This window comes from Pimephales promelas, chromosome 13 (genome assembly GCF_988280905.1).
Source record: "Pimephales promelas chromosome 13, fPimPro1.hap1.1, whole genome shotgun sequence".
Classification (NCBI taxonomy): Eukaryota; Metazoa; Chordata; class Actinopteri; order Cypriniformes; family Leuciscidae; genus Pimephales; species Pimephales promelas.
The window spans coordinates 32,141,751-32,249,165 of NC_142781.1; the positions used below are offsets into that span (position 1 = coordinate 32,141,751).

The 107,415-nt window shown below is 36.0% G+C and overlaps 3 protein-coding genes across 7 annotated transcripts; all 3 read right to left on the minus strand.

Annotated features, from left to right (window-relative positions):
- Positions 1–5,756: 5,756 nt before the first annotated feature.
- Positions 5,757–49,481, minus strand: dnmt3aa (DNA methyltransferase 3 alpha a). Of its 2 annotated transcripts, XM_039648122.2 has the most exons (24): positions 49,350–49,480; positions 49,028–49,254; positions 46,767–46,945; positions 38,746–38,853; positions 31,522–31,750; positions 30,839–30,882; positions 28,203–28,352; positions 20,284–20,517; positions 18,558–18,716; positions 18,373–18,480; positions 16,934–17,090; positions 15,459–15,608; positions 15,332–15,376; positions 14,625–14,704; positions 14,428–14,540; positions 14,018–14,201; positions 13,641–13,725; positions 10,666–10,811; positions 10,484–10,574; positions 9,303–9,451; positions 8,140–8,225; positions 7,983–8,052; positions 7,311–7,429; positions 5,757–6,536 (listed from the first exon to the last, which is right to left on the minus strand). In XM_039648122.2, exons 3-24 carry the CDS (start codon positions 46,875–46,877, stop codon positions 6,395–6,397), a joined length of 2,760 nt encoding a protein of 919 aa, XP_039504056.2. In that variant the 5' UTR covers positions 46,878–46,945; positions 49,028–49,254; positions 49,350–49,480; the 3' UTR covers positions 5,757–6,394. The 2 variants fall into 2 exon arrangements, with proteins under 2 accessions (XP_039504056.2, XP_088975022.1); XM_089118896.1 differs by lacking the exons at positions 5,757–6,536; positions 28,203–28,352 and having other exon boundaries at positions 7,307–7,429; positions 49,350–49,481.
- A 1,901-nt stretch (positions 49,482–51,382) lies between these two features.
- dtnba (dystrobrevin, beta a) lies at positions 51,383–80,419 on the minus strand. Of its 4 annotated transcripts, none has more exons than XM_039648028.2 (22): positions 80,216–80,419; positions 74,046–74,087; positions 70,480–70,547; positions 70,299–70,379; positions 68,935–69,148; positions 68,776–68,861; positions 67,087–67,241; positions 65,593–65,698; positions 65,273–65,439; positions 63,596–63,720; positions 62,669–62,740; positions 61,726–61,812; positions 61,559–61,649; positions 60,490–60,563; positions 60,283–60,396; positions 58,873–58,969; positions 58,625–58,645; positions 56,809–56,974; positions 56,439–56,528; positions 55,077–55,124; positions 52,727–52,757; positions 51,383–52,638 (listed from the first exon to the last, which is right to left on the minus strand). In XM_039648028.2, exons 3-21 carry the CDS (start codon positions 70,544–70,546, stop codon positions 52,753–52,755), a joined length of 1,866 nt encoding a protein of 621 aa, XP_039503962.2. In that variant the 5' UTR covers position 70,547; positions 74,046–74,087; positions 80,216–80,419; the 3' UTR covers positions 51,383–52,638; positions 52,727–52,752. The 4 variants fall into 4 exon arrangements, with proteins under 4 accessions (XP_039503962.2, XP_039503961.2, XP_039503964.2 ...); XM_039648027.2 differs by having other exon boundaries at positions 55,077–55,127; XM_039648030.2 differs by lacking the exon at positions 58,625–58,645 and having other exon boundaries at positions 80,216–80,418.
- Positions 80,420–85,683: 5,264 nt separating this feature from the next.
- Positions 85,684–106,351, minus strand: kif3ca (kinesin family member 3Ca). Its single transcript, XM_039647990.2, has 8 exons — positions 104,599–106,351; positions 94,173–94,274; positions 93,928–94,050; positions 91,501–91,619; positions 91,278–91,394; positions 90,208–90,316; positions 89,858–90,009; positions 85,684–88,302 (listed from the first exon to the last, which is right to left on the minus strand). Exons 1-8 carry the CDS (start codon positions 106,033–106,035, stop codon positions 88,188–88,190), a joined length of 2,274 nt encoding a protein of 757 aa, XP_039503924.2. The 5' UTR covers positions 106,036–106,351; the 3' UTR covers positions 85,684–88,187.
- Positions 106,352–107,415: the final 1,064 nt, after the last annotated feature.

A 107,415-nucleotide genomic window follows, 5' to 3' on the forward strand; every position in this document is an offset into this window, starting at 1 on the left:
CGCCTTCTTTAAAGGAGTAGTTCACTTTTAAATAAAAACTTTTGCTGATAATTTACTCACCCCCATGTCATCCAAGATGTCCACGTCTTTCTTTCTAAAGCCGAAAAGAAATTAAGGTTTTTGATGAAAACATTCCAGGATTTTTCTCCATATAATGGACTTCAAATGGGAACCAAACGGTTCAAAGTCCAAATGAGAGTTTCAGTGCAACTTCAAAGGGCTTTAAACGACACCAGACGATGAATAAGGGTCTTATCTAGCGAAACGATCGCTCATTTAAAAAATAAATTAAAAAGTTTAAGTTTTATAAGCACAAATGCTCGCTTTGCTCTGTTCTGTGATGCGCGTTCATGACTCTCCTGTTCACCAAAATGAACGAATCTTTTTTCGAGTCATTTGGTTTATTCAATGACTTGAAAAAATATTTGTTCATTTTGCTTGATAAGACCCTTGTTCATAGTCTGAAATCGTTTAAAGCCCTTTGAACAGTTTGCAGTTTGCACTGAAACTGTCTTTTGGACCTTGAACCGTTTGGTTCCCATTGAAGTTCATTATATGGATAAAAATCCTGGAATGTTTTCATCAAATTCCTTAATTTCTTTTCGACTGAAGAAAGAAAGACATGGACATCATGGATGACATGGGGGTCAGTAAATTATCAGGAAACGTTTTTTTTAAAAGTGAACTACTCCTTCAAAGCGGACAACAGGCTTACTGGTCGGCTCTCGAACGCATCACCTGTCAATCATCTTCCCCACACGGGTTCATAAATAGAAAAGAATTCTCTGGTCATTGCATTTATTGGACACAGACATCTCTGACTCACAGCTCCACTCCTTTATTATAACAGCCATGCAAATAATCATACACTAGCCAATAATCACGGCAGATTTACTCGAAAAGAATTCAAAAACACCCAGCACACAAAATGTAATAAATTTCTAAAAAAAGAGGCAAACTTATCTATGTACAATTCATTTACCACTGAAGTCTCGACTAATAACGATCAAACCTCACGTTGCGTTACGAGATTCACCAGCCTTCACCAAACGAACACAAACAGACTCTAAGGCTACGAGCGGTTCGACCCAGCACAGTGCCACAAAGATCCTGCTAAAAGAGTTCGATCCTACCAAGCGAACCTTTAAAGGAGAACATCCTGCATTTTAGAAGTTCGCTTTCAACATCTTGAACTCTTGAAACTTGTTAAGTTTGGTTTGATTAAATCGAACTCTGGTGTGATTGCTCTCAGTGCGGTTCATTTGAATAAGTGTGAACGCTGGAGCACCAAACAAGCGGACCGAGACGCTGAAAAGATGGGACTCGAGCCGCTTCCAAACGAACTCTGGTGCGGTTCGACTGAAATATGAACACAAAACGAACCAAAAACTGGATGTAATGTCACAAGATGCGACGCCTAAGCATGCCTGTTTCTACTCGTCATAGTCGTGATGTTGTCCATCACAGTTCAGTACAGGCACCAGAACCGCATCTCCTCGCAGCAGATCTGTGTGTGTGTGTGTGTGACGGAGGGATTCCTGACATAGATATCTATATAAAGGCTAGATGTCTTAAGGCGGAGTTTCTATCGTCATCACCGGCGGCCATCTTGTCACAGGCAAGCTGATGCAAGATGAGTGGTCAGCACGAACACAAATACTCTTATCTCGTTGAAATCTTGACAGATTTGGTTTCTTACAAACGTTATTAACGTGGCTATAATTATCTGGATTATTATTCATAAGTATGCTGTGTCATAACTACATCTCCGACGTTTATAACAAACCAAACCGTTTGAAAATCGGTAAAAAATTGAGCAAGTTATGGTTATTTAAAATAGTACATGTACCATTAACACAATGTTACGAGTGAGAGAAGATGGCCGCCAGGTGCAGACGTCGACCTCCATTGGCCAGCAGCGCGGACGAGATATCTAGCCTTTATATACAGTAGATATCTATGTTCCTGACGCTGTTTTGACTCCTTTACACATTTTATAAGCTCTCCACGAGTACTCAGCAGGTCAAAATACCATCATATGTAGACAGAATGAGCGCATTTATCCCAGAACACAGCATTGTTTGGTAAGTTCGCAAAATATACGTCATAAAAGACGTCTTTTTGTTTTGAGTCTTTAGGTTCGATGCTATGTCTGGTTCACATAGCATCTAATTGTATAATTTTCTCTTTTGGACCAAAAGAGCCAAGAGAACCGAACTAAAAGTGTGAACACACGCTTAATGATATTGGAGCAAAATATGTCCGAAAATGGTTTAAAGGGGGTTGGGATGAAATTCGTCTTCAAAACCCAACAAAAGTCATCATGCCATTTTCCATGACATGGAAACGCTTTCTGAAAAGAGTTTTCACAATATGAAAAAGCAATAACCAATAACTTTTTTCTCTGCGAGGCATTTCCAGTATTTAAACATGGCAAAATAAGAGTACTAGACACTTATTCTCTCAAGATCATCAAACTACAATCAAATGGCAGGATGTTTTCCTTTAAGATCGGTTTCTGAGCATGAGCGAAAGCAGAAGTTTACTATAACCTGTGGGCCATAAGCATATTTCAACATCAACTGTGATTATAACCATTCAGGTTTGAATCTGAATTGAAACTGCAAAAAATAAAACTGTCTTTCAGGTAATGAGTTGGTCGACTCGCTTTCAACGTGTCCGCCGAAAGTTCAAAGAAATGAGCAACCCTCAAATAACAAGTAGTCTAATGTGCTCGTTCGATTAGAGAAACCAAAACAAGTTTGAAATGTGATCTGTATAAACCCTACCCTCCAGCGAGGGCCAATGAAATTCATCAAATTCGTACAAAAGTCCTCGGTTTCGAAGCACATCTCTGTGAGCACCAGAGTCCTGTTTACTTCAGGTCTGAAACAGGATTATAAAACAGCACACGTTGTAGAGTTGTACAGTAATCCAGTTTGCACGTAATCCAAGTGTGAACTCTCCGACTGCACCAGAATAGGACTCTGGATTCTGGGAGCACCATGTGACCAGCTTTTATGACATCACACAGATGGGCCACTTTCCCAGAATCCCGAGCAAGGAGCACTGAAAGACTATCAAAAAGCACGTGGGCTGATCCGTTCGCAGTTCACACCGCAGGAGCCTGGTTCTGGTTTTTTGTTCATTCATTTTGTCAATATTTGAAATCCCAAATGTTTAAGTTACAATTTGAATCCAATTTATAAAAGATATTGAATTATTGTAATATTTTTACATGCCTAATATAGTAGAATTACTAAATATTTTAATTTATGGCATTTTAAATTAAGCGTGCAACTACACTACCATTCAAAAGTTTGAGGGAAGTCAGGCTTCATTTATTCGACCAAAAATACTAATATTGTAAAATATTATTACAATTTAAAAGAACCGTTTTTTATTTGAATACGAGTTATTTCTGAATTTCCAGCGGCATTATAGCCCGTTCTCATCCCAAGGCGTCATATTCTGACGCTTTTGACATTTCGGCTACATCCAACGCACATGGCACCCTTTAGCGTCAATATAAGACGCAGGTATATATGGGCCAGAAGGCGCCCCCTAGTGGTCTAACCCTAAACCTTCCCCAGACCTAAACCTACCCATAACCGAACGAAGCTCTGTGCGTGTTATATTGGGTGCCATGTGCGTTGGATTTAGACGAAATTTCAAAAGCGTCACTATATGACGCTCTTGGATGAGAAAGCGTTGTCATTACCATAGATAGACTGTAAAAAATATGGACAAAGCGTCTGTGACGTCACCCATAGACTTTCTGAAGAACAGTTTTGAGGCTGTTTATGGGGGGTATGGGCGGCACCATATTGGAAAATCTTGAGAAATCCAAAATAGAAATGTTCAGAAAGGATGCAGAGGTTTTGTGTCAGATCATGGCCGAGACGTCAAATTCCACTCGGCGCAGCCCGTTATCAGCTGTCAATCAAAGTTAACCACCCTTATTTGTCATACATTTTACATCTAAATACGATCTAAACTAACAAGTTAGAAAAAAATTCACCCCCCTCACAGTTGTCAGGCACTCGGGAGCTATCGAAAAATACAATAAAAGTCCAGGGGACCAACCTGTAAAAGCATTAATTTACGCTGTGAAAATGGACATGGGATCTATGGATATTTGCTCCTTTTTGGGACCTCCCTCTAGCGGTTTTTAGGTGTATTGCAGTTTTTCGCACTTCCGGGTAGACTTCATTTTTCAGATTAGAATGTTGCCGCTTGGTCATTACTCATGACCCTTCAGAAATCAGTTTAATGTGCTGATTTCCTGCTCAAGAAACATTTCTGATTACGCCGAGTTGTGCTGCTTCATATTTTTGTGGAAACCGTGATGCATTTCCGAATTTACTTCCTTGATGAATCGAACGTTCAAAGGAACAGCGTTTGTTTGAAATAGAATCTTTTATAACATTATAAACGTCTTTAGTGTCACTATTCACCTATAAAACTATTAATTTACTTAAAAAATAAAACTTACTGACCCCAAACTTTTGACCAGGAGTGTTTGTTACAAATTGCATCACACAGTGAAAAAAATAAATAAAAAATCCCACATAAGAAAGTGTCTCAGTTGGAGGATGAAAACGTCATTTTTACTCACACAACCTTCAAAACCCGTGCAACTGCGGTGTGAACGTGGCCGAGCTGAACCAGCAGCAGAACGCAAGTCGGGAGAGAGTGAGAACGAAGCACCGTGGAGTTCCTGCACCCAAACACATGATACCTGAACACACACACACACTGGACACAGCAAGTGTGACGACGGCAAGATCTGGCAGAATCGGATGCAAATAAGCGGAAGTTCAGCTTCTGTTTGCTGGCGGAATATTGCATCAGACACAACAGAAAAAACAGTAAATAAACTTCTCTCACAAAGGAGTAAGAAACGGTCATCTTTACTCACCCTCGAGTCATTTCAAACCTGTACGAACTTCTTTCTTCGGCGAGGGTGAGTAATATCATTTTGAACTATCCTTCTACATTAATGTGTCTAATGTGTGTGTAACAGCTCTCAGTGTGTGTGTGATGTGACGGCTCTCTCACTGTATGTGCCCTATAGGCTCCAGCAGAAAGGCAACATACGGACTGTGTGCTGCGTTTGATTTGCCGAGAGAGAGACAGGGAGACACACAGAGAGAGAGAGAGAGAGCACCATAGTTGAGTTAGTGGAGTTGTGTGTGAACAGTTACTGTAAATTAGTAGTACCATACCAAGAGTGTAACCTGTAAACAGTGTATTGTTGATTCTTCAAGCACATCTTCTCTCTCACAGGGAAAGTGTGAAATTGATGTTTGTGTAGATGTTACACGTGTCCTAACCAGGCATGATATGATAAAGCGTCAAGTCGAGCTGCGATTCGCCTGATTTCTACACGTGTACTGGTAGAAATAATAGGCTTGATCAATATCATGTAAATATGTCTGAGGAAAAATTTCATCCAAAATTCAAAAAACAAAAATTGTATTTCATTTTCATACCCCCCCCCCCCCCCCCCAAAAAAAAAATGCTTTATGTAAGAGTTCAGATGCAAAAGCCTCTAAATGCCATTTGAAATGTTCTTCTTTAATGATGATTTTTATCAAACTTGTATATTTAAGTTCAGTAATTTCACTTAAATAACAATTACTAGGTAATTATCATTGCCATTTAAGTGACATTACTGAACTTAAATATACAAGCTTGATAAAAATTATCATTAAAGAAGAAAATTTCAAATGGCATTTAGAGGCTTTTGCATCTGAACTCTTCAATATATATATATATATATATATACATATTGCATTACAATAATGAAATGTGGGGAAATTCTTTTGGAAATAATGGATAAAAATAAAAAAAGACATTTATATATAATAAAATTTGAGAGGGGTTTAATTGTCATAAAATTCACGATGCAGTATATCATTTCTATTTTTTTCTGCACATATTTTCCATGATATATATAAAATATCAAATATGTATCACTGCAGCATTTGGCTTCCAGTGAGGACAGAACAATGACTCGACGCTTAAAAGTTGCCACATCTTTTCTAGTTAGTTCACACAGCAACATCAGAGAGGGTTTGTGCTCTAGATTTTCATGCTCGGACAAACACACACTTTGTGACTCTGTCAGTTGTGTGAGAGAGAAAGAGTTATCACAGTTGGAACATGACGGAACGACGGACAATAAAATACAGTAAAATCAAAAATGTGGAGTTGTGTTTTCAAATAAATACGTGTGGCTGTCTAGTGGGTTGAATATTAATCTTAGGATAGCACCAGCCATTCACAGGCCACGAGCAAACATGAAGAACACAAGAAGGTGGAGCTTATTGGAAAGCAAAGGAAGAAGAGAGACGTCACGACGCCATCATGACGTGTGGTGGGCGGAGCTTCAGAAACAGGCGAAGTATTCCTTCAGAGGAGCGAAGAGGTGGCGAATCACAGGCACGCTCCATGACCTTCCCAGAAGCCTTTGCCTGGCGAGACGACTCATGTTGGACACGTCAGTGTAATGGACAGGGAAGCCGAACACCCTGAAATGCACAAAGCAGTGGATTTGACTCACAAATTTATCAACATTTTTTTTGTATTGTGACATTTGTATGACTTATAATTTTATATTGAGAAATAGTAGTTTAGGGTAATTAAGCACATTTTTGCATTATTATTATGGCAGATTTATTATTAAATTATTAAAATTTATTTATTTTAAATATATTATTTAACTTTTTTGACTGTATTGTAATATTTATATGACATTTAATCATTAAAAATTATTTACGAATATTTTATCAATTGAACGTTTTTTTTTCAGGATTCTTTGATAAATAGAACATTTTATTTGATAAATGAAATATTTATTTGAAACTGAAATCTTTTTTAACATTATAAATGTATTTACTGTCACTTTTAATCTAATGTGTCCTTGCTGAAAAAAGTTATTTCTTTAAAAAAAAAATCATATTGATTTAAATATGTACAGTGACTCATTATTATATTTTATATTAATTTTAATATTAAATTACAAATTATTCAAATGATTAAATGTATTAAAATAATACAAATTTAAGTATTTTAAAAAAAATAATTTTTCAACACAACTTCAACAAATACAACAAATAAAGACAGCACTTTTAAGTATTGTAAGTATTCTACAATTAATAAGGATGGATATGTTAATTTAGGAAAAGTGTGCACAAGTGTCATGAAAATAATGTCACGTTGTAAAAAATCTCATTGAAATATGATTTATTTTCGACTTTGGGATGAAATAACATTGGACGCACAGGTCATGTGACGGCCCTCACCTCTCCATCTCGGTGCACCACAGGATATCCTCTTTATTGTTCATATAGACGGGGAAGTGCTGGTCTTTTCCTTGTTTTATTGAGTTGGAACGGGTCGTGATGGTTCGCACTTTGCCGAACTGAAAAACAAAGCCAGTACAAGAGTAAACCACTTCCCTGTTGGCCACCCAAACCTAGTGTCACGTAGCAGGTCCACTGTCATGGGCCAAGAACAACCCACTCACAGTCTGATTGACATGGACAATAACCAATCACTGTCTGCTTTGTGGTTATGAGACGTTTAGCGGCGTCAATCTGAAACGTGTGCCTTCAACAAGCCCTCCATGTGAAATCAAGTCTAGATACAGTCAATAATATAATGATTTGTATAGTTACAAACTATCCTGAACAATTCATATGGAAATCATGATCGTTTCATGTATAATAATCATAATCACACCGTGTTTGTTCGACCGAGCCCGGTTTCTCCCAAGGTTTTGTCTTTTGATAATAGTGTCATTATGTTTATAATGACACTATTATCTTCTAGAGCTGCTGTCCAGCTGAAATGAACTCGGCTGTTTCCTGTTATCACTGTAAAGCTGCTCTGAAACACTCTGTATTGTATAAAGCGCTATATACTGTAAATAAGGGTGACTTGTATTAAAACAAACAAACTGAGCACACACACACCTTAGCTGTGCGTCCATGTTCCAGACAGTCTTGCAGGTCGAGTTTATCATTCGCCATGGCAGTCAGTGGCCTGAAAGAGAGAGGACGTTTGTTCTGATTTCTTTTTCATTGAAACTCGACCAATAACAGCTACTCTCACTCATGTTGTAGATTGTACCGGTTCATTCCAGGTAAGTTTCCCCAGAAGTATCGAGCTCTGTGTGCGGCCGACACCTCCTTAGCGTCGATCATTACTGGATTGCACTGGAAGAACAGATATATATATATATATATATTCAGAAAAGTACATTCAAAATGACTTCAATGAGAGTTTCATTAAACAGTTTTCGCAGGCCTTCAATATGTTTTTGCTCTTTTGCTCTCAAAGGCTGCATTTATTTGATCACAAATGCAATAAAAATATTAAAAAATATAAATATAAAATATTATATATAAAATATATAAATATAAATAAATATAATAAAATAAAAATATAAATAAAAATATTATATAAAATATTTTAAATATAAAAGTAATATTGTGAAATGTAATCACAATTTAGAATAAGTGGATTCAGTGTGAAAATATTTTAAAATGTAATTTATTCCTGAATTTTCAGCATAATTACTCCAGGCTTCAGTGTCCCATGATCCTTCAGAAATCATTATAATATGATGATTTGCTGCTCAAGAAACATTTCTGATTATTGTCAATGTTGAAAATAGTTATATATATACAGAATACTTGCCTAAATGTCCAAAAAAAGAAAAGAAATTAACATGAAATTTTAATTTAAATAAAGATTGATTTAAAAACAGTTTTGTTAACTGACATAAATTAATACATAATTTAAAAATAAATAATCATATTGTAGTCACATGATCATGTTGATCAATAGGACATACTGTAGTTATCAATATTAGTTCCCTGAATGTAACTGCATTAGATACAATTGTAGGTCCCACATTAAATTAAGTGTCTTTAACTACTATGAACTGGCATGCGATTAAAGAATTTCTGTAATTACATGCATAATCAGACAAACCTGTCCCTAAACTTACCCACATCCCACTTCAATACAAATAAGTCAGTTACAATAGATTACAAACAATAGATTCATGTTGAAAATTAAGATTAAAAAGTATATACTAATACTTTGTGTTCATCAAATGTGAAATTCAGACATGTTTCATTGTCCAAATCCATTTTGTCCTCACTGTACATAAAAACTGTAACATGCACGACCACAAGAGGGTAGCGGTGATGAATAGCACACATGATTCACTTGAATATATATATGTGTGTGTGTGTGTGTGTGTGTGTGTGTGTGTGTAAACACACCTCCAGAAAGCGTGAAATGTCTCTTTTGTCACTGACTCCCATGGCAACAACATTTTCAAACAGCCAGAAGAACGGTCGGTCGTCTCCGTTTTTGGGTCGCGCTTCGTGAAGCAGCCGGTAGAACTCAAAAAACAGACGCCCAGTGCCCTCTGCACAACACACACACACACACAGACAAACACTTACTACAACACTAGAGCTGCACGATTCTGGATAAACTGAGAATCACATTTCTTTTTGTTTGAATGCAGATCACGGTTCATCCAGGATTCTGAATAGACAACTAAACAAAACATAATTTACTAAAGGTTATGACAAAATGTTAATTGCTGCAGTCTATTGAAAAAGAAACAAATTTAATTAATTAGATTTTTTTTTTTTTTTTATTGGTTTAAGTGAATCCTTCAATGACTCACCCACAAATACTTCACTTTTGAATGAATCTCTTGAATGAGAATCGGGTCATGGGGTCTATACGACCCAAATCAACTTTTACTTAAAAAAAAAAGTCCCTTCATCTCAGTGGAATAAGATTTTGTGACTTTTCCTACATTATCTATCTATACACACACACACACACACACACAAAAATGTGCTTGATTCGGTTGTTCTGAAGGTATGTAAAAACATTTTTTACACTTCTGGTCTTTGGGGTCAATATGAAAAAAAAAAAAAATGAAAAAAAAAACTAAATATATTTTCTTAATGTGTAAAAAAAAAAAAAAAAAAATCCGGCATAAATCTGAAAATTTTTACACAGAAATGAAGGCCTAGTACTAGAGCATAAATGCACTGTATCATAAAAAAATAATATTTCATATGCAAGCTAATGGTGTAGTTGAGGAATTGTGTGGTATTGGATACAAAAGTACTTTATATCTCCAAAAACACCGCATTAATGAATAGATGAGAAGTAAACAAAAAAAAAAAGATATATTATTTGTATGATTAAAAATGTATATTTTTTGTACAATTACTCAATCAATTGTTGGGGTCGTATAGACCCTGAAGCCCAGAAGTGTAAACAGGAAACGAAGACAATTTGAAGGTTAACAACAGTCACTTGTCTCCACCTACTGGTGTCATGATGTAATTGATACAATCTTTATTTGCAGCATAAAGTTGCTTTCAAAAAGCAAAACGTTTTATGCAGGAAATAGATCTCAGACTGGGTGTCGTACCGAACAGGCCTTTCCTGGCAGGGTTGACGATGGACAGGTCGTTACAGGGGCTTCCACCGATCACAAGATCAAACGGCCCCCACTCCTGAATCTACAGAGACACGCGACGGCAAACAGAGAGGGACATTAGAAGTGCGTCCAGGAGATAAGAGTGTGAGATAGAGAGAAACACACGTGCTCACATGCTTGCGTGTGACGCTCCTGACATCGCCCACATATGTGATGCGTCCATGGTGTCGCACAATCCCCACTGTGATGGAGTCTTCACACACCTCTGACGCCACATACCGCTCCACTTGAATACCCAGATCCTTCAGCACCAGCAGCCCTGACAGCAAAAACACACATATTCACACTAACACACCTGTGTTTGATTCAACGGAAAGCTCACTGAAAAGGTAAATGTAAAATGTTGTGAATTTTCCTTAAATTTCACTTTCTATTTACATACATGACTCACAACATTTATTTATGTCAGTTAATTTTAGGTTCTAGTAGTTTTAGTTTTCATTTTGATGTTTAGTTAAACCTTAAAGGGATAGTTGACCAAAAAATATTCATTATTTACCCGCCTCATGTCATTCCACACCTGTAAGATTTCGTTCATCATCAGAACACAAATGAAGATATTTTAATAAAATCTGAGCTTTCTGTCCTTCTAATGACAGCTACACAACTAACACTTTGACGCTTCAAAAATTCATAAAGCGATTGTAAAACTAATCCATATAAATTGACAGGTTCAGTCCAAATTTTCTGAAGAGACTCGATCGCTTTTTATGATGAACGGATTTCATGTAGGCTTTTATTCACATTTAAACATTCATCAATTCAACTTGTGGTAAACGGAAGCTCAAGCATGTTCGCTTCACGTACGAGAACCAATGAGGTTCATTCTCGTGTTACGCATCACGTTTGAGCTTCAGCAAGAACCAGTGAGGTTCAGTTGAGCTTCTCTTTTCGTTCACTGATCAATGTTAATATGTGAATAGAAGACTAAATGAAATCTGTTCATCATATAACGCGACCGAGTCTCTTCCAAAAATTTGGACTAAACTGCTCAATTCATATGGATTCGTTTTACAATCTCTTTATGAACTTTTTGAAAGTGTTAGTTTTGTAGCTATCAACGGAGGGACAGAAAACTATGGAAGTTTGTTTCCGCCACTGAATAAAAAAAAATTGACTTTTTATCTCACAATTGCGAGATATAAAGTCGCAATTCTGAGAAATAAAGTCTCAATTGCGAGAAAAAATGACAGAATTGAGAATTCAGAGTTTTTTCCTCATAATTGCGAGTTTAAATCTCACAATTCTGACTTTATAACAGAATATCTCAAAATTCTGACTATTTTCTGATAATCTTTGAAAAAAAATTATAATCATTTCTCAGAATTGTAAGATATAAACTCCCAACTGCGAGGTATCAGGCCAATTCTAAGAGAAAAAAAGACTGACCTTTTCACCTCAGAAAAGTTTATAATCTCTCAATTCTGACTTTACAACACGCAATTCTGACTTTACAAAACGCAATTGTGACTTTACAACATGCAATTCTGAATTTACAATACGCAGTCACGACTTTACAACACGCAATTCTAACTTTACAACATGCAATTGAGACTTTACAACACGCAATTCTGACTTTACAACACGCAATTCTGACTTCACAACACGCAACTCTGACTTTAAAACACGCAATTCTGACTTTACAACATGCAATTCTGACTTAACAACACGCAACTCTGACTTTAAAACACGCAATTCTGACTTTACAACATGCAATTCTGACTTTACAACATGCAATTCTGACTTTAAAACACGCAATTCTGACTTTAAAACACGCAATTCTGACTTTAAAACACGCAATTCTGACTTTAAAACACGCAATTCTGACTTTACAACACGCAATTCTGACTTTACAACACGCAATTGCGATTTTACAACACGCAATTGCGACTTTACAACATGCAATTGCGACTTTACAACATGCAATTGCGACTTTACAACACGCAATTCTGACTTTACAACACGCAATTCTGACTTCACAACACGCAACTCTGACTTTAAAACACGCAATTCTGACTTTACAACATGCAATTCTGACTTTACAACATGCAATTCTGACTTTAAAACACGCAATTCTGACTTTAAAACACGCAATTCTGACTTTAAAACACGCAATTCTGACTTTACAACACGCAATTCTGACTTTACAACACGCAATTGCGATTTTACAACACGCAATTGCGACTTTACAACATGCAATTGCGACTTTACAACATGCAATTGCGACTTTACAACACGGAATTCTGACTTTACGACATGCAATTCTGACTTTACAACACGCAATTTACAAACACGCAATTCTGACTTTACCACACGCAACTCTGACTTTACAACACGCAACTCTGACTTTACAACACGCAATTGCGACTTTACAACACGCAATTGCGACTTAACACGCAACTCTGACTTTACAACACGCAATTCTGACTTTACAACAAGCAATTGCGACTTTACAACAAGCAATTGCGACTTTACAACACGCAATTGCGACTTTACAACACGCAATTCTGACTTTACAACACGCAATTGCGACTTTACAACACGCAATTCTGACTTTACAACAAGCAATTGCGACTTTACAACACGCAATTGCGACTTTACAACACGCAATTCTGACTTTACAACACGCAATTGCGACTTTACAACACGCAATTGTGACTTTACAACACGCAATTGTGACTTTACGACACAATTCTGACTTTACAACACGCAATTGTGACTTTACAACACGCAATTGTGACTTTACAACACGCAATTCTGACTTTACAACACGCAATTGCGACTTTACAACACGCAATTCTGACTTTACAACACGCATCTCTGAGAAATAAAGTCAGAATTGCAAGATGTAAACTCGCAATAGTAAGAAAAATGTCAGAATTGTGAGATAAAAAGTCGCATTTACCTTTTTTATTTTTCATTCTGTGGCGGAAACAAGCTTCCATAGAAACCTCTGAGATTTCATAAAAAATCTCTTCATTTGTGTTCTGAAGATGAACAAAAGTCTTACAGGTTTGGAACAATGAGTAAATGATGACAGAACGTTCAGTTTTGGGTGAACTAACAAGGTCTTCATGTGTGATCTCACCTGTAGCGATGCCATCAAACAAAGAGAGCACTCTGATTGGCTGCCTCTTCTCTGCCGCTACTGGAGAATACAACCTCGTTGGTTCCTGAGAGGGGGGAGATGAACAGATTTAGCTTTTTTTTTAAACTTTCATAAGTTATTTTAAACGCCACTCTGTAGTCCGTAATATTATACATCTGAATGAATGACAAGAACAAAACTAAAATGAGCTGAATAATGACATCATCTTATGAAGCATTAGTTTCATATTTGATTAATTTTGGTAACAGCAAGACAGAATTGACTTGAGCTGAATATTGTCTTTTTACAGCAGAATTTGAATTGGTCTCATATCTATTGAAGTTTGCGTCATTGATTCTGATATTTGCTGAACTCACGAAGTCCTGGTCGTGGTTGTTGGCGAAGAACATCTGCAGTCGTGTGGTCCAGTCGTCTCTGCGCCTCAGAATCCCGGACACGTTCTTGCTGCAACACATGTAGCAGTTCCAGGGGTCTTCGCGGATAGCGGCCTGTGCCGAACCGGCCCCGACCAGCAGGTCCACACACTCCACACAGAAACACCTACACACACACACACAAAATTGATTCACACAGATCTCCCGAATACACTCGAAAACACACTTTTCTCTACGTTTTAAACTTTCTCCCACACTGAGACGGCATTTGTGTCCAGCGAGATTATTGAAGATGGAAACTTTTGTTTCATGCCGACTTTAACGCTAGTGTGGATAGAGAGCGATTTAAAATATCTCCAGATTAATGTGACAGAGCAGAAGATCACACACACCTGCAGCAGTTGTTGTTCCCACACATGAGCACTTCTCTTCCTCCACAGCAGATGGTGCAGTACGACTGATAACCGTCATCGTCGTACTGATACGCACACTCCAGGAAACAATTCTGCAGGGGAACAGAAAACCACCTCAGAACCAATCAGAAGTCAGAATGGGCTTGATTGACAGGTAGAAATGTGTGCATGTGTACCTTGCAGCCCTGGCACATGGCTCCAAAAAACAGAGGATGTTCAAGAGATACGTTCTGACTTCCACAGGAAATACAGATATCTGCACACAAAAAGTTGACATGATGATGTTTGGAATAGCATGCAAATGTACTATATTATTTATGCTGTCAGCATACTATGCACATTTTGACACTCTGACCTACTAAATTTGCCAATATACATATATATTAGTGCTGGGCAACAATTCATCTCGATTAATCACATCCAAAATAAAAGTTTGTGTATACATAATATGTGTGTATGCTGTGTAAAATTATTTTGTATATAAAAATACACACATATGTGCATATATATATATATATATATTTATAATAATTTATATTATATATAAATATCATTTTTTTATATATAAATAACACATTTATTTATAAAATAATTATAAAATAAATGTGTTATTTTGGTTTATGGTGTCAAAATGCAGTTCTAATGTCATAATACTAGTGATATACTACATACTCATGAATATGCATAAGTACGTACTTCTAGCACACAAACTGGAGCTCACGCCTTGTGAAGATTCTTTGCATTGAGAATTATTTTGATGTAGAAGCAAAGTATTGATGATGCCCAAATCTATGCTAAACAGTGTCACTAAACTGGATGTTATGTTTCTGGTCAGTTTTTTTTTTAAAAGAGCAAACGTCCAGGGGTCAAAGGTCACACTCACCTTCGATATTGCGACACTTCTGCCTGACTTCATACACGAGTCTCTCTGGGGAAAACAAAACATGCGTTAACAATCGCTATGAAATGTGAACACGGTTTGCTTTGGCACATGTGTGTGTTTGTGATACCTCGGGTTCCTTCCTCTATAATCTCTTTGATTATGGGTTTCAAAACACTGATCTTCCTGGGTTTCTTGACAGGGGGTGGAGCTGTGTACGCAGCAGCCTCAGGCTCCACCCACATCTCTGGATACACCTCAGTGTAAGGGTTCCGCTCCGCTAGAGCACACACACACAATTACACAAAGAAATGCAATGTCTCTAATATCTCAATTGTTTCTATAAGATAGAAAATAAAAGTGTTTTGCTTCTCAGATGTTTGTACTGAGAATAAGTCCCCGGTAATTCAGAAGAGCTATCCAAAATATTATTTGAGCAATGCAATAAAGGATAAATTAAATTAATCAAAATAAAATGTAGTATTATATATATATATACACATTTTTACATAAAATAAAAATATTTAATAAATATAACAAAATAGAATAAATAATAAAATAATTTAATTAAAATAAACATCATTCATTTAAATAAAACAATCAATAATATGACAAAAAACACAATAATAATAAAAAAAAATATGATTAATTTAAATAAAACAATGAAAAATATGACAAAAAACACAATAATAATTCAAAATAAAATAAATATCAATTTAAATAAAACAATCAATAAAATGACAAAAAACAATAATAATTCAATCAAAATAAAATAAATATAATTAACATCATTAAAATAAAACATACAAACACAATAAAATTAGGAGTGTTAACGCATGCTTTTAATTTAAAACCCTTAACGCGTTAAAATAATTTAAATTAAATAAATGACTGAAGCATGTAGAATTGTGTGATTAATGTAATTTATATCACACAGTTAGATTAGATTAGTTTAAAGATAAAGATAAATGGTATATGCTTAACTCCAGTGTGTTTAACTGCAATACATTTTTTATAAATAATCAAATCAATAATAACTTTACAAAAATCAAATAAATTCCATTAAATAAAATAAATAAAATAATAAAGATTATAATAAATTACATTATAATGATATGTATAACTTATATAATAACACTTGTGGTAGTATTAAAGGGGAGGGAATTGACAAAAACGACGATTCAATTGTATTGCGATAATTGGGCCACGATTCAATATTATGAGATATTCAATATATCTCAGTTATGAGATATATTTTCCTTGTAATGCTGAGATAATTAACTCGTTAATTCAGTCGATTTTTTTTCTTCAAGTGAATGCAATACGCTCCCGTATAAAGCAGACATAATAGAGTAACATAAATAAAACAAAATCATATAAATAAGAATAACTTGGATGTAATATGCAAATGTAAATTATCAGAGTAAACTCAGAGAAAACCAATGGGCAAAACAGATAATTAATAATAATAATAATAATAATAATACAACAGATTGCGCTATTGTATCGATATAATTGCGTGAGCAAAATATCGCGATACTGACCAGAATTTTCGATTTTTCCCCCACCACTAATAAATAATAAATAATTGAAATCAGCGAGTACCTGGTGGCGGCTCCAGGCCTTTGGGACCGGAGGGGAGGAACCCACCGCTGGCCCATTCAATCATCTGCCGAGTCTGCAGCTCTACACTCTTTCCCGAGTCCGAGTCGTCCGTGGACGCACACACAGGGAACGGTCTACCTGCACGCGTACTCGCCGTCTGTCCAGATCCACACACAAACAGCGTGATTAAATATGCCTATTTTTACATCCACGTGCAAGATATACTTTAGTCAAAGACATAAGCCATGTTTCCATCGACACGTTTTTATCCGAATTAAGTGATATCGAATGAAAAATGCCTTATGGAAAGAGGAAAATTCGATGAAATTTCATGAAAATCGACTCAAATGAAATGCGTTCGGTCTCATCGCATTTTCTCTTGATCGATATACGGCTAATGCGATAAAAGCTGATGGAAACGTTATTTGCCGAATAAATAATGAATTGCGATTAAGTTTTATGCCCTTTTATGGTTGCAACACGTCAGAAGACGAGTTTATTTCCGGCCAGTCTGTTTGCGCACACATGGCGGATGTCAACAAAGACAGATGTAAAAGACAAAGCAAAAAGATGCTTCAACCAAAGGGTTTCCGTGAACCACGATCTCCCAGAACTGATGGAGCGCTGTCGTTCCCACACCATGCACAGTCACCTCCGCTGTCGTCGGGCATACGTGCATCGGCATCATCATAGCAATGTTTATAGCGTCGCTGTTTTCTTAGGTTAGTTTTGCTTGTTTTTACGTGGCTTGGTTGAATTGTAATGTAGAATGTGGTCTGTTATTTCTGGTTAACAGACTGCGGGCGGCGCTGCTAGTATAACACACCGTTGCCATGGACGCAGTTCAGAGACGGAACAGACTATTTTCTTTAGCAGAAGCAATACTCGTTTTTAAATCAATAAACTCGTTTTTAAGTCAATATTTTGTGTCAAATTATTGATTGATTGATTTATTTGGTTGATTTATATGTAATAAGCAGGATAATATATAGCGAGGCGGTTGTTATAGCGAATACAACAACCGCCTCGCATACATTATCCCATTCATATGTCGCTATCAGCTGCCACATAAGCATTATTAGCCTTCAACTTGTGAAATATTGATCATTTTTTGGTAGATGGCGCGATCCGTTTTGTCTAACAAAACTTTGTTCGCAAAAGTTTGCTTGAATGTTGTTCGATTCAGTGCGAAAATAAATGGAAACACCTTAAAATGTCTCAAATCAATTCGACATACCAATTTGATCGCAAAACTGCATGTGACGTCATTACGTACAGGTTTTTATTCGCTTTAAAGCCGTTGGATGGAAACACACTTTCACCAGCTTTATCCGCATGAGTTTTTTAACCGAATTTCAGATAATTCGATTGACAAGTGGATGGAAACATGGCTATAGTCAGTAAGACATAACACACATGATGGTTTCGGCATGACTTGCCTGTAAAACTTCATAGATGGCTTTTCTGTACATGGGTATTTTGTTGTAGCTGGGCTGATGATAAGATGAGCAAAACGTACTCAAGGGCAACAGCTTTTCCACACACACCTGAGAGAGGGAGGGATGCTCACTATAATGTCTGTTATCAGCATTCATGGAGGATCCTGATTGGGCGACTGACTCACCACTGAGAATTTACCATCCCCAAACCACATGACCCAGCGGGATCCTTCAGCGGCCCGACAGCGATTTGTCATCCACCACGACACGATCCGGCCGGGCCACCAGGAGAATCCCCGTAACTTTCCCCAGATGAGCTCTCCGATCCCGAAGCCACAGCCGTCCTGAGAAACATCAGCGTCAGCTTAACCTCACACACCAGCGCTCATGTATAACTCAAGTCTGGGCGCCACTACTAAGAAACAAAATCCTAAATTTTATTTTATTTATTTTTTCAACCAATGGTCACTGAAAAAAAGCAGTTGCCTGACCTTCAAAAAATGCTAATCATCAAAACCAGGAGGTCAAACTCAATTTTATGTGAGCGATTTTATTTCACACAAGGTTTGCAATTTATTCCAGTAATGAATTAAACACTTTTCTGTGATTATTTGCAATATTGTTTTATTTAATATTAATTTAAAAGTTTTAAAATGTATCATCAAATTAATAATATGTTATTGAATATTATTATTAATATTGTTATCTAATTATTAAATGTATATACATTTGAATTTATAATCATAATAAATATATTTAGGGACTGAATCCACAAATTAATGTATGGTAATGTAGAATTACTGAAGCACATTTTAATGGGAATATTTCATAAGTAACGTGTCCAATGCTTTTGACCCATTCAAATATAAGTATGAAATGATAATAAATATGATGTTCTTGTGATTATTATTATTATTAAATAAAAATATCAAAGAAAAGGAAACATTATTCTGTAATAATACTATTGTACTTTTTGTAAATGTATACGAATCATAATAAATATATTTAAGCATTAAGTCCTCAAACAAATATAGTTTTATTTTAAAGTATATTTTAAGCAATATTTGTTAATAGCAACTTTTTTCACAAGCCATAATTCCACTGTTTTTGACCCATTCAATATGACTATAATATAATAATAAATATTATTTTTATTGTGATTACTATTTTTTTTTTACTAGTTTCAGTTTTACTAGTTTAATTTTAATAATTTGAAATAATACTAAATATTAAAGAAAATAAGATATGATCTGTAATAATAATAACTGCAATTTTACTATATACTGTAATAATAGTTGTAGTAGTAATTAATTATAATGATAAATAATACATAATAATAAACTAATATTAAATAAAAATATTAAATAAAGGGAAAAAAAATGTAATAATACTATTATACTTTTTGTTAATTTATATGAATCATAATAAGCATTCAAGTCCTCAAACAAAATGCAGAATCAACATAAATGAAGTATACTTAAAATCATATTTGTTTAATGGCAACTTTTTGACCCATTCAATATGACTATAAATATGACTGTTTTTTTAATTAGGATTACTATTAAATAAAAATATTATTAATTATGAAATATTTTGCAATAATACTAAATATTAAAGAAAATACTATATAATCTGTTATAATACTAATAATATTGTACTGTTTGTTTATTCATATTAATCACAATACATTCCTAAATGATATTAATAGTATCATTTTAACCAAAACTTGAGATGCAAAAATTATCCTGATAAATGCATGTAAAATATTTGCATTACAAGTAAAAAAACAAACAAAAAAACTCAATTTTCAGTCAACAAAAAATAAAATCAAGTCAGTCAACACCAGTCTGTAAACTACCAATGAAAAGTGACTCGTATTTTTAAGAGTGATGGTTCATCACAGATATTCACCTCGTACTCCTGATCCGTCTCTGAGGATCTCGCCATCACCTTGTTGCCGCAGGCGACAGGAGGCGGCTCAGGCGTCATGGCAACCGTTGGGGAGGCGGGGTCAGTGTGCTGCTGCTGAGGTGTGGGTGTGGATGGGAGGTTGATGACTGGCTCCTCCTCCTCCTTCTGAGAACTCGCTGTTGATTGGTCGTCCATCGTGTCACTCATGGAAGTCACCGGGTGGGTCTTCTCCTCCTTAAAGACACGGAAACAACAAACACACGCGGTCAAAACAAGCTGAAATACAGAAACAAAGGATTTTTACTCATATTGCTGGCAAATTAAAAGCAGATACGTTTTTATGTAAACTTCTTTTACCAGCCAGGCAACACACTAGATTGAATGTGTGTGTACTGTGGAAATGTAGCCTACAGGTTTTTACTGTCGAATTATTGGTAGATTAACTATTATTGGTACGAAGAGTGACGTTAATTATCAAAACATCAGCATGATTACAAATCTGATATAGATAATTTCGTGCATATTAGAAACTGTGAGTTTGCAAGGAGGCTCTAATCTTTCTGAGGATGTCAACAAGATTCCCATGACTTCGAAAACAACATTACAGATCATTCAGCACCACTGAAATTACAAATGAGATCAATGACGGTTTCCACTAGCCATTTTTCATTGTTAAAAGTTAAAGTACATTCTCATATCCCGAATAAATGACCATTTATATGCAAGTTTCCCTGAAAAGTCCATTCAAAACATTAGCACCCATACAAAACCTCACAGAACTTCTCAGTTTCGTTCTCGATGCTTAGGCTTTGTTTGTAACTACTGTATGTGAGAGTGAAACTTTGATTCCTTTGAGCAGATGTTGGTGAACTTTTGCAGGAAGGTCATAAGCGCCTCATTTGACCTTTAACCCCGCTAAACGACCAACCACAGAGCAGCTAATCACACGGAGACAGAGACACTAAAATACAGAAGGACAGGCCTGTTTGACGGGTCAATGGAGACACATAAACTTTACAGAAAGTGCAGTCCAGCAGTTTTTTTCACATGAGGGATGGAAGATGGACCTGGTATAAAGATCCATCTCAGGTGCTCAGCTTGAAAGAAAGCTTTAAACATGATGTATATAGTTTGGTGATCTGATCAGAAAAATATAATCATCACATATGCAAAAGTGTGTCATGTTGTTCTCATCTGTACTCTTGTGAGATGTGTGTGTAGCCTGGAAGAGCTGCTGATTACAGAATTATAATTAGCTTTACAAATTCAAGTTCATGAACATGAACACACACACACTAGGCCAAACCCTAGTGAGAGGTCTTGCTTTTTTTTTTTGGAAAGAAATGGAATATTTTATTCTGCAAAGAATGCATTAAATTGATCACAGATGAAAAAATAACATTTATAATGTGTCAGAGAATATTGATAATAGGAAGAAACTTTTCTTGAGCATCAAATCATCATATTAAGAAGAATTTCTGAAGGATCATGTGACACTAAAAGACTGGCGTAATGATGCTGAAAATCATAGCTTATAATAAAATTGAAAACAGTTCTATCAAATTTGTAATATTTCATGTTTACTGCATTTTTGATTTAAAAAAAATGCAGCTTTGGTGAGCAGAAGAATCTTTTTTGTAGTGTATTCAAATCAGATTATAAATATATTTCTTCTCTATCACAAATCATTCACCGGGGAAGTTTTTGCACACTAAACAGGTGACATCTTTATCAAGAAGACGATTTGCTCTTTTCACGCGTTAGGATTCCTCTCATTCGTTTGTATTAGGATTGTTCGGCCTCCACCTCATGTCTCCGTTACAAGAGAGTTTGATATTAGCATGACTTAATTATGATGCACAAACACACAAATATTGGGTAAAATAACCTTTTTTGGAGTTTTTCACAGAGCAATGCATTCTGGGATCACAAACGATGCTGCATTTTTCAGAAGGCAGCATAACGTTGCCGCCTACCTTTTGGACCGGCCTTTATTCCAATCGAACGCACCTATGATGCCTTAAAATACTCCCTAAGTAGACAGATCACCTGGTTCTGGAAGAGAGCTACTATCTGAGGCAGATTGCCTGTCCTCTTGCAGTCATGACGTTATAGTGGTTGTGTTGGTGGTTACCCAGCAGTCCCTGGCAAACAGCCCAGTGCATCCTGGGAAATGCGGTCTTAACAGATTAACTAATTTCCTTCCTAAAAACACTTCACTGGCACTCTATAAATGGCAAGTCTTTCTTTGTGCCTACAAGTAGAAAAATCTTCAGCAAGCTTCTCATGAAAAGTATGTGAAAGTCGCCCACTATGACCTGAACACGCCCTCTGACCTCTCGGACTCTCTGACGACCCTTGGCTTTACGACAAGTTTCAAGGGCTGAGAGCTTTATGATCGTTACCCAGGCGTGGACGACCTCTGACCCCAACCTCACCGTGACCCTGAAGTCTCTCAGGCTCATTTCAATACAAACGTCACTCTTGTTGGTAAAGCATTTAGACACTTTCTCAAACTCAGTTTGGGATTGGCGATATTTTCTAATGTTATAAAAAGAAGTCACTGAGACTGTATTTATTTGATCAAAAATACAGTTAAGACAGAGACATTGTGAAATATTTGTGAATAACAATGGTATACTTTGAATGGGAGCAGGATATTAAAAAAATATATATTTACTGTGATCGGATGGCTGGGTAAAAAGTGACAGTGATGAGCCAAAAGCGTTTTACCCAAAGTTGAACATTCTTCAACTCTTGGAAACCCAGCAAGCATGTCAAGTAATGGTGTCAATGCCATTAAAAAATTTAAAAAATAATAATAAACGCATCAGTCTACGACTCAAACATATGGAAGAGTTAAAAAAACAAAAAACATCCAGCATAGACAGATCTATATCTCACTCTAATGGCTAATCTTTTACTCTTATGCTGCGTTCATGTGCTATGGTAATTATGGTAAATACCAAAAGCCGACATGGAAACTGCACATGAACACGGGGTATTTTCTACTGGGCAACTCGTAGAATATTTTGATGGACGAGTTGCTGAGATTGATAACCTTTAAACTTTTCAAAATGGCGGAGAGTACTGCAAGAGTCGTGAATAGTAAAAAATATATACTATTCATGATCTAGAATATATATATATATATATATATATATATATATAGCATATTATTCACCTTTTGAGTTTTGATCAATCATTTTCTTGCTGTTGCAGATGACTTAAGCAATCTAAAATAGTTTTAGCTAAATAACAGGTCTGGATCTCCATCTTTTTACCACATTACGACAACAAAAGCACTTGAACGCAACACACTGGTAAATACCAGTTCACAAGTGGAAAATATCCTACTTTCCATAGCACGTGAACGCAGCATTATGTTCACAAAAGCATGAAACTAAACTGTGATTTTTAGCTTATTTGACTTATTTAATTGCACTTTCAAAACAAAATTACATTAAAAATGCATAATAACTATGTAGTTCCATGAACAAAAAAACATGAGGCCATTATTTAGCATACAACAGCTTAAAATGTCGATCACTAATTTGCTGTATATAGTATATAGTGCACAGTGTGCACTGTATAAAACCAAGAGCTACAGTTCTTTGGTTAAAGCGACACAAATGCACACACACACTCATGCAAACAGCCATGTCAGCTTTTTCTACCTTCATCCTCAGCTAAACACACACCCACACTCAGTAAATGTCTTTTCCACACAGCGCACACATACCCACACATCGCTGTGTCTGATCGCAAGTCCCTCTCAGGTAGCTGTGTGTGTGTTCATGTGTGTAGACTGTGTACGCAGGCAAAAATACACTTTTAAAACAGAAAAGGGGGGGGAGACACACACACACACACACACACACACACACACACACAATGTCTTTGTTTGGGAATGGTGGGTCACGTGACTCCATGCTGATTGGTCACAGAGGGTTTGCAAATATCGGTCAGGAGGGCGTCCGTCAAAAAACCAGAACGAGAGCGAAGCGCAGACCAGACAAAAAGAGAGAAAAGGGAGCAGGTGTTTGTGCAGGGTTAGATTTGATAGTGTGTGATTCCTTTGCTGAAAAGAGTTTTACGTTTCGACTGTCATTGGTAGTGAGAAAGACGGGAAGCTTCGATTAAGCCACGATTTATGAGCCTTGGTAATGAAAGAGACAAACACACACACACAGAGAGAAAGGAAACTCTTTAAGAAAACAAATGAAAAACACTATTGCGAGTAATTACATTATTCTTTATAGTGTCTACATTAACCAAACCGCTTCACACACCATGCGCGATTCTCTGAAACACACACATGTTTGTAATCAGGTCTTGTTGAAGCTGCGCCAGAGTTTGATGAGATCCAGAGGCTGCAGTGCTGGGTGAGCCGAGGACACGGATAAACACTTTAATACTTCATGACACAAAACACTCTTTCTTATCTACTTCCTAGGGTTGTTTTGAGCATTATAACTAACATTACCCATTACCAGGTACGTATAACATTAAAAACAGCACTATGCTCTAATTGGTAGCTGAAAACATGATTATATAAGCCACAATGTTTCACACAAAAGTGTATATTTATGATTTAAAGTAAATCCAGGGTCCGTTTCATGCGTATTGAACACAAAAATCTGATTGGTTGGCTTTTATGCGAGGAGACAAGGCACACCGGTTTTCATCAGTCTGACGGGAGACAAAGCCGTGTTTACAAAGGTAAGATAAAACGAGCGCTTTTGAGGAAGAACTAGATGCTGGATTTGCCAAAGTTTGCCAGGTTTATTTCTCTGAGGCATTTAGTAGCAAATAAACTAGATGCTAGAACTAGAATGAAACAGAATACCGAAAAATGTTGCGTTTATTTGCTAAAAATATTATTGCAAATTAGAATATCTGTTTTCTATTTGATTATATTGAAATGTAATTTATTCCTGTGATCAAAGCTGAATTTTAAGCATCAGTGTCACATGATCCTTCAGAAATCACTCTAATATGCAGATTTATAATATCATATTTATTTATAATATATAATATTTATAATGTCTCATTATCATAATCAATGTTGATTTTTGATAAATAAAAAGAACAGCATTTATTTGAAATAAAAATCTTTTGTTACATTCTAAAAGTCTTTACTGTCACTTTTGATCAATGTAATGCATCCTTGCTGAATAAAATAATTAATTTCTTTAAAATCTTACTGACCCCAAACTTTTGAACGGTAGTGTAAAAAGCTACAAAACGAACTGTGATTGGTCAAGACTGGAAAACAAAGCTGAAACATGCCCGATTTGGTTTGTTAGTGAGATAACTGATGAGTATGTTTGAATAAATATGTAAATATTCCTGTCAGAATGCAATAAAACGATATCAAGCATACTACTTCCATGTTTGAGACTTATTTGAATGGGAAGTAAATGGTGAACTAATAAAACGGCACAGGAATAAAATACATATCTTTAACACAGACACTTCAGAGCTGGTTTGAGTTCGCCCTGTTCGACACACTTACACAGCACACACCTCTACAGGAAACAGGGCCTCACAATGTGGCCAAGCACTCTACTACTACAAACACTCACTCTCACACACACACACTGTGAGGCAAGTAGACAGTGTTTTAGCGAACCCAACCCAACTGACTTTCCACTGATGTTCACTTTCCACTCACTTCACTGGACAAAACACACATACACAACAGAACAGAACAGTATGCATTCAACTCAAGTGTTTCAGATCTCTACCTCTCAACAATTCACTAAATTGTTTTCCATTTCTCATAAACGCACTCATTTGTATCATTCCACACCTTAGGCGTAAGGATGTGACTTTTCCATGCATCTTTAACTCAACTCATCTCAACCTTCAACAGCAGCGATTCAAAACTTTCCCTATGTCTCTAAAGGAATGTTCTGAGTTCAATACAAGTTAAAGGAATAATTGACTCTCAAATAAGTCATCATTTAATCACCCCCTAGGGCCCTATTTTAAGTATCAAGCACGAATATATAATAATATTTATAACATGAATTTAGATTGAATAGGAATTAGGGAAAAAAAATGAATTTCCATTTAATGCTCACTAACACGATAAAATCATTTACTAACTTAAACTCATCCATGACTCGAGTAAGGTACAGTTTAACAGTATAAGCAATATACGAGTCCATCTTATTTATCAGTAATGAATGATGTTGATAGACTGTACTGTATTGACACTTCTTTAAAATCAGTCTGATTGTTTGCGTCCGAACTTGCATACTCTCTTGAGTAAGTACTTATTTTTAGGGATGCACCGATATGAAAATTTTGGCCGATACCGATAACCGATAATTCGTTATATTTGAAAGCCGATAACCGATATACCGGCCGATAAACTTAAATCCACATTTTTATCTAATTTTGAGAGCCTGATTACAAAAACAAAAGTCTCACAATTAAATCCATGTCCCAAGCGCACAATTATAATGATGTTCTCATTATAGTGTTGTATAGCCGATATGACAGATTTGCGTTGCACATGTTGTCCCGAACCAGATTTTCATTTTTTGAAGAGATTTCAATCATATTTCAAGAAATTCAAAAACATAAACAGTCCTCAACAAGTGTCTCAGCTGAAGGGAATAATACATTATTTATCGGCTTTAATATATCGGACAAATTTTCTTACCAGGCTGATAACGATAACATTAAAAATGAACGTATATCGGCCGATACCGATATGCTGGCCGATATATCGTGCATCCCTACTTATTTTGACTAGGTAATAGGGCTGTCACTTTACGTTCGAAAATCGATTGCACAATCGATCGGACCAACCAACACAAGTATCGAAAACGAAAATAGAGAATCGATTTTAACGGCCTTCTCTCAGAGCGCGTCCAGCTCGTCACGTCACGCCCGCAGCGAACGCGCGTCGCACAGCAACACACACACATTACAGCAAACTGTACTTCTGCATAATGAAAAATGTGAATTCTGCCGGTTTTCAGAACGTCTCATGCATACAGATACAGATTCGATTTTAACAGCCTTCTCTCAGAGCACGCGCTCGTCCATAGACAGTAAAGAGGAGCTCACCATGACACGCTCGCAGCGAACGCGCGTCACACAGCAACACACAAACACACATAACAGCAAATTGTACTTATGCATAGTGAAAAATGTGAATTCAGCTGGTATTCAGAAAGTCTCATGCATACAGATACAGATTCAGGCTACAATCGCCTATGTTGGCAAACTTTGTTTGACATTTAAGTAGTAGGCTAATCGAAATAATAACTCTAATCATAAACAGAGCCATGTTGAATCCTAATGTTTTTCATTGATGTTATGGCAGTCCACTCTGCTTATTTTTTTTTTTTCGAGAATGTTACACTCCTGTTTGTCATTGTGCACGAAGCTTCATGTCAATAAAACATCAGAAATATTCAAGTGCACGTCTTAAGCGCCCTCTTTAGGCCTACGTTCGCCCTTATGCGGTGTCCGTGAATTTGCCTATATTTGGCTAAAATGGAAACGTCTTTAAACATGGAAAATCGATTTTAAAATCGATTCAATGAACACTTATGTCTCAAAAATTTTTGACAAAAGTGACAGGCCTACTAGGTAATACTAAAACAGCATGTTCTATATTGTGTGAACGTACTACATCCGCCATGTTTTCCTTATCATGTGTGACCTACCAGCGTCAGTTGCGTCACTTCACTGCCATTCACAAATCCTCTCCTGTGGCCTCATGGGATAGTAAAGTGTCCATCATATCAAACCATCAGAATCTCACCAGAAGTACTAACTAAGTACTCTTTTATGAGTATTGTGACTATACTTCTTTTGACACATACTGTTTATCACCTACTATATACTGTAGTAGGGAAGTTTGCTATTTCGGATGCAGCCATTGTCTCTCTCACCTTCTCTTTCTTCAAGAAAGCGAGCAACTCCTCTTTCTCCCTGCGGCTGATGTGAAAGGGGTCTCCGGCCTGGAAGGTCTCTCTCTGTACGGGTCGTCTCCTCAGACTGATGTCCCCGCCCCGCCGGCCCCTCAGACGGCCCCCTTCGCTCTACAAGTCAAGTCACCTTTATTTATCAAGCGCTTTACACAATACAGACTGTTTCAAAGCAACTTCACGGTAATAAACAGAATCAGTGATGCAAACTTTAAATTCTGCTAAAGGACAATAGTGTCGTTATTCAGTTCAGTGTTGATTCAGTTCAGTTCAATAACCATAGTTCGTCAAAATTATTAAAAAAATCTGATTCAGCAATAAAGCAGCTCTATTAAAGTCAATAGTGTCATCATGCAGCTCAAATCCATTTAAGTTTTGATCTCATCCGATAGTGTCAGTGCAGGAAAATCAATAATACTGAAAATTAACCCGAGACAAACAAAACTCTCTTAACCCTAGTTTTCTGGGAATGCACACATTGTGAGTTTTTGTGAATGACAGACTCAAATAGCTGCAGCTTTCATGAGCGTTAATGTTTTTAGTGACACTGACATGAACGCTAATTTGATTCATAAGAAAGTGACTTTTGTAAAGCCTTGATTTGCATTTTGTAGGCATCTTTTTTCCCCTCTGTGCACATTTGTGAAATGCCGTATGTACACAGCCCTAATAAAACCCCCGTAACGCATGTTCAACAGCCTGTAAACACATTTCAGTGGCGTGTTACCACTTTACAGACGTTATACGGGCCAAGAAACGGCTTTACACGTTAATGTGTCTCACAAAAACGGCCTGGAACGTTCCGTCGCCCATTCTCATGCTCTTGGTGAACATGTCGCCCATTTCCTGTGATCTATGTCAAGCAAGAGTAGATTAATCAATCAATCAATCAATCTGTGATGTATTAACTAGACCTGTCTGAATCACCCGACTGGGTCCAGATAACCAGTTAGTTTAACTTTAACAAGTTTTCCAAGCAAATCTAATGGATTCTGTGTAGTCCTGGGGCTGCACAATTAATGGAAATAAAAATTAAATCGCAGTGATTATTTAATTAAATATATATATATATATATATATATATATATATATATGCGCTGCGTGTTTTAAAGTGAAGTGAAGCACTGTGTTCTTTTACCAAGGGCGTAGGAACGTCTTTGACATTGGGGGGGACATACTGGCCACTATGAATCAACGTCTATCCACCACCATAATAGTAACATACAGTTTGGTGATGTGGTACTTGCAGTGGCGGTCTGTTTTGGGGCCCCCTCCCACTACGTGAAGTCACCTGTGCTTGACGATTATTGACACAAATGTCACGCAATAATGATTCATTATAAGAATACAGTGTTAACACAAAATAAATACTTAATAAAAAAAAATAGATGCCTACTTAAATAAAAAAGTTTTAACTTTTACTTTACTCTTTTACCAATTCTTTGAAACTTCTTAAAAAACCCCGTCTCAAAATATATGAATAATGCATTAACTAAAATAATGACAAAGCTGAGAAATCAGAAACAAAATAAGAGCAAGGGTTCAATAATGACAATTATTGTTGAAAACTTAACTCAACTTTCTCAATACAGTGTAACTGTCCCCAAAATCTTTTTTATTATTATTATTGTAACTTTTTTGGATTGTAAATGACACCGGTAATGATGTACTAGCGCTAGTTCTATTTGTGTATGCAATGTATTTTTCCCCTCGGGGCTTGCCGTAGATGGGTCGTGCGCACTTGGTACGGTCGCAGGATTTTGGAGTAGTGATCTGATGTGTGGTATAATAATAAAGTGGAGAAGAGTTCAAACTGCTCTGTTTATTATTTATTCAAACTGCAAACAAAGGTAGCTAATAACAAAAATAACATTATCAGATTAGATAAATCATGTAGGTTCCAGTTCAAAGCTGGTGCGTTACTAGTGTAATGTTAACTTCTCTCTACCAATCAGATGCTCCGGTGAGTGAAATACATGAAGCGAATGGTGATTATTCAAACATGAAATGGGAAGGTTTAACCGGGTTTAATGGTTTAACCTAACTATCACTCTGGGTTTGACTTGCTGGCAAAACTGGATATCTTTTTGTCGCGCTTTAAAAATAAAAGTTCCAAATGTACAGTTTTTGTTCCTGCGGTAGGTTAGGTATGAATTTTTTTGGGTGGGACACATGCCGCATTTTTCAATATTGAGGGGGACACGTCCCCCCCGTCCCCCCCAGTTCCTACGGCAGTGTCTTTTACACACAAGCAGATCAGGTGTTTTCAGTGTCTTGGTTGGCGGAATTTGTGTTTGCCAACCATCTTACCAAACTTGTAACGAGAAAGCGCATTAAAATCATCATCAACAAAAGAGTAGCTTTAAGGCTTCCAGCGGTTTTCCGCCAAAATAAAAGCTTGATGGTTTGAAAGCAATAAAATTGTAGAACTGTACATAACTGTATTCATTTTCATTTTTGAAATACAACAGTATAATCATAACTCTTATTTAGTTAAAATTTGTATTTATTATTATATAGTCATTAAATGAGAAAATGTGATTCTCAAATTGGATTATGTTCCTAATTTGACTGTTTTATTGTATATTGAGTCTGCTCACCTCTGCTCTGCTGGTGTCGCTGCTGGTGTCGTCTTCCCCCACGTCTGAAAGATAAACGCTGAGGTCATTTAAAGGAAAACCAGACTAAAAGAAAAACACAGACCCATGTAATGGCAGAAACAGCAGACTGATCTCATGAAGTAGCGTGTGTATGACACGCCAATTCGTATTTCCATTTTTGGCGTGCTATCAACACGCATAATCGCTTTTCAGCGTGTTTATGAATGCCGTTGACTTAACGTTGACCTACCCGTCACTGGGGTTAATGGCATTTATGAGTCTTCCCCTACCATCCTAGTAAAAAAAAAATATCGCTCCCCAGATGTCGTTTCACTCGGACATTTGACGGCGTGTACAGACACGCGAAATCACTAGGACATTAATGGCGTAGACATACACACAGATAGCTCAAAATGCGTAGAGATAACACGCCACTTGACTCGAAAGTGGCGTGTATGTTTACGCAAAAGTCATGATGTCATGTTGGAAACAGACACATACGCTTGGCTGACGCACTGATGCGCTCCTGCATTAATGTGGCTGTACTCAAGGGGGCGATATAGCAACCGTCAGAATCAGTTACGTCGCAATATCGCATTATAAAGTGTATTTTCAGACACATTTCGGAAGGAAAGGACATTTGAAATCGATCAGACTGACTGAACAAGAGACGAGTGACTCACGTCGCTCCGGGTGCTCAAGTTTCCGTCGTCCTCGTTTCTTCCGTGGAGTGGAAGGGGCGGAGTCTTCGTCTGCTCCGGGGGGCGTGTCTGTGCTGTTCCTGTGGGTGGAGTCAGAGGAGGAGTCGTCCCGCTCCAGCTTTTTCACAGAAACCCGACTGTCTGCTTCACCGTTACACCCCGCCTGCTTTATACAGGCCACACCCTCTATTATACGCCCACAACTATCGACCTATCAGGAGAGAGCAAATGAGGGAGAAAATCAATTAAATGACTAAATGAGATGCATGTGCCATAATTATAAAGGGACAGTCCCTGATATTTATTATCAGGTAATATCTAGTAGGATAAATATTACTCAGCTAAACCGTCTTTCCTATAAATCGAGTTGCTTCACAGAACAATTGTAATTCACAATGGTAATATATTTATTGATATAAATAATAATAATTATTATTATTAAGATCTCAATATTTTATCTAAGGGGTTTGGATGAAAAAAAAAATTCTCGGAACCGCTTCTATAAACGAAATTACTGAAAATGTTAATTTTTTACATGTTTTAGCTTCTATACATCTTTAGATTAGTCTTGAAACATGGCATTTTGAGTACTGTTGGCTTGTGTGTCATACATATATTGCTTGTGATATTTCTCTTTTCTTGCTTTAGATAATGTAAATCTGCATGGACACAGACAACATTAAACACAGCGGCTAGCACATTAGTGCTAATGGTGTCATGGATCAGCTTAAGATCATAGCTTTCAGTGTATTGCATATTAAATATGTATTGCAAATGCTTTATGAAACATGAAACATGAAAGTGCCCCATTATGCTTTTTTGAATATTACCTTTCATGCCATGTGTAATATACTGTAGCTGTTTATGAATGTAAAAGGTCTGCAACGTTTTAAAGATCAAAGTTATTGCCTCCTAAAAGAAAGAACCGATTCTGAACTGCTGAAACGAGTCATTAGTAATTTCAGTCTCACTTCCTGTTACATGCCTACTTCACTTAAGAAATTTGCATGATGCCAGCCTATGGTCTTGATTGGCTGCCTGACGTCTACTTTGACCCTCAAACACTGGAAAAGTTTGATTTGTGTGTCGACATGTTTTCAGCAGTGCAATTTTAAAAGGGCGAAGACTCGCTCTGGAACTGATACGGAAAAACCGACGTCGTTATTCGTATAACGGTGTGTCAACTGCTGAGGAAGATACAGAGCTGAAATAGTATGTTGAAATGACTATTCAAAATATACTCTCAAGGTCTGTGGACACTCTAACGGCTAATATTGCCCATAATATTAAATCGGGTAAAAATAAATGCATATTATAAGACAAATAAAGTGTTTTTTTATCCTTGCATGCACGTTAAACTGTTTTTGGGAACTCCCAAAACAAAAATAGGAACATTTCAAATGCTATGATAGGGGCTCTTTAATGTTTTAAATGATAATTTAAGATCGATTCAGAGTTGGAGTAAATTAACATATGAAGAGTTCAGATGCAAAAGCCTCTAAATGGCTGCCATTTGAAATTTTCTTCTTTAATGATGATTTTTATCAAACTTGTATATTTAAGTTCAGTAATTTCACTTAAATAACAATTCAAGTGAAATTACTGAACTTAAATATACAAGTTTGATAAAAATCATCATTAAAGAAGAAAATTTCAAATGGCATTTAGAGGCTTTTGCATCTGAACTCTTCATATTTTGACAAATAACAATGAAGTCAAAGATAATTTCTTCAAAATAATATGCAATAAGAAATATTTTGATTTCACATTGACATTATCATCCATCAATGTTAAAAACAAACAGGTATTCAATAAAATGTTTGGCGGCTACTGAGACGTCCTATAGCGTTACGCCGTCTGCTAACTTTATGATGAACAATAAAAGCCTCTTTGGTTCAGTGTGACGAGGGCCGGTGTGAGTTTTACTGCTGTCTGTGAGTTAATAGATGCCAAACACACTCGAGTACACATCTGAATCAGTGCAGTCACACACACATTAGTGGTTTAACTAGAGTGATTGGCGACACTGTTTGACAGCTGCTGATGTCTTTAATCAACAGGTGAGAAACTCTATAAACCTCAAAGGGCCTGCAGGTGCTTCACACACACACTTTCTAGTTTCTACACTCGTTCTCTTTAAACGAAGATAGGTATGTGAATGCACATGCGTCTAGCCACACAAGCTCAATCTCATGCATCCAAAATGTGTCGAAACACAAACGCCATTCATTCAAAAGCATTGATTTCGCTTGAGTATTTGTGTGAAGGTTCAAAACCCACAACAGAAACCACGTGGATGTTGCAAGATCAAGGAGATGAAATGGATCAAACCGTTCAGCGGAGCGACTGTACATTAAAGCGGATGGTGAGGCCTGAGGCGAAGGAGTGTGTTCAACATTCATCTACTGTGAATAAACACTCCAATTCCCACAGGACTTGAGTTGGTTTAGATGAAGACAAGACTGTGATGATTTTACTAGACGTCTGCAGTAAATCTTTTAGCCTTTTTCTCGCACTTTCGAACTTGTTACTAACAACCAGTCCATAGATATGATAAATATGTGTTTACAATGGTATAGAATAGTACCAGCATAATGTAAAAGATGAAACTACTAACACATAAATATCACATTTGAGAGCAACACATTTTGAAAAAATATTGAGTGGCTGAAACAAATAAAAAGTCTTGTTTTGTCTGTATATTCACTCCAACACTATTAGGAGATGACATACAGGACACTTGATGCTTATCTTACACTCAAACACACACAAAAAAACAACACAATGTTTTTACTAGGAATGCAAATTCTGGTCGATATGGTTAAACTGATAATTACTTTCATGTTATAGCCAATTATCGATAAAAAGCCAACTAAAAAACAAAACAAACAAAACTGAAAACACAAGAAATCTGTCTAAAACCATATTCTGGACAAATGTGGGCAAAATAGTTTTGATTTATTTAACCCCTTAACTGTCACCATCCCGGTACCGGGACGCCTAACTTTACTTCACTATATTTCTATTAAATCCTAATCTAATTATGACAAATTATATATCATTGGAAAGGTCTAAGACTTCTAAATGGATATTCTACCCCTGTTTTGTGTTAAAAATTATGTAGGAAGAGTAATTGATGAATTTATGACAAGAGTGCACCTAAAAAAATCTGCATCATAACAGGAGTTTTGACCTTTGTCACAAAAAGTCGATGCACCCACTTTTAATCATTGAAACTTCTGTTTTTATGCTAAAAGTTCATAATAAAACATATAATCTAGTATTTTTCAGTAAAAAATAAAAAATTATAGTATAATTTTATCCTCTAAAAATGATAATATTTATATTTATTATCCTCTAAAATATAATATAATTTTTTTATCGCCTTTTTTATTATATCACATATTTTAGTAGTTATCATAAATTAGGTATCATTTGAAAGCTTATAAACTCAGAATTCATTGTGTGAACGTTGTGTTACCATAGAAACGGTACTTATTTTTATCAGGCTCCTCCCCTTTTGGGCGTCATATTTCATAATTTATGATCAAAACCTTTTCTAATCTTGACAAAACTGATATTGTCAGAAAGGTCTAAGTCTCAAGCTTCCAAATTTTGTGACAGAATTGGTATTTGGACAGAAATGTATTAATTTGTTAAGGCAGAATGTATACAACGAAATTCAATGGAATTCAATGGCACCCGGTGGCTATTTCTGGTACTACGCCTAAACAAAATCTCATGGGAACTTCAATTTTTGTGATATCAACTTCAAATTTGGAACATAACTTGATAAGATTTATGGCTTTGATTTTATAGAAATTTTAGAGTAAAAATATTTTGTAAAATATATATTTTATATAAAATAAAAAATATATAGTACAGTATATTTGATTTACTGTAAATTTAAATTTCCATAACTTTTTCATTCTTTAATTTTTTGAAGTGTTTTACTTCAGCAATATTCTGCTGAGTGTTTTCTTTAAAACAAGACCAAACTTGGGTATATATTCCAAAGCATTCTTAAATTACAACCATTTAAGTTTGAATAGTGCATTTTAACCCCCGTTCTCAAAAAGGGGGGTGACAGCTAAGGGGTTAAAAAAAAATACTTCCCTTGATCTGAGCGATACAAGACTTGGCTACTTTGCTTCCTGAACACACATGTTTTTTTTACTCAATTCTTCAATTTTAAGTGGGTAAAAAAAAACCCTCAATCTTGTATTTGGGTAAAAAATGGGCACCCATAGAAATGAATAGGAGAAACTGTAATTTAGACTAGAGCACTCTAAAATAAGCCAAAATAAGACACCAGTGACAGCAAAGTCACTTCATCTTTAGGTTTTAGCTCTAAGAACTTATTGGAATGATATTTTATTCATTCATTGAAATAAGTATAATTTACATAGAAAATATGGTACTTTTTGAAGTAAATAAATTCAAAAATACCCCCAAAATTAAAAAAAACACCACAAATGGAAAGACAAAACTTTATCAAAGACAGTGATATAACATTTATAGTCCTCTGTGCCAACATTTGTCCACAATTAAGGGCTGTAAAGTGAATACAGTTTGAAGGTTACATGAAAGACAAATTGAAGATTCAATATTTGATATAATGCTGATGCTGATATCATAAATGCCAGGTTTTTTTATTACGAAAATGTGTTCACAGTCTCTTTCACGTCCGTAGTAGCCTATATTCACAAACGGTTTGCTCAAGCATCGCCTGGTCTCTCTCAATGCTAAGTTATTACCGTGTCATGCACGTCTGTAACTGTGATTTTGAGTGTGCTCTGTTAAATAGTTGCCCTGCCTATTCAACAGGATAGGCTTAAACAAGGTTAACGTGATGGCAAATCCCCATCTTTCCAGTGTAAACCATGCTTAATTATCACTGAAACAACCAAGTTAGCCGTTTATGTGTTCTCCTTTGTCGTGCATGATGTTGTTTTATCAGTCAACAAGTCAAACATAACCTGATCTCAATGCTGAAACTGGCAATTATGCTCTGAACTATTAAAATGATTTTGCACGGGCACTGCACTAGTTTAGTAAAAACAAGAAAGCATGGCGTAATTTTTAACTTGTTTCGTGGTGTATTTTACTAACAATCTGATTTTTAATCTGTTCTGCCTGAAAAATTCACACATTTAAAAGCTCCGTTTCAAAGCAAATACATAAATGATGAGAAAAATAGTGCAATAAATAACACTTGTTTTATTTTAGCTGGCTCTGTTTTGGTTCAATTGCCTTAAAAAATAACAGCAAGTGCCATTCTACTTTTTTTTGGTGTCGTTGAACATCCTGCTACACTCGAAAATGCACAAGTAAAAATGGCTGCAAGCGGCATTCAACATTGACTAAGCATGCGCCTTTAGATCAAGACTCTTAAAGGGACAGTTCACCAAAAAAATCTGGTTTCAAACTTGCATGTCTTTCTTTCTCCCATGAAAACTAATGAAGATATTTTGAAGAAAGTTTTAGTCAATACAATGAATGTTGTGTTGCACCGCATTGACTTTTCCAACACAACACGATGGTCACTAAATGATGACAAACATGAATGTAAAGAAAGTAGATGTGATAAATGATAATCATAAAACAATTAGCAAGACATTAATACAAACTTACCATCCTCAGAGAGCTACAGGCTAGAGCACCTCGCCTTTCTCTCACTCTCTCTTAAGACTTTCAGCTGGTCATGTGACCAGTTTCCTGTTTCTGTCAGCTAGAGCGAGTAAACTGTCCTGTCTCGATAAAGGTGCCCTGTCTGGTTGTTTTCAGTTTTAGTCACATAGGTACGACAGATGGTGGATGAATGATAGGGACCGTCCCTGACAGTCATGCAATAAATAAAATGGGTTTAACTGCTGAAATAAGCATCATCATCAGAATGAACTAGCATAACATGTAGTCATTTTTACTTTCCAACACATGATGTGTGTCCCTGGTCGCTCCCAACTAGAGTAGCCTTTTCATTAAAGGGGTCATATAATGGTACATGCACTTTTACAAGTTGATTTTACCGAAACGCGATTGATTTCAATGTTAAGTCAAAGTCGGAGTGAGCGAATTATCATTAATTGCGTGCTGAAAACAGCCGTTTTTGACCAGGTAAAATTAGTGTTTTCTTACAAGACTAATGAGAATTTTTAATTTAAAGTATATTACAAACTTTTAATTTAGACCCTAAAGAATCAAATTAACTTGTATGAAAATGGTATAATATGACCCCTTTAAAGGAATAGTTGAGCCAAGAACTGGAAAATATGTCACCATTTATTCACGTCATATCATTGCAAACCTATATGACTTGCTTTTTTCCGTGATAAGACAAAAAATGTTTAAAAGATGATTAAATGAAAGTGAATGGGTGTGAAAGACACCGTAGAAGCAGTTCACATGACTCAAATTTCTATACAATGGCAATTCATAGTGACAGCAAATTTCAAGCTCAAAAAAGGACATCAAAAACATCATATGATTACTCAAAATGACTCGATGTGGTCACTATGAATTGCAACTGCAGGTTGAGGTCGGTAACATGTTTGTAATGTTTTTGAAAGAAGCCTCCTCTGCACACCAAGGCTGCATTTGTTTGATCAAAAATATGGGAAAAACAGGAAAATTGTGAAATATTATTACAAATTAAAATAGCCATTTTTTATATTAATGTATTGTAAAATGTAATTTATTCTTGTGATCAAAGCTGAATTTTCAGCATCATTACTTCAGTCTTCAGTGTCACATGATCCTTCAGAAATCATTCTAATATGCTGATTTGATGTTTATGAAACAACTCAAGATATAACAGCTGCTACATCACAAACTGTAAGTAAGGAATTTCATAATGCTTAGTGAATTAGAGCTCTAGTCTCTGGAAAACAGCTCTGTAAAAACTTCTCCAATGAAAAAATAACAACATGTCTGTTTGGAATGACATGAGGGTGAGTAAATGATGACAGAATTGTAATTTTTGGGTGAACTGTCCCTTTAAATCAACACCACCAGGGCTGGAGCTGGAGTCTCATGCAGTATTTGATCAGCTGCTCGTTTTTCAGTCATGGCTCACAGACATTCAAATCAGCTCACTGAATCACTGCCATTCAGAAGACAAGGCGATGAGCATGCAGCTTTATCCACAAAACACACGTTGTGTTAATGTTGAGTGCCAGAGTTGTGCATATGTGCACATGTACTCACTCCTGGTGTTTTGCGTTTTCGAGCGGGTCGTCCGACTCTTCGTGTTGGTGTGTCCGTCACTCTGTCTTCATGTGTGACCTCACACACTTCCTGTTCTGCCTCTGGACTCTAAAACAAACAAACACACAAACACGTCAGCACTTCAACAAACACACTCTCTCTCTCTCTCTCTCACACACACATGCAAACACAAACTCTTTCTTTCTCTTTCGTCATTAACACTGGCTCAAAAATTGCTTTATACTTTGAGATGATATTCTCTATAAAATATATTTTTACACAAATATTGAGTATCAGCAACAATGTCGTCCACTGTCATTATTATTTTTATTTATTATTTTAATATAAATTAAAATAAGTTGCTATTTCATAACATTACACTTTTTAACATTTTATTCAATTAAATAAAATAATATTATAGAAAAAAAATGATATATATATATATATATATATATATATATATATATATATATATATATATATATATTAGGAAACAAAATATTATTTTATGAAAAAAAAATATATAATACAATTAATTAAAAAGTAATAAAATGAAATAACAAAAAAAGTAATATTAAGGACATTGATTCATATTAATAAAAATACTTTTAAGGACTTAATATAAATATTTTTAGAGGATTCACACACTCACACACACACACGATCCGTCTGGACTCTCTCAGTGGGATCCAGTCAGATGAGAGAGAGAGAGAGAGAGAGAGAGAGAGAGAGATGCAGCGGTTACTAAGGTGAAAACTGCTTAGCAACTGTCTCCAGGAGGTCATGATGCTGCTCTCCAGAACAAAACCATGAGGTCATTTCCCTGGCAACAATCCCGGCAACCATGTGCCCACTAATGTTATTTATCCACTAGTCCTTTCACACACAATCATGAAACCACAACACACACTGTGCAGATATAATTCATGAACTCTCCTGTCTCTCTCATAAATTGTTCTGTCGTAACCACTGAAACAACATGAAGTTTGATCAGTCCCCAAAGGTCAAGGGTCACCAGGGGAGTGTTTCTACAAATGAGTGAATGGATGTAAATAGTCATTAAACATTTACCTCAAGTCCATCAGAGATATGAAAACCCCAAACCATCCACCAGTAAACATGATGTGAACTCTCACTCGGTGTTGCTTCATATTAGACCAATCAAAGACTTCAGCCTCAATCAAAACTAGGGAATAACTGTTTTCATGTCTGAAATCATTTCTTTTGTACTTATAATGTTACAAAAGTGTTTTTATTATAGACAGACAGATAGATAAGATAGAGAGACAGACGGATGGATGGATGGATCCATAGATAAAGATAATAAATGATGGATAGATAAACAGATGGATGAATGATGGATAGATATATAAACAGAAGGATGAATGATGGATAGATATATAAACAGATGTATAATAGATAAGCAGATGGATAGATACAGATGTATGTATGATGGATAGATATATAAACAGAAGGATGAATGATGGATAGATATATAAACAGATGGATAAATGATGGATAGAGAAACAGATGAATGACTAGATTGATAAATGGATGTATAATAGATATATAAACAGATGTATAATAGATAAGCAGATGGATAGATACAGATGTATGAATGATGGATAGATAAACAGATGGATGAATAATGGATAGATAGATAAACAGATGGATGAATGATGGATAGAGAAACAGATGGATGACTAGATTGATAAATAGATGTATAATAGATAGATAAGCAGATGGATAGATAAACAGATGTATGAATGATGGATAGATAAACAGATGGACAAATGATAGATAGATAAACAGATGTATGAATGATGGATAGAGAAACAGATGGATGACTAGATTGATAAACAGATATATAATAGATAGATAAGATGGATAGATAAACAGATGTATGAATGATGGATAGATAGATAAACAGATGGACAAATGATAGATAGATAAACGGATGTATGAATGATAGATAGATAAACAGATAGATGAATGATGTATAGATAAACAGATGTATGAATGATAGATAGATAAACAGATGTATGAATGATGGATAGATAAACAGATGTATGAATGATGGATAGATAAACAGATGTATGAATGATAGATAGATAAACGGATGTATGAATGATAGATAGATAAACGGATGTATGAATGATGGATAGATAAACAGATGTATGAATGATGGATAGATAAACGGATGTATGAATGATAGATAGATAAACGGATGTATGAATGATGGATAGATAAACGGATGTATGAATGATAGATAGATAAACGGATGTATGAATGATAGATAGATAAACGGATGTATGAATGATAGATAGATAAACAGATGTATGAATGATGGATATATAAACAGATGGATGAATGATGGATAGATAAACAGATGTATGAATGATAGATAGATAAACGGATGTATGAATGATAGATAGATAAACAGATGTATGAATGATGGATAGATAAACGGATGTATGAATGATAGATAGATAAACGGATGTATGAATGATAGATAGATAAACGGATGTATGAATGATAGATAGATAAACAGATGTATGAATGATGGATATATAAACAGATGGATGAATGATGGATAGATAAACAGATGTATGAATGATGGATAGATAAACGGATGTATGAATGATAGATAGATAAACGGATGTATGAATGATGGATAGATAAACGGATGTATGAATGATAGATAGATAAACGGATGTATGAATGATGGATAGATAAACAGATGTATGAATGATGGATAGATAAACGGATGTATGAATGATAGATAGATAAACGGATGTATGAATGATGGATAGATAAACGGATGTATGAATGATAGATAGATAAACGGATGTATGAATGATGGATAGATAAACAGATAGATGAATGATGGATAGATAAACAGATGTATGAATGATGGATATATAAACAGATGGATGAATGATGGATAGATAAACAGATGTATGAATGATGGATAGATAAACGGATGTATGAATGATAGATAGATAAACGGATGTATGAATGATGGATAGATAAACGGATGTATGAATGATAGATAGATAAACAGATAGATGAATGATGGATAGATAAACGGATGTATGAATGATAGATAGATAAACGGATGTATGAATGATAGATAGATAAACGGATGTATGAATGATGGATAGATAAACGGATGTATGAATGATGGATATATAAACAGATGTATGAATGATGGATATATAAACAGATGGATGAATGATGGATAGATAAACGGATGTATGAATGATAGATAGATAAACGGATGTATGAATGATAGATAGATAAACAGATGTATGAATGATGGATAGATAAACAGATGTATGAATGATGGATAGATAAACAGATGTATGAATGATGGATATATAAACAGATGGATGAATGATGGATAGATAAACGGATGTATGAATGATGGATATATAAACAGATGGATGAATGATGGATAGATAAACGGATGTATGAATGATAGATAGATAAACGGATGTATGAATGATAGATAGATAAACGGATGTATGAATGATAGATAGATAAACAGATAGATGAATGATGGATAGATAAACAGATGTATGAATGATAGATAGATAAACGGATGTATGAATGATAGATAGATAAACAGATGTATGAATGATAGATAGATAAACGGATGTATGAATGATAGATAGATAAACAGATAGATGAATGATGGATAGATAAACGGATGTATGAATGATAGATAGATAAACGGATGTATGAATGATAGATAGATAAACAGATGTATGAATGATAGATAGATAAACAGATGTATGAATGATGGATAGATAAACAGATGTATGAATGATGGATAGATAAACAGATGGATGAATGATGGATATATAAACAGATGGATGAATGATGGATAGATAAACGGATGTATGAATGATAGATAGATAAACGGATGTATGAATGATAGATAGATATATAAACAAATGGATGAATGATGGATAGAGAAACAGATAGATGAATGATGGATATATAAACAGATAGATGAATGATGGATAGATAAACGGATGTATGAATGATAGATAGATAAACGGATGTATGAATGATAGATAGATAAACGGATGTATGAATGATGGATAGATAAACAGATAGATGAATGATGGATAGATAAACAGATGGATGAATGATGGATATATAAACAGATGGATGAATGATGGATAGATAAACAGATGGATGAATGATGGATATATAAACAGATGGATGAATGATGGATAGACAGATAAACAGATGTACAATAGATAAATTGAACACTTGTATCATGAGATGATCTTATATAATGTGCTGTACTTCATCTCATGAGATATCACTGAAATAGATCATAATTACCAACAGCATGATTTAACAAAACAAAACAAAATGTGGTATTAATTGCACTAATAGAATAATAAGTTACAATTGTTGCTTGTATTATTAGAGCACTACAGTATAAAGCACATGACAGTATAGTAGAATATTACATCAGATCATCAGAGCACAGGAGACATTTTGTGTCTGGTTTTGTCATCTCCAGATTATTTCGGTCATCAGCGGGTTATTTTGGGCCACAGCTGTTGCCAAGCAACGAGACTGGGCAGAGAACAGGAGGAAGTTCCCCGGTGGAACGAGTCTGTTGGGTCCTGCACCCCCCTCTCCCTCTCTCTCTCTCTCTCTCACTCACTCTCCAGTATAGGGTCCAATTCTCACAATTAACTAGTTGCTTATTAGAAATAGAATGCAGACTACTAGGATATTGGCTGTTTATTAGTAAAGCACATATTAATATCTTACTCAGCATGACAATATTCTACATCCCTTAATCCACCCAATACTAACTATTAATAAGCAGGAATTAGGCGTTAATTGAGGTAGAAGTCGTAATTAAATTAGTTAGTTAATAGTGAGAATTGATCCCTAAACTAAAGTGTGACCAGATAAAGCATATCGAGGACATACACTGAATGTTAGTGCGCTCCTACACTTTTAAACGGGTCGATTTCCTCTGCCAAAGCAAACACAATCTGATCGCTGCCATAAATACTATATCAGCCAATAAATACCTTCCGCCGGGTTCACAGAGGACATCTGAATGAGCAAAGCTATAAAATACACCACAAACACCACACACACACACACACACCCATGATCTCAAACACAACTTTTGCTCTGTTTAAGATCGATTACTAAAGCTCTAGTAACTGATTCACCTGTTCAACAGACCAAAGTTAATGAAAACAGGACAGAACACCAGTTCTCACAAACTCACTGTTGTCTAAATTTAGGTGTAGACCGACTACACAAAATACAATTTCACCTTCAACGTGACATTAAAGTCTAGCACACGCCTCACCTCACATGACTCCAAGACACATGAATCAGCTAGGCAAGGCTTTCTGACCACTGTAAGGCCAGCAAACATAAACTACTGAGACCCCAACAGCTGAATTAAAAACAGGCCATTAAACTGTTCAAGGAGCAAAGCGGGAAAACGAAGAGCGTTCCTACACGCCCACAGTCGTAACCTCAATGACACTGCAGTGGTGCTCTCCAGATTCCTGAGGTCAGTGGGACTGTTACATCTCTGATGGCTCCCAGGTTAATGTTCATCAGTGATTTTAATGAGTTTCCCTAATCATTTATGTGCTTATTTCGCCTACTGATTCCAAAGATGGGCCATTTCAGTTATAGACTAACTCAGGGGTGAGATTTCATTAGTTTTTGGATCTGTTAGTTCTGTGGTATAACAATAGAAAATGCTATAATAACTTCAAGTTTAAGCAATAACATTACATTATTCCAACTACAATTACATACTTGCCTTACAACTTAAGGTACGGCTGTAGTAATATATGAGTTGAGTAACATATTTTGTCAATATATCTTATCAGCTTTTGACGCTTTTAGGCTAAAAACAATCATGCAAGCACAGATGTAATGGATATAAATTGTGCAAAGTGTGATCTGAAAAATAACTGTAAATAAACACTATGCTAATTTTGGTATCAGCTTGAGGCAATGGTGACATTTGGTTTGAAATTTTTTTTCGCGAGCATTAAAATAGTACATTCTTTATGGAATGAAATTTGGACGTACTACATTCGCCATGTTGTCACTGTCACGTGACCTACAGCGTCAGTTGTGTTGCTTCACTGCCATTCATAAATCCACACCTGTGGCCTTATGGGAATAATAACGCGTACAGTTGATGTGCACTTCATTAACTCGCCGAAAGCAGTGGGTTCACATACTGTTTTTCGCCTACTATATAGTATGGAAGTAGGCGAGACTGTGTAGCTACAGGTAGTATGTTAGTGCTAATTAGCTATTAGCAATCGTGATGCTCTGGAAAAAGTTGGCCATCTAATTTACTTAAAGGGTTCGCTAGTTCACCCAAAAATGAAAATTCTGTCATCATTTACTCATCCTCAAGTTGTTCCAAAATTTTTTCGTTCATATTCGTAACAGAAATTAACATATTTTTAATGAAATCTGAGAGCTTTCTGTCCCTCCATTGACAGTTAATCAAGTACAACTTTGTAGCTTCAAAAAGTTCATAAAGAGAACGTAAACATTCATCAACTCACACAACACTAAACGGAAGCTCAATCGTGGTCGCTTGACGTGCGAGAACCAACAAGGTTCATTCTCACGTTACGCATCACGATTGATCTTCCGCAAAGAGGTTTGTTCTTGCGCGTCAAGCAAGTTCGGTTGAGCTTCTGTTTATGCTCGCTGATCAATGATTATATGTGAATAAAAGCCTAAAATAAAAAGATTTTCATGTGTTATGAAGATGAGCGAAAGTCTTATGGGTTTGGTGACAGATGATGACAGAATTTACATTTTTTGGGTGAACCCTTTAACTACTTTCAAGCATCATTAACACCGCATCAACTCGTATGGAAGCTGGTTTCCGCCACAGAATTAAACATTTTAAAAGATAATTGTGAATTTTTATCTCACAATATCTCACAAGTTCACATCTAATTCAGAATTCTGAGAAAATATCTGTGATTTATATCTTGCAAATGTTTTATCTCTCGCCATTGTGACCTTATTTCTCACAATGACGAGTTCATATCTCTCAATTCTGAGAAAACAGAATTGCGCGATAAACTTGCAATTGCGCGTTATATTCTGAATTTCGAGAAATAAAGTCAAAATTGCAAATGCGCAATTCTGACTTTTTTCTCACAGTTGCAAATTTCTATCTCGCAATTATCCGAATTGTGAGCTATAAAAACTCGCAATTGTAAGTAATAAAGTCCAACTCTAAGGGAAAACGGAATGACTTTTCTTCTCAGAATTGCGAGTTTATATCTCTCAATTCTGAATTAGATGTAAACTCGCAAATTGCAAGAAAAAAACGTCAGAATTGTGAGATCTAAACTCGCCTTTTTATTTTGTGGAGGAAAAAAGCTTCCATAAAAACAATTTTTTTACAGTCTATGGTTATAATAAGCAAACGCTTTGTTGATTATAAGGGACCATCCTCGTTTTGTCCCTTCTACATGCGATAAAAGCTGCAACATAACATTTTGGAAGGAAGTGAGCCTAATTTAATTTATTTATAGGCTATAAACTAATAAAAGATATAGCCTAATAGTAACTTTTACACCGAAATGAGAAAGCATTTTCTCATCCGTTATGAATAGAGACAATCATGTTCGTTCCTTTAAAAATATTTCCAGGCGTCGTTTAGTTCAGCCTACTAAACATCATATGATGTCATTGTCGTATGACTAGACAAAAGTATAACGATCCGTCATAATTAACTAAATCGGATTAACAAACGTAGTAAGAGCGCGTTTCGTTGTTTATAACTGGAGCGAACTATTGTTGTCTTTTATACCGCATAGACTTGTGTTTTACTGCCTGGTTTTTCTTCTCGGTTTATGGCCGTGCCTCCTGGAGGCTTCCGCACGGATCCCCCGCGCACGCACGCACGCACACACGCACACACAGAAAAACAGATCAGACTAGTGACGAAATAAGTAGCCTTTCTCTCTTACCGTTTTATTCGTCGCTGCGTCACAGTCCAGGTCGAGAGGCATGATGAAACAAAAACACACTAAAGGCCTGATCGATGCATTTGAAATCAACGCAAAAGAAATAAAAGACATTAAAATGTTGAGAGACTTTTGTGGCGATGAAACTGATCCACCTTCAGACCATCAAATCCTTCTTCTCCCTGCAAAACCAAACACAACAAACACCGTATTAATTTCTGAGGTGGAAATGATATTTACACACAAATAGAGTATGATTGTATGAAATATTTGTCAGGTTAGGTCAATAAAAGCGGCATATCTTATAACAGCACAAGTGGAGACGTGTGTCTATAATGTCGGTAAATGTCGGACAGTCGGTAAAAAATATATAATTTGTGTCCACAGAAGACAAACAGCAGCCAGTTTGTGGTTTAATGTGGAGTCAGTAACATGGCGGGTGTTTGAATCTCTGCCAGTCGGACGCGTCGCGTCAAAACGCGCGTGACGCTCTGAGGGAAAAACGTCGACGCGCTCTCATTTATATTGACACACAATCTCATTCAAAAACATCTGATATATGAGCAGTGAGATGAGGAGCTTTTACTGATGAAGAGCGAAATTACTTTCCTGTAATCTTCTAAAATTTGGAAAACACAAAACTGGCATAACAACATTGTGAATCCAAAATGGGATTATTAAATTAAACAGGATTCGCTCTTTATCAGTAGCCTACACACTCTTTTATTTGACTGCTTGACGTTTTCTGATGTTGTGTCGATGACTTTCACAACAAAGTGTTTTCAACAGACTCATATTTAGACTGTCTGTCAACACTAGATTGAGGAAATCTTTAAAATAAATATTATTAATAACTAACATTAGGCCACATAGTAATGCTTGACAAATCATTAGCTGACAGAAGTCAGTTAATATCATAAAATGTAAATATACATCACTGTGAAAAAAATGCTGGGTTGTTTCAACTCATTTTTGGGTGAAATATGGACAAATCTTGGTTAAAATTGTATTCAATGTTTGTACTCAATGGTTGGTTTTGCCCATATTTGACATGTAACACACATAAATGTTGGTTTCTTTTTGTAGCCAAATAATCTTTTTTTGATAACTGGGCCTACATTGTGACCTTTGCTAGATTTGATTAATTAATGACAAACAACTTAAGTATTTTTAAACACACAATGAACCATTGGGAAAAGGAAATTCAGCCTCAACATAGATCTATCCGACACACAATAGGGCGTTTCTGGTGTTAAACAATGAGTAAGTGGAACAAATCAAAGGCCTGTGTACAATCATAAATGTTTTTACACAATTAAACGTTCTTTGCCACAAACTTCAGGTTCAGCACAGCATCAAAAACATGATAGCCTATTTCATTCTTTGGAGACTATATACACACAAACTTGTCGTTTCTTTGCATCAGGGGTTATAAAGCACCAGTATAATCCATTTTAATGAAACTGTTAGACTATTGAGGAACTTTAACAGGTTCTCCTTACTGTAAAATCTTTTTGGTTTTGAATTTTTAAGATGCATGACTGTGTGAACAAAACTGAGACCTGATTGGCTCACAGTCCAGACAGTCACTGAAACTCAAGACACCTGACACAGGTGTGAACAGGCCTTCATGAATAACCACAAAAAAAGCTTTTTCATTGCTGTCAATTAATGATAGAGCCATGATGAGCTTTAATATAGCCGACTAATAGGTCAGATAGGTTAGAGCTTTCAATTTATCTTAATATAAGCTTTATGATTTTTTTTTAAATAGCCTATACAACAACATCAAAAACCACTGAGTAAAACAATATTACTAAAGGCTAATATCTGCACAAATATAATAATCCTGAAAGAGGCCTCGCATAATTAACATCTCAAGATCAAGCAGAACAGCTTTGTCTTCCTTTTTAAACTTCATTTCACACATAAAAGGAAGAGTCTAAGTTGTGCTAAAGTCAAAGTTATTGATTAATAATGTATTAAATGCTGATGATCATGTAACGCCGGTTGACAGACTTCTGCTCGCGTCATTCCCACATTCAGTTCCCTAAACTGCGAAATGAACTGAATTAACATGTCAAATGAACTAAAGCGTGCGGATAGAAGATAAGCTATTTTTAAGCAGCAGCTGCTGGATTTTAAAACGCACATCTGCGCAGATCTGAAATCATCATCTTCACCACCACCACCTTCTTCATCGTCATCATCATCATCCTCATATGTCGGACAGATCTCGGTGAGTGTGTGTGTCTGTGATTTACCCGTTTCGCCATGAAACCCCGGGCCTGAACCCCCCGGTGGTCGCGAACTGCCCGTCTTCCCTCCGCGTCTCTCCCCGTCCTGACCCTCCCCGGCACCGGCCTTCTCCTCTCCGGTCTCCGGCGTCTCGGGCTCTCAGACGCCGCAGAGGCCCGTCAGCGGGAAGGAGTTCGCTGGGTCCTAGAGACCGTCTCGTTGGGTCGCAGTGACGTCACAGTCCTCACACACACTAATGAGATCGATAAAATGCGAGATTTAAATCATTTTAAATTTGTTTAATCATCTGACATAGCTTGGTAAATCATGTCTGTGTATTTTTCTTACGTTGGTTACTACAGCCTGGTTTCCCAGTACATTCGGCTCACAATGAGGGGAACACCGCAGGGTCAGTCAAGGTCCCTTATGCTGGTGATTACAGGGAATATATCCCATTCCCAATATTATATTTCTGCAATACTGGAGGCTTAAGTTTTAGGACCGCAGCTCATAAAATGAAACAAATCAGATTAAATATTTCAACAGCTATGTTTAGGGTTACGGGTTGGTTATGAAAATGTAGCCTATCACTTACATGTACAATTAAATGATTCCCAACAAATAATAATATAAATACAGAATTGTAAGAGCTATAAAATGCTTTAAACTGCCACTAAATTAAATTATAAGAAATAATAATATAAATAGGCTACAGAATTGTAGGTGCTATGAAATAGTGCTAAAATGGTATAAACTGCCAAATACACACACACACACACACACACACACACACACACACACACACACACACACACACACACACACACACACACACACACACACACACATAGTTTCAGGAGTACATTTCCACTAAATTAAATTCTAAGAAATATAATATAAATACAGAATTGTAGGTGCTATAAAATAGTGATAAAATGGTATAAACTGCCAAATACATAAAAATAGTGTCCTGGAAATGTACTCCTGAAACTTAAACTCCTTATACTCCTGAAACTCCTTATATATATATATATATATATATATATATATATATATATATATATATATATATATATTTGTATCAAAAAATAAATAAATAAAAAGTAAGGGATTACTTGGAAAAATTACTTCTGATGTAATTTCAGTGAATACTGTATAGACAACAATTCTGTATAAAACCATGCCACGATCAAAATGGCTTAAATCACCTTTCTTTCCCATTCTGACATTCAGTTTGGAGTTCAGGAGATTTTCTTGACCAGGACCACATCCCTAAATGCATTGAAGCAACTGCCATGTGATTGGTTGATTACATAATTGCATTAATGAGAAATTAAACAGGTGTTCCTAATAATCCTTTAGGTGAGAGTATATTTAAAACAGTGATTACCATTCAAAAGGCTGTGTGTGTGTGTGTGTATATGTATATATATATATATATATATGAAGAGTTCAGATGCAAAAGCCTCTAAATGCCATTTGAAATTTTCTTCTTTAATGATGATTTTTATCAAACTTGTATATTTAAGTTCAGTAATTTCACTTAAATAACAATTAATAGGTAATTTTCATTGCCATTTAAGTGACATCACTGAACTTAAATATACAAGCTTGATAAAAATGATCATTCTAGAAGAAAATTTCAAATGGCACTTAGAGGCTTTTGCATCTGAACTCTTCATATATATATATATATATATATATATATATATATGTACACACACAATTTTTTTTTTTATGGGACATGTGATAATGTAACAGTACTACAGCATAAGAGACAGCCACAGACAGTGAGGGATCGTGTCCTTGAGTGAATCCATGCACCGTCTAACTCTGTTACACACACAGATTTCCCTCAGAGTACGTCTGTTCAAGCTGCTCTCATTAAAATTCACACCACGTCACGCCAGCTCACGCTGGCAGTGCACAGAGACCGTTCGACTGTCTCTCTCTCTCTCTCTCTGTCTGTCACACAGGTACTCAGAGAGAGGAGTTTACAGCTCTCATCTCGAAACACACTTATAGGACTAAAAGTGCTGAGAAACTCATGTAAATACTCATGGCATTCTGACATACACAGTCCCATCACCAGCAAAGTACCTGTTTTAGTGCACAGAAGTGTAAATGGGGCCACAATCGCTGAGAGCATCATATTACCCAGAATGCTTTGGGCCTGTATGGGACCTGAAGGAAAACCAAGCATACAAAATTAAAGAAACAAATAGAAAGTTAAAGAGAGAACATTTTCAGATAGAAATAAACTACTCCAGTCAAAGCTTTTTTTTAAATAATATTTATTCTGAAAACAACAAAACATCACATGTGTGAATCAGGGCTTCATTCCAGACCTATTTCTGTAAAATTAGCTTTTTAAAAATTCATATGAAAGAGTTGTTCGGTGGAAATAGCGAAACACTACGGCTACCGGCACCGTAATGATAATCTCGGCCAAACCAGACAGTTTTCACAGAGGAGCTCTTGACCCGAAGGGCACAGGAAGTGATGTCATGAAGCCCCATGTACTGCAGGTAGAATCACACGACGAAGAGGACCATCAACAAACGGGTCCATGAATGAATTTGGCGCGAAATACAACAGCATTTTTTTTTTATAAGAGTAAATAAGATGGAAAACTTCAAAAACACAAAATCAACATGTCATTTTTGGCAGGTATTCAATAATAAAACGAAATGAAGGCATCATTATGATTCACATTCCAGCTATGCACAAACACACACGACTATTAGAGGCAAACATACCACACAAATACACACACACCTCCAGAAAAACACACAGCAGGTCAGACGTGTGTGTGTGTGCATATGTTTGTAGGTAAAGAAATGTTTGTTCACAGGATATATAGGCCAAAAACGATAACAATAATGGGTAAAACTCTCCAGTAAAAGGAGCACAGTAAGTAATCTGCCTCTTTATCAAAGTACCTGTTTAAAAATCTATAAAACTAAATCATTCTGATCTTAAATATACATAAACGCTGAATCGGAAATCTGAAATCGATTATTTGAAATTACCAAAATATTTCCTCAAATGTACATTGAAAGGCTTCCGAAATGCTGTTTGTCTAATGAAAATAAATAAAAAAAGTGAACCAAAAATAAATTACAGTACAGCTCGACCCTTTAGTTCCTTTAGAACGTCGTTTTTACGCCATTTGCAGCAACTGCGTCCTCGAAATCAACATGGCCACACCCACATCCCACAAACCACACCCACATACCTCAGCCAGCCAATCATCAACTCATCATGCTTGTCCTTCAATCATGAATCACATTCCATTGCGTTCCGTTCCATTCCGTTTCCACCTCGGTCCATTCTGTCCCGTTCTCGATAGTCTTCGGGTGCATCGGTTTTTCAAAAGCTTTCAAACTCACAAACTAACAAAATCAGCTACAAAATTCAAAAAATGAGAATAACTAGTCAAACTAGCAGTCTGCAACATAAACCCCTTAAATCTGCATCACAAAAACAAAAAAGAGGAGTTAAAAACATGTTCCTTCTCAAGCAATCCACATCCCAGCCAAATCCCTGAACTCTCTCTGATTGGCTGAGCATGGGTTCAAAAGTCATTGTCTTTGTGGTGATGTCAGCAGGAAGTGTTTGCACGGTGACGCCACACCTGAAAAAAAGATCAAATAAAATATTCAAAGTGAACAAAGAAGCCCACCTATTACAGTATCCAATATCCTATACTGTGTGATACTCACGTGACACTGCTTGCTTCATATTTGGCTTAACCTGAGGGGAAAAAACACAAACTTGTCATTTTAAAATCAAAGACTTATAATACTGAACGCTTAAAGAAGTAGTTCACTTTTAAAAAAAACTTTTGCTGATAATTTACTCACCCCCATGTCATCCAAGATGTCAAAGTCATTCTTTCTTCAGTCGAAAAGTTATATTTTTCTCTATATAATGGACGTCATTGGGAACCAACCGGTTCAAGGTCCAAAAGACAGTTTCAGTGCAGCTTCAAAGGGCTTTAAATGACACCAGACGATGAATAAGGGTCTTATCAAGCGAAAAGATCTGTCATTTCAAAAATAAATAAAAAGGTTTAAGTTTTATAAGCACAAATGCTCGCCTTGCTCTGTTCTGTGATGAGAGTTCGTGACTCTCTTGTTCGAACTCATAACAAATCTTTTTTCGAAGTCATGTCTCGAAGGGTCCTAGATAAGACCCTTATTCATCGTCTGGTGTCGTTTAAAGCCCTTTGAAGCTGCAATGAAAGAGTCTTTTGGACCTTGAACCGTTTGGTTCCCAATGAAGTCCATTATATGGAGAAAATCCTGGAATGTTTTCATCAAAAACCTTAATTTCTTTTCGACTGAAGAAAGAAAGACATGGACATCTTGGATGACATGGGGGTGAGTAAATTATCAGCAAAAGTTTGTTTGAAATAGCAGGATTTCTTTACTGATTTGTATGAAGCATAAATCTGATTTTTCAGGGTTTCCAGCCGTTTTGATCATTTGGAGGCTTTAGAAAAGTGATGCTGTAGGCTTTATAGGGTTAATAAAGAAATATCCAGTGCGAGAGCTGTAACAGATGAGCTGTAGTATTCAGATGCACTGGTTATTTCACAGAGAGGCGGTTTGGAGGTCTCTAGTGATCCATTAATTCTCTTATCTGGAATTAGTAAAGCGGCTTCAGCTCAGAACAGTAACTAATTGAGAAGATAATCTATCAGCGTGTTCCCTCAACCCCTGTTTAACCTACATAGTGTTTTTAATTAAACGGACCCACTACACGTTTTACAAAGTCTAGAAAAATTGTGCATTTAAATCAGCTGGCTTTTGTGTCCCTCATTATGATAAATAATGTCTCTAAAAATAAATAGCTGAAGCGAGCTTCATCAACAACACATCCACAAAAGTAGTTGCTTCTGATTTGATCTTTACTTTTCTCTTTAAGTATTTATGTTAACTGTACTTGGTGCAAATTACATGCATAACTACTACCGTTCAAAAGTTTGGGGTGGGTAAGATTAGTTTTTATATATATATAAATAAATAAATACTTTTATTTTGAAATTTAATACAAAGTGACAGTAAAGACATTTATATTTTTGTTACAAAAGATTTCGATTTCAAATAAATGTTCTATTCATCAAAGAATCCTGAATTTTTTTTTCACCGTTTCAACAAAAAGATTAAGCGGCACAACTGTTGTCATCATTGATAATAAAAAAATCAGGATATTAGAATGATTTCTGAAGGATCATGTGACACATTTCTTAAATAGTCAACATTGCAACTATGTTTTGCCATAGTAAACAATTGATTATTGATTATACCAAGGTTAAATTCTCTTTCTAATACCAAACTTGATGGTACAGCTAAATCACTTTTGAGAGCATTATATCCCAGCATATATTATTATTTATTAATTTAGCTTGGGACATTCCAATTCAAGTTAACTATATAGTAGTCTAGAGACACAAGATATTGTAAGTGTGTGTGTGTGTGTGTGTGTGTACATATGATCAAAAATCATTGGGACATTTTACCAGAGGCATGCTTTAAGTGCACTACAACAATTTTGAGCAAACCATTGCTTTTGCCTAATTTAATGGATGGGGTCTGAAACTAGCAAAGAAAGGGCATCAGAAGCAGACCAATAAAACAAGAGCGGTGGAGCTGGATGGAGAGATGAATGAATACTATGAAGAAAGAGAAAGAACGAGCACTATAATGAAGGTGTTTCCCAGTACGGGTCCTGCTCATAAAGATTCAGTGTATAGGACCCCTCTGACCCTACAGGAAATTAGTTAAAAAACATCCAGCACCCCCCCACACACACTCATAAACAGCCTCCTCATTAATACTAACGAGTAGTTAAGCACTAACGAGCCCCCTCAGACAGCACAGACACACGCCAGACACACACAAACCCCGTCCTGTAAAACATTATGGGCTTTTGTTTCGCGCAAGGAGGATAAATCTCATGAGATCATTGATGTTCATGTAGCAAGAGCAACTGAAAGGGCCACGGATGTCAGGATTCAGTAGCACAGATGCATTATGGGTAATGTAGTTCTGATGTGGAGGGAAATACCTCTGTCTTTGCCATTCTGCAGTCTCTCCTCCTCCTCTCCTCCATCCTCTACTAAGGACAACAGAATATAATAAATAGATATATATATATAAATACTAGGGATGGGCAACGATTAATCGCATCCAAAATAAAAGTTTGTGTTTACATAATATATGTTTGTGTAGTGTGTATAATTCATTTGTATATATAAATACCCACACATGCATATATTTAAGAAATATGTGCATGTATATATTTTATATATATTTATTCACAATTAATATTTTATATAAATATTTGATATATTAATAACAAATTTTTTCTTAAATATATACATGCATGTGTGGGTATTTATATATACAAATGAATTATGCACACTACACAAACATATATTATGTAAACACAAACTTTTATTTTGGATGCGATTAATCGCAATTAATCGTTGCCCATCCCTAATAAATACAGTAAATATTTACACACATCTGTCTGTCTGACTGGATAGATGGATTAATAAATAATGAATATAATGAACACTTTTAAAAGTAAAACTTAAATGAAATTTAGAAAGATCCCTTTGGCAACGTACTGAAATAAAATAAGCTTAAATTAAAGTACTAAAATTATTATATTGAAGTAAAAAAATTATATATATAATTTTAAAAACGAATTAAACGAATTCAATTATGTTAAAATAATGACAAAAGCACCTAAATATTACCAAAACATAAATATAAAATATAATCTTATTCAAATGTTCCCATTATAATACCATGTCCAAAAGAAACAAGCTTTCTTTTAATTACTTTCCAGTGGTTTTTGCTAGATAATTATTTACAATCGAATTGAAAGGGACTGTGTGACTATTTCCAGGTAACATAAGTCATAGCTGTGAGAACACAAACTACCCACAATACAACACAACTAGTGGTTAACGGATCGTAGGACCAGTCCCAACAGTTCGGCAAGCATGTGATTCAGAGATTAATTGCAAAGTTTAACCATCATAGACTGAAAGTTTATTATTTACACATTTTGTCTTGCAAATTTAAACCTTTAAACTAAGGCTGTGAAACGACTAATCACGATTCACATCCAAAATAAAAGTCTGTTTACATAATATATGTGTGTGAAGTGTGTATAATTATTTTTTATATATAAATACACACACACATACATGTATATATTAAAGAAAAATGTGTTATTTATATATAAATTCTGTTATTTATATATAAATATTTATAGAAATTTTAAGTCAGATCGGTACTCGCACAGCCACAGGAAGTCATACATTTCAGATATTAAATTTATCTCCTTCCAAATTTTGTGATCCGTTGAACCACTAAACACGACAGATGAGAATTATCTGCAAGGACGCTCTCAAACCTGAGTTGAGCTCTTTGACCAGTGAAGACATGGTGTTTGTGATGGAGTCTGCCGCCACCAGGAGATCATTTCGTAGGTTTCTGCGAGGTCCTGTAGAAACAAAAAATGATGAAAAAAGTTCTGATTTGATGTCAATGCACAGTTTAGGTTAAACAGCTTCCTAAAAGCATTGAATTATTACAGCATGCAACAGGTAAGAACCGATATATTTTCAAGTAATTTGCCCGTCCACAACACAACAATAACAACCAATCAGAACACGTCAAAGAGGGCGGGTCTACCCAGTTCAGTCCAAATCCGATTCTTGTCGCTAACTAAAAGTTCTGTCGCTCATAAGAAATGTAAAAATAGTGGTAAATTACTAATTTACCCTGAGCAAATGCATCCTGAACGTCTCCACCCACTCCAGCTAAAGAGTCCTGGGGCCCGTGAGTGGGGGTGTGGCCTGTGGGGGCGGAGCCTGACGTAGGCGAGCGAATAGGCATTGGCATAGAACGAGGGGAGGCGTGGCTTGGGGAGGAACCAGAAGCTTGAGCCTGAGAAAGAGATGAATACTACTTATTGAACATGATACACCCGCTAAATGTTTCTGTTCGTGCTAAAACTCAACTCACTGCATGTAAAAGTCTAAGTAAAGTCTATAAAGTTTGTGAGAACTTACAGCAGACAGTGGGAGTTAAACAAGGGAGGAAAAGTAAATGAAAATAAATGCAAACAAAGAGACAGTACATCACACACACAAAAGGGCAGTGGAGGTTCATATCCCCATATTTAATACATACAGTAATCTTAATACACTGATGGAAATCACATTAGTTAATCACATCATTTACTCACTCTCTTGTTGTCCCAAACCAGTTTTTTTCTTCTGTTAAACACAAAAGAAGATATTTTGAAGAATGTTGGTAACCAAACAGCTGATTAATAGTATTATCCATATTTCTCAATAGTATTTTTTTCCTACTATGGAAGTCAATGGCTACCATCAACAGTTTGATTATTCTTCAAAATATCTTGTTTTGTGTTCAACAGAAGAAAGAAACTCATACAGGGTTGGAACAACATGAGAGTGAATAAATGGATTTAATTTGAGTAATTTTGTTATGTGCTTTTGTCTTTTTTTTTGTTACATTTTTAGCATTTTTATCTATGTCTGTAGTTTTTATTTCAGTTTAAGAGTTAATATTTTTGTAACTAACTGAAATGTTTACTTTAAGTTTTAGTTTTTTAATCTAATATTCATATTTTATTTCACTGAACTAAAACAATATTTAATAGTTTTAGTTTACGTTTTAGTTAACAATGGTGAGCATAAGCAGTTTTTCACTTCTTGGATTTAAGAGGATGCCGTTAGGATCCTCTAACGTGTATAATGCACTGAAATTAAAATGTAAAGTATATTCTACACTTGATAGAATACTTCCTGGCAACAATGCAAAAAAAATGGTAATCAAAAGGTTGGAAAACTGTTTTAATGAGTGCTGAGTTTGTACTGTAGGTGTCTTCTTTTAGTTTTTAATAAAATTCCTTTTAAAAACAACAAAGCTAGTTCCTTAAAATGACATCATCCACGCTGTAACACTGAAACATGCATTTTCTGTAACTCTGCTTTGTATTGTGAATGTATACAAATAAACGTGAATAGTTTTTGGTGGGAATACATCAGTAAGTCTAGAGCTATTCAGTGGTGATGTCCATTTGCAGACCAGCCCAGAATTTCCTGAGCATTTTTATAATAGCAATTTTTGATTTTTAGGTCAAATAAGATTAATATTTTACTTGACTTCAACATTAACTACACCCGGTCAGACTCAGACCTCAAAAGTTGCTATGTTTTTTAAAAGCCTAAGTTTCTAACACGTTGCCGGATAAAAAAGTGATTATGAGGTGTGTGTTAACTCACATTTTGACATTGTGCTTATTTAGCAAACTAACATTTTAAGAGCAGTATGTGATTAATGTTGTCGTTAACCTTATTTCACTCATAAATCAAACACTGCTATTCATAAAAACAAAAAAAAAACAGGAATTTCTCTAAAATGCTAATTCTCTTCCATGTTTTCGTACTCAAAACTAAACAGCTCTTTTTATCTACATATTTATTTGTGTCTTCTTGCACTGTGATTTTTTTGTCTGTGAAATCACATAGTAAATTCTCTCTCATGCAGAGTAAAACACACACTCACAGCTTGTCTCTGCTCCTCATCCTGCGAGAACAGAACAGAGACGGAGGAAAAGAAAAGAGGGAGTGAGAAACAGAAGAGAGAAAAGATGACGAAAACAACTATCAACTCTAATCTGTAAAGAGAAGAAAGTGTGTGAGAAAAGAAAGCAGGTCAGATGCTGAACGCTAAAGAGAGTGACGCCCTCTAGTGGCGGAAGTATTACAGTTCACCCCAAAATCAAGTTTTTTCCCATGTGAGTGTGGCGGCACCTTCAGTAGTTTCATGAGTCCTTCTAGCTGCACCATCAGCTCTCTCCGGCTCTCCTGTAGAGATGACATCCTTTGCTCCAGCTCATCCTTCCTCTGCCTAACACACACACAAACACACTGACAGACCTTAGACTAGGAATCACCAACCTTCTTGCAATGAAGAGCCATTTTTAGGTTTCCTAGTTAATCACTGTGCCGTTGTACACTACACATGTAGTTCGGTTCTCTTGGTTATTTTGGTTCGGACCAAAAAAGAAAATGATACATTTAGTCTTGGCATTTTTGTTTAGATTAAATCGAACTCTGGTGTGATTGCTCTGTTAGTGAGGTTATTTGAATAAGTGTGAACACTGGTGCATCAAACAAGCGGACCAGACTTTATCCGCTTCCTTTTAATCGATAAAAAACTTTGGTTTGTTTTGATCATGCGTCAGCGGCGATTACCCCTATTGTTCATTGTTAGTGTGTTAACCAATGTGTTTATCTAATGTTAACAAATGAAATCTTACGTGTTACAATACTATTTATTAGGGCTTGGTATTGACACAAATTTAACAATTCGATTCGATTTCGATTCACAAGCTTGCAATTCGATTCGATTTCGATTCCGATTCGATCCAATATTGATTATTTTGGATATCAGTTACAATAAATGGCAAATTTTCTCAAGGAAATCTAATCTCTTAACTAATGCTGTAAACTGTGGGAGTCTAGTCGAGCCTACTAGGCTTCATTAGCCTAATATGAAGGTAATAATGAACTGTTTTGTAGCTATATAAACACTTAAATGACTCTTTTATTTATTTTTATAATAAGAAGATTATATGAAATACAAACATTTAAATGGTGGCTGTCATAAAAACTTGCCAGATTTATTCAAATATGCATTCAATATTGAAGAACATTAAGATTATAATGCATATGTAATATGGTGTATTTAGCAAAATGTTCCTCTCTAGAGTTATTTTTTCTAGCTGACTAACGAGTTTATGTGGATTTTCTGAGGTAAATATGACGATACATGACATTGATGTATCGAAAACGTTATTTATGTTTTTGAATTTCTAAAGAAAATGGACGTAATTTGAAAAATTGAGACTTTGTTTCATATCAATAGGAACAAAGGACAAAGATTATTGCGATTTGTTGGATGCGCGCAGCTGTGATACAATGTCCCATTCATTCAAATGAAACAGGATGACTAATCGATTCTTGAGATTTAAGAATCGATATCGGTTTGTAAAAATGAGAATCGATTAATATCGAGAAATCAATATTTATTACCCAGCCCTACTATTTATTAATGTATATTTTGGTTCTGTAAGCTGTTGTGATCATTACAGACGAAAAAAAATCTTTTTTTCTTTTTAAACAGTAAAATATATATTACAATTTTGCATAGACGGTCACCTTAGCTGTCTGAGTTCAGCCAGCAGTGTCGGGTTCTGTTGGACTCTCTCTGGAGTCGGCTGACATGCCTGTTCGTGCTCCGTTCGCAAACGCTGGATCTCCTGCAAAATCTCCCTGAAATCACACACACACACACACAGTATTATCATTTACACACTCACTCAGATTGAAATCCAAAAGCACTGGATTGAACTCAGTTGTGTGCACCTGTTCTTGTTCTCCAGTTGCATGATGAGTTCTCTCTGCTGTTTGTTGGTGTCATAGCTGAAGTCTGAAGGTCTCTGTGAATCACAAGAGCAGCAGGAATAAAGACATATGACCGTTTTACTGTGTGGACCTGCTTAGCTGTAATTTGGAGACAAAACTCTCCCCAAAAGTGAGCTAAATCAGACTAAACCTTTATCTGAGTGTATATACTTCAGGTAAAAAGGCAAGAAAGCATCTTGTATGTCAAGAGTATTGTGTTTTATATACTGCAGAAATAGTTTCAAAGCAGATTTACAATAATGAACAGGACAGAAACAAGTTTAATTCAGCTAGAAGCAGCACTAATGAAGAAACAAGTTTATTCTTTCAGCTCAATGCTGATTCAGTTCAGTTCAGCAACAGTGTTGATGTTGCAAACTACACTCTATATAGAACCTTAAAAGGTTCTATCAGCGCTATGTATTTGGAACCCTTAAAAGGTTCTAAACACTCTTAAAAAGGGTTCCTCTGGGTTCTATATAGAACCCCGGGGTTCCAGACTTGGCCAATAGAACCTTTTACAAAAAAATGGTTCTATATAGAACCATTTTGGAGTTTCACATATGAAGTGGGGGATGGAACCATTTCTGGTTCTAAATAGAACCATATCTTCTAAGAGTGTTCAGTTTTGAAAGAAAAATAAATATTCAGCTATAAAGCAGAACACAATATTGTCATTATTCATTATTCAATTCAGTTCATCAGACAGGGTCAGTGCAATTAAATCAGTAATATAGACCATTTCACAAGATGTAAACAACACTGGTCCAGAAGCACTTCCTGTTTCAGTTTGTAACTGTTTTCTTTATTTCACATGTAAAGAAAACATCTTAAAGATGTTTGTTTAACTTTTTGATTCAGTTTTAAATGTTCTGTTGGTTGTATTTTATCCCAGCTTTTATGTAGTGTTAAAAAACTGAAACAGGAAGTGCTTCTGGACCAGTGTTGTTTACATCTTGTGAAATGATCTATTGCTGGATGTCTGTAGTGAGCATCATTCGAAACGAGAGTAAATGTGTGTGTAACTCACTGTTGTGGGTCCAGGGTTCGTTGATAGGCGAGATGCATAACGTGCAATGAGTTTATGCTCTTCATCCGTTCGACTAGGACTGTCTAATGCACTACACACACAGAGAAAATATTATTACAAGACCTTAAATAACCTCAGCTGATACACACATACACACACACACTCACCGTGGGCTGCTCTGGAGTTTGTTCACATATGCTGCGATCAGTGCATGTTCCTCGTTCATTCGCTGAGCTGCAGCTAGAGTCGGCAGTCTACACACAAACACACACACACACACTTGTTTTACTATATTAGTGAGGACTTCCAATGATTTTATGTCAGGTTAATGATATGAAGAGTTCAGATGCAAAAGCCTCTAAGTGGCATTTGAAATTTTCTTCTAGAATGATCATTTTTATCAAGCTTCTATATTTAAGTTCAGTAATTTCACTTAAATGGCAATGATAATTACCTATTAATTGTTATTTAAGTAAAATTACTGAACTTGAATATATACGTTTAATAAAAATCATCATTAAAGAAGAACATTTCAAATGGCATTTAGAGGCTTTTGCATATTTTCTATGGATAACCCTAACCAAAACCCTCACAAAAACATGTGGAAAACACTAGATTTAAATAAAAACATATTTTGGGCGATTTATAAGCCTTTTTATCTAGTGAGGACCAGTGAAATGTCATCACTAGTCAGTTGTCATAATAAATTTCACCATTTTCTAGTGGCCCTAACAAGTACACACATTCACACTCACATGGACGGTAAAAATATTTATGGCCGGTACATTTTATCAAGTCACTGGCAATTAGCAGTTAGTTTCAGACTATGGAAAGGCCAATATAAAACTTACGGACAATAATCTATAAAGCCGACCATTATTTCCATGCTGCCATTAACCAACAGATGGCCAATATTGTATATCTAAATTAGATTTTAAAAGAAATTAAAAAAGAAAATTAAAATCACCAAAAACTGAAATAGTGATAACAGGCATCACAACCATGATGTATAGTATGAAAGATGGATAAATATTCCTTAAGTTGAATGATAAAAACAGTCTCTTTCCAGTTTCATCTGAAAGTTCAAAGGTGAAGAGGAGGTGTGCTTACCTTTTACTGGGGGTGTGGCCTGTAGAAGAGGGCGGGGCTGGTTCATTCATGTTTCCCATTGGACGGGGAGGACTTGAGAGAGAGAAAAAAATATATATGGGTGTTTATAAATAATTAAATACTAGATAATATTTGGATATAAATTTGATTTAGATATGAAATAAAATATTTCCTATTTTTATAATAATATTATAATACAATTTTATTAATATTTATTTATTTTTTTTAAATTTACATTTTTATTTTAATACAATTTTAACAACTTTTTTAATCATTCTTGCAGCTTTCATAGTTTTGCATTCATTGAGAGCATATTTGTTAAATTAAAAGTAATTTATCACACTGTAGTGAACTACAAAACATCTAAAAGGTGACAAAAAATGCAATTTGAGAGAAACATGAATGAAAACACCTAGAGTTAATTTCCATTATACATTTTAACCTAAAATCTGATTGATGTTGAAGGTTCATGGACATGATATTTGTCGAATTTGACAATAATACACACTTTTTCTCGCTCACACACACTAAAAAAACACGCATGAATTCAGAATAAATCAAACATTACACTGTTCAACTAACCCAGAGACACACACATACACTGGTTAGTCATGCAAAAATAAGAGCCTGAAACAACACAGACAGACCAGAGAGAGAAACAGAGCGAGATCCTGAGGAAAAACAGGTGGACTGAGAAAAAGACACCTGAATGAAGACAGAACTATAACTGACCTCACGCCTGTAAGCAGATAATAAAAGTAAACTCCTCTCTGTGCTCTGTCGAGTGATCGTGTCTGACCCTCATCGGTGTGTCCACCGAGACAATGTGATCATGTGATGTCAGGAACCAATAGAAACATCCCCAACACTTCCAAAATGGCCCCAGACAGAGGATTGTGTGTGTGTGTGTGTGTGTGATTGTCTTACACTATATTGGACAAGTCGAGGGGTTTCTCGGGGTATTCTGGGTAGACGGGGTGGGACGGCTCTCTACTCGGCACACAGCCCAAAGACTTACTGATGGCACGGCCCAACTTCTTAGCTGGAGATTTCTGGAACAAACACACAAAACTGAAACTCTACAAAAGATATAAAGACTTTCCACTTGTATCCATTCACTGTGTATCTTGACTGTTTTTGATGATAACAGAATGCATTTGCATATTAAAAACTGTTAATTAATTAACAGATCCTACTCACATATACACTACCGTTCAAAAGTTTAGGGATAGATTCAACTAAATACAAATTCATTAAATTAAAAAACTAATTAATTAATTAAATTTATTAAATAAAACCCATTTTAATTAAAAAAAACCTTTTACTCAGCAATGATACTTTAAACCGATCAAACAGTAAAGACATTTTATATTTTACAAAATATTTCGATTTCAAATAAATGATTCATTACTGATTTATCAATCAGTTTCCACAAATATATCTATGCTGAAAATTCAGATTTGACATCACAGGAATAAATTATATTTTAAAATATAATAAAATAGAAAACTGTTATTTTAAACTGTAATAATATTTCACAATTTTTTGATCAAATAAATGCAGCCTTGGTGAGCAAAAGAGACTGTTTAAAAATCATAGCGTTGAATGGTAGTGTAGAAATGTGTATTTGCTATAGAAATGTGGCACTTTTAAGATTTCATTCTTTTTTCAGAGGGGAAGTTCCACTCAAAAACACTGAAACAAATATTTCAAATCATAAGGTTGTGCTACAAATAACCCTTATCCGTCATTTTGACTGAACGAGCTGTAAAATTCCCTTCATGCTCTACTCTCAGACGCCAGGAGAATAACGTAACGCTCGGTATTTTAACGTGACGTGGTATGATCGCTCTTTTCAGTCGCTGCATTCTTTTCATCCTTTCATTTTTCCTTTGTATTCTGCAGTAACAATATGAAAAAAGAAAACATATACAGCGCATTTGTGGATTTAATTCACTGTATTTCCCATGAATAATTCACTGAAATGCACTAACAAAATTCCCAAATCCTCACATCTATATCCAGGTTTGTTTTCGCATGAATGCTTTAAAATTTAACTATCTCTCCTTTTCACTTCTAATCCCTATTATCAAGTGTTTACTTTATAAAGCAGGTAAATACAATATTTATTGGCGGTCAAAATGAGGGAAATATTACCACTCAATGTTCCAGTTAATTAACATTTTTGATTAAGACAATGAATGTTGCATACATTATCACAATGATATTTAACAATATCACTCCGGGAATATATCATGGCCGCGGGGTCATGTATGATCTGTTGTCAAATTTTTTAATGCTTTAACACTTTTGAATGTGCTTTTAATGTTCAATAACTGAAGGTTTTTGAAAACGCTTATAATTGCATTTACAGAGCGAACTTTCGCTGATTCTTCACAGTTTAACAGAAGTAACACCCGTAATTTGAGCGAAGCGTAATGGGGCGTATGAAAAAGGTGGATAATGTCTTGATATTTCAAGGTTTCCCCATGGAAAGGGACAAACTAAATTATGATCCCGAGTAACATTAGAAGTAGAAAAAAGATAACATTAATAAAAAAAAAAACGAAGGAACAAGACATGACAGATGCAGTTGATGCTCACCCAGGACGAATGCTCCTTCATCTCGTGCTGGTTGTTGTGGTTTCCGCTCGCATGACCTCGCCAGAAACAGTTCTGACACAGCTGATAGTTGAAACACTGTTGACAGCGATAACGAAATCCCATCATGCTTTCCGACCGACAGAAAGAACATGCCACCGGATGACAGACTGAGAAAGAGAAAGAGATTCAATGTGCAGGAACATATGGGTATTAAACTACAAAATGAATGTTCATGACGTTAGTGATGATCACGGATATATAATCAAGCTTGAATATGAATAAATTAGCATATCATATTACAAGCGACTCGAGGTTGTTACCGTTCTCCACGTTTGCCAGCCGATGCAACAGAGGAAGCCAAAAGAGACACTGAGGAAGAGGATCTGACATCAGAGTATCCAGAAACATGTTCAGCATCACCTTCTTCTGTTAAACACACATAAACACACACACACACACACTAAATATCTCCATCACAGAACTGGCCAACATTTTCTGAGTGTCCTGTGCAAAAGCTGCTGTGGGTGTTGCTGTGTGGATGCTAACCAACACAAGTCAAAAGAGTTCGCTCACATGTCTCTAGATATGACTTTGATTCATCTGTCAATTTGAAACAAAATCACTTGTTTTTATTGTAAAATGGGTTATGGGTGTGCATTTATTTGAATTTCTTTATTATATAACCGTTTATGGAATATTTTTAAATAATATTAAGACAAGGCAAGGCAAGTTTATTTATATAGCACATTTCATACACAATGGTAATTCAAAGTGCTTTACATAGAAGGAATTAATTAATAATTAAAATAAATAAGAATAATAACGAGATAAAACAAGCTGCATTCTGTTTTACAATGACGCTCTCACTTTGTCTTCTCTTGTTTTATATACTGAAACAAATTACTGTTTTGCTGACTGTATTTATTTTGATATGATTCACTTATAAATAAATAAATAATATAATAATAATTGAATGTATAAAGTTTATATTTATAGAGTGTAATGTACAGACTACCTTCAAATGTTTGGGGTCTGTAAGATTTTTTTATACTTTAGAAAGTCTCTTCTCTCAACAAGAGTGCATTTATTTGATCAAAAATACAGAAAAAAAAACAGTAATATTCTGAATAATTACAATTTAAAATAACAGTTTCCTATATGAATATATTTAAAAATGTAATTTATTCCTGTGATGATCACATGATCCTTCAGAAATCACTCTAAATATGATTAAATTTTTTTTTTATCAACACTGAAAACAGTTTTGCTGCTTCGTATTATTGTGGAAACCATAAAACCTTTTCCAGAATTCTCTGATGATATAAAGTTCAAAAGAAACAACCTTATTTGAAATAGAAACCTTTTGTAACATTATAAAAGTCTTTACTGTCCTTTTTAAAATTAAATGATTACTTTCTTTAAAATCAAAACCATACTGACCCCAAACTTTTGAACATAAGTGTATATGTTTTCACACATTTTTTTCAGTACATCAAGAAAATCCACGATTAAAAAGATTTTTTAAGTTCAATAAATAAATCAATGATGTTTCCAGCATCAATTGGTAATCATATTATATAATCATGATCTCAATATTGACCAAAATAATTTTTTTATTATGATTATGCCATAATCGAAGCTAAAACACGAAGCTAAAACTGCACGTTTGATCTCTTCCTCACGCTGCATGATTTGAAGTATCATTCATGCCTGCAGCAAAAGCAATGCACAGCAAGTCATGCATTAACTCTAACTATCAGCAATAACACTGATGCTTACGAGACAAAAAGAAGAAATGAGTGTCAAATCGTTACTTGTTGAGGAAAACAGGATCTGGCGAAGTGATCCTTGTAGCCGAACGATGGCCCCTCGTACACGGCATTGGGCAGCTTCAGCGCCTCCTGGAGGAAGTGGTCGAACTTGGGCATCACCATCGCACCGTGAGAATCTGATATCTGAGAGAAAATATCTAACACACACAGACAGTCCATGAGTATTGTCATGCATATCTCTGTCCACTAGTGGGAAGCACTCCTGAAATCTCACAGCTAAGCCACTATTATCCAAAAGCAAATTTAACTTGAGTGCAAAATTAAAATATTGCAAAAAAAAGCATCGTTTCATTCCCATGTGTTCACTTCCTGGAAAATTGGCGCAAAATATCTGTGATAAAACTGAAAGTGTCTGCATTCGGGGATGCACTGTGGCATTAAAAATGCCTCGCATCTCAGAGCGCTGTCGTGTTATCTTGCGTTCAGATGGAAAACGCAATCGTGTGAATTGCTTCTGGGAGATCATTATACTAGTCTTTTATTTAAGCAATTAGCTGATTAGTCAGCTTTCCCCCCCACCAATCTCAGACTTTCCATATTACGAGGAAGGAACATGAGTTTGTCCGTGTTGTTGGGAAGAAATGAGCCTTTGAGAAGTCCAGTGGCATAGACGTGGAAGTGAAGTGCAGCAAGTGTGGTTCTGCAGCAAATATGCACCTAATATTAGCACACATTTATCCAGGTTAATGTTAGAGCGAGCGGCCATGTAAAGTGCCTATTTTTAGGCTTCTACTTGCATGTTTTAAATAAGTAATGTTTGAGGTCACACATCACCTTTTAGTGGTCATTCTTTATCCTCTTAACCAGACGCATAACTGCATGGATCTGTCACTGGACAACTTTTCCAATTCCTGTGGAGTTTTTTCTGAGACTAAAGTCAGCCAAGCCTCTGTATCTCATCTAACGTTTAGTCGACTATTATGAGGCAGCCCTACATTATACCCAACCATTTTGACGACAGATTTAGCTTAGGCATTTCAGAATGATCAAATCAACGTCTGAGATGCTGTTCGATTGAATGGCTCATCTTGTAAGTTCAGTTATCCAATCGCATCCTCTGTTGAAGCGAAGTTATGTGAGATTTTCAGCCCGTTCTCATCCCAAGGCGTCATATACTGTGGCTTTTGACATTTCGTCAACATCCGACGCACTTGGCACCTTTTAGCATCAATATGAGACGCAGATATATATGGGCAAGAAGGCGCCCCCTAGTGGTCTAACTCTAACCCTACCCCAGAACTAAACCTACCCATAACCGAAGAAAGCTCTGTGTGTGTTATATTGACGCGAAAGGGTGCCATGTGCGTTGGATTTAGACGAAATTTCAAAAGCGCCACTAAAATGAGAACGCATTGACGCAGCAAATATGATGATTTGCTGCTCAAAAAACGTTTCTGATAATTATTAATGTTGAAAACGGTTATATTTTTTGTAGAAACCTTGATGCATCTTATTCAGGATTTGTTGATGAATATTTATGAAAATCCCTTTTTTGTTGTGCATCAACAAAAGTTTACATTGTAGTTTATGCACGTCTTCATATCTGATCAAAAAAAGTATTTTTAAAATTGACACACATCTTGGTTTTGCCATTCAGGGTTCTTTTATGCAATATCCAAAAATATGCATAAAAATATGTAGAGGGAGATAGCTATTGATGCATGAACTTACAGCGAAGTTTATCAACCAGTTTTCCTCCACACAGCACCGAGAGCATCACTTTGACGGAAAACACTGTTAGCCTTCCATGAGCATCACTGCAAAACAAACAGTTACACCGTCAGAAATAACACCCACAAACACAAGACCTGAACACACACACACACTCACCTGTCGTGTGCCGCCACTATGAAGTTGAGCAGTAGGCTGGTGTTGTGCTGGACGTTGATCTGGTGTGTGGTGGGCAGTCGTTTGTTTAGCTGCTGGTAGATGCAGGCGACGATGGTCTCCAGCCGAGCCACACTGATCTCAGTACAGATGTCCAGCGTGTTCAGACCGTTCTCACGGAACGCCTCGATCATGTTCCACACGTCCACCAGATGCACTGAGAGAGAAAATACATGAAATATGAGGAATTACGGCAGGAAAAACCTTACTATGTCAGTTCAGATTACTCTAAATATAATAAAAAATAAGCAAGTGGCATGAAAAACTCCCTTTTAAACTTTTTAACATGCACTACTGTTCAAAAGTTTGGGTTTGGTAAGATTTTTTGTCAAAAACCTGTTAAACAAGGCTGCATTTATTTGGTCAAAAATACGATAAAAAAACTGATATTGTGAAATATTTATATTATTTAAAATAAATGTTTTCTATTTAGATATACTTTACTTATTTTTGTGATGTCAAAGCTGAATTTTCATCATCATTACTCCAGTCTTCAGTGTCACATGATCCTTCAGAAATTACTCTAATATGATGATTTGCTGCTCAAAAAAACATTTCTGATAATTATTAATGTTGAAAACGGTTATTTTTTTTGTGGAAACCTTGATGCATCTTATTCAGGATTTGTTGATGAATATTTATGAAAATCTTACAATGTTACATTATAAATATATATATACATATACTGGCACTTTCTGTCAAATTAATTCAACTTAATTACTGAATAAAAGTATTAATTTATTTTAAAAACAATAAAATCTTACTGGTTTTTGAAAAAAGTGTATTTTTAGCTTATCTTGTTACATGTTTCATTGCATTATTAGTCAGTAGTGTTTTAAAGCAACACCAAGTAACTTTTCCTCTGCGGTCGCCCTACAGTTTGTTAGCAGAATTTTCCATTACCGCTGTAAATAATTTAGCCTAGCGCAGCAGACTGTCGCACACACACTCGTTGTTTATCAGCACCGGCTTTGGGATGAACGATGTCCACAGACAAGGAAGAGTGTGTTGCATGATTTCATGAAAGTATGATGTATTGCGACATCAGAAAGGACGAAAAACAAAATAATGATTTTTGTAACGCTTGACGTGAAGCAAGTCACATTTGTAGTTTTCGTATGTCTCGTTAGAACTACAGAAACGCGACCCGATCTGGCAATCTTACATAGCAGATACAGGACCGCGAAGCAAATCCAGAAGTGCCTTTCACCCTGTTACGACTTAATGAACCACTGAAACGATTTTGGAAACATTATTTTAAGGTAAAAAAAATCGTACTTAGTGTTGCTTTAAAGTGAAATACTCACAGTTGCATTTCTTCTGAATGAATCTGAGCTTGCAGGCGGTGCGGTACGTGGACAGTCGGATGGTGTCATAGTTCTGTGTCTCTGAAGGAGCAAAGTCACACATCAGTCACTTCATACTCAAATGCACCAGTGTACGAACACTTGCAATAGGGTCAAAGGTCACGAGGTGGGAGGAACTCACTCATGTCTGTGAAGAGCTGCTTCCTATCGGCCATGACATTCCCCTTCCTTCCCGCCTCCTCTATCATCCTAGGGACACAAACAGAGAAATGAAATACAGACGGGCAATTATTCGATTATTTCACATCATGGCTCAAGTAGATTTTTCCACGTGTAATCGTGCAAAATGCTTATGAGGTGATGGGTTTTTTTTCTTTTCTTGTGTTGATACTAAAATAAATAAATATTTCTAAATTACCTCAAATAAAATTGGTTTGGTAATGGCATAATTTAACCTGTTAACTGTCACCCCCCCTTTTTTGAATAGACATGAAAATGCACATTTCGAACTTAAATGGTTGTAATTCAAGAATGCTTTGGAATATAGACATATGATTGGTCTTGTTTTAAAGAAGACATTTGGCAGATTTTTGTAGAAGTGAAATAAATTAAGAAAGTGAAACAGAAAAAAAGTTATAGAAGTTTGAGTTTATGGAAATGTACAATGTAAAAATATTAATTATTCATATTTTACATAAAATATATACTTTCAAAACCTGGGCTACTCTAAAATGGCAGAAATATCAAAGCCAAAAATCTGAACAAGTTGTGTTTCAAATTTTAGGTTGATATCTCAAAAAATGAGCTTTCAGTAAGATTTTGTTTGAGCGCAGTACCAAACATTTACACTAGGGCACAATCAGACTCCATTACTGCCCATATAAGGGCGCCTGCATTTCAATTCGTGTTTTGAGTGATATGAACCATTATTTTCACAATTTTCATACAATTTCTGAAGTAGAGATCCTAATTAGAAGTAGCATGGGAAGTTTGGCAGATTTTGATATGAATTGAACCTCCAAGAAACACATACAAAGAACACGCATGTAAGTCATAGCTAGCTGACACGTCACAAATGGTGAATTTATTATTTTTTTCTTGATATTTCAAACTTTTCATACCTTTTTTTTCCAAAATAATTGAATGGATTCTGTCTTTTGAACTTTTGGCATGAAAACAAACTGAGGTATCTACCATTTTTTCATGATTTTTCATGTTTACTGCTATTTTAAAATAAAGGTCTGAACACGCCTTATGAGTATGAAAATATTCTTGCTTTATATTGATAAATTATGGCTCCTCTGTAATATATTTTGAAAATCAGTCACCAAATATGGAAACTAGAGATTGTAAGCTTTCAAATGATATATAGTTTGTCAATATTATTTAAGGTATTTACTAAGATATTATTGTTTTAAAAATATAGTGGCAAACGTCCCACCTGTGGGACGGTGACAGTGTTAACATTTAACATCAAAAACTTAAGTGCACAATTGCACATAAATAGGAAATTAATTGAAAATATTGAAATATTTATCTGATTTTAATATTTGCACGAATTTAACGTTTAGTTTATATTCTAATTACTTCGATTAAACTAGAAAAAAAAAATCACGCACACTACACTAAGTTGCAAAACGTATCGAAATTGAACGTTTTGGCAACATTTCGGTCCCATGACCGAATCAAATTAATAAATGCCTTTGTCCTACCAGTTAATAGTTCATTGATTATATTTTAATTACATTATAGAGGAGAGAAAAATACGGATGGGGATGAAAAGTCAAAACTCAAAACTGAGAAATTCTGGCAAATCTAACATTTCTCTTAAAGAAATAGTGAGTCATTAAAAATGAAAGTCATCATTTACATTTACTCACCCTCAAGTTGTTTCAAACATGTATGAGTTAAATTCAATGGGGTAAAAGATGAATTTGAATGAATTTAAGTGAACTATTTCTCTAACAGGGAAGAAACTTTTATGAAGTGTTCTTACCAAGCAAGCAGCAACCACCCAAAACCCCTCAACAATGAGTTTGTTCCCAAACAGTTGCATCTTAATAAAGAACAGAACCAAATCTCTCTGACTGAAAAGCACTGAAGCATGTGTACACACACATTCCTGCAGGGATTTTCTGGTCTCCGGTGAGACTTACCCATAATCCCCTGGGACACAGAGGCACAAACAGTGATAACTGCTAAGTACAACAAAACTCAACTATTACTGTAATCCAAACACTTGGTAAGATTTAATTATTGTATTCATTCACCGTCTTCTTCGACCGAATGACATTATCGTTTTGTCTTTATTGCCTTAAAATCCCTTTATTTGAACTATTTTAGGTGTTTCTGCACCAACACACACACTTGAGTGGGAATTATTTCTCAAACAGTCGAATCCAGACGTGCAAACACCTCACTGCTAAAACATTCCAGTGTCCTGAACTCACATTAACAATCATCACACACACAAGCTAAAAATCATTAACACACACCAGCTCCAAAAACACACAAACACACTGACTTCAGCTGTGGGACTGAAACTTCCTTTTACGGTTTAATGTTTTAATCACAATTATTTTTAATTAAGCATAAGGTATGAAAGACCGTCATATTTCATACAACGGTGCAAAAGTTTGGGGTCAGTATAATTTTTTTTTTTTCAGCAAGGATACATTAAATTGATCAAAATAGACACTAAAGACTTTAATAATGTATGTACAGTATATATATATATTTTTCAGGATTTTGTGATTAAAGAACCACTTATTTGAAAAAATATATAATAAATAAATAAAGAAAAAAATCTATGTATAATAAATAAATAAAAAATAATAATATATATATATATATATATATATATAATTTATTATTATATATTTTTTATATATTATTATATATTATTATTATATAAGTGGTTCTTTATAACAAAATCCTGAAAAAAAATTAGTCACCGGTTTCCACAAAAATATGAAGCAGCACTTACTATTTTCAACATTAATAATTATCAGAAATGATAAATAAAATAAAATAAATTTATATATAATAAATAAATAATATATATATATATATATATATATATTATTTATTATTATATATTTTTTATATATTATTATATATTATTATTATTATATAAGTGGTTCTTTAATAACAAAATCCTGAAAAAAATTAGTCACCGGTTTCCACAAAAATATGAAGCAGCACTTACTATTTTCAGGATTAATAATTATCAGAAATGATAAAATATATATATATATATTTTTTTTTACATATTATTATATATTATTTTTATATAAATGGTTCTTTAATAACAAAATCCTGAAAAAAACGAGTCTCCGATTTCCACAAAAATATGAAGCAGCACTTACTATTTTCAACATTAATAATTAGAAATAATCAGAAAAGTTTTTTTGTGCAGCAAATCAGCAAATTAGAATAGTTTCTGAAGGATCACGTGACACTGAAGCCTGGAGTAATGATGCTGAAAATAAAGCTTTGACATCACAAAATTGAACTGGATTTAAAGAGATAATCAAATAGAAAACAATTATTTTAAATTGTAATAATATTTCAGAATATTGCTGTTTTTTCTATATTTTTGATCAATTAATTGCAGCCTTGGTGAGCAGAAGAGACTTTTCTATTGCAAAAACGCATACTGACTCTTGACTTTTGAACTGTAGTTTAGGCATAAAACACTGAAATGCAGAAGTACAAGACATAAGAGGAAACACCAGCTGCTATTACCTGATCTCCACGGCAGGTCAGACAGGTGAAAGCATCACAGGCCTGAAAACAGGAAGAGAGTGAGATGATCAGACATCATACACACATTAATCACACTTTACAGGTCAAATATACCCTCAAATCCTCTTCTTTAAGGGGTCACACTTGGCTCCGTCACAGTTAAAAGTAACCAAAGCCTTGAAATGTAACTTCTTTTTTTATCCCAGGAAAACCAATGTTTTATATATTTTGTTCAATAATATCATTTGATTATATTATTATTCAGAATTTGGAAGGGATTTTATGATACTATGTAATATTGATTACAAAGATTTATGAGCTATTTTTTCCATTAGAACAAATTTTTATTATTATAAATCTTTTTTTTTTAATAAATGCAACATTTTCACGTTCAAATAGAGTGAAGGCCTTTAAAATCCATTTTTTTTTGAAGTGAGAAAAGTGCCACCTGGAGGCGTTAAAAAAATAAAAACGTGTGTAATGTCCCTGTAACCATCTAGCTTTATAGCTAAATCATGGACTAACATGTAAATGCACGTAGCTAGCGCATATCAAGCTAGTATGCATAGGCCACAAAGTGTTATAACACAGCGGACCGGGGGGAATAATATTGATTTTTTTCCAGAAAATTTCTTGAACAAAATAAATTCAAGCACATTTAAGGACTTCAAAAAACTGTCCAGGGCCTTCAGATTCACTAACTTTCACAGATTTCAAGGAACCCTGTAATAAATGAATTGGTTGAATACATACATAATCCAATTTGTTTAAATCTCATACATTTTAACTATTGAAATATTGTTTGTTCTACATGCTAACCATTAATACTTTTAACTCAATTCATACAATTTTCACATTCAACAGATTTATGCGGACTCTAAGAAAGTTGGATACATAAAACAATAAAATGAAAATCCTTAATAATAAACTATGCCATGATTTCATGACTGACAAATACAAATGTAGTTTTATGCTTTGTTAAATCTGTGTAAACCAATAATCGCTAATAATTCATTATACTTACACTCTATCTATTGTCTGTCTATCTAATGCTTTATGATGCAAATACCTTGTTTTCATTAAAATATGAGATCTGTGTTTACATTCACCTGCTAATTACATTTGTGCATCTAAAGTAACTTTGAGATGTGCAATTTATCAGTTCATGCATGCAGTGGGAATCAAACCCAAGACCTTAGTGTTATTAAAGTGGCCAAACTGACAATCTAGTCATGAACACACAAACAGATTATAGTTCTGCACAATAGCAGCTGATTTATAACACAAACAGATTCAAAACACACTCTATTTAAATTCTGTATCATGATCAACACATCAGTAGCTCAAAACTGATCCATTATAAACAGCAGCTACAGTTCGTAATTAACTCAAACACACCGTCTCTGCACAACCACAACCACCCTCAAAGTGGAGAAGAGCTGTCACACACACACACACACACACACACAGATGGGCGGCAGTGAGTTTACTATTCCTGTCAGCCACCCAAACTCATGACCTTTCACTCAAACACCATAAGTGGAAAACTAAAGGCACCATATGAGAAGTGTCTGTCTATGTGTGTGTGTGTGTGTGTGTGTGTGTGGTCAGGCAGATTTTAGCCTCTGCTGATACAGTTCATTCATACCTGCCGTCAAACCCAGAGTTCAGCCGCTCATTAATGTCAGACAGCACGGCCTCTCGAAGACTAAAGCAGAACAGAATGTTGTTGCTATACTCACACTGACTAATACTGCCAGATATTAATATTTCAGCCAGATATTATTGGTTCACTGCGGTGAGCAATGATGAAACAGCGGCTACCAGAGCAGCAGCTCAACATACAAGCTGCCAACATTTTGATTTTTTCAAAATGTATTAATTATAGGAACATTTATCAGGAAAAAAATAAAAATAAAAATAAATATATATATATATATATTCAATATATTTATTTTAAACATATTTTAATTATAATTTATATAATGATTTAAAATATATTTAAAAGAAATTTATTGAATATATATATATATATATATATATATATATACATCATATAAATTATAATAAATTTACTAATAATATATCATTTTTATAATGGTTTAATATATATATATATTTAATTTACTTTTTTATTTATATGAATGTCAATTCAATATATAAATTATAAATTATTAGTAAATTAATTATAATTATATATATATATATATATATATATAATATTATTTAAAATGTAATTAACAAAAAAAAATCTATACAGTATATATATATATATATACACACACACACACACACACACACACACACACATACAGTATACAGTATGTGCATGTATACATTATATATGTGACAATATATACAGGCTATATATATATATATATATATATATATTTTTTTTTTTTTCAAAACGCTATAAAATGTTTACTATTTGCAATTGTAAGGATCGAGACTGTATAATGTGACATCAAGCCATCACAAACATCAAATGTTTAAGTTAGCAATAAAAACAGATAATGATCAACAAACTGTTGGATTGCACGACTATGAGCGCTGGCCCACTTTTGTCAACCAGTCAGAAACTTGGACATTGTCATGTTTGTTTGCTGAAGACTATGGGGTTTCTGTCAGAGTAACTCTGTGTAATAATTAAACAAGTCATTAAAAGGCATTATCAGATAGTTAATAACAGAGATACTGAACTCTCTACAGTAACAGAGGTGTATGACTGTGTTACAGAAACATTTGCTTTGACGACCACAACTGACAGCTCCATCTGCCTGTTTACACACCACGCGTGCTTAAGTCCTGCGTTTATATTTAGCAGCATCTAATAAGTGTGTTTATTAATCATCTGAAGATATTTCCTTTGAGTTAATGCGGGAGCTTGTGTTCTTTTCTTCCAGTGCCAGCTCATATCAGTTTCTCTGACGTGCAGCGAATGATTGAATATCTCCTTTGGGGAGATCAACAAAAGCCTTCTGAAGGTTCCCGCGGACAGCGGCCCTGATCTTCCTTTCAGACTTTCCAGAGTCTGAGCTGAATAAGAGGAAGACTGTGATGGAGAACAATGTCTTTGTGCACAAAAATAAGATCAAACTCAGTCGCTGGGGTTGAGACGTCACATCCATTCAGAAAAGCAGTGACGGAGAACAGGAGAGATTGTGTGTGTGTGTGTTTGCATTTCACAGGAATGGCATGAGCTCTATTTGCATTTCGTACAGAGACAAATAAGGATAAAGCCCAAAAGTTAAACACAAAACATGCCGGTAACTAATGAAACCTGTCAAGAACACATCCCGCTCGTATTTCACCTCAAAATCAAAAACACAGAAACAAGAAGTTGCATGTTGAAGAAAATTCAAGGCGTTTTTTAGAAGCATTAAGACTTTCTGAGAATTAAGCACATATACACCCACACCCGATTCACATGACAATATTTCTATAAATATTTCTATATTCCAAGATCGAGCAAAAAAATAAAGAAAGTAACATCCGGAATCATTTCAATAATGGGATATATGAGGGCATGCGCTTAAAGAGATACTCCACCTCTGGAAAGATGAATGTGCATTTAAAATGGGTCATTTATGTAGAAGAAATGTGAAATTATTTTGAATTTGGAGTTTTCTAGAATGAGAAATGCCAGAAAATGTATTTTTGGCTTATGTTGATGAAAGACAACAACTCCCAGAATGCACTTGTTTCCCTGCCCTAGGAGACCACGCCTACCGGCAACAGAGTGCAGTAGTTAAACAACAAGTCTAGGCTACTAGTGAGTCTCTGTGATGAGTCTGCCTGAAAATGTGTTTCGAGATCGGCCAAAATGTCCGGGATTCGGCCACTCATCATGTTTACTGTGGCGAGCGGGACGAGTGAGGGCCGCGGGATAACGGCGCGTGATTACCGATGAGCGACACCTGTGAGACGCACCGGTCTCGTATCTCTCACGGAGGAGCGGGAATTTTCTTAGCGATGTTAAAACGCACATCAACCGATCACTTGTTTAGCGTTCATGTAAACACTACATACAGATTCACCAATCGGAATGAATTCAGTTAGATTGAAACAAAAGCTGTGCATGTAAACAATGAATGGCGACCGCAGAAAGCAAAAGCTGAATCCCAGACATCGACAGCCGGACATGTCCGGGAAAAAGAGGATGGTAACCCCTAATACTCAGCTTTCTCCACAGAACTTCCAAAAAAAGATGGCTGACACTATGTGTTCATTCTGTGAGTGAGACGTTCTTAAAAATATATATATGATCTAATGCCCTGGAGAAAAAGTTATGTACTAAAAATTATCCAAATGTATAAACCAGCATCATCACAAAAAAAAATAATAAACTGGATTAAACCTTCCCTGATTCAAAACTCAACCTAGTAAAGCCCTGTACTTTCAGTTTCAGAAGTGTGTTAAAGGTTCAAGATCTCATGTCACGACTCACAAGCAATGTATGAACACACCTTTTAGGGTCTGGTGGTTCATATGATTATTTTCTGACATCCTAATTCTGGAGGAGGCCATCGGTCTGTCTGAATGCCACTGTGGATGTGGACATGCATGCGCGTGCGTGTGTGTGTGTGTGTTTGTGTGTGTGTGTGTGTGTGTGTGTGTGTGGAGCAGGTAGGCAGAACATCCGATGAGGGGGACAAACATTCCAAAGATTCCAGATCTCAAACCTCTGTGTGTGTGTGTGTGTGTGTGTGTGTGTCTTTACTCAGGTCACATGAATAAATGGATTTCAAACACTTTGTTTTAAGAACCCAAAGAGCAGCAGGGGCCCCTTTCGCTTGTACACACACTCATATATACACACACACACACACACACACACACTCCTACAAAAGTAGAGCCTGGCATGAAGATACTCTCATGGTTATTTTTGCCCTGGTGACGACTTGACGACTCTCTGGTCTGGTATGAACATACACACAAATATGATCTCTCAAACTGTACCAAACCTGTATCCACATTAATCCTTAACAGTTATCACATTAGTATCAGCTCTATTTACTTTATCTTGTGTCCAATTTGAGAAAAAGAAAACAAAAACTGTCTGTGCTCATAATCTTTCATTAAATGAATTGACTTGCTCTGCCTCAAAATAATCTCTCTACAGCACAAAGTTACTGCCCCTTACAAAAAGTACCATGGTTTATATGACACAGCCATAATGGTAGTAGCAATAAAAATATATAAACACTGTACCAATGTAACACCAGAGTACTTTTCAATAAGGGCCTTTAACGTTAAAAATTAGCTTATTAACAAAGTGGGTTAATATACCAACCCAGTTTATCATCAGATGAACCAAATAGAAAGCACTGGCCTAATTTTCACAAAAATGACAGAATACAACATCACTTACAAAAAAAGTAGCCTATCGTTTTTTATGGACATTGCACCATGGTATTTTTGGAAACACGTTGAATAGCACCATGTAAATAAATACCATGGTCTGTGAGTGTCAGTACCATGGTATGAAGGACTGGTTTTACCATCTGATTCAGTCACTACAATGTGGTACTACAAAGGGTAGTTTTTTTCTTCTTCTGTAAAACATTGTACCAATCCAAAGTAGCCTAACGTTACTTCAAATAGGCTATATGGTATTAGTGTCAGTGACTTTTGCCGTGTTTGAGTTTCTCTTTCTGACTTCCTACACGCAATGACAACGGAAACACAACACATCACGTACCAACTGAAAAAAATCTTCCATAAACACACACGTACAAATGAAGAGCCGAAATCTCTCATATGAACCTCTGATGTTGAGTAAGAAGTTTCAGGATGTTTAGCGTTTGTTGTTTTCGTTGAACGGAAACGGTTTCATGCGCAGGAACAGATTTGCTCAATCTACATGTAAATAAAATCCAAAAATGTACGTTATGTTATATCGTAATTAACAATTACAATGACTTTATGTCTTTAAGTTAGAGGAATGAAGAGATGAAAGCGAGCAGCCATGTTGTCAAACATTAATGTTCACCTCATTCACCGCTCAGAGTTTCTTTCATGCAGATGTGAGAGTACGTTTTTATAGTTTATACTGCCATATTATCATGTATAAGGGTATATTACCGTGTATAGTTGTAGGTTTTGGTTTGTAGTTGTGTGTTTAATGAAGGTTTACTGAAGTGAAGAGCAGAAGTTCGGTTTTGACTCACCGGAGCGAATTTCCGCCGCTCGGATCCCGTTAAAAACCTCCAACATCAGTCTCTCATCTCAGTCTTTGGTTTCTTGTTAAATTCTCATTTTATCAGATGATTCAGTTCTGTTGAGTCGATTCATTCACGAGATCTCCGGTGTAAAGGCTAACGACTCTGCTTGTGATAGCCATACTGGAGAAACTCAAGACTCTCTCTCTCTCTCTCTCTCTCTCTCTCTCTCTATCTCTCTCTCTCTCTCTCTCTATCTCTATCTATCTATCATCAATTGGCCTACAGAATATTGTTATATTTTTACATTATTTTAGTAAAAAAATGTATTAATATTAATTCTATTATTTTTTATATATATTGTCAATACAAATGTTATATATAAATCAAATTATATATAATATTTATAATAATAAAAATATTTACAAATTTAATAATAATAGCCAACTATATATCTATCTAAATATCATCTATTTATCAATACATTGTAAACATTGTTACATTTTAATTAGGGCTGGGCAATAATTAATCAGGATTAATCGCATCCAAAATAAAAGTTTTTGTTTACATGTGTGTTGTGTGTATAATTATGTTGCATATATAAATACACACACATGCATGTATATATTTAAGAAAAAATTGTGTTATTTATTTATAAAATATTTATATATAATTTAAATGATGTATAAAGACATATACAACATGCATATATTTCCTAAATATATAGGCTACAAGCATATGTTTGAATTTAAATATACAAAATTATTATACACAGTACACACATTATGTAATTTTAGTTTGGATGCGATTAATCAGGATTAATCGTTGCCCAGTCCTATTTTAATTATTATTATTAAAAAATATTATTTATTTAATTTCATTGCTTTTTTATTTTTGAAATATTTTCAATATAAATGTTATATGTATTATATTTGGTATGAAAAAACTATTATATTGCTAAAATATACTATATTTGTGGAGGAGCAATTGACATTTTAGAGCTATGACGGATATTAATTAATATAATGATATGGTATGCCTTGGAATAATGTAAACAAGTCATTGCTTTTATGGTGTTTATTTGGCCTTGACAGTGTAAATCATGCGTGCTGTGTCAGGACTTGTTGCCTAGCATCTCCTTTTGTCTTTCACTAGGGAAAGAAAATATCGAGTTGGACCAACATGAGTGTATTTTGGGGTCTTCTCTTCTTCTGCGTTTGTAATGCATGATGTCAGAGCTCGTACCCGTGAGACCTGTTTAGATTCAAGGGTCAGACTAATGACTGAGATGACAGAGATCTGCATGTTTACCAAACTTATATCTGAACTCGATGAGCCGAAACAATCATAATTATCACTGAGTAAACATCCGTACAGAAGATCTTCTGTTTCATTTTGTGTTTTTACAGCTTCAGTATAAAATTAAATCTTTGGGATCTTTGCCCAGATAGCCATAGATCAAACACAAACGTAAAATAATGGCGAGTAATTTATGTTATTTACTGATGTTGCTGTTTAAACAAAATAATATAAAGAGTATTTATTTATTTGTTTAGGCTGTAGCTAATTGCCAGAGCTGTAAAAAACATTTGTCAGTCAGATCGATTATCTAACATAATAAAAGTTTGTTTATATATTTGTGTATTATTATTATTATATTTGTTTGTGTGTGTGTGGGGGTCTGTATATACACTCTAAAAAATGCTGGGTTGATTCATGGAAATATGGACAAATCCAAATGTTGGGTTAAAAATATAATTAAAACATTTACAGTTGAAAGTTAAAGTTGAAGATTTGGGTTTGTCCATATTTGACCCAAATCATCATTGTTGAGATGAGTCTAACTCCTTTTTGAGGATTTTTTTTTTTTTTTTTTTTTGCAATGCCAACGAAGAAAATGAATGAGAAATACCAAAGCGGCTCACAAAGTGGGCAGTCAGTGTTTACTCGATTAGCCACACCCCTTATAATTAGCCACACCCACCATTATTAGCAACATGCTCAAGGATTGGCCACACCCCTAATGTATATCAGTGACTGAAACCTAACCTACGAAAAAGCCTTTAGTGCCATTCATCCATGAAGAACATTCTTCTGTGTTACATGATATACCTTTTGAACACAGGTCATTAATCACAACCCATCTCTTTATTTGTGTCTCACTATCTCTTCCTGTCTCTCCCATTGTGAATCATTGTCTCAGTAAACTAGCTGCAACATCTGTATTTTGAACAGAAAATGCACATCTACTACATCTGTCTCTCAGGGCAAACAAGATTTCTGCAAAAGAAAAGATTATTCACAACAGAAACCACAACCTCGACATGGTGTTTGTAGATTGCTATGTAACGTCCCAACAGAGAGTTTATTTCTGTGTGTCCGTGACATCCTAGAAGGGCAGGAGCCCGTGTTAAACCCGTGTAGAATGTGATCATGTGGATGGAGATAAACACAGTTTCCCTTCAAGCTCTCGCACCACACAGATGAGTTGAACATTAACTGGGTCACAGCCCATAAACTGGTGCTTTCCAAGGGTATGGCACAATAAAAACTTTTACATTAAAGGAATTCTGCAGACACTCTGGTACAGAACAGGCTTTAGCTTCACAAATGAAATCTGGTTGGAGAAGAAGTACAGTAATACAGTAAATACATCAATATTACAGTATCATTGTACTGCTGCAAACAAACAAGCCGACACAAGCATGATTAGAATGATGGATTATAAGGCAACACATTTGAAATTACATTAGAGTAATATACTGATTGTGGCCCTATATTTTAAAAGAAGCTGAAGCCTTTATTTAATTTCTGAAAAAAGACAGACATGATCTGGCTTTGGAGATGTATCAACAGGAAAAAAATAGATTTACTAGTCTAAATAGTTTTTCATGTTTAATGAAAGAAGTTTGAATTGGCACTTAACACTTAAATTGACTTTTTTTTTCATTAAAATGTATAATAGCTATAAGGTTTCACATTCACAACCAGAAGCTGCACAATGTTGTGCCATCATTGGCTCTTACTGTGAGTGACGACACGCTGACCGTTCCAATATGGCGGGCGCGCCGAAGAGTCTGACGGAATGTTGCATTTTTAGTAATTTTGGTCACTTTGATGACCAGCTAACGAACCAGGAAGGCCAGCTTAAGCCAACTAAGACCCGTAAACAAACTTAGGCTTTTTAACGACAAAAATAATAAACAGTAAAAATAATAAATGTCTAAGGTCTCGAGTTGTGTAGCGTTCACTGAAGCTCAGCAATGTCATGTTTGAATGGTGTTATGCTGCCATCTAGCGGTCAGACGCGGTGCCAGCACTTCATTAATTGGTCAGGCAGGCTATTTTTGTTTTGTTTTTCGTTTCATTCGAGTTCTCGGCGACTTATTTCATCCCCAATATGTATTGATATTTATCTGTTAGAGCAAACCAAAAAAACCTTTAGAAATTAATGAAATCTTTCTTGGTTTAAAAAACAAACAAACAGGCGAGATTCTCTTCATGAACACCAGTCAGTGTGTTTTATCCAGCAGAGGGCGCTGACAGTGAGGTGATTTTAGTAAACTGGAAAATGCAGAATCATAAATAACGGTCAAATTAATATCGGCGTCTTTAAAAAAACATTATTATTAATCATATGAAAAGAGCTCTCAGTCTAAAATGCCAATAAAACGGTTTAGCAAGGTTGTATGTTGCGTGAGAGTGTGTGTCCTGGTAAACCCCACATAATGGGGATTAAATGTCCCCACAAAAAATGGAAATATCCGAAATTGTTCTTGTGCATTGGACATTTTTTGGTCCCCGTGGGTAAAACAGCGTATAAATCATACTAAGAGATGTTTTATGTGAAAATGGGTAGGGTTAGAGGATAGAATATACAGTTTGTAGCCTACAGTATAAAAATAATTCTCAGACTGCAATATAGTGTCGGCCCAGATCCGGCCCTCATCTGGTACACATTGAATCCACGTGTATAGGCCCGGATCTAGGACAACACTGTTTGGGTTATGTCTCACACGAAAAATGTGTGTGTTTGTGTGTATTGGTATTGGTGCAAGAGGAAAATGTCCAATGACCAAAAAAAAAAGAGGTTGTCATGGAAACAGCGATGGATTTGGATTTTTGGCCCATTCCCATAGTGAGTCCCCGATCCTCCGATTTCCAGTCTCTCTAACAGTCTCCATGGCAGGTTTTTATTTTTATTACTTTATTTCATTATGTTCGCCTACATGATGAGCACAATATCACTCAACAGGGCTTGAAATGTGAAACTGACCTTTTTCGTTTAGTCCAGGTCTCCATCATCATCATGATCAGAAAACCCCTCCTTTCGTGAGTCCAGTGATCATGAACCCGACCTGCAGTGTTTAGTGAGCAGTCCTTCAGCCGGTGAAGTGACACTGATGAAAGGGAAATGACCCGCATGTAGGTTAAACAGAACATGACACCAGACCTCCAGCCTCCCGGTTAACCGTGCGTTAATTATTCAGAGAAGATAAACTGCATCAGCAGCCCTTACTGTAAACCTCCATCCAGACTGTGTGTGTGAGAGAGAGATTGTCTTACTCGTGTCCTCAATGACTCCATCTGACATTTAAAACCCTTGAGCCAAAATAAAAAAATAAAAACATTTAAAAAATCTTACAAACCCCAAAAGTTTGAATGTGTATTCAGACACACACATTTGTTTTTCTATCACCACGAGACTTTCCATTGACTTCTATTGCTTTAATACTGACTAAAGGCTACGGGTTTGGAATGGCACAAATAAATGATGACAAAATGTTAATTTCTGGGTGAAATCCCTTTAAGTCTACATCAGTTTTGTGCATTATGCCAATTCTAGAGAAACGTTTACAAACACAATCATCTTTTGCCAGAGAACTGCTTTTTTAATTCCATCCAGTGAGAGCAGCTCCATGAGCCGATAACACACACATCATCATCTGACTGACACACATAAACACACAGATCTCCTGTACACAACGAAACTCCACATTTGTTCATAATTACAGGAGAGGGGCGTCCGGCTGGAGAACATGGCTGCTGCTTTGAGTCAAGTAAATCAAGTAAGCAAGGCATGTGTGTGCGTGTGTGTGTGTGTGTGTGTGTGTGTTTGTCTTGTAGGTCTCATTGCTTTAAGTTAGTGCAGTGGTTTAAAGGTCTAAGCAAAGGCCAGCTCTTATAGTACATGCTCAGCTCAAGAGCCTGTTGTCGAGCCAGGGTTCCCACAACTTTTAACCAATGAATTTCCATTCTTTTTTTTATAATACTAAAGAATTCAGATTTTTACACACACATACATATACAAACACTCACCGGCCACTTTATTATGTACACCAGTTTAACTGCTCATTAAAGGAGTAGTTTACTTTAAAAAAAAACTTTTGCTGATAATTTACTCACCCCCATGTCATCCAAGATGTCCATGTCTTTCTTTCTTCCGTCAAAAAGAAATTTAGGTTTTTGATGAAAACATTCCAGGATTTTTCTCCATATAATGGACTTCAATGGGAACCAAACGGTTCAAGGTCCAAAAGACACTTTTAGTGCAAACTGCAAACTGTTCAAAGGGCTTTAAACGATTCCAGACGATGAATCTTATCAAGCTAAACGATTGCTCATTTAAAAAAAAAAAAACTAACAAAGCTTAAGTTTTATAAGCTCAAATGTTCTCCTTGCTCTGTTCTGTGATGCGCGTTCGTGACTCTCCTGTCGAACTCGTTCATCAAAATTAACAAATCTTTTTTCGTGTCATTTGACTTATTCAACATGCGAAATGAACGAATTGACTCGTTTCGCTTGATCAGACCCTTATTCATCGTCTGGAATCGTTTAAAGCCCTTTGAACAGTTTGCAGTTTGCACTGAAATGGACATTTTGACCTTAAACCGTTTGGTTCCCAGTAAAGTGCATTATATGGAGAAAAATCCTGGAATGTTTTCATCAAAAACCTTAATGTCTTTTTCGACTGAAGAAAAAATGACATGGACATCTTGGATGACATGGGGGTGAGTAAATTATCAGCAAAAGTTTTTTTAAAAGTGAACAAATCTAATCAGTGAATCACATGGCAGCAACTCAATGCATTTAGGCATGTAGACATGATCAAGACGATCTGCTGAAGTTCAAGCTGAGCGTCAGAATGAGCAAGAAAGGTGATTTAAGTGAGTTTGAACGTGCCAGACGGGCTGATTTGACTATTTCAGAAACTGCTGATCTACTGGGTTTTTCCACACACAGCCATCTCTAAAGTTAACAGAGAATGATCCGGAAAAGAGGAAATATCCAGTGAGGGAGAAAGGCCAGAGGTCAGTGGAGAATGAGCAGATTGGTTGATAGAAAGGCAACAGTAACCAACAAAGGTTGCAGAGCATCTCTGAACACACAACACGTCAAACCTCGACGCAGAAGAAACACACCGGTGAGCTGAGAACAGCAAATGAGTCTTGATTACTGCTGCGACAGATCATAGGGTCACAGAATTTGGTGTAAACAACATTAAAGGATGGATCTATCCTGCCTGGTATCAGCGGTTCAGGCTGCTGGTGTGATGGCCTACCTGAGTGTTATTGCTGACCACATACGACCTTCTGATGGCCAGTTCCAGCAGGATAGTGTCTGTCACAAAGCTCAAATCAATGGTTTCTTGAACATGACACTGAGTTGACTAAACTCAAACGGCCTCCAGTCACCAGATCTCAATCCAGTAGAGCAGCTTTGGGACGTGCTGGAACGGGAGATTTGCAGCATGGACGTGCAGATGATATTTCTGCAGCAAATGTGTGATGCTCTTATGACAATATGGAGCCAAATCTCTGAGGAATGTTTCCAGCACCTTGTTAAGGCAGTTCTGAAGGCAAGTTCTGGTGTCCAACCTGGTACAAGAAAGGTGCACCTAAATAAAGTGGCCGGTGATTGTGTATATATATAGACCATTTTGCAAGATGTAAACAACACTGGTCCAGAGGCACTTCCTGTTTCAGTTTTTTAACACTACATAAAAGCTGGGATAAAATACAACCAACAGAACATTTAAAACTGAGTCAAAAAGTTAAACAAACATCTTTAAGATGTTTTCTTTACATGTGAAATAAAGAAAACAGTTACAAACTGAAACAGGAAGTGCTTCTGGACCAGTGTTGTTTACATCTTACAAAATGGTCTATAGGCTACACACACACACACACACACACACACTCCATATATTATGATACCTGTTTTTTTTATCCTACATATTTTTCTTTACAATTCTGTTTCATGTTTATATATTTATATAATATTATGTTCATAGTTTATATTTAAAAAATGCATAAATTAAATCTCATTTCCATGACTTTTCCAGCCCAAAATCCCTGACGTTTCCGTGTTTTCCATGAGCCCGCGGGAACCCTGTAGATCCTTCCTCCAGCCCGTCAGCCGCCTCTCGTCCAGAACCCTGATCAGAATCACAAAGACACACACATACAGTAAGACATGCAGATAGAAAGAGAGACATTCCTCTTGCTCAGCTCTTTTCTTTACAGCAGGAAGTGAGCGACCGTCCGTTTTGGCTTCGTTGTGGTTCTGCTCCGGGATCGGACCCGTTCTGGTCAGTACATAAACACTGAGGTTGACCCACGGTTTTGGAAGCAGCAGAATGAATGAACGTAACTCGCTTAGCTAGCCTCCGGTGTCAGGTGAGGCGAAGCTTCAGTGCTGTTGATGGTAGTAATCAAAGTGTCTTCACTGTCCTGAGGAGCAGAGAGCAAAACAGTAAGAAATGTGAATAATGTTACTAATATTAATCGTTTTATTGGTCCTGATGGGTTGGAATGGGTCGAGTCCCACATTCACGGTTATATCAAACTGCAGATTGTTGAAGCTTCGAGCGCCCCAGTGTTTGTTAATGGTGACGGACGGTTCTTCCTCAGTCTATGTTGGATTGATTGACTGTTGTTTATGCCTCATAATGGGCGCGGTAATATGGTAATTCCAAGTCTCATTCCTGGGAGGTTGCCATGGTGATGGTTTGTGGGTGTGGCAAGCTGTGGGACCCTGAGGATGCCAGAGAGAGGGTGGAGCTTGAGGAGGAAATGACATGCGGAGACTGGCACCTGCGAACACATATACAATTCTGTATATATTTTATGAATTTTTGTAAGTATAACATCATTTGCATTTTTTGCTATAACCTGGCACGACACCTCTTCTTCAGACTAATGCTTTTTTGTGCATTGTCACTGATCAAATAAAGAAATAAATATAGATAGACATGTGATGTCATTATTCTGAGACCAACAGCATACTACTACTATTGCAGTACCGATTATGCTTTGTATAAAAATTAATGCACAAATGACTTTCCGAAATGTGTAAAAATGGTATGTAAAATAGTGTGCGGTAAGCAACAAAAGTTTTAGACCGAATTATGCAACACTGTGGTTTTATTAAGTACATGTTAGTGCATGTTAGTTTTAACACAATAGATTTAAACTATAAAAGGAAAGTCAAGTCAAGCATTGTAGGTCTTTTATGTGTACAAAAATGTGCAGAAATGGTATGAGAAAGTTTTCATTTCTAAAAATAGCGCATAAATACTTGAGAAATCTGCACTGAGATTCAAATATGTACACATGAGCATTATGTTATAGAGATTATATATTAATCTCGGATTACCCAATAGACCATATCACACTATAATCCTAATTTAATCTTATCAAACAAAAATCCTCTGAAAAAAACGAATCACTTAGGTTTATAAATTGTATAAAATTATATTTAATTAAAATAATATATATATATATTTTAGGGCTGTGCAAAAATTAATTGCGATTAATCGCATCCAAAACAAAAGTCTGTGTTTACATAATATATGTGTGCGTAGTGTATATAATTATTTTGTATATATAAATACACACACGTGCATGTATATATTTAAGAAAATGTGTTATTCATATATAAAATATTTATATTTATATAACAGATTATGTATTTATATACAGAATTTAAGTGCAAATAATTCTTAAATATATACATGCATGCATATGTATTTATATATACAAAATAATTATATACAGCACACACAACTATATTATGTAAACACAGACTTTTATTTTGGATGCGATTAATTGCAATTAATTTTTGCACAGCCCTAATATATATATATATATATATATATATATATACACATACAAAGGTTTTTAAATCACCTTTCTTTCCTATTTTGATGCTCAGTGTGAATTTCAGCAGATCGTATTGACCATCGCTGTGTCCAAATATCCCTACTTCCATACTATATAGTAGGCGAAGCGTTTTGTGACAAAAGAAATATGTCCGAATCCATAGTATTCATAAAACACTAGGCGAGAAGTCCCCAGATGACCTACTATTTCCAGCGAGGTTCTGAAGTGTGCATTTGTTAGACGATTTACTATCCCATGAGGCCACAGGATTTGTGAATGGCAGTGAAGTGACGCAACTGACAGTGACAACATGGCGGATGTTGTACGTCCGGATTTCATTCATACTATATAGAACCGGTCTTGATCTACCTACTCTGTACAGTGTGTGATTTGGGATGCAGCACATGCCTAAACTGCATTAGATAGGCTGATTAGATATTTGTGTTGACGAGACAATGAATAGGTGCATCTGTGAAGTTTTACTGACCATGACTGAGATTTTCTGACCCGTCCAGACTCTGATTTCTCTCTGTAACTGGTGTTGTCCAACAGAACATCTCGAGATGGAGACCTCGGGAGGTCCAGCTGAAACACGACAGGAGGAGTCATGTCCAGTTCCAGAACCATTATATTCTCCGCCTATGGAGGGACACAAGGGACAATCAAGTAAACTGCACTTATTAGTATTTCTGTCTTTTAAAAGTAAAAAAAATGTCTTTTAGTAGTGCATATAATCACGTGGCTCCAGCACATGAACTAATTTCAAACATTTCATTTAACATCTTCTGGCCACGTTCCAGTTTTTCTTCCTATCCCTCTCTCTCTCTATAAACATACCCTGTATCTGGAATGAGCTCCCATCGCTATGGCAACCCTGGCGTACTGGCTGATTGGTCGCTTGTATCCCACAGCAGAGACGGGTCTTCTGTTCATCTGTGTGAATTTACTGTCAGAAACACAGAAAACAGGCAAGAACATCAACTTCATTATCCATATGTGAGCAGTTCTGCTCAGTGAAGCACTAAACACTCTGTTAAACCACTGTTTTTATGGTTTTAGTTTTAGTTAATGATAATTAACTCCGAGTTCCGGAAGTTCTGTATCCATACTCCGCAATCTCTTCCAAATTACAGTAGTTCGGGTGTGAACTAAGCATTCGCTCGTTCAGGTGGAACTGTTAAAGGCATGAGCGGCGAGGGATGGAAATACATCGACAGTCATCGTATCCAAATGCAATGATTGGATGAACATGTTATGGTCCTACGCTTAAACTTAAACTTTTTTTTTTTAAGTGAGCGTTTGTTTCGCTTGATAAGACCCTTATTCATCGTCTGGAATCCCTTTGAACAGTTTGTACTGAAACTGACTTTTTGACCTTGAACCGTTTGGTTCCCATTGAAGTTCATTATATGGAGAAAAATCCTGGAATGTTTTCATCAAAAACCTTAAATTTCTTTTCGACTGAAGAAAGAAAGACATGGACATCTTAGATGACATGGGGGTGAGTAAATTATCAGCAAAAGTTTTTTTTTTTTAAAAACTGCTCCTTTAAGGGAATAACAGTTTAATATGAAAAAACGGTGGAGTATCCCTTTAAATATATTGTAAATGGATACTTTGCCTGTTGCTATGGTTAGTCACAGCTGATGTAGTCAGCGCATTTATTTATGAATTTCGAACAGTAAACAGTCGTTTTCACCAGAACTCCTTTACGAGGTGTCCTCTATCACCTCTATCAGCCAATCAGAATCGAGTATTCACCCAGACCGTGGTATAGCTCTACATAACTCCCATATTTCCACTAGTGTGGTTTCATCATTTTATTTATATAACTTTACTATTATTCTAAAATATGTAATAATGAGTTTGATGTGGTGCATCACATATAAAGATCAATGTTCACTCACTTCTCTGCCGGGACGAGAGGCTGAAACTTCCACTGGTCTTCCTCCGTGTCAAACTGAAGCCTGTTCATTATTTTATTCTTCTCTTCAGGAGGTATGAAGTTCTCTATGATCAGATATCTGCAGAGACAGACATGTCGTTTTATATTGGAGACAGAATTGTTCCTAAAGCTTCCCTTCAGAGACGTCATCACCGGTAGACGCGTGTGTTTAGAGTCAGACTCACTTGAATTTGAGCTCTCGGGTCAGTTCGTTCTGTGTTTGCTCCAGCTCCTGTCGACTCCTCACGTGCTCATCGTTCACATCCTGAATATCAGCCTTCAGTGACTGAAGCTTCGCATACAGCTGAGAGAGAGAGAGAGAGAGACATGTGATCATCCATACACCCATCATCATCATACTTTCATCAACCCTTCGTCATCATCCATTCTTTATCATCATCATCATCATCATAATCTGTCCTTCATCATACATCCATCTTCATAATCATCATCACCCATCCATACATAATTTCTCATCTTCTTCATCCATGTATCCATCTATTGAACGTCATCATCAGCTCTCATGCTATGACTGTGGTCAGTGATCCCATCAGTGTTAGTGTGAGACGTCCAGTGTCACGCAGCAGGGGTTAAAGGTGAAGCTCAGGATCAGGAAGGAGCATGTAAAGGTGAGGTCAGGCGCAGTGTGTTCCACTGAACATCACAACAGTTACTCCATTACAACCCAACAGGAAGTCATGAGTTCTGACAGGAAGTGGCGTGCAGATGCTCAGCCCTGTTTAGCCTGTCCACTATTGAGAATTAAATCTCTGAATGAAGTCATCAGAGATTCAGAAAGAGGGTTTTGGTGGTTAGCATGCCAGCGGTAGCCATGGAGATTAATGCAGGTGGGCTTGAATTAGTTGCTGTGAAAGCTTTAATGCCAAGACTAGCGTTTAGCATTAGCCTCTGACCGTCAGCAACCGAGCAAGTGTAAAACAAACTAACCTTCTTGTACTGATAAAAGGTGTTTAATTTTCACGGGGAGGTGGGGTCAGGGGTGTTCCAGGGGTCAAATGTCAAAGGTCCAGAATTAAGGGGGAGCAAGAGGAACAGAGGAGTTAGGGAACTCAGTGCTGGCATATTTATTTATTGTCACTCAATATTCAGTGGTTGCTTAAAGGGATAGTTCACTTTGAAATTAATGTGTGCTATGTTTTAGCTTACTTCAAGGGCATCCAAGATGTAGGTGACTTTGTTTCCACAGTATTTTCAATTTTGATATTTTTAGGTCAAACCGTTCTTGTCTGTCAGTCATGTAATGGAGGTCTATGGTCACCACCTCAAAGAGCATGCACAGAGAAGTCCAAATTAAACATGATTTAATGACTCGTAAATGTAAGTACGCATTGATGGCCTAAGACACGAAACGAGCGGTTTGTGTGAGAAAACGAACAGTATTTATATAGTTTTTACCTCTTGTTATCAGAGTCACGTCCATGTGATCTGAGGGTTCTATCTGCGCAAGCGCCGGAAAGCCCCGGAAGTGATCTCTCACGCGTGTACGTCACTCATTGTTTACACAGAGATTTCAGAAGTGTTCCCCTTCACTGTGAAGATCTAAACATATTTAGATATACAGGAAATCGCAATGGAAGACGATTTCGATATATCAACAGACAACGTTGATTTTTTTTCGCAACCGCGCAAGAGATCACTTCCGGCGCTTTCCGGCCCATGCGCAGACTGAAGCGCCCGTGCCTTCAGATCATTGGACGTGGCTGTGGTTACAAGAGGTAAAACGATATAAATACTGTTGGTTTTCTCACACAAACCACTCGTTTCGTGTCTTACATTTAAGAGTCATTAAATCATGTTTAATTTGGACTTCTCTGTGCATGCTCTTTGAGGTGGTGACCTTAGACCTCCATTATATGACTGACAGACAAGAACGGTTTGACCTAAAAATATCAAAATTGAAAATACTGTGGAAACAAAGACACCTACATCTTGGATGCCCTTGAGGTAAGCTAAAACATACCAAAAATGAATTTCAAAGTGAACTATCCCTTTAAGTCTCATTCAAAGGAGTCGTGATGATGTAACGCTTGTTAATGAGCGTTACTGGTAATGTTGGGATGGGCAAAGTTTGTGGTAAGTAAGTCTCTTCTGCTCACCAAGGCTGCCTTTATTTGATCAAAAATACAGTAAAAACAGGAATATTGTGAAATATTATCATAATTTGAAATAACTGTTTTCTATTTGAATTTATATTAGGATGTATTTTTATTTCTGTGATGCAGCATCATTACTCCAGTCTTCAGTGTCACATGACCCTTCAGAAATCACTCTAATATGATGATTTGATGCTCAAGAAATATTTCTAAATAATAAATAAATATGGTGGACTGTGAAATAAAATAAACGACATTAATTTTGAATAAATAATCTTTTGCTTTGCATACATCAAGTTCCAATTAAAAACAGAAAATAATTATCTTATATTCGCAATTGTTTAATATTGGAAGACACTGGTCCCAAAAGAGGGACGATGATTAGCAACCTCTGAATGTGATGCCATCACCATGTGAGATCCTACAGTACAATCTACACCACACTTCACGTCAGTTCAGCTGTGTGAGTGTGTGTGTGTGTGTGTGTGTGTGTCTCACCTTTTTGAGTTTCTTGGTCTTTGCTTCCACCTCCTGTTGCAGTGAGGAGAAGGTTTCTCTGAGTTCTAACGTCTCCTCATCCTGATCCAACACCTGCTGGTGTATTTCCCTCTCTCTGCGTGTCTGCTCACACACACAGTTGTGTGTTAATAATGAGCACAGAAACTGCCATACAGATGCTAACCTTGAAGTGTGTCATTTTCGCGCCACTAATGTAATGGAAACATCAAAACTATGCGTGTTACCTGTTCGGCGATCTCGTGTCTTTTCTGTTCAATCATCTTCTGTTGCTCATTAGTGTGATCAATAATGTTCTTCCCACCTACCAGCAGCTTGCTCTCCATTGCCTAGCAACCAGAAGAGAACATGTAGAGTTCACACACACACACACACACACTAATTAGGACATATCATACACTCTTAGAAGAAAAGGTTCTATATAGAACCTTAAAAGGTTCTATCAGCGCTACGTATTTGGAACCCCTAAAAGGTTCTATACACTCTTAAAAAAGGGTTCCTCTGGGTTCTATATAGAACCCTAGAGTTCCATACTTGGCCAATAGAACCTTTTACAAAAAAAAAAAAAATGGTTCTATATAGAACCATTTTGGAGTTCCATATATGAAGCGGGGGATGGAACCATTTCTGGATCTAAATAGAACCATTTATTCTAAGAGAGTAGACTTAAACTGCTTTTAAATAAAGCTCATTATATTGACTACAGACATGCCCAATTTCACCTGAAGAAACATTTTTAGAGTATTTTATTTTTATTTTTAGTCTCTTCTGCACAAAATACAGCAAAAACAGTAATATTGTGAAATATTATTGCTATTTAAAATAACATTTTCTATTTGAATATACTTTAAAATGTCATTTATTCCTGTGATTTGTCAGCATCATTAATCCAGTCTTCAGTGTCACATGACCCTTCAGAAATCACTCGAATATGATGATTTGATGCTCAAGAAACATTTCTGATTATTGTCAATGTTGAAAACAGTTGCTTACATTTTTGTGGAAACAGTGAGAATACACACACACACACACACACACACACACACACTATGGCAAGCCGTTTTAGCTTTTATTCATTTCCAGGATATGAATTCTTGATATCAAAAATTGTATTTTCACTAGTGAAATGTCACCATAGGCTGCCATTCAAAACCAGTTATTGATTTCAAGAACTGATTTCTTACTAGTTGAAATACCACATTTCACATAACAGATATACAATTATTACTAGTAAAAACCTCAAGATTCAATTGTTACTAGTTGAAATGTCTATTCCTGATATCCACAATTGAATTGCTACTAGTAACAATGTTCATTTTTGATATCAATAATTCAATTTTTACTAGTGACAATTTTAATTTCTGATATCATGAATGTGATTGTTACTAGTAAGAAAGTCATTTTAGATATCTGAAATAATATTGATTTCAGAAATACATTTTCAGATATCAAAAATGATCATTTTTACTAGTAACAATTGACAGCATGACATCATGACTTTTGCGTAAACATACACGCCACTTTCGAGTCAGGTGGCGTGTTATCTCTACGCATTTTGAGCTATCCGCGTGTATCCGCGTGTATGTCTACGCCATTAACGTCCGCGTCATTCCGCGTGTCTGTACACGACGTCAAATCTCCAGTCATAAATGCCATTAACCCCAGTGACGGTTAAGTTTAGGGATGGGGTTGAGGTAAGTCATATCTTTTTCTTTCCTAGGATGGTAAGGGAACAGTCATAAATGCCATTAACCCCAGAGACGGTTAGGTTTAGGGACGGGGTTGAGGTAAGTCATATATTTATATAACGTTAAGTCAACGGCGTTCATAAACACGCTGTCTTGATAGCACGCCAAAAATGGAAATACGAATTGGCGTGGCATACACACGCTACTTCATGATATCAGTCTGCAATTGAATTGTGGATATCAAGAACAGACATTTTAACAAGTGACAATTTAATTATCAGGAATTCACATTTTTACTAGTAACAATGTAATTGTTGATATCAAAAATTATATTTCTACTAGTAAAAAATCAATTCTTGATTTTGAATGGCAGCCTATGGTGACATTTCACTAGTGAAAATACAATTACAGATATCAGCAAATAAATTGTTATAATAATTCATATCCTGGAAATGAATAAACGCTAAAATGGCTTGCCACACACACACACACACACACACATATATATATATATATATATATATTATATATATATATATATATACATATATATATATATATATATACATATATATATATATATATATATATATATACAGTATATATTTTTTTCTTTTTAAATGGAGAGGAATTTTGAACCAATGAGAGATGGGAGTGAACCAATGAGAGTGGGCGGAGCTACCCAGTGGGATGCTGCAGAAAACCCGATTTTTCTGCACTACAAAGAATCACTGTCACTCACGTTGTCTGAAATCACCAACTCTTATTGAAAACGGCTACAAATGGCTGTCAGTGTGAAGGACCTTTTCGAATGCATGATGAAAATAACCTCGGCGTCCTCCCCCACCCGACGACACAGAGCTCTCATTGTGGACGGCAGCAGCGCTCGGCTTTAGCGACACACAAAGATTATTGTCAAAAGGCCACAACAAAGGCCGAGCCCAGAACTCCAGCTGACCCGCACGGGCCATCAGACCAGCGTTCATAACATCCAAAACACCCTGTCACAACACATCAGACTTCACGGGACAGGGACATGTCTCTCTGGGTCACACACATGCAGAATACAACTCATTTCTCTCTGTCTTTGCAATCACGGGACTGGAACGGATGGGAATAGACAACAATAATAGAAAGAAAATAAGAGAGACATGGAAAGATGGAGAGAAAGTGCTTTGTGTCCCAAGGGATGAAACCGAAACCTTCCTGTGTTAAAACCACATCATCGGCATGCTCATGATTATTAATTAGGTGACATTATATTCGGCGCATTAATATTAACTGGTCTTAAAGGAATAGTTCACCCCAAAAAAATCGAAATGATCCAATAAATTGACTCACCCTGAGCCTAAAGGTGTAAATGACTCACAATCTATACTGTAAATGACAGTGACATAGGAAAACAAAAACGACACAATCAGAGTTTTATTAAAAGATATCCTGCTCTTCCAGGCTTTATCATGGGAGTGAATGGTAACTTGGATTTTGAAGCACAAAAACAAACGCGAGTCTAGTTCTGGCGGAAGAGTGACCTCTGACCTGACGGATGAAAACTCAAGCTCATCTTCTCTTACATCAAATACTTCTCGTTTAAGACTTGTAAACTCGACAGAACTCGACTCTGTCATGAACGCGTGCACGGCTGTTGCCGGAAGCCAGGGATTATAGTTTATAAAGTTAGGAATATGTATGTTTTTCTTTTAAAAAACCGCATCGCTTCACTTCAGAAGGCCTTTATTAACCCACTGGAGTCGTATGGATTACTTGGTTATGATGGATGGATGGGCTTTTTTGAGCTTCAAAAATAATGTCATTGTAAAGCGTGGAAGAGGCAGGATATTTTTTAATATAACTCTTTTAATATCACTTCTTTGTTTGGCTGAATGAAGAAAGTGATCCTATACACTTAGACTGGCTTGAGGGTGAGTCAATTATGGGATAATTCTAATTTTTGGGTGAACTAACCTTTTGAAAAGATTTTACAAAGCCTTCAACAATTTTTCTTCAATGCAACATGAAACAAAAAACAATTAAAATACTAAATTTAATTGACAAAAAAAGCCAATTACCAATTACTCACTCAGATCTCAAAACAGAAGTAGCCTAATTATTATTTTGAACTTTAGCTTTTTAAAATACTACACTTTTATAAAATATTTTAGTCATTGCTTTAGCTGTTTTGTATTTTTTTTCAGTTTTTTTTTTAATAGTTTTAATTAACTTTAGTTTATTTCAGTTTAAGTAATGTTCGTACCAAAACAAATAAAATACAATACATTTAATTCACACATACACAAAAAAAAAAGCACGAAATAAATTATGCTCAACACTTTGCACACTCAGGTAATTAATATTTTTTTATTTAAATTTGAGTCATTTTTCTGTGTGCTTTTCACATTTCTTTAGTTTTTTGATTAAAAAAAATATTTCTATATAACTTAATTTTCATTTCAGCTGTAGTAGTTAACTCAGTACCAATTATAATATAATAAATATTTTTGAAAAAATTAAACTTAAATAAAATAGAGCAAAACCCTTTACACATATTTAGACTGCTTGTGCATTGTATTACAGTAGTTATGGAAAATAAAATACAGTAGAGAAAGACAAACAGAGAGATGCCTTTTCATGCCAGTTTAAAATAGACATTGGCCTCAGGGGGACCGTCAGCATTACGCTCCGTCATCACACACACACATCTCAGCAGTGAAGATGCTCTCGTTTAACAGAGACCTTTCCATCCAGACCCCCCACACTCTGGTCACCATGGCAACAGAGCTCAGGACGAGTCTGGGTCATTATGTATTCACACTGGTGAGGAATTCATTGGCCAGGACTTTCCGAGTGAAGCTCCGCCTACCTGCACATAGACGCTGACGCATCAATATTTCAGCAAAGCATCCTGGGAGAAAGCCAATGACTGATGTTTACTGTCAGCACATACAGGCTATGTTTGGAATCGAGGACTAGCGTACTGCATAGTATATATTGTATCATGATGTGAAACAGCTGAGTTGCATGTTTAATTCAGCATGTGCTATTCAGTTATAATGGTTAAATGCACAGATTGCGGTTTGTGTAATTTATGTAACGTTTTGGCAGTCTGATCAAATAAGTCAAGAAGGAGATTCCATGATTATTGCTACTACTGAATAAATAGTTTGAGTACAGGAGTACACACACAAACAATCCCAGAGGACACAGTATAATTAGGTTTCTTCCTGTCTCGCCCCCACATCCTTTCTTTAAATGACACTATAATTAAACTAGAAAAAGCCTTGTAGACAGACATTAAAGGCTAAAAGTGTGTGAAGCGGTTTATTCCACAGGTGAATCAAGGACACAAGCACTGGGGATTCTCAATAAAGACTTGAGTAGCAGAATGAATCTGGGGCAAAAACCCATGTGAGTCTATGTTTGGAACGGCACCATGCTACTTTTTGTACCATGTTCTTCTTGGGTTAATATTGTACCGGACTAAAACAAAATTCTTAACACAAAAATGGATTTAAAAAGTGAAATAACTTTTTATATTTCCAAGATGATAACTGGACGTCACTCACATGCTGTAACTATAAAATGTTTAGAGTGGGCTACTTGTTTTTTAATAAATACTGTATACTATAGAGTGCTGCATGGACGACATATTTTAGGCAAAAAATGTGTTTATGAATGGGCTTTTAGTTAAATGCCTAAAAATTGGGTCTGTGGTGAACACAAGCTTAATATATTTTCATGTTTTATTCTACAACATACATAATATACACCAGTAATGCCCCACGTGGGATTTTTTTTAAAGCTTTTACAAGCGTCTAAATGGGATTGCAGAAGTTGTCAAGAACATTAAACGTCATCAGCCGAACTTCATAGTCCGCTTTCACAGCCTTCTGTGTTTATAATCACGCTCTTGCAAACTATTATAACTCAAACTTTCATGGGACAAAGACTGAGAGTTGTTGGCAGCTTAATGATGGTGATGTTGAAGTCATGCGACTGTGGTGTAGTTCATTACACTGTAAAAAAATATTGTTGGTTTAACTTAAAAAATGAAGTAACCTATAGTTGTCTTAAAAATTTGAGTTCATTGAAATGGAAAAATTGAGTTAATACAATGAAGGATACTGATTTAATCATCAGAAAATCAAAATATTACATTATCTGAAACATAGTTGATTTGACAAAAGAAAAAATGTTTTTTTTACAGTGAGTCTGTTTAGCTTTTTACTTTTGATGATTGTATTTAGGCTTCATAATTCATAAAAGCTGTGATCATTTACGATTCATTTTGTTGGTCGCAGAGCTTATTTTCTGCAATAATCCAAAAGCCAATTGAAAAATCCTATTGGGTTTTTGTCGAGGGAACCAGGGTGATGCGAACTTACAAAATTAAGTCCTGACTGCACTCGTATACAGTGAGTGAGTGATTCTGTTTGTGATCACACATGCAGTGATGTGCTTCCTGTGTTGCTGTTATTGTTTGAAATCGTGTAATGTGATTGGCTAACAGCCCAGAGAACAGGATGAGGTTGTGATGAGTCATCACCTGTTAGGAAATGACCCACCAATAATGATGGTTATTTATAAAACTGAACCTTTCACAGGTTTACACCTCATCCTGCATCTGGACACGGCTTCGGCAAACACGTCTGATATGAGAATAAAGAGTTGAACAATGTAAGCCGCTTCTGACACCCAGCTACTACACACTCTCACAATAATGATGTGATGTCATATCATGCATTCAGTCATCACAAGCTGAATCGCATCACATGACTATTTCAGATAACAGTGTTGCCTTTAGAAGAGCTGCTTATGGCTCAATTGAACTTGATTCATAACGGATGAACTTTACACAGTCATTGAACTGAAAGTTGAATGTTGGATTTTTCCATAGACATAATGATTTTTATACTCTGCAAACTGTATATTCTATCCGGTAACCCTAAACACAGCCCTCACAGGAAACCTTGTGCATTTTTACATTATCAAAAAAACATAATTTAAAATGATTTATGAGCTGTTTTCCTCATGTGGACAAAAAAACGTCATTTTGTCCGAGTAATGTTGGATTTACCATGACCACACACACACACACACATACACAAATACATGCATACACACACACACTGTTGATGGGAATTAGATATCTACTAGTATTAGTAAGACTGACTGTATTGACTGTAATCAATGATTTTATACCAATTATAATATATTAAATATTTTTGACAAAACGAAATGAAAAATAAATTAAAATAAAATGGAGCAGAACCCTTTACACATATTTAGACTGCTTGTATATATAATTACAGCAATGATGGAAAATAAAATACAGTATAGAGAAAGAGAGAAACAGAGAGATGCCTTTTCGTGCCATTTTAAAATAGACATTGGCCTCAGGGGGACCGTCAGCATGACGCTCTGTCATCATCACACACACACACACACACACACTGTTGATGGGAATTAGACCTCTACTAGTCTTAGTATGACTGACTGTATTGACTGTAATCAATGATTTTCCACCAAAGAGACTCTGCCTGGCTACTGTACTGTCGTGTGATTACGACTTAATGATGGCCGAGATAAACGAGCGCACGTGATTGGTTGACCGCAGCAGGACATCGTCCACCATCATCTGTGAAGCCGATTGGCCGTCTGTGACCTCAGACACACACAGCTGTTATGAAATGCGCTTTTCTTTAACTTCACAAGATCAATGGAGGAAAAAATCTAAGCCAAGATATAAAATGATATGCATAGCAGCGTCATCCTCAGAAGATCAACAAACACATGAGAGTGGAGGAATCCTCTCGGTCGTCATGGTTACGCTCCGCTGTGATCAAAGCATGATTCTGTTCAGTGTTCGGCCTCTGACACACACACAGTGTTTGCTGACCTCTCCTTGATTCAGGGCTGTGGTTTGATCCATAACCAGCATGACTGTGACAGACACATCTTTCAACCCAAATTTGGGTCAAATATTGACAAACCCAGTAATTGGGTTGACATTTTAAATGACATAATGTTAACTAGGGTTGGGTATTGAGAATCGAGTATCGATTGGAACCGAGACTAACTTTTCGTTTTTCCCGGAATCGTTCAAAAGTTAAAATTTCGATTCCTAGTTTCGATATTCACAGTCCGCCGAGCTGAAGAAGAAACCGCTGAACAACACCAACGAAGAAGCGTCTACCGGAAGTGTTGGCATAACCGCGCGAGTCGAACATGAGTAGCTTACGTCAGCGAAAAATAATAAAAAATTCTAAAAATAACGAAATCTCTGCAAAATGCAAAATTTGTGACAAAAGGAGTATTTTTACAGAAGGAGTATTTTCTTCAGAAAGGCCGTTGGTTAGCAAGGTTAGCTAAACTTTTTTGACCCTGCCTCTTAAAAGAATCGGAATCGAGAATCGTTAGGAACCGGAATCGAAACAAGGAATCGGAATCGGAATCAGAATCGTTCAAATTCAAACGATACCCAACCCTAATGTTAACCCAACGTTTTGTCCATATTTTACCCAAAATTGAGTTAAAACAACCTATCAATCTATCCATCCATCCATCCATCATCGTCTGTCTGTCTGTCTGTCTGTCTGTCCATCCACCCATCATCTATCTACCTATCCATCCATCCATCCATCCATCCATTATCGTCTGTCCGTCCATTCATCTATCTATCTATCTATCTATCTATCTATCTATCTATCTATCTATCTATCTATCTATCTATCTATCTATCTATCTATCTATCTATTATCATCTGTCTGTCTGTCTATATCCATCCATTATCTATCCATCCATCCATCATCGCCTGTCTGTCTGTTTGTCCATCCATCCATTATCTATCTATCTATCCATCTATCTATCTATCTATCTATCTATCCATCCATCCATTATCTATCTATCTATCTATCCATCCATCCATCCATCCATCCATCATCGTCTGTCTATCCATCCATCCATCCATCCATCCATCCATCCATTATCCATCCATCCATCCATTATCCATACATCCATCCATCCATCCATCCATTATCTATCCATCCATCCATCCATCCATCCATCCATCATCTATCTACCTATCTATCTATCCATTCATCTTGTCTGTCATTATTACAGTTTTTCTTGATTACTAACAAACAATAACTGATTATTTTGGCCAAATTTCCCCAAATAATTCAGTTCTTGAAACAAAGACACATTTCTCAAAACGTTTGACACATTTCACCCATTTTCAATTTTCTCAATATTTCCAGGAATGCTCATTTTGCACAAGTACACAATAGCACACATTTATCCATGTGTAAACATAAAAACTAATGATGACACACCAATCAGAATCTCTGGATAATATAATTAGAGCCATGAGTGATTGTGTGCTTTGGAAAACTAATCCTAGTGGTGGGAGAGGAAGAGAAAGAGAAGGAGGAAAGAAAAATAAAGGGGACAGGGTCAAAGGACATTTGTTCCTGATCAAATACAGTGCATTATAGTTGACCATGTTCTTGAGCATGGATTAACTGAGAAAAGCCTACAGGCTTTTATACGACTCACACATACAGTATAATTATACACAGTCGGTTTACTTTAGATGAGTCAATCCTGTAGCACATCTTGTACAACCTTAAACTCGCAATTGTCAAATTGATTTTTTAGCCATGTACTTCTTTGTAAGTTTGGCAGAACTAAGAGACGGCCCAGAAAGTCTTGTCAGGAGACTAAAAAACTGTTTTAAATATACCGTAATATGGCAAATATGGTCGCCAGTATTATAATGCAATATGGTGGAGGATGCTGAATTTTTTTTTTTATTCTGCACTGTTTTGTAATTGACAGTATATTGTATTGCATACCAAGTTCAGCATTTGAACTTTTTCTTTTCTAATGCTTTACTGCAAGATCTCTTTACAGAAGTGTATTGAAAAAAAAAACTTATTGAAATTCTTAAATATTGTTTCATGAGCTGTGTGTTCATTCATGCAATCGAGAAAAACTGTAATCATTAAAAACATTACTTAGTTTGAAGGTTATATCCATTGCTTATATCATCTACACTCTCAAAAAAAGGTACAAAAGCTGTCACTGGGGCTGTACCTTTTCAGAAGGTAAACTTTTTCCATTTTAGGCGCTAATATGTATTTTTAGGTGCTATTATGTACATTTAGGAGCTAATATGTACATTTTTAGGTGCTATTATGTACATTTAGGTGCTAATATGCACATTTTTAGATGCTATTATGTACATTAAGGTGCAATTATGTAAATTTTTAGGTGCTATTATGTACATTTAGGTGCTATTATGTACATTTAGGTGCTATTATGTAAATGTAGGTGCTATTATATACATTTAAGTGCTAATATGTACATGTTTAGATGCTATTATGTACATTTAGGTGCTAATATGTTCATTTTAGGAGATATTATGTACATTTCGGTGCCAATATGTACATTTTTAGATGCTATTATGTACATTATGGTGCAATTATGTAAATTTTAGGTGCTATTATGTACATTTAGGTGCTATTATGTAAATGTAGGTGCTATTATGTACATTTAAGTGCTAATATGTACATGTTTAGATGCTATTATGTACATTTAGGTGCTAATATGTTCATTTTAGGAGATATTATGTACATTTCGGTGCTAATATGTACATTTTAGGTGCTATTATGTATATTTAGGTGCTAATATGTACATTTTTAGATGCTAATATGACATGTACATTTTTAGATGCTATTATGTACATTTAGGTGCTAATTTTAGGTGCTATTATGTACTTTTTATGTGCTAATATGTACCATTAAGGTACCAATATGCACCCTTTAGGTACAAAAGTGTACATTTTGAAAAGGTACAGCCCCAGTGACAGCTTTTGGACCTTTTTTTTCTGAGAGTGTATCTATAACTTGAATTGTAATATGCAATTTAAACTCATTAAACACACAATCTTCAAGCATATACGGACCTTAAACTTGGCTGTGAGGAGTTCAGTGGCCTCCTGCTCCTTCTTCAGATGTTTCATCATCTTCTCTTTCTCCTCCAGGAGTCTCAGTTTGTCCTCCGCCACCAGCGTGTGATCATCTCTGATGGCCTCCTTCTCCCTCTCCAGCTTCTCCTGCTGCTCCTTCATGTAGTCCTGCGCCTCCTTCTCCACACTTTCCTCATCATCATCATCAACATCATCATCATCTTCAACATCATCGTCCTCTTCTACCTCTTCCTCTCCGCCTTCTCCAATCTTCCTCAGCCTCCTGCTCCTCCTCTTCCTCTTAGTGAGCATACCGCGTTTATCCAGCTGTGCTTTGAGCCGGGCGATCTCCTCCTGGAACTCCCTCAGGAGCGCGTCTTTGGGGTCTTCGTTGACACGAGGCTTGTTCTTGATGTTCTTGGCTCGGTTGGCGTAACGCAGGGTGGTCAGGGTCTCCTCGTAATTGTAGGAGGCCGGTCCCAGCGTGGCCACCATGATGGTCTTGGCGTTCCCCCCGAGCGAGTCCTGCAGCAAGCGGGTGAGTTTGGAGTCACGGTAGGGCACGTGAGAGCTCCTCCCGTCCACCAGCGCAGAGATGACGTTCCCCAGGGCGGAGAGGGACAGGTTGATCTTGGTGGCCTCCTTCAGACGCTCGCCCTGCACGCCCGTCTTGGTCTGCCGCTCGCTGCCCGCCAGGTCCACGAGGTTGAGTTTTCCCACGCGGATGTGGTTCTGTCCGTCAGGCCCGAGCTGGCTGCACTCCACCGTGATGATGAAGATGGCGTGTGACCTCGAGCTGTGCTCGTTCATGTTGGTGAAGCCCACCGATCTGGTCTGGTTCCCCACGTTCATCACGTGCTCGATCTCCTTCACGTTCTTGGTGACGAAGGAGGACAGATCTTTGATGTAGACCCCTGAGTCTGCGCTCTCCTTAAGCTCCAGCTTCTTGCTGTGGTCTTTGGTGAGCAGGTCACGGATCTCCTCCTGGTAGATCTCCAAATACGAGGCCCGGACCAGGTATTGCTGGTTCTGAGAGCGCGAGATGTGCGTGAAGATGTGCTCGAACGAGTTCGGGATGATGCCGCGGCGCTCGGGGTCCTGCCACTGGCCTTGCATGGTGTACGTTTTCCCGGTTCCCGTCTGTCCGTACGCGAAGATGGTGCCGTTAAACCCGCGCAGAACCGAGTCGATGAGCGGCCGGACCGTCTCGTCGTACAGGTCGCTCTGTTTGGAGCACGCGTCGTAAACCGCATCGAAGGTGAAGGTCTTGAGGAGCTCTCCCGGACCCGCCTTGTGGTTCCGCAGGGCCACCTGGCCCAGTTTCACATCCATCTGCACGATATTCTCGTACCCCGTCGATTCCTCTTTACGGTTGATCGGGCGACACCGAACCACCACCTTCACCGCCTCGCCGGTCTTTGCCTTCATGGACATATCGACTCCCGTCTGAGATGAGTGGATCACTAACGAATGAGCGCAGTAATGCCCGTTAAACCAGAAGGACGGTGGAAGATGGGAATGTCAGCATCAGCATCCCCCGGTTTCCGAGCGCATAATGTCAGTCACGTCGCAAATCTCTGCGGTCTCCTCAAATGAATAAAAGATAAACGCGTTTCCGTCATGAAATCATAAGCTCGAAATATCTCACCGATATCCACTGAAAACACAAGATCCAAAATACAAGCGCGCGTCTGGCAGAGAATCACACACACACACATCAGCTGCGCTTCACTGCAGCCCTGCCCAAACACACACACACACACATACACACACACAGGGGTTGCCAGATCTCGCATGAGAACCAAGCAATCTGAAGGGATGGAGATTTTTAGGAATTGCGGCTCTGCTTTATTACAGAAACTTCTTATCTTAATTCTTGAGATTTGAAAAGGTCTGTTTCCTAAGTGACAATTGCTACTAACCTTATAGCTGTTCCAAATCTATTATGAGATTTTAATAAATGCGGTTATTTTAGAAATGACTTCCCTCAGCATTCTGTTAACAAATAATATGAAAATTTTAGATTTCAACTGAAATAAAGTCAGTACAATTCTTATGTGTTCACACTCATTTTACTAATTCATAAATTCGAATAGATCCAGTAATTGCCTCCAACCACTAAACACCTATACCTATTTAAAACATAATGAACAATAAAAAAATAACACTTAACTTAACTAGCTATTGTTTCATTCATTAAAACCACAGGCTGAATTTAGTTTGATTCACTAAAAACTCAACTAAAGCTTTGGAGAACATTCTATTAACACTTAACATGATTAGAAAGAATAAACAATGAATACAAATATAAATTAAAACAATATTATATACCCATACCCAATATTATATACCGGTAACAATATAATATTATAAGGAAATATAAGCTGAAAACCTTCTCATAAAAAAACATCTATAAAGGGTGAACATGGCAACACACACACACATTTTATTTCATTTCATTTATTTTATTTTATTTATTTAGCCTACATTAATTTCAAAACTCTTCACACAGTAATCATCACAGTATCAGTCAACGTGAGCTAAACTGTGGATCATTCATCATTGCTTTGGCACAAAATGAAAAAAATAATATATATATATATGAAGAGTTCAGATGCAAAATCCTCTGGGTGCCATTTGAAATTTTGTTCTAGAATGACAATTTTATCAAGCTTGTGTATTTAAGTTCAGTAATTTCACTTAAATGACAATTAATAGGTAATCTTCATTGCCATTTAAGTGAAATTACTGAACTTAAATATACAAGCTTGATAAAAATGATAATTTTAGAACAAAATTTCAAATGGCATTTAG

Excerpts from the sequence above, each read along its gene's own strand:
- dnmt3aa (XM_039648122.2), bottom strand. The coding sequence starts at position 46,877 with ATGTCTTTTATTTCTTTTGCGTTGATTTCAAATGCATCGATCAGGCCT. Across the intron at positions 14,202-14,427 it reads GGGAACAACAACTGCTGCAG|GTGTTTCTGTGTGGAGTGTG; the intron begins GTGTGTGTGATC and ends GTGTGTGTGTAG. Across the intron at positions 10,812-13,640 it reads GTTTGATGGCATCGCTACAG|GGCTGCTGGTGCTGAAGGAT; the intron begins GTGAGATCACAC and ends TTTTGCTGTCAG.
- dtnba (XM_039648027.2), bottom strand. The coding sequence starts at position 70,546 with ATGATAGAGGAGGCGGGAAGGAAGGGGAATGTCATGGCCGATAGGAAG. Across the intron at positions 69,149-70,298 it reads CATTCAGAAGAAATGCAACT|TGCATCTGGTGGACGTGTGG; the intron begins GTGAGTATTTCA and ends TTTCTCTCTCAG. Across the intron at positions 60,564-61,558 it reads CGAACCCTGGACCCACAACA|AGACCTTCAGACTTCAGCTA; the intron begins GTGAGTTACACA and ends TGTGATTCACAG.
- kif3ca (XM_039647990.2), bottom strand. The coding sequence starts at position 106,035 with ATGTCCATGAAGGCAAAGACCGGCGAGGCGGTGAAGGTGGTGGTTCGG. Across the intron at positions 91,395-91,500 it reads ACCCGAGAGCTCAAATTCAA|ATATCTGATCATAGAGAACT; the intron begins GTGAGTCTGACT and ends CTGTCTCTGCAG. Across the intron at positions 90,010-90,207 it reads GAGCTCATTCCAGATACAGG|GCGGAGAATATAATGGTTCT; the intron begins GTATGTTTATAG and ends GTCCCTCCATAG.